This window comes from Schistocerca cancellata, chromosome 1 (genome assembly GCF_023864275.1).
Source record: "Schistocerca cancellata isolate TAMUIC-IGC-003103 chromosome 1, iqSchCanc2.1, whole genome shotgun sequence".
NCBI lineage: Eukaryota > Metazoa > Arthropoda > Insecta > Orthoptera > Acrididae > Schistocerca > Schistocerca cancellata.
Window position 1 is genome coordinate 867,582,038 of NC_064626.1, and position 144,179 is coordinate 867,726,216.

General features: G+C 41.9%; 1 protein-coding gene across 1 annotated transcript; it reads left to right on the plus strand.

The window, feature by feature from the left end:
* The first annotated feature begins 1,589 nt into the window (after window positions 1-1,589).
* Window positions 1,590-83,532, plus strand: LOC126162530 (proton-coupled folate transporter-like). The gene is made up of 11 exons (XM_049919105.1): window positions 1,590-1,619; window positions 20,987-21,106; window positions 33,789-34,067; window positions 34,552-34,726; window positions 55,586-55,772; window positions 55,866-56,013; window positions 59,817-59,918; window positions 60,466-60,603; window positions 60,896-60,979; window positions 65,033-65,189; window positions 83,398-83,532. The coding sequence occupies exons 2-11, from the start codon at window positions 21,007-21,009 to the stop codon at window positions 83,480-83,482; spliced, it is 1,455 nt and encodes a 484-aa protein (XP_049775062.1). The 5' UTR covers window positions 1,590-1,619; window positions 20,987-21,006; the 3' UTR covers window positions 83,483-83,532.
* Window positions 83,533-144,179: the final 60,647 nt, after the last annotated feature.

Consider the following 144,179-nt stretch of genomic DNA (forward strand, 5'->3'; position numbering starts at 1 on the left):
TTTAGCTGGCAGTATTGGCGCTCGCTGTATTGCAGTAGTTCGAGTAACGAAGATTTTTGTGAGGTAAATGATTCATGAAAGGTATAGGTTATTGTTAGTCAGGGCCATTCTTTTGTTGGGATTATTGAAAGTCAGATTGCGCTGCGCTAAAATATTGTGTGGCAGGTTAGTGATGATCAGAATAAGTAAAGGGAGAAATGTCTGAGTGCGTTCAGTTTTGCTCAGCTGTTTGAAAATCAAATAACTTAGTTTACCAGCACAGTCATTCATAATTTTTCAAAGGGGACGTTTCACTATTTATTTTTAGGCGAAACATGTTTTACTGGACGCGGCAATTCGCTACTATCATATAACAGTTGCGTTCGGCAGTGAGGCGAGACTTCCATCAGGACAGCGTCTTAGCTTACTCACTGGTCTTCTTGTAGACCTCAGCAGCCCAATTTCCTTTACATGAGATCAAACATTTTCCCATTAACGCATACCTCTCTGCCACAACTATTTTATTACAAGTGCTACCTGAGTGTGCAACACAAATGCATGTAATCGTTTTATGACCTTCATCAATTGTGCTAGCTACGGGACAGCATTACTTTCAGCTATGTTCTGCAGCTTAGATTCAGTTGCATATACATTGAGTTATAAGTCTCGTACTACCTAAACTTGCGAGATATTCTGAGTCCATGTAACTAGGAAACGAAAACAAGAAACCATAGCTGTTTCTATTGGTCATAGAGGTTACCTATTCCAAAAACTAGATTAAAAAATTTGGTCTCTTTCGTCAAATCCCTTAGAAATTGATTCGCTGTGTCCCCAAACGGTATGGCTACGAGTTTCAGACGTACATTGTGTGTCCAAACGTATGTACATGCCCAACTAAATTCCCTCTGTGACAGAAATCAGGCACCATCCGAGGCTGTAAAATGGTAGCCTGAATTTATCAACATCAGTGATGTGTCTTCCGGCAGAAGGAACCAACGAGGACAACTGAGCGAATCCGGAGGGAGCATTACTGGTCAGGCCCACAATGAAGGTAGGTATCGACGTCACTGCGGAAAGAAAAGTTCCCGTCAGTCAGCGCTGCAAGCGTAAGAAGCAACTGAACAAGACTGCCAAGGTCTAAAGTTCTAATAATGCTTGCCCGAAGGGTGACAATCGGTTTTGTCAACTCAAATAAACTGTCCAGGATCCCCTCACTATCGATAAATGATGAAGGACAACACTCAACTTGACTAACTAGTTTGGTTATTGTGGAATGAGCAATATTCGCTGTATTTGACTAAAAACAGAGGCCATTTTGGCATTTCTCTAGCTTTTATAAAAATGTGAAGTTTAAGATCGTCTAACAAGAAGTATCCAGGGCGTCAAATACTTTCTGTTCATGTGATGTCGAAATGGGGCTCGATGCTTCCAATCCAAAACCTTTCCGCCTTGTGGCGATGTTTTTGGAAGTGGTTGCGAAAGCGAGGAAAAGAAGTGTGTACCAGTATTCTTGATACACCGTCACGTGCAAACTTATCTCGGAGATTGGTGTGATCGGGGAACAATGTGGTGAGACATTCAGTTATCTCCGCCACAGCAGTCAGGAGAAAGTCTTGCAGAGTCGACCATCTGGGCCACAGGTAAGATGTTCAGCTTCAAACGTTAATTTTGTTTTAAGAAATTGAATTGTAACAGATGCATTTCCATTTTAAATTATTTCTTGTAAGTTTCTGGTTCATTATCAAACACACTCACGGAGTGTATTAAAACAGATAATAAAAAGAAGGAAGGAAGTGTCGGGCGGAATGATTAGTCGTAGATTTAGTGATGGTAGTGCATGTATTATTTTTCTATTTCTTGTAACTGAGTAGGCATATTTAGGCGAAGCATGTCAGATAATGTTGCTGTTGGAGACACAATTGTGATCGAGTTTGTAGTGCTATCGTGGACAATTGTAATTCCTGCTAAACGTAATTTTAATCTCCATATTGATGTGTAATAAAGTTGTTAGATTCGTTTACAACATTATAAGGCAGCTATTTCTCGTACTAATATTAAATATCACTTTGTAGTACGATTATGCCTGAGTAGATAAATAAACTAATACAAAAATTAAATAATTTGACCATGACCACTGTGGATTCATCAACGAAAGGCGGTAGCATGAGTGAATTGCGAAAAGAACTGTAAGTGACAGTGGAAGCCATTTCACAGTACGCTGTACGGACGTAATAAATTGAGTAAATAGTGGCACAAAGTATAAAAGATTGAAAAAGGTTTGGTCGAAGAATTTCAAGTGGAAGCAATACAGACGAAATTTGGCAAGTGGATGGAGTAAAAAGACGAGCACTTAGTGACAACAGCTGGGAGCGTGATGTGCTTACCACATGCCCCTCCATATCTGCATCTATTGACGCCTATTTTTGAGGATGACACGGCGGTCGGTCGGTACCGTTCATCCTTACGAGGCCTGTTCGGAGGGAGGAGAGAGTTTTGATGTCTCAGGATGTGTCCTATCAACCGATCCTTTCTTCTGGTCAGGTTGTGCCATAAATATATTTTTTTCCCCAATTCTATTCAGCACCTTCACATTAGTTAATGATCAACCCAGCGAATATTCAGCATTCTTCTATGGCATTACATTTCAAAAGTTTCTATTCTCTTCTTTTCTAAACTATTTATCGTCCATGTTTCACTTCCATAGATGGCTAATCTCCATAAAAATACTTTTAGAAAATACTTTCTAACACTTAAATCTATATTCGATGTTAAGAAATTTCTCCGTTTCAGTCATTGCCAGTCAACATCTTACACCCTCTCTACTTCAACCATTATTAGTTATTTTGCTCCCTAAAAAGCAAAACTCACTTACTACTTGTCGCTCTTGCTAATCTAATTCCCACAGCATTACCTGATTTAATTCGACCACATTCCATTATCCTTTTTTGCTTTCTTATGTCCTCCTTTCAAGACATTGTCCATTCCCTTCAACTGCTTTTCCAAGTCCTTTGTTGTCTCTGACAGAATTACAATGCGGTCGGCATACCTCAAAATTTTTATATCTTCCTGAACTTTAATTCCTACTCCAAGCGTTTCTTTGGTTTGCTTCACTACTTGCTCAATGTACAGACTGAATCACATCGGCGATAGACCATACCCCTGTCTGACTCTCTCCTTAACCACTGCTTGCCTTTCATGCTCCTCAACTCTTTTAAGTGCCGTCTGGGTACTGTACAAGTTGTAAATAGCGTTTCGCTCCCTGTATTTTACCCCTGTTAACTTCAGAATTTCATAAGGAGTACTCCAGTCAACATTGTCAAAAGGCTTCTCCAAGTCTCCAAGACATAAACGTAGGTTTGCTCTTCCTCAACCTATTCTCTAAGAGAAGTTGTATTGCCTCGTGTGTTCCCACATTTCTCCGGAATCGAACTTGATCTTTCCCGAGGTCGGCTTCCAGTTTCTCCATTCTTCTGTACAGAATTCTTGCTAATAATTTGCAAACATGACTTATTAAACAAATAGTTCGGTAATATTCACACCTGTCAACACCTGCATTCTTTGGAATTGGAATTATTACGTTCTTGTTTCGCCTGTCTCAAACATCTTGCACACTCGATGGAAAAGTTTTGTCATGGCTGGCTCTGCACAAGTTATCAGAAAACAAACAGATTCACTTGAAAAGCTAGAGGAAAACGCTTATCAGCGAAAACGCACAGGTTCCGCGAAGCCGTTGACAGGTAATCGAAAATTTTCAAAGACTGAGGACCTACCAGGAAAAATTTAAAGCAGGAAGTCAGCGAAACGAAAACCCAGGTGAAATAAATAAGTGTTAGAACGCCAAAGTCACTGGATCGGCATTAGAAGATACAAGTGTGAACCGAATCAGTTGATGTAGGGATAGGAAATGCTATAAATGAGGGAAATATTGCTAGAACCACCATTGGTGCGGAGGCAATATCACTTGTAACGACTAACATACTGGAAACCAGTAATTACGGCGTCGTCAGTTTTGCACTTTCGTACTCAGAATGCACAAAGTATGCCCAGTGGTTCTCATAAAATCTTTCCACAATGTGTTGCCCAAAACTGGACAGAGAGTCCGAAGGTCATGTCTGTCAGAGGTTATATGCCATTACGCACGCCACATAATGGGCAACAGTATCCACTGACACGTCAAACATATGAATTCGAGCGCACCTATCGAAATATTGGTCACGTGAAGTGGAGAAGAAACTCCGCAAAAGTCTCTCAATACTGAGCCATACGGATTGAGGCAAAGCCCGCATCGCAGGTTGTTTGAGAAATAGTTCGATAAAGCAAAGTACTCGGAGTAAGATAGGCCACCAGCCAATATTCTGCCGATTCTCAAATGTAATCTGCCCTTCTGACTTAACGAGAAGTTAGTAACGATACTAGACAACGACGTAGAAGAATTCTGGCGGTTCTAGAGAGTATAGGTATGATAGAAAAAGATTGGAGACTTCAATGGGCAAAATTTGCAACCGAGACATCATAACGTCAGCAATACGAGGCAGTGGCAGTGACGTTATGGCAGCATATAGAAATGAATATCTCTGGAGAAAACCGAGGAAGAGTGACGATGATAACCAACAAGGACGGGATCAGAACAATGAAAGTATGAACACGGGTGGACCGACAGTAACGGAATCGGAAAGCTAGACACGGTCAATATTAGCCGCAAAACACTGACCGGAGGTACAGGTATGGGCAGAAGAAGAGAAATAAAGGGAGAAAGTATGACGTAAACATAGAAAGGAATTGAAAATGTGCGTAGCGAATGAGACTGACCAATCTGCTATAAAAGCAATATAAAAGAAAGAAATATTGTAGTGGTTATCAACACAATGGCAGCTTTGAATGTTCTGTCTGGTGATTTAGTTTGCAGAGTACAGGAAAAATAACAGGCATTGGCCTTACTCGTACGTGGCGTTCGGGCACAGGACGAAGATAGTTACATTGCAAATTCATTTAGAGTAACTATTGAACAGTTTGATAATAGATCATTCGTTCTGAAGCTGGAAATTTATTGGTCACCTGTATTTTTGGATTTGATTTTCTGTGGGAGAATGATACTTTAACGTTAACAAGTAGTTCTTGCTATTGTTCTCTGTATAGCCTCTTGTGTGAAACATCTCAGAAGTAAAATAGTACACCATTTGCATAGCTGGGCAGGGAGTACTCATGAGGATGCTATCACTAGGAACAATAAAACTTGGGTTCTGCTCCTCATGGCGTGGAATGCTATTGGGTAGCTAGGTTAGAGACTTTAGGAGTAAAAATAGAAGTGTAGAGCTTACAGTTAGGTACAGTGGGAATCAGTGAAGTGCAGTACCAGGAAGAACTTCTGGTCAGCGAGGGAGTACAAGATTATCAATAAAAAAATCAAATAGGGATAATGCCGAATAGATCTAAAATGTTGAATAAGAGTACAGCAATTCCGGAAGGTTCTATGAATACCATATTGAACATATTATCGTAGCCAAGATAGACACAAAGCCAACACACACCACAGTAGCACAAGTTTTTATGCTTATTAGCTCCGAGGATGACGAAGAGATTGAAAGAATGTATGGTGAGATAAAAGAAATTATTCGGAACACTAAGGGAGAAGAGGACGAGTATTCGAGAGTCTGAAATGGAAGAGATGGAAAAATAGTAGAAGACTGGGGAAATTAATGAAAGGGGAAAGCGGCTGTTAGAATTTTGAAAGAGCGCAATTTAATCGTTGCGAATTCTTAGTTTAATAACCATGAAAGCAGGACCTATACGTGGAAGAGACTTGGAAACGCCAGAATGTGTCAGATATATAATAGTAGGACAGTGACTTAGGAACCAGATTTTGTAGTGTAAAAGATTCCCAGGGTTGTGAGTACTGTTCATTATTTAGTGGTTACAAACTGCAGATTGAAACTGAAGAAATTGCAGAACGGTAGGAAATTAAGGAATGGGACCTACGTAAATTGAAAGAGCCAGTGCTTGCTAAGAGTATCAGACGGAGCATTAGTCAACAGCTGGCTGAAACAGGGAAAAAGTATACAATATGAGACGAATAGGTACCTTTAGAGGTTAAATAGTGAAAGCAGCAGAGGGTCAAATAGGCAAATAGACAACACCAAGTAGAAATCCTGGGGCAACACACGAGATAGCGAATTTAATTGATGAAAAGATAAATCACATACATGGAGTAGGTAAAAGGGAATACAGACGTCTAAAATGTGAGATTGACGGGAAGTGCAAAATGGTAAAACATGAATGGCTAGAGGAGAAATTAAAAATCGTTGAAGCATGCATGAGACAAGTAGATGCTGTCTAGAAAAATTAAAGAGATCTATAGAGAATAGCAAAACACATGCTTGAATATTAAGAGCTCCTCCGTATTAAGCAAACAAAGAAAGACTGGAAGATGGATACAAAGGAAATTAACTTGAAGACAATACTATAGAAATGGTAGATGGAGTAGATGATTATATGGGAGATGTGATACTACGAGAATGATTTGACAGAGCACTGAAAGACCTAAGTTGAGACAAGACTCCTGGAGTAGAAGGCGTTCTCTCAGAATTATTCAGATCCTTGTAAAAGTGACGCATGCGAGATACATAAGACAGGCGGAAACCCGTCAAACTTAAAGAAGAATGCAAATAATTTCTGTTCAGAAGAAGGTTAAGCCCTGACAGGTGTCAATATAACTGAACCATCAGTTTTAGAGGCCACAGTTACAAGATTCCGGTAGGGATTATTTGTAGACGAATGTTAAAACTGATAACAGCCGACCTGAGGAAATTAAATTTCGGTTCCGAACAAGTGTAGGAACTAACAAGGCATTATTGACCCAGCTGTTGTTGTTGTTGTTGTCGTCGTCGTCGTTGTCTTCACTCTGAAGATTGCTTTCATATAGTTCTCCATGTTACTCAATCCTATGCAACCTTCTTCGTCTCCGAATAACGACAGCAACATACCTGCTTCTGAATCTGATAACTGTATATGTCTCCTAGTCTCCCTCTACGGATTTTACCTGCCGCACTTCTCTTCAGTACTAACCTGGTGATTCCTTGAGGTCTCAGAATGTGTCCTATGAAACGATTTCTTTTTTTAGTCAAGTTGTGCCATTTATTGTCTCCCTAATTCTATTCAGTATATCCTCATTAATTACACGATCTTCACATTTTTTGTAGCACCACATTCAGAATCTTCTGTTCTCTTCTAGTTTAAATCAATTATTGTCCATGTTTCGTACCCATACCTGGTTACACTCCAGCCAAATACCTTCAGAAAAGACTTCCTAACACTTAAATCAATATTCGATGTTAACAAATTTCTTTTCTTCAGAAACGCTTTTTCTGCTATTGCTAGTCCATAATTCATATCTCCTCTACTTCTTCCATTATCACTTATTTAGCTACCCAAATAGCAAAACTCATCTACTACTTTTAGTGTCTCGTTTCTCAATATAATCCCTTTAGCATCACCTTATTTAATTCTATTACATTCCATTATTCTTATATTGCTGTTGTTGATGTTCATTTACATCCTCCTTTCAAGATGCTGTCCATTCAACTGCTCTTCCAAGTTCTTTTCTGACCCTACGACTTGTCTTAAAAAACATACTGAAGAAATGCAAACCTACGTATGTAGATAGTGTAGATTTAGATAACGCTTTTGACATTCCTACCTGTAATACACACAAAATCTGAATTTATCAGGGATAAAATACAAAAAGCTAAAGGTTATTTGCAGCTTTTACAGGAACCAGACAGCAGTTGTAAGAACCGAAGGACATTAAAGGTATTTGAGAAGTGAGGGAGACATGGTGGTAGTCTATCCCCGCTGATAAGCAATTTATACACTGAGTAAGCAATAAAAGGAGCCAAGTAGAAATCTGGAGAGGGAATCATAGATCATTGAGAAGAAATAAAATCTTTGGGGTTTGCCGATCATGTTGCAATAGTCTCACAGATAATCTTGGTCATATTGAGCACCACTGCTGAGACTAATATTCTGTTCCATTCGATTACGGCAGATGCAGAAAAAGTAGATAAATATCCAAAAGATTGAACAGTCTCTGTCGCAATTATGTAATTGTCTTATTAATTCTAATTACGGTTTTCACGATGTGCGAAGTCTCTGTTGCAATTATGTAACTGTTTTATTAATTCTAATTATGCGTTTCACGTGGTTAGCGCATCATCGGACTGGAACAATAAGGAAATAATTACAGCTGAAATACGTGAAGCTATAGTCGAGAGGGCGTCAGTAGATCCCTGCCATTCCGTAGCGCTGTTGCCGACTTTCAAATGCGAAACGCTAACGGCTGTAATGCGAAAACACCAGTTGTATACAGAGTAGTGACAACAGTGAGGCGTTGTCATATAGACGTTTACAAAATGACGTTGCGTTATTGTGGGAGGTAGGCCGCGAAGCTGGCGCGCCCAACACTCTGGGACTGTCGGGGATCAACTTGTGCCGATTCAGCTACAGTGAGCAGAGGGTCTAATATCACTAAGAGGTGAGTAAATTGAAACACTTTAAAACTCACTCGACTGAGTACTGAAAGCGGTAAGTATGGAGCCTGGCTGTCGTGTAAATTGGCGGTGGAAAACACCCTTTTTTATGAACTACAAGTTAACGTAGGAAACCCTAAAAACAGGTAAAAAGATAAACAGCAGAAACACTGAGTATACAGAAGTGCAGAGAGGGGGGAGGGGCTGATAAAATATAAAAGTAATAAAGCAGAAAGTGCCTTGTAATTAAAACTCACCATAGCACAAAGAAGAGCCAACGCAGCAGTAGGTACGCGTCCACAACCATCAAACCGAATGACGTGGCGCTGCAGTGTCCTCATCCACCGTAAACACGCAAGTGATGCAGCAAGGTTACGGCAGCGGACAGCCGGACGCTGTGGCCGAGCGGTTCTAGGCGCTCCAGTCCGGAACCGCACTGCTGCTACGGTCGCAGGTTCGAATCCTGGCTCGGGCATGGATGTGTGTGACGTCTTTAGGCTAGTTAGGTTTAAGTAGTTCTAAGTCTAGGGGACTGATGACCTCAGATGTTAAGTCCCATAGTGCTTAGAGCCGTTTGAACCATTTGAAAGCAGACACTGTGAGCTGCGTGGCAGCTGGTTGGGGGCGCTGGACTAGTGGGAATTTAAATGACCTGCAGGGGAATGAGGAGGAAGGGATGGAGGAGAGTAATGGAGGAGAGGAAGGGGAGGAGATGGAATGTATAGGGAATCTTGTGCATTGATATTGAGAGTAGAATGTTAGGGGGAATAAAAAAGTAAGCGGAGTGACATGAGCTTCATGTAAGACAGAGGGTAATATTGCAATAAAGGAAAGGTGAGCTTGTCGTGCTGTTAGAGAAAAACATGGACCTGGGAAGACTGGAAAGAAACGTGCCATAAGTGTTGAAAGAAGAGGGAGGGGAGGGTGTGAGTTGTTGTGGAGGGGGAGGGAGAAGGGAAGGTTACAGAAAGATTTCATTTTGGAAAGAAAATGGATAGCGTAGTATCGTAAAAAGTTCGATTTTTTGTAAGCAATTGCTCGTTAAGACTGTTCCGCGGACCGTCTCACGAACTTGGAAATTTCTAATTTTTCCAAAAGTGAAAGCTTTTTCCCCTTGGTTTTAGTGGAGGATCTGGAATTTGTACAGAGGAGGCTGATTATGCTTGCTTCTCTTAAGGTGACTGCAAAAGGCCAAGGTGTTTTTGACAGCGCACTTCCTAGTGAAAAAGTGTTCTTGAAATATAGTCTTGAGAGCTCGGACAGTTTGACCAATGTTCGAAGAGCGGCGCGGTAAGCACACGACTTTGTAGACTCCTGAGCGAGGATACGGATCTTTCAACGATCGTTAGTTGTAATATAAAAGATGTAGGACCTTGTCGTTAATTATGAAAGCTACCTTGATTTGATGACCTTCAAGAAGGTTCGCGAGTCTGTAACAGGTGTCTCCGGGGAAAGGTAAGGAGACGTAGATGGTCTTACAAGTACTGGCCCTTTGGTCGAAAATGAGGCTATTTTCAGAGACATTTTATTGTGTATTTGGTCTATCAAACTATTATGGTATCTGTTGATTCTAACAATGTGTCTCAAGATTGCAAGCTGTTGTTCAGTGACTTGTGAATCTACTGCAAGTCACATAAACGATCGACCATAGAAGAAATAGTTTTCCTAATGAAAGAGTGGCAAGATGTCGATTGGATGACGGCGTCACTGGTTGTGGGGGAGGGGGGGAGGAGGGGGATGTTCGGAGGATTGTAGAGGATCACCAAGCCTTCACTACAGTAAGATGGTTGAAATGATGGATGTAGCTTGCAGTAGGTATGCAGTGATGGAGAGGCTCGCACAGAATAGACGGCCGGCCGCTGTGGTCGAGCGGTTCTAGGCGCTTCAGTCCGGAACCACGTGGCTGCTACGGTCGTAGGTTCGCATCCTGCCTCGGGCATGGTTGTGTGTGCTGTCCTTAGGTTAGTTAGGTTTAAGTAGTTCTAAGTCTAGGGGACTGATGACCTCAGATGTTAAGTGCCATAGTGCTTAGAGCCATTTGAACAGAATAGACTGGCATGGAGAGCTGCCCAAACTACTCTTGACTGAAGAGGCAACAATATACACATCCTAGGGTAAATGACGAGTTTAGAACGCAGAATAATAAAATCTTTAGTTAAATGTCGACTCACCTATGCACGGCGAGTAACGGATAGACAGTAAAGAGTTGAACTGCGAAAAATTGATTTTTATGAAATGAAGCTGCTAACTATATGGGAGTGCAGCAAACATTTTTGTGAAACGGAGCTGTTGTCTGCACGACTCTTTAACGAAGCAGTTGGCTGCGAGAGTAAACAAACGAGAAAATTGAGTCGCCACGAGAAGAGTAGCTTTGCGGAAAAAGCTCCACCTCCCTGTCTCAGTGCTGCCAGCCTAGACCCGCGTTCAATGCTGCTGCGAAAATGGGGCAGACAGACAGTGATAGCGATCGCAGATCCTTCCTGGGGCGGTGGAAGTCGAACCCTGCGATACACCTGGAGTAGCCTCTTCACTCGTTAAAATAAAGAAGACAGCAAACAATGAACACAAAGCGAGGTGGAGTACCGATGGTATTTCGCAAAGGCTACCGCAAACGTTTGCTTAGGTAATCAGTCGCGTGATTGAGGTAGTACAGGCCTTACCTGTACTGGTATCTTACACAAACGTAGTTCTAAGTAACCCACATAAAACTGTTATGTTTAACGTCTACACAATACGCATACACAATGAACTCATGGAAGTTCGATCTGAACTACTCATGTGATGTGGACGTGAAAACAACTTACGTCAGAGGGTGGTACGACTGGTGATGAATGACTGACTGACTACGGCGTGAATGAATGGAGTTGCGCGCGTTCCATGTTGGGTAGCACAGTCTTCTGTTTACAGTCGTGGAATAGTGTTTCGACCATTCTCTTGATGTGTACCAGGTGCTCTGCAGTCGTAAGGTGAGTAGTTATTTCATCTCTCGTGAAACGGTGCTGATTATTTAATGTTAATATTCTGAATTACGTAAATTTCTTTGGGTAATAAAACTGTATATATGATGAGAAAAAATTTTGCATTTCTTGGTTCAAGCAAAAAAATCATGTTCATGTCTGTGTTAATGGCAACTGCTACTTTCAGGAAGCACACTTCCACGAATCATTTATCTAATATTTATACACTCGTATAAATGTTTAACGTTCATGAATACCGATGAGGCGAATCAAGATCCATCTCATCCACTCGACTAATGTACACAAAATACTACGCGTCGATAATAAGCTTGGGTCGATGCCATTTCTGCAGGTTGCTGTCTCTGTCGCTATCAGTGACGAATACCGAAATGAAGACGACTTTGAAGGCCTCATAAAGTACCATCAAAAACATATAGATCCATGCAAAAAAGCACAGAATTATATAAACTCTGTTACGCGAAGTTCTCTCGAAATAATGAGTATCCCATGAGGATTCTGAACTGGTGATTCTTTTAACGATATTTGAGCTGTCAATCATTTTTACAACTGGGAACTGCTGGTGCACATACTAAGTTTTTACGCTGTGGCTCATATGTAGAGGTCTTGGTTGCAATACCGGCTTCCTCCGAATTTCTGCTCCAACAACTACATCTACTTACACGCTCTGCAAGCCACTGTACGGTGCCTGGCGATGGGTACCCTGTACCACTAATAGTCATTTCCTCTACGTTCCGCTCGCAAAAAGTGAGGAAAAACGACTATCTGTATGCCTCCGTATGAGCCCTAACTTTTCGTATCTTGTCTTAGGGTCTTCACGTGAAATGTATACTGGCGGCAGCAGAATGTTGGCGGCAGTAGAATCGTTCTGCAGTCAACTTCAGATTCCGGACGTCTAAATTTACTCAGTAGTGTTCCTCGAAAAGAACGTCGCCTTCCCTCCACGGATCCCCATTTGAGTTCCCAAACCATCTCTGCAAAACTTTCGTATTGCTCTAACCTACCTGCCTCAGAACTGCTTCGATGTCTTCCTTTAATCCGACCTGGCGAGGATCCCACACATTCGAACAGTACTCAAAAACGGGTCGCGCCAGGGTCTTATATGTGGTCTGCTTTACAGATGAACCACACCTTCTCAAAATTCTCCTAGTAAACCGACCATTCGCCTTCCCTACCATAATCTTCACGTGCTCGCTCAGTTTCACATCGTTTTGCATCGTTACGCTCGGATGTTTAAACGAAACGACCCTGTCACGCAGGACGCTACTAACACTGTATCCGAACATCACGGTTTTGTTTTTCCTACTCATCCACATTAACTTCCATTTTTCTACATTTAGAGCTAGGTGCCATTCATCACACCAATTAGAAGTTATGTCTAATCATATTCTATCCTACAGTCACTCAAGTTCGACACCAACAGGTCATTTATGTTTATGGAACACAATAACGGTCCTGTCACACTTCCCTGGAGCACTCCTGACGATACACTCGCCGTCGACGACAACATACTGTATTTTATTTCTTGAGAAGTCTTCTACACACTCGCACATCTGTGCACATCTTCCATATGCTCGTACCTTTGTTAACAGTCGGCAGTAGGGCACCGTGTCAACTGCTCTCTGGAAATCGAGGAGTATGGAATATAACTGTTGCCCTTCATCCATAGTTCGCAGTATATCGTGAGAGAATGGGCAAGCTGAGTTTCGCACAAGTACTGTGCTGATTTGTTTATATAAGCGTCGCGTTTTCGAGGGAGTTTATTGTATTCGAACTCAGAATATGATCAAGAATTCTGCAGCAAACGGTTGTTAAGGATATCGGTCTCTAATTTAGCGGGCCCGTTCTTTTACCCTTCTAATATACAGGAGTGACCTTCGCTTTTTTCCAGTCGCTTGAGTTTTTGTGCTGGACGACGGATTGGCGATAAATGCAAGCTAAGTAAGGGGCCAATGCCGTAGAGTATTATTTGTAAAACCGAAATCGGATTCCATCCGGCTATGTCAGCTTATTTGTCTTTCAGTCGTTTCTCTACGCCTGGGATGCTTATTACTATGTTCGATGGTCAAACGACGATATGCTTGTACGATTCTCCTGCGTGAAAGATTTCTTAAACGTGAAATTTAAAACTTCGGCCTACGTTTTGCTATCTTCAGCTGCCACACCATTTGTGGAATTCTGTTTTATCCGACACGCGCATGTTTTGTGTAACGGTTTTTTACATGCGCTCCTTCTAGCGAATTGCGGACCACAGTTAAAACTCAGTTGCAAAACAATTTGCAATGAAGTGTCGCTGGATGTGGTGTTAGGAATTTTTTTTTTCTTTTAGTAAAGGAATCAAAGAAATCTTCTGTTCCCACACCTTTCCCAGTTGAAAGCCGTCATCAGGAAGAAAATGATCTAAAGATTCCTTAATAATTTAATCCCAAAAATATCTTGTTGTGCACAAGATTCTCGCGGAGAATAGGCCATGGCATGCTCCGTGGAGGTGCAAAGCTCAGTCATTGCTGACTTTCTGCGCAGCAAACTTGTCGTAACTTGAAAACAGTGTATAGCAGACACATTGGAGATTCCATCCAGTCTCTACTCACATATCTTGGAATGGGTGGGTAATATAACTTGCGCCATGTTGGACCGGGCACATAAGCAGTCTTAAACAAGACAATCAAAGAAGTTCGTCGGCAGTCAACAACGTTGCAACAAGACATTGCTTGCCGATGCTCCTTGGCCGATTTCACGGATAAGGTCTTGAACAACGCGACGCTGTCTCTTGTTGGAAACGGTTTTAACTTCGTACCTACTTCTATAACACTGCCCTTAACGGATGTTATCAGTCCTATTGAAACAGCTGTTATACCTTTTCAAGTGACGGAGTAGAAGAAACAAGGTGTGAAAAATGCAGCACCCTTACAAGAGTGCCTCCCCAGAAAAATATTTACTCCAAGAAAAGGACCGCACTATGAAGAAATGCTAATACGTTGGTCCTTCCAGCGGATAAGAGCAACGCCGTTGCACTGTTTCCACGTCATGTATACAGATAGTTCTGGAGCCTGTTGAGTGAACCAACGCAAGTAAGACTGATGAAGAAGCTACAGGTAGAGCTGAAAGCAAACTGTCGATATTGTTAATTTTTTTCTTCTATCACACAAGAAATTATGAAAAATTAAGGCCCCACATTTCTATTCCACCAAAGTTTTGCGGTCTTCTGAAAATTCTGAAGGAAACTCTCCCAATACGGGTAATTGTGAGCAACGTTGGAGTACTTACATATGACTTAGCAAAACATCTTTCCTCATTACTGAAACGTTTTGTGCGAAAATGCCCACATCATGTAAGCAATTCTCAGAGACTGAAGTCTCTACTTCTCAATGAATTGGACTTGCTAGTAAATACTGATGTTGTCTCACTCTGCACTAGAATCACTGTGATGAATTCTTTGTCACTCATAGGCAGCTACTTTACAGCAGATACAACAAAGCTGTTCCGTCATACGATGTCTTCAATTTATTTTCTATTCAACACTAAATATTTTGAACAAATTAACGATGTTATCATGAATATCCCCTGCCCCTTCTTCTAGCAAACTTTTGTGGAAACTTTTGACCAGAGGGTAGTCCAGTCGGTGGAACTTAAAGCGTAAGTCTTCTGGCTGTACGTGGATGACGTTTTTGATTTCTCGACCCAAGCTGAGGAAAATCTGTCACGAATTTTACAATAACATTCAATCCATAAGTACATCTAGTTTACCATGGAAATGGGAAAATACGGCTGTCTGTCATTACTAGATGTCTCAGTCAATAGGAAAGTGAAAGGGTTCTTAGAGCATTCCGTTCTTCGTAATCTCACAAATATGAACCTGAATTTGCAAGAGCCTAGCTGCGGCCACCCATTACAAGTTATAAGTTTCCTTCGAGCGCTGGAACACAACGAACATGTGGCTCTCGTGGAGACAGGACAGCCTTGCAAAGTAGCTGGAACAGTCTTCAAGGAAAATGGATTTTGTTCACGTTAAATTTAAACAGCTTAAACGCGGTGAATCACTAGATAAATATGATAAGGAGCGTTTGATGTCCAAGACCTTTCCCCGTATGTGGGAAACATTTCGTCTAAATTAGGTAGAATAAAAAAGGGGGAGGGATAACCTTACTTTAGTTTAATCTAGTTTTCTGTGTGTTCCGTATATCATATTCGTGACACGTAGCCTACACACTTGTTATCTGCGTTATATTAATCTATAAAAAAATCTAATAAGTGTAACACTATCACATAACACTATGCACTGAGAAATTCGTCTATGGAATAGAAGATGTCGAGTATAGATGATTTCAACCTGTTTTTTTAACTTCCACTATCTGTCAGCACCTTTAATAACCTAGGTAGGTGACCTGGCCAAATATTTTTATGGCTGCATACTTTGCCCTTTCCTGTGAAAAAGTAAAATTGAGCTACGGATAGTGTTGGCTATTTTTGTTGCTAGAGTTACATTTATAAATGCCAATATTATTTGAAAATATTGCCTGACTCTTCACAACAGACTTCATAAGAGATTAGAAGTTGTTAGCATACCTAGTTTTTAAAAAGTTTATTACCTGAAACTCGTGAATGGACACCAGATTATATCCTCACAACACGTCTACGTGTAATGAATATTTAGTTCCTGTGTGTGGAAGTGCACTGGAAAATTATGCTATAATTCATCACAGAATGGAATTATGGAAAGTAACAAACTTTTCTGATAGTTTCAGCTACATCAGAAATTACCCTTCGAGCAAACGTTGGTGAACTCAAGGGTTTAAGAACGTCTGTGTGATTTCCAGTTCAAATGCACTTTAATGTGCCCATCCAGGAACGATGCACATACAGTTTTACATATTTCCTTTTCTTTGGACTGAATTCTATTGAATGTGATATATCTTGCCTTACACAAAACTGAATGATCTGTCTAATCTTCTGGCCACCTAAAAAGACCTGCGTCCTCAGCTGGGTAAAGGATGACTTTTGTTTGTGAAAGACTGGAGTACGTTGAATACAATGTCAATTTAGAATTACGTTTGACATAACACACGTAAAATTCGTGAAAGTTGCGTGGAACATGATCGCTACACTCGTCTTTCGCAACTAGGTAATGCAACCACAGCTGAGCATTTATCTCCAAGGAACATACCACGGATTATTCCGCCGCAAAAAATCTTAGTCAAGATGAGATGCCATCTGGGATTCGCTTATTGAGAAATCTGTGGTAATACATTAGGCGGAAGTCCTTATTAATGCTGATGGCGCCTTTCAGTTGGGTGTAATTTTTTTATTTCTTTGCAGAGTAAAAAAATTATGATTTCACCCTTAGTATCAGTTAATAGTACTAGTTAATAGTACTAGTTTGACCACTGTATTTTAATTCAGTGGGCCCGCAAGTCTGCAGAGGGCATGCATTCTAGAAAACCGTTTCGCATACGCCTGTGAGCCTCAAATGGAACAATACCTTACAGAGAGCGTTAAATTCAACACTGAGCAAACAAGCAAACGACACCTACGCACATGAGACAACGTACCGATTTTTGGTATAAGCTTATTAATGTACACTAACGATATCGGTTTGTAAAAATTCATGTGAAGATGGTTGCCCAATTGTCAACCAAAATATCACGAGAAGAAGTCGTCATCCGCCTACATCCCCTAATTTCTATGGAATAACTATGTTACACCTAATGTTGCTTTTTTTCTTACGCCTTGAACTGTCTCAGTGTTTTCAAATTACATAACCATTTTAATTTGCATTAGGCCATATTGCCAGTCTCTGATTTTTTTGTTTTTTGTGTATGTTTTAAAACGATCTATACACATTTTCCCTAGATTTCTGCCAGCATTAATACTGCGATGTTTATTTCATTTTTATCACAATGTCAATTAAAGATTCATTCTTAATTGCATAATTAAGAATGCGCTTTTGCCATTGTATATAAACATTTTGGAGAATAAGTTAAATTGTTTTTAACAAACCGGAATGTAATAAAAAAAACTACTATCCAAATATGTCAAGTGAAAGTGAGCTACAGCTGAAAATAAATCTTTAACTTTTTTATCCAGTGGTGCATAGAAGGTCACGGAACCTAAAATAGTCACACTTCACAGCATTTAATTCCCTATTGTCTAGAAGAAATGTAACACATAGTCCGAATGCAAATTCTACAAGTTATTCGTCTATTAAGCAGTAATTAAAATCTGTATTGACGTATGTGATACCACTGAGATCATAATCAAAGATGGTGGCCACTTGGCCTTGAAAAGTGCAGCTGTTAGTGTGAGTTGCCTACATGCCAGGGGCAATGATGTCATCAATGGCCTCCAATCGATGACACCCTGAAGATGACAGTACTTTTAAAGGAGGCAAGATGGCTCTGGTGGGAAAAAGCTTTAATCAATCACAAACTCAAAAAAATGCAAGACGGCCGTGGCACGGAAAAAATTTAGCATTCATCAAAATGAAACAGCCAGAGAGAGTGCAGTATGCACGAGGGTTGGAACTTAAATAGTGGCAACTATTAATTCACAACCGATACAAAAGAGTTACATGTTTGCACCTGTTACTGTCCTTCAAAGTAGTCTCCAGCGTTGTCTAGAACCTATTGCCAGCGATGTGGAAGGCGTAAGTATACCGTTAGCAGAGCCTGTTCTGTTAATGGCGCGAATGGAGCGGTATACTGCCTGTCGAATCTCTGTAACAGTTCTGAAGCGAATGCCACGTAGTGGTTCCTTCATCTTCGAAATCAAATACAAGTCGCAAGGAATTACGTTCTGGGAGTATGGTAGTTGGTACAGTACTTCCCAGTCCCATCGACCGAACAGAGCAGCCACAGCTTGCGCTGTATGCGCCCACGCATTGTCGTGCAAAATCATAGGTGGATTGCGCAGAAAGTGTCGCCACTTCTTTCGCAAAGTTGGTCGCAAGTGATGCTCCAAAAACGAACAGTAATACGACTTAAGTAACAGGTGCAGAGACGTAACTCTTTAGTATCCATTGTGAATAAATAGTTGCCATTATTTAAGTTCCAACCCTCGTACTTCTTGGGAAAGCCTGTCATGTTCAAAAATATCCACAGTATTTCCCACTGTGCCATTAATAAAAAAAAATTCATAAACATAGTAAATAAACACGCACGCACACACACACACACACACACACACACACACACACACACACACATACACGCATACAAGGCACGAAAATTTCTTCACTCGATTAGCAACATATTCAAAAGTATTTGATTATTTATCACAGCAGGGAGCGAGGTACAGTTGACGCTCATGCGCTCGGGAGTCTTTTGTAGAGACCTAACAGGCACATTCTGTCTACACCGCCAACAAGAGCTAGACTGAGGTGGTGTGAGACATCACGTGCATAAGAAACTTCCTGGCAAATTAAAACTGTGTGCCGGAACGAGACTCGAACTTGGGTAGCTCAGTTGGTAGAGAACTTGCCAGAGTTCGAGTCTCGGTCCGGCACACAGTTTTAATCTGCCAGGAAGTTTCATATCAGCGCACACTCCGCTGTACAGTGAAAATTTCATTCTAATCACATGAATAGTTTGTCATCTCTCTGTGAACGTGCCAGCGGTCTGATACCTTACTGAATTGAAACTGGAAGCAATAATTCGAACACTTATTAGGATTTCATCAGCAACTGAAATGATTAAATTTATGCCATTACCTATATCATGCTGACTGCCATTCACTCAGTCACAGTTAATGCCATTACCCCAATCATGGTGACTGTCATTGCCTCAATCATGGTGACTATCAGTTAACCTGATCATGATGACCATCATTACACGATAGCAGATATTCATAAATACTAATTCCCTGAAGTCAATCGACTTCAACGAACCAGAATTATACAAATGATCATTCAGTATGTTCTGAACAAATAATAGAGAAGCTTGGCATATTATAAGCACCACAAGTGGGAATTAAATGAAAAATCACATACTGTGATACATCGCGAAGCTGCACTATAAATCTACATTAACGGATTTTAAAGTAGTTAAGAAATGTTGGGAAACTCTCTACTGCTATGTGAAACTGCCAACAATAAAGACCAAGCAAATACATAGAAATAAATGTATTACGAACATGAATAACAACCCACCTGTAGACTATTAGAATAATATTATCATCAAGAAACTCAAACTCTACAGTCTAATGTTCGATAATCTAGTGAACAATACGCACATTCTGTTTATGTTCCTAATAGTCTATCTGGCAGGTTCTATGTTGCTGATAATCCGTATCTGCTGACATTAGAATTTCCACCATTTAAAATTTTGGCTCGGTTACGTGTCCACATCAGCAGCAGCTTTCCATAGTCATTTATGTAAACAACAAATAAGTCGAAATTAGTATTGATCATTAGTATATAGTAGGCCTACTCGATTTAGCTACGAACGTTTTATAAATCTAATGGGCTTCCGACGTTTTAGTACTCTTGAATATTTCTTTCCCAATAGTTACACACTAATATTTACCCTGTCTTATTTTAATGGAAATTTTTCCTGCCTCCGCCATCTCGGATTATTAATTATACAACTGGCTAAAAAACTTTTCCACCAGGGTAATCTTGTATTTTTAAATATCTCGCCATCCTGATGATTCAAGTTCATTGACGAAGTCATTGCCCCTAGCATTTAAGCAACCCACACTAACACCTGCACTTGTCAAGGTCAACCAGCTACCACCTTGGACTGTGATGTCAGTGGTATCCCGTAGTTCAAGGTAAGAATTAAGTACAAAATATTGCAGAAGCTCCTTAGTAGTCCCCTACAAATTAAAATGGTAAATGATCCCTTAAATGTTCTATTCTTTGATGAAGACCACATGGACTAATGGATGAAACTTCGGTTTATAGTTTTATAATACGGTGCGAGTTTAAATCCACAAGAATTTTATGGAAATTGACTCCAGCATGGAAGCCTAACACAAACACTAGATCTAGGTCTCTACTGATTCCTTCTTCAGTTTAATATCAGTGGATGGTAATTTTTTGCTAGCACAATAATAATAAACCTAATATCAGAGTCACAGAGGCTTCTCTCGTCTGATGCACCTCATTAGAAGTTATCCTTTAGCAAAATACAGTCATTAAGGAGCGCTGGCGAGTTGAAAGGGACATTCTCTGATGACATTAATATCTTAATTTGAAATGGTGGATCACTCACGAAGACACGTTTCCAATTTTTCACAGTGCTTCTCTTTTTTTATTTTCCACTCTGAAGGGGAACATTCTCCTAGTATCATTTAAAAATCGTTATGGAGCCATTACGAATGAAGGAGTCTTACTGAACGTTTATTCTAGTTAAAGAAAAACTTTCCATGAACACACAGGATGAAATATTATGGTACTACCCACTACACATATTTTATCAAGGGGCTTTACCCCCATTGCTGTGAGTAGCAGTACTGTAATATCGATTTAACTGAAAGATAAGTTGCAATTATCTATTTCTGTTTGTTTTCCAGTGTGCTGGATAACTATTACGATGAAAACTACTGTGAAAGTTGCTGTCCCAAAAGAAGCAATGTCTGACGGCGAGACAAGCGTGAAGGATGGGCCTGCAGATGGCCGCACACCCCCTGCAGGTGAGTGCGCCGCTGACCGCGCCCCGGGTGTCGAGGCGCACCTCGATGCCTGCTGCTTCCGCATCGCTGCAACAGGGGCGTGCAGCACACAGGCCTCCTAGATGTACACTTGACAGCAAAAAAAGTGGGCCACTGCCGAATACAACCAACATAACGTAGCTGTGTTGCAGGTCCTCTAAACACCAAAACCCCATGGGGTACAGTCGTTTGACCACACACAATGGGTACCGCAAGAGACTACTAGAGACCAAAGGTCTTTATGGCAGCCAGTCAAAGCGTCAACTAATATCTTCATACAAAACATATTAGAAAACACGTTCTTAGCGATGAGACACGCCATAACACTCATAAACTAACCTTAATTACAACAAGTGACAATCCAAACGTTCTGAGAAAATGGATTATTTTACATACATAGTACAGTAATCCTTAGTCAAAGTTAAATACTTGAGACAATATATGGAGTTACAAAGCTGTACGGCAATTGGGAAAAGTTTTTCACTTTCAAAAAGGTTTTCCATCCACGTGTTGAACGTCGCTCGACGGCTAGTTGCTCTGGAAACTGGATTTTGGACGAACTAGTAAAAAAACGCCATTAACAGCAACAAGCACTCTACAGAAACCTCAACATTAACAGCGAATCACCAGTAATATCATTGTTCTCGTAACACATCAACAGCTATGTGTACACAAATTTGAACTTTAAAGAACATGACCAACGTCTTCGTTCTGGACATGGATTCAAACCCATCACCTATAGCCATTGCTAACTAAGCTAAGCTTTGTTTGTGCCTTATTGAGACCCGATCACTAGGCATAATGAGACGTGAAATATAGACGTTTGCACCAGTATCAGTTATCAATTCAGATCCTGAAAATAAATGACGACAATGTTTGTACTGAACTGGGAATCCTGTCATAAGAGTTACCTTCCTAGGAACTACCCCCAACGACGATTAATATGGTGTCATTCACAAGGAACAAGGTATGCTCATGTTTAAAATTGAAATTCCATCATGTGAAGCTTGTGACAGGGATGAGGACCCAGCACCTAATCGGATTGTTAACGAAGTACGTAAAATCAGAAGTTAAATATCAAATGTTTTCATCAATAGCGAGATGTTCGAACCTTACATGACGATCGAATTGTTTTTGCTTGATTGGGATTCGAACCCAGCATCTAGCGCCGTCGTTTTCTAGCCAGGAACAGCCGATAAATAGCTGTTGTTCGTACACCAGTAGCGAGATGTGCGCACGTTAGCTAGACATCAGGCGACGAAAAGTTCTGTGCTGAATGGAATTCAAACCCCGCACACGTGGTCATGAAGACACTTTAACTATCCAATTCTTTTCCAATAATAGCTTGGAGTAGCATGTTTGTACTTTCAATGATGTGATGGAAAATACTCTGCCGGCTAGAAGTTGAATCCACAACATATCGTCATCGGTGATCACAACGAACACAACGTCAAACCCAAATCCGTTTTCGCCAGTAGGATGGAGAGGAATGTTTGAACTTGAAAAGATGTAAGGAAGCGTTTGATCTTGTAATGTTGTGATAAAAAGCTCATCATGTGGCTGTGAGTTGAAACGAACACGTTACAGCTGACAACGCACGAAGAGACGTTGAAAATGCAACTATGTTTCACTAGTAGTTCGGAGTGCACATGCTAGGGCTTGAAATGAAATAATGAATATTTTGTGCTGATCAGGATTCGAAACCAGATAGGTGTCTTTCGAGGAGGCCTAGAAGAGTTTGCAATCTTGGGGAACACATTGAAATCGAATTCGAAACCCAGTCCAGCACCACAGTTTTCAACGTCTCAGTTTCATTAAGTGAAATACGTTTTCTAGTTTACGACGGCTTGCTGGTGACAGTCTCTGCCTTCCGGGGTTTCTCCATCTGTGACAGCTCAAACGAATGCCGCTGTGCCCCAGTCGGTAGCGAAGGGATGTTATCTATACTGCGGATATAGAACTACGGAGCTTACTGGCGTTCTGCACTTGGCGTTACTAGGGGTGAAGGAGAGTTACTTGTGTGTGTATTAAAAATGTACGCCTGACGTGAGATGTGAACCTACACGTTTTACACATCAATACAAGATCAATTCACCAGACCACAGAACACCCTGCCAAGCACATAATTGTGAACTGCAGGGTATTCATTTAGATGTAGATGCAGATGTCAAGGGACGGATAACAGGAAGAAGGGCGGGATCTGGGAATGGACAGAAGTGCGGAAGTGCAAAATATAAGCGTGAAATGCTTGCAAAGTATTGCTTACTTAGATGTGTGCCACAGTTCGTTTTATCTTACGACCAAGAGATAAGGAAATACTGTTTTCAGAACGAAGAATGGGTTATAGGGAAGGCGATCAAAGAATACGGTTTCATAGTTGTTGAGAGGAATGATAGAGAGTAAAGACAGCAGCAATTAAAAGAGAAAATGTAGCGTCAATGGAAACCACTAGATTTGTTTATAAAGTTTTGGGGGAATGGAATAGAAGGGCACTTGGGGTGACAGTGTCAGAGAAAGAGAGTGTGAGAGAGAATAGAGGTGATATTAACAACGAGTAAACATAATATGAAATCGTTTGCGTATTGTGTCGAAGACGGAGGGTGTATTCATGGATAGAGGGGAAGAGAGAAATGTATTTGAAATAACAAAAACTACTGTGACAGAGTCCATCTATGCTGATTAGTTTGTAAGTATCTAGACAGGGTATAAATGAAATGTAAATAGAATATTTAACAAACTGTATATTCAAAAGAAACGGACTTGAATTAAAAAGGCAACTCAAAGGAAAACTAACCCAATTTTTATCTTTTCTGTTGCCACACGACCTTCCACTATCTCCCAATGAGGAAAAATGACGAAAAAGAAGACATAACAAAACATTTTAAGGACTCTAATATTTTATCCAGAATCCTTCATTATTTTGTACTTTTGTCATGCGTCTTGGCATAGAATGTATAAGCAGTCGGACGTAACAGCCTGGAGAAGCAACTTCCTCCCAGGCTTCCAGGACGCAGTCCCAAAGAGCGTACGCAGTAGTTGGTTGGTTTCGTGGCCAGTTCTCTGTTAATGTTCTGGCGACCTCAGCCCACATGTTTTCCATGGGGTTCATATTAGCCGCCCGTCGCAGCCAGTCCATGACGTTGATGCCAATCGTGGAGAGCCGCTGCTGAACAAATGCAGACTCATGAATGGGAGAATGGTCCTTTTGCAATGTGACGTCCCCTTCTTCGTACAGCATTCGCACTGACGGAAGCATCACATTTTCCAATATGTGGGAATACTGCACGCTGTCCAGAGTTCCTTCTATCCTGTGAAGAATTCCCGCCCCTCTCGCAGAAATTCAACCCCAGCAGGTAACAGATAGCCGGCCTCTTCTTCTCGTCGTGGTTACATATTCGGGTAGATGGCGAGTCCCTTGCGGCCTGTAAACGATTCGTGGACCGTCGTTACTAGTGGAAAACACCTTCTCATCAGTGAAAATGACGTTGTTCCACGACGCCCTTAGATGGAGCTCCGCAAATGCTAGCCGGTATAAAACGTTGTCTTCGCTGAGCTCTTGTTTCACGGCGGATCGTCTTGCCGCTCTTATACTGATGCAAGGAGAGAAGGTAAACATATTTACGTCAAACGGAGCGGCAGATGCAGAGGCACGCGGCGCAGCCGTGCTGGCTCGTCCCGGGCTGTTGGCCCACCAACGCCACCGCCAGCTCGCTCACTTCTGTCTTGCCTCGGCTAGCCTGGCTGGCCCGTAGATCGCGAGCCGCGGCTATTACAGACCCGGGCCGCAAGGCCACGATCAACCCTTGAAAGATCGAAAGTTACACCTAACCTACCCAAGTCTGTAGTTAAACTAACGCTGCTACAGCTATTATGCTATAACATGTGCAGGCACACCTACTGTTGGCTATTCATTCAAATATTTGACGAACAATAAGTTCAAAAATACATTCATTTTAAACATAGCTACCACAAAGTATTTCACCTAGCTAGCAATAGCATGACGCAGGAAACTATTCTTTCTTGTAAGCTCTCTGCATTAGATGTAGCCTTAAGAAAACGTGTATTCAACCACAGCAACTAAGTGGAATGTAAAAATAAACAGGTTTGGAGGCAGCTTCTCCAAATAATAGTATATACGTAGTATATAATACACGTTTTGTGCACTTATAACATGTACTCAGTGTCCCTGAAATAATACGTGCTGCACGACGAAAATTACTCTCTGCTGAGGCACTTCATTTACATCTCAATGATACACGACTACTAGAGAATATTGTTCTTTACGGCAGTCAGTCCACTTGTAAATTAACACCATGATATCGCAGATATTAGGCAACACGTTACTAGGGATGAGAAAGGCGTTAAGATTTGCAACTAAATATGCTACTCCTAGCTACTACTGAATACGAATTTGATTATTAACGTGTCTTCGTAACCATGTGTGCGGCGTTCGACTCTCAGTCAGCACAGACGTTTTCGTCGCCTTATTTCTAGTTAAACATGCGCGTATTTCGCTAGTGGTGGACCAATGGACCAACATTGGACATTTCTCGTCTTTTCCTGGTTAGACAACGACGGCGGTAGGCGCCGGGTTCGAATCCCGGTCAGGCAATACAACTTCAGTGTCATTTAAGGTTCCAACCTCACTACTGGTGACAAACTGCGATATCTACATTCCGATTTTACGTACTTATTCAACAAACCGATTAGGTGCTGGGTTCGCATCCCTGTCACCAGCATTACATGATGGCATTTCAATTTTGAACATGTGCATCCTCTGTTCCTTGACAATGCAACAATATACAACGTCTTTTGAGGTTAATCGCCAAGAAGGTAATTGTCATGTAAGGGTTCCTAGTTTCATACAAACATTATCGTCATTTACGTTCAAGTTGAGAATTGATAACTGATACTGGTGCAAATCAATATTTGACGTCTCTTTCTGCGTAGTGATCTAGTCTCGATAAGGCACTAAGCTTTGCTTGGTTAACAATGGCTTTATGTTCTAGGTTTGCATCCGGATCCAGAATGAAGACGTTGGTCAAGTCATTTAAAGTACAACTTTGTGTACAAGTAACTGGTGATGAGTAATGTGAACAATGATATTACTTGTGATTCGCTGTTAATGTTGGGATTTCCATAGAGTGCTTGCCGCCGTTAATCAAGTTTTCTCTTAACTGCTTAGTATTACATGAAGTTGATGCGAAACCATTCCCCGTTGAACGTTGAACGACGTTCAGCATGTGTTGGGTAAACCTTTTAGACAGCAAAGAACGTGTTTCCAATTGCCATACAGCTTTATAAACCCATATACTGTCTCAAATATTTAATTGTGCCCAAGGATTACTGAACGATTTATGTGACAAAATTAGTTGTCCCATAACGTTTGAAATGTCACTTATTGTAATTAAGTTTAGTTTACAAACGTTAAGGATTATCTGATCTCTTGTGTACTGTCGTGTTGTTACTTTACATCTGGACGGACTGACATAAAGACCAGCGTTCTCTAGTAGTCTCTAGCACTACCCATTGTGTATCTTACAATGACTGTACTGTGGAGGGTTGCGACGATGTGCAACACAGATATGCTATGTTGGTTGCATACATTCAGGTGCAGCCTACACGTTGGAATTCAGGCATGACCCACTTTTTTTGCTGTCGAGTGTACATATCACATTCATTCATAAATTGATATGGACAGTTTTCTGTAGTCCTTCTCAGTTGTTAACGAAGGAAGGACTGAATCAGATACAAGACAAATGCTGGCACTTACTGTACTAAAATGCATCCATAGAGGTGCTGTATCTGATTGCTGAACTCACAAAGAATATTTGTTGTTGCGAAACAAACATATGAATCTTAATCTCGAAGAGGTAGTAGCATTTACAGTAGCACAAAATTGACTCATCTGCAAGGAACGATTGAAACGATGTGATAAGAGACATAGGAATCATTGCCATTTTATCGATAGATAAAAAACTCTCAGGTTTGAGTCCCGGTCAGTTACAAATTTTCATGTGTCACCAATAGGTAGAGCATCCTTACGTAATACAGCTACACCACAAATTACTCGCATTCAGCGAATTTATTTCGATCTAATTTTCAACGACTGTCATTCATCATCAATGTCTCCCCATCCAGACATTTATTAAACATTAGGAGATTACTTTCATTTCCGTTAGAAAACCGCAGCTGTTAGATTTTTTTCGATAAAGGTGCGAAATTTTTCTAGTTCAATCTGCCACTTCATTTGTTCTGTTGCGGGCTGTTATGCAGAAAATTACTAATGTCGTTTGTTATGGACACACGCTGATGAGCCAAAATATTATGACCACCTGCTTAAAAGCACATTGGTCTTCCTTTAGAATGCTGTACAGCAGTGATTCTGCATGGCATGGATTCGACAGGTCCTTCATAGGTTTCCAGGCGAATGTAGTACCAGATATCTCCCAGAAAGACACTCAATCTCGCCGTTAGCAGTGGTCATAATGCTTTGGTTCATAAATGTATAACAATTACAATTTGTCGGACCGTCATCAGGGACGGTCTTGTTCACTGTTCTCATAGGCATACTGCAGGAAACAGGAGACTCAGGTCACACTGTGATAAAAAGCTCTGATAAATCTTATGTAATATATTTTGATGTAAATAGCATTTACAGGTCACGAGAAATGCAACACCTAACTAGTTTGCAAGGCTGCCTCCAGAAGTGGTGCAAAGTTTTGATGTAATGACAATGCTAGATAATTTGGATGTAGAACACACATTAGAAGCGCGTCCGGATGTCCAGAAAATCTTCTAATCTTCAATCTGATCTACCTATGCTCAGTGAAAATGGTATCACCGTCAATCGAGCCAGAAGTTCCAAAAAACTGATTTCTCTGAAAACGATAACGATAATTTTACTCGCTATAGATAATTTAAAATGATGTCTACATAACAATTTTATTCAAAGCAACACTCAGAAGATATTGTCATCCTGTCAAGCTTCTTGGATGAAAGTAGATACAGATATTAACATATAACATTTACAAACAGAAACAGGCAAAACAGATAAAGCCCAGGAGCAGGTTTATACCTGTTGGAATGTTGCTGATCACCTGATAAAAGAAGTACACGAATCATCTGACAAAGAGATGAAAATTATTAGAGTGAACAGTCACAACAAAAAAAACTTTTGACATTAAAGGAAAACTTTCGTACACAAAGATCCCTTGCAATGAGTAAGAAAGTAATTAATGACCTACTCAATGCAAGCAATATCTCAGTGATTATGTTAGCCACCAAAACAGTAAGAAACAGAAAAGTAAAACATAACCAGACAAAATAAGAAAATTCTCCCTCTCTCTCTCTCTCTCTCTCTCTCTCTCTCTCACACACACACACACACACACACACACACACACACACACACACACACACAAATAAATAAGGAAGTTCAATCCACTCACACAGAGTAACACATTCACACACATCATAATACGCGCGCGCCCACACACACACACACACACACACACACACACACACAAACGAAAAAATATGAAACTACATTTAGATACCACAACGCAAACAAAAGAGGCAGGATAAACTCAGAACGACAGCTGGAATCACTCTAAGCACACACATTCAATAAGCAGTGTAAAGTGGAATTTAAGTGTTGAAATGAATGTGGTCGGAAAATACCGAAAATCGGCCAGCTGGAGCACCGACTGAATACATCCCCAGGACGGCACACATGGAATAACAGCATCAGGAATCGAAAGTAACACCAAATGATAATTTAATTCCATGAAACTTGTGCTAAAAAAATTGTTTCTAAGCTGAAAAACAATTGAATAACAAGAGAAACTATTACGTAGTAACATATTTGTAACTACTACACAACGCATTGGATTACAGGCTACTGAAGATGGTTGACAAATGAAAGAAGTGAAACGCCTATGGCAAAAAACAAAGTGCCTGTGATTTACTGGCAAACACAGAATACACTTCCACGTGATTTGAAGGAATTAAGAGACGATGGAAAATGGATAAAAATAAGATAAAAATCATTTTAATAAGAATTTCTTCAAGCTTACGAACAATAGTGTTTTTTTTGGTGAAACTACGCAGAACGAACTTGAAAGCAAAGAAATGAAGTTAGTAAAGCAGTGAGAAGTGTATATGGAGCTGCTGCTTTATTTACTAGACCTAATTCCAAGAACAGAGTCTTCATTAAAGAAAATTTAATTGCTGTTGACTTAAGTAAACATAATATTGTTTTTGACATACTCGTAGCTGTGGAAATGGCTTCATATCTCTAAGAAGAATCTTGTAAATTTTCATTATGTCTAACTGAAAAAATTAGTAGCAAAAAACGTGAAAATGGGGTTTTTCAAATGCAGACAGTATAATATATCACGTAGCTACCTTAAATATGTATTTATGATGTTATATATGTTAAATATGTTATGTACGTTATGTATGTAAAGTATGATGTTACTGGAAGTGAAAAATTTAGATGGTTTGACGCTTTGGTTTCACCAAAAATAAACGTGTTAATGAAAAAAATGGGTTCACTGAAAAACAAATTATATGCTGAGATTATTAAACACTTCATTGAACTCAGAGGTAAAGCTAACGCAACCTCGACTCAAAAACAAACTGAATTAAGCAGAGCGAATGGTATTCAACAACCTTCGACTAAAAAATCAATCATTGCTGACTATCAAGAATGTGCATTAATTAATTCTGATAAAGTTGGAGTACGTCATATAGTTCTGTCAAAGCAATGTGTAGTTTCCACTATAAAACAATGTATATTAGCATTATCAAGAAGGCAATTCGTGTATCGGACTCTGTGTGGAGTAAGTACCTTAACTTTGTGTCATTTTCGATCACAAAAAGAGAAAACACTGACAAGCACAGAGCAAGCCAGTTATTACACTGTTGGCCACCAAAATTTCAGGTTCGGGAAAAATAGGAAGTAACGAAATGTACAATATAGCTAAATGAACACATTATTAAATTTGTAGGTGATACGGGTTATACAGGGGGCGAAGTTCTGTCCACAAAGTGCTACTTCTGGCAGCAACAGTGACTTTACTGTGGCTGGACAACGAGTCGACCTGAGCTCGAATGACAGATATAAGGACGCCATTCCATGTCGCTTCAGCTCTGTTTCAGAGTGAAATAATCGCAGTGGCTAACGAGCGTGCCAGTGATCTATGACCAGGCTGTTTCATGGGTGAGATATCTAGAGAATGTGCTGGCCAGAGAAATTGTCGAACTCCCTCTGTATCAAGGTAGTCCAGGGCAGCACAGAAAACGTGCGCTCAGACGCTGTGGTGTTGAAAGATAACGCCACAGAGACCTCAAACACAGGGCGCATCCATTCACCTTAACGTGTCAAAAATGCAGCTACTATATATACTGGCTATTCGAAGCAGAGGTCATTTTATAGACTCATCACCGGCGCCTCGTACCATCACGCCAGGTGCAGTTCCCATATGACACTGACGAATGCTACGAGGGCAATGTCTCTTCTCCCTGGAGTCTGCATACACAAGCGGGACTTGTCAGAAGAGAGAACTTGGTGCCACTCCTCTGTCCTTTGTCGTCGGTGGCTGTACCACGGTCTTCGCGCCTCTCTCACCTACCGAGTCAAGGGCAGCCTCAGCACTGGTCGCTGTGCTGCTAATCTGTGGTGCTCTTGGCAGCGTGGCACTGTTTACGTGGATACTTGTCTTGATACAAGCAAGTCCATTCCTGAGTCGAGGTACGAGATGTGGCTGCGCGCTCCTGCACGGCCGAGCGAATACTTACGTCTGTTCTTTCACGCGATAGATGCGTGGAGCCGTTGATGTCTTGCATGGCGTTGAGGCTGGCCCTTCGGAACCCATCGATTCCATATTCGAATGACAGTCGCGGGATTCCGACAGGCAGGCAACAGTACGCCAGAACGATGAACCACAGCGTCGTTAAGGCACGATCCTGCTATTGTCAAATTCCGAAACGTGCTGGTAGTAGTTACCTATTCTCACACCATCTTTTCACAGATAACCAATATTCAAATGTGATGCCTGAATGAGAAACCAGCTGCGAACGTCATACACTACTGGCCATTAAAATTGCAACACCAAGAAGAAACGCAAATGATAAACGGGTAATCATTGGACAAATATATTATACCACAACTGACAGGTGATTACATTTTTACGCAATTTGGGTGCTTATATCCTGAGAAATCAGAACCCAGAACCACCACCTCTGGCCGTAATAACGGCCTTGATACACCTGGGCATTGAGTCAAACAGAGCTTGGATGGTGTGTACAGGTACAGCTGCCCATGCTGCTTCAACACGATACCACAGTTCATCAAGAGTAGTGACGCGTATTGTGACGAGCCAGTTGCTCGGCCACCACTGACCAGACGTTTTCAGATGGTGAGAGATCTGGAGAATGTGCTGGCCTGGGCAGCAGGCTAACATTTTCTGTATCCAGAAAGGCCCGTCTAGGACCTGCAACATGCTGGCGTGCATTATCCTGCTGAAATATAGGGTTTCGCAATGATCGAATGAAGGGTAGAGCCACGGGTCGAAACACATCTGAAATGTAACGTCCACTGTTCAAAGTGCTGTCATTGCGAACAAGAGGTGACTGAGACGTGTAACCAATAGCACCCCATACCATCACGCCAGGTGATACGTCAGTATGGCGATGACGATTACATGCTTCCAATGTGCGTTCACCGCGATGTCGCCAAACACGGATGCGACCATCATGATGCTGTAAACAGAACCTGGATTCATCCGAAAAAATGACGTTTTGCCATTCGTGCATCCAGGTTTGTCGTTGAGTACACCATCGCAGGAACTCCTGTCTGTGATGCAGTGTCTAGGGTAACCGCAGCCATGGTCTCCGAGCTGATAGTCCATGCTGCTACAAAAGTCGTCAGACTGTTCGTGCAGATGGTTGTTGTCTTGCAAACGTCCCCATCTGTTGACTCAGGGATCGAGAGGTGGCTGCACGAACCGTTACAGCCATGCGGATAAGATGCCTGTCATCTCGACTGCTAGTGATACGAGGCCGTTTGGATCCAGCACGGCATCCGTGTTACCCTCCTGAACCCACCGATTCCATATTGTGCTAACAGTCATTGGATTTCGACCTACGCGAGCAGCAATGTCACGATACGATAAACCGCAATCGCGATAGGCTACAATCTAACCTTTATCAAAGTCGGAAACGTGATGGTACGCGTTTCTCCTCCTTACACGAGGCATCACAACAACGTTTCACTAGACAACCCGGTCAACTGCTGTTTGTGTATGAGAAATTGGTTGGAAACTTTCCTCATGTCAGCGCGTTGTAGGTGTCGCCACCGGCGCCAACCTTGCGTGAAAACTCTGAAAAGCTAATCATTTGCATATCACAGCATCTCCTTCCTGTCGGTTAAATTTCGCGTCTGTAGCACGTCATCTTCGTGGTGTAGTAATTTTAATGGTCAGTAGTGTGTTTATACATATATAAAACGTATTTGACGATGCTTCTGCCTGTTTTATGCGGCTGCATTGAAATGTTAATTGTTTGCATATCTAAGCATGTAGCACACTTCACACCAACTTGGCGCTTTTTGCTTTTCCTGATATTGCAATTTTTGTTGGCGGTAATGCAGATATTGGTTTCAGAGACATTGCGTCTGCGCTGTAGGCGGCGATGTGAAGATTGCACACTTGCTGGCGAGAATGCAACGTTGAAGAACGGCGTCTTTTCCACCAGGCTGTTGTTTTAAAACAATGCTTCGTTAAGCACAACTAGCTACTTTCGAACCTTGCTCATAATTAAGGCAAAACAGATGTAGATTCATCATCTTCATACGGAGTGATGTACAGAAATTGCTGCTGGTAAACCTTTCGTGGTGTAAGGTCGTGGTCAACGAAACTCTTTTGTTGGTAAGATTTTGTGTGAACTGCAGCTGGACATCTTCAGAGGCGTTGCTCATCCCTGTGTGCCATTATTTAATGCATTATTTATTAGGGGACTTACTGTGCGCTTCGGTCGATCTGGTGGGATTCACCAAACGATTTTAAATGACAGCAATTTTGCTTAGACATACGGCCAACTGATTTCTTCAACTCCGCATTACCTATCATTTGATATTTTACATACTAGTCACCTATGTGATAATTATCTTGTCATTTGTTTATTTACTGTTGCTGCCACTGGGCTCAGTTGATCTCGAAGACAGAGCACAGTCTTGCCGACTCAACAGAGGAGTAATGCCTCTGAAGTCCAGTGCAGTTCTAGACGAAACGTTACGAACAGAAAACTTTCTTGGACCACGACCTTATACCCCAAGAAGTTTACCAGCAGCAAGGTCATCCGGTCGTGAAAGCCTTCATTTTATAAACAAAAGAAATCACATACCACATACAGATAGGTATACCACGGTCGTTAATATGGGCGACCTTGGAATATGGAGAATTATTTGTAGTTCCACCACATGTGTAGCTAGTAGCTCTTAATAAAGTACTATTTTAAAATAACAGCCTCGTGGAAACCATGTCATTCTTAAAATGTGTTGGGGCCGTGCTACCCACTCAGAAGAGGTCCAGAGAATGCAGTTGTTTACGCGAGGTGAAGCAGCGAACGAGCAAGTGATGACGAGAGCTTCGTGTTGCAGTGAAGTGGTGGCGCATCCGTCCGACGGTGGAGCCGCTTGTCCTGCTGTTCATGTTCTCCTACGTCGTGACTCAGTGGGTGGCCAGTGGGCTCTTCCTGGAGCGAGTGTGCGGCTCCAGAGACCCCAACATGTGCACCAACGAGGACCGCACCTACTCCAGCACGCTTCTCACCTGGAAGGCTATCATCGAAGGAATCGTGCCCGCCACTGTGTCGCTTTTCATCGGCAGTTGGAGCGACAAGTTCGACCGGCGGCCCATCTTTCTCTGGTCCTTTGCTGGTATGTCAAGAGCACGAGTCTCTCACCATTCACCCATGCTTACTGAACTGACGTCCCTTCACACCAGTACCAACTTCTAGAGTTCACTACTGACATACACTGACACAAAAAGAGCCCTATTCTTTATTTCTAGAAGTATTTAGTATTTGTTGAGAATTGTGTGAGTGTGATAAAAACGCTGTGCCACTACGACGTATCTCACTATCAAGTATAACGCAATGAACAGCTCGCATTTGCCACTCCTCATCATTCTTCGTGACAGTTGAAATTACTAAGGTCTGCAGGCACCTTTGTTCTATGGCTACAAATGTTTCCAACAATTGCAGAGTGTCGCTGTGTAGACAGATGCGAAGGACCTCTACATTTGAAAGACAATACTCTTTCATTTTTAGTAGTTCGTGGTATGAGTGCCACCTCCTTAAAAACTATCCATTCGTATCGTTATTTACGTCTGACAGAAACTGAAAATCGTAACTAATTGCAGGGAACACTATCGCGTACAGTCTGTTCTCTGGGCTGTCTGCGATTAGAGATCTAGCGCCAGAGTGGCTCCTGCTGCCGTCTGTAGTGACCACCTTCAGCGGCGGCATGATGAACCTCATGGCTGTTGCCAACATCTACATAGCTGACATTAGCCCTGAGGGGCAGAAGGAGCTCAGGTAAGCGTTCACAGCTTAATTGGTTAAGGCATTCACTAAAAGATACTTCATTAATGAAGTACTTGCAACTTGAGTTTGATATTTCATGTTTTAGTGGATAACAGTTTAGCGGTACGGAGTAACAATACAAGAAATACTTCAATCTAACGTCAGATTGTGGAAAAAGAAAGCTCATAATATATGTTAGTCTTTTTATATGGTAAAATCGTTGCATGAGGATAGATTTATTGGGCAGTCATCTAATGCCAGTACTTAATACAGTATTGATAGTTAAAATTGGATCACCATGAAGGCTGCACGTATCAAACGATAAACTGTCATGAATTGGGTGTATTACTTGGTTGATTATGCATATGATTGTCTCTTTCAGAAGATATGTTATGCCTCGCGTTAGGAGGAGAAACGCCGGAATTCGTCAGCGGTAGGATAGTGGCCGAATTGAGTCTTGGTTTGCCGTTCTGTGATACTGCAGCCTGTGTTGGATCTCCACAACTGTCATGCGAATATCGAATCAGTGGGGACAGATCAGCCACACTTAACACTGTGTACACTGATCAGCCAGAACATTATAAACCCGTCCAGGGCGCGGAATGACTGCTAATAAGACACACCCATGGTGAATATAGCAGCAGTGAGCTTGTTGTCGGTGTATGAATGGGGAAGGTGCGTGAACTATCTTACTTTAACCGAGGGCACACTGTGATGGTCCGGACATTTGACAAGAGCATTTCGGAAACTGCACGGCTTGTCGTGTGTTCGAGGAGTGCTGTAGTGAGTGTCTTCAACACGTCCAGACGTCGTAGGGTTGGGCAGCCATCCCTCATTACAGATGTCGGACGTCGTAGGCTGGACATAGTGGTAATACAGGACAGGTGGCGAACTGTGACGGAACTAACATCAGAGTTTAGTGCTGGGCAGAGGACAACACACAGTGCACCGAACACTCCTAACGATGGGCCCCGCAGCCGACGGCCCATGCATGTGCCAGTGTTAACACCACGACATCGGCAACTACGACTGAAATGGCCACGTGACCATCGGCACTGGATGTTGGCGCCCTGGCAGAGCGTTGCATCGTCTGATGAAACCCGGTGCCCTCTTCATCGTGTCGATGGGAGGAGGCGGATTCGTTGTCTTTTAGGGGAACTGCTCCTTGACACCTGTACTGCGGGATGGATGCAAGCTGGTGGCGGCTCCATTATGCTTTGGGAAACATTCAAGTGGGAATCCATGGGTCGTGTGGAGCTCGTGCAAGGCACTGTGACGTCCAAGGAGTATCGTACACTGGTTACAGACCATGTACGCCCCTTCATGACGATCATGTTTCCTGACAGCTGTGGCATCTTTCAACAAAATAATACGCCATGTCACAAGGCCAGGAATGTGGTGGAGTGGCTCGAGAAACACAGTGGCGAGTTGCAGATGATGTGCTGGCGCCACAGCTAGCCAGATCGAACACATCTGGGATGTGATTGATATCGTGGTGTCAGAGCTCATGGCCCCACGCCCCCCCCCCCTCCTCCCCCCCACAGAATTTACGGGAATTAGGTGACTTGCGTGTGAAGATGTGGTACCAACTCCTTCCAGCGACCTATCAAGGCTTCGTTGCTTCCATGCCACGACGCCAAAGGTGGACATAGTGGCTATTAGGTAGGTGGTTATAATATTCTGGCTGATCAGTTATGTTCTCAGTGGTTCCATGTTACTAGAGCCCGCGAAGACAGGCATTATTCGCTGTGCCGTGCAAGATTGTACAGCCACATGACGTAACGTGAGTCAGGAAACTGGCTTGTTTGCCGCGCGGGATTTGCCTAGCGGTCTAAGGCGCTGTAGACATGGACTGTGCGGCTGGTCCTGGCGGAGGTTCGAGTCCTCCCTCGGGCATGGGTGTGTATGTTTGTCCTTAGGATAATTTAGGTCAAGTAGCGTGTAAGCTTAGGGACTGATGACCTTAGTAGTTAAGTCCCATAAGATTTCACACACATTTTGTTGGGCTTGTTTGTAGCAAGACAGACGACGAGACAATATCTGGAGCACTACGGGCTGCCAACACGGCGACAATTTTGGTGGCTCCCCTTGACTATGCAACAGAGAGAGACAGACAAGAATGCGACACCGGAGTGACACAATGTTGTCTCTCCAGACGAGTATAGATTATGTGTAACGCATCACAATGGGCGTAACCATGCTTCCAGACTCCGAGGAGAAGAGACGTTTCCAATAAGCGTATGTCATAGTCATGGAGGTCCATCAATTGGCATGACGGTTTGGTGCTTTGAACACAAGACGATAAACTCTATTTCACATGATTAACAATTTCGACCACAGCTGTGCTCTGTTTTCGAGATCAACTGAGCCCAGTGGCAGCAACGGTAAATAAACAAATGACAAGATAATTATCACGTGGGCGACTAGTTCGTAAAATAGCAAATGATAGGTAATGCGGACTTGATGTAATCAGGTGGCCGTATGTCTAAGCAAAATTGCTGTCCTTTCCACAAATGGTGAATCCCACCAGGTCGACGAAAGCGCACAGTGAGCCCCCTGATAAACAATGCATTAAATAATGGAATACAGGGAGGCTCCTGATAAATAATGCATTAAATAATGACATACAAGGAATCCATACATAAACAGTGCATTAAATAACGGCTAATGTCTCCAGTAATGCACACATATAGACATAATTAAGTACTGTTCTAATTAAATATAAAACCAATGCGTGAACCAAGCTTCACAAGCACTGAAAGTGTTAAACAGTATTATGATAAGATACTGGATGCCAACTATCAAGCCTATTGAGCAAGAGCTAAACTCTATCACTATTATAATGAAATCAATTAAAGGCTGGAAAGCAATGAATAAACGCTATTTTCATAAAATTCTAGGCACTATATAATACGTTAGATAGGTAGTTTAAAGTTCACCTTAACATTAAGTACCTAAACACTATTTAATAAAAAACGAGACATTTTAAAGAAGGCTAGGCAATCACGGCATAAGCAAAAAATAGTTAAACTACAGGATGATATGACAGATAGCACGTCTTGAGCACACAAACAAGCTGCTCAGAAACGTGGCGAGCGGACAGCAAAATTTTAAATCTAATACACGTTCGTCACAAATCGCGAATATGTGTCCAGAAAATCTGCCGAACACGGCCGAGCATCAAAATACAAATGAGCACCTTTAGCTCACAACGGTGATTGTAGGAATGAAAAAAATATGAAATAGGCTCGAAAGGAACCAGGCTGTGGTAGCTCACACATAGGTTACCAGCAAAATTAGTGTCATTACAAAAAGGCTTCACCATATAGTCCACAATATGCTCTCGCAATCTTTCCCGGGCAGGCTCGATTCCTTTAACGGTCAAGTAGCTGACAGTTAAACTCCAACCGACACAGTGGCTCCAGTAACACTCCTAAGGCCAGGCCGTAGCTTTCCAGCCCACACGTCTTTGATAAACACGGACCTCCAACTGCTCACTGTTGCCAGCAAGTTGCTTCCCCATAGCTAACCAAGCACGCTGCTATATCCGCACCCGTCGCAGCTTACGCGACCTCTAGCGGGCAGCCGTCCTCTCCTCTCCCAGCAACGGGCCAGAGACAAACGTAGGGCAGATGTAATAGACAGTACAGAATGTCAAATCAAACACCTTTAAGCCGTCTATATTTCCAAATTGTTTTTTATTGAGTAACCAGTTTCGGTGATATATTACGCCATCTTCAGGGCCCCTGACCGACGTGTAGGAAGATTGCCATCTCTGGTCCAGTCAAAGTAGGGGCCAGCGTTCAATGGCTGGTATCTGTATGTTTTTGAGACAGCAGTCATTTCGAACATGACCTGCCGACTGTCGCTGTCTCAAAAATCTACGTATACCAGTAACTGAATGCTGGCCCATATTTTGACTGGACCAGAGGTGTGGATCTTCCTAAACGTTGGTCAGGGGGCCGGAAGACGGCGAAATATATCGCCGAAACTGGTAGCCTAATAAAATAACAATCTGAAATTTAGACGGCTGAAAGGCGTTTGATTTGACATTCTATGCGGAACAGCCGAAGTACCGCAACCATCTGTGAAAAGATGGACGTACAGAGACTAATCGGTAGTAGGTTGCCAAAGATGTCGCACGCCTAACGGTACAAAGGTCTTCTCACTTTTCTTAAGTCTTGCTTCCATTATCAACTTCAATGACAGAAATGGCTCTATGGTGCTTTTACCTAGGTCGACAAACCCTGCAAAGGTGTTCCGATTTTTCTTAAGTCTTGCATCCATTATCAACTGCAACGTCAGAACTGCCTCTCTGTTGCATTTACCTTTCCCAGAGCCTAACGGATCATCTTCTAAAGACCCTCAATTTTCTCTTCCATTCTTCTGTATATTACTACAGCTAGTAACTTTGATTCATCACCTATTAAAATGAACGTCCGATAGTTTTCACACTTAACTGCTTTAATTAGCTTTGGGACTGTGTGGATTATAATACCCGAATGTCTGACAATATGTCTGCATTCAGTCTCATAGATTCTACACAAAAAGTGCAACAGTCTTCCACGTGTCTAAGGCACAGCACGAACACGTGTGTTGCTGATCTGGTAAAAGATAATCAAGACCGCGCAGATTTGTAGACAGTGCAACAGGTATGAAGAATCAGTACCTCACTCGTCGTGGAAACATAAGGTACTGAAAATAATGAGGGGATTTATTCGGAGGCCAAGCGGCGCGTGCTGCCCCTGAGCATCAGCACTTGCCTGGCTCAGCACGCAGCAGCCGCAGACGGTCACTGGCAGGAAGACTACAGCCAGTCTTGGCAGTTACAGAAGATGCAAAGTCAGCAATCTGGCGGCACAGAACCGTGTTAGACCTGCTGACGCCAAGCACACAGTGGCAGAAAATTCCAGTATAGACTGGTCACGGAATTAGGTGCAATTGCAGCGACAGCCAGCATCTCACAGTGCTGTGCAGGAGACACTCAAGTGTGGACTATGGGTGGTTTGAGTTCAGTTGTCGCCAGCATCAGGTCTAGACGCGGTCGTCAGAGGCATCATCTAGTTCTAGCTGAGATGAGGTGACTCACCTTTGCTCTATGACTGGCGACGAGTACTTCGCTATGTAAGCTCCGCTTGGCGACAGAAGCTTCATGGCTGAGGCAGGTGGTATTTATGGTCACTTTACCAACTTTTTATGGCAGTACATTGCTTTTGTAGACGTCTACCACAGAAGCAGAACAGCGCCAGGTCCTGGTATACCGTAATCAATGTCACCACTGCAGCGTTCCAGCCCTTTTTGCATGCTATGTTGAAAATGTTCCTGTCCTGGCAACAAGTGGCAGGACCTGGTCTATGGCAACTGAGCTCACTCCTGTACCAGAACAGAGGTTTTTGTCATGGGAAATGTGGTAGGTAGCCTTCTGGCTTGCCTGGCCGCAAATAACGAATACTGATTTGGAAAAGTAGTAGTTCAACACGTGTCACGACTCCCATTTGCTTCAGAAATTCTGAAGGAATGGTATTTATGCTTTCCACATTATTTTACCACAAGATCTCAAAAGCTCTGTTATACTCTGCTTTTAGTGTTGTGTCATCCCTCTGCCACATAAACTCCGATTTCTTATTCTGTGACGCCATCGGACAGTTCCTCCCCCGTCGTAAATATCTTCTGTTTACTCTTTCTATCTGCTTACTCTCTCCTCTGCAGTTAACAGTAGAACCTCTCTTGCACACTCAATGTTGACGTCCATGTCTTCAGTTTCACCGAAGGTTGTTATTACTTTTTATTCCGAGAACCATTTCTTTTTCGATTTCTTCACATTTTGCTTTCAGTCACTTTGCTTTATCTTTCCTGCACTTCCTGTTTATTAGCTCCTAAGTGATTTATATTTCTGTGTTCCTGACTTTACCGGAGCAGTTTTTAATTTCTTCGTTCTTCGACAATTGAAGGAATTCTGTTATCCGAGGTTTCTTCACAATTTCCTTTGTCTTATTTATGTCTCCAACTTCTGTGTTTGTCCTTTTTAGAAATGTCCTTTTCTCTTTAACTGAACTGTCTGCTGTAGTATTCATCATCGCCTTCTACCGAACCCTTATTTCACTGTACCTACGTCTGCCTTCTACAGAGCTCATATTCTTCTGTAACTCCTGTCTTCTGTTTCCTCTCCTACTACAGCGTTCCAGTCCGGTATGATTATTATATTTTCCTCTACCTGTACATATTGAATTACCCATTCAAAGTCCGCAAACACTTTCTCTACATCTTTAGTTTCTACTTGTGACGTGCACACGAATACGTGAACTATTGTTGTCGATGATGGTTTGCTGTCGATCGTGATGATAACAATCCTGCCAGTGAACTCTTCACTGTAGCTACTCTCTGCCTGCCTTCCTATTCATGACGAATCTACTCCCGTTACGTCATTTTCTTCTACTGTTGAAATTACTCTGTATCCCTCTGCCCAGATATACTTATCTCTTTTTCCCTTTCGCTTCACTGACACGCACTATCTGCCAATTTACGCTTTGCATTTCATTATACGTATTTTCTAGCTTCCCTAACTCGTTCAGACTTGTGACATTACACGTTCTGAATCTTAGAATGTCACCCTTTCGTCGGTTTTCAATCTTTTTCTCATTATCACCTGCCCTTTGATAATCCCCTCCTGGAGGTCCGAATGTGGGACTAATCCGCAATGTTTTACCAAAGGAGAGATTGTCATGATGCTTTTCATTTACAAGCTACATTTCCTGTCGATACACATTATGTGTCTTTAATTCAGTGGCTTCCATTACCTACTGTATCCTTATACCTGGTACCTATCCATATACCTGGTATACATCCACGGAAAACATCGGCTCATGGCTTCTGAAAAGAATCATATTCAAAATAAAAGAAGAAAAATGTTGCTACGTTTGCTGGATTTGGACGGGTTATTCCTGTAACTGAAATACCAGATCTGAAGATGGTTCTGAATGAACCGAAACCGGTCATATGAATAAAAAATAAAAAAAAAATTTGCAATCAAGACGGATTTTAAGTAACATTATAAAATCACTGATTGCTGTTATCCCATAAGACATTATGTCTGTTTTTGTAAACATCGGTTATTTTGCTCCCCAAATAGCAAAACTCCTTTACTACTTTAAGTGTCTCATTTCCTAATCTAATTCCCTTAGCATCACCCGACTTAATTCGACTACATCATTATCCTCGTTTTGCTTTTGTTGATGTTCGTCTTATATCCTCCTTTCAAGACACTATCCATTCCGTTCAACTGCTCTTCCAAGTCCTTTGCTGTCTCTGACAGAATTACAATGTCATCGGCTAATCTCAAAGTTTTTATTTCTTCTCCATGGATTTTAGTACCTACTCCGAATTTTTCTTTTGTTTCCTTCACTGCTTGCTCAATATACAGATTGAATAACATCGGGGATAGGCTACAACCCTGTCTCACTCCCTTCCCAACCACGGCTTCCCTTTCATGTCCCTCGACTCTTATAGCTGCCATCTGTTTTCTGTACAAGACCGTTACAGCCTGTATTTAAAGCAAACCTCATTTGCATCCTCAGAGTGGCGCTACTAACGCCACTCTTATCCGACTGATGCGAAATCTTTCAGATGTAGAAACACGTCTACCAACTTTCATTTATGTCGCACAACCCACTCTTGGTATTGCGATATTTTTCCGTCAGTGTATGAAGTATAATGCTACAAAATATGTTGCATTTAAAAAAAGAAAAAAAAGGACGCTGATCTGACTTTGTGAGAAGAAATTTAGTTTGCACAATTCGATATTTTTTTATGTAGAGTGTAAATCTGCAGGAATAGCGGGCGGATGGTGGGCAAATCGACAGGTCACCAAACCAGTCGCTTCTCAAAACTGAAACACAAAGAATTTCAGGACTTTGCATTGGCAAAAGGATCTCAAGTGATTAGTATAAAATCAATATTTATATTTATGATTATGGAATGAAATGAAATGTGTGTATGGCATTATTGGCCGGGATACCCCACCTGGGATATTCGGCTGCCTTGTGAAATTCTTTTTATTCGACGCCACTTACGCGACTTGCGTGTCGATGATGAAATGATGGTGAGGACAAAACACACACACATCCAGCTCCCAGCGGGGAAAATCCCCGAATCGGCGGGGAATCGAACCCAGGGCGCCGTGATAGTCACCAACGCTAACCAATGGGACCACGAGCTGCTGACATGTATAGCTATCATCATCATCATCATCATTTAAGACTGATTATGCCTTTCAGCGTTCAGTCTGGAGCACAGTCCCCCTTATAAAATTCCTCCATGATCCCCTATTCAGTGCTAACATTGGTGCCTCTTCTGATGTTAAGCCTATTACTTTAAAATCATTCTTAACCGAATCCAGGTACCTTCTCCTTGGTCTACCCCGACTCCTCCTACCCTCTACTGCTGAAACCTTGAGTCTCTTGGGAAACCTTGCTTCTCCCATGCGTGTAACATGACCCCACCATCTAAGCCTGTTCGCCCTGACTGCAACAACTATAGAGTTCATTCCCAGTTTTTTCTTTGATTTCCTCGTTGTGGACACCCTCCTGCCATTGTTCCCATTTACTATTACCTGCAATCATCGTAGCTACCTCAACCTTATTGACAAGGTAACCTGAATCCACCCAGCTTTCGCTTCCATAAAACAAAGTTGGTCGAAAGATTGAACGGTTATTATTTGAAATAACGTAATACAAAAGAGAATCCCTACATTTTGCTAGACAGAAGAAGATGACTAAAAGTTAAGAGGCATTCCGTGCCTCAATTCATTGTAAAGTTGAGAATCGAAAATCACGCAACGGTGCCCGTAGAATAACTGTAATGGTATTATACAATTTTATCTTTGCAATGTAAGAACAAATTAATCAATTACACTTCCGACTGACTGGCGCCAGTCGCCAGCCACTGAGGATCTGGCATAACGATGAAGCAGCATGAATTGACGTACCCACTCCTGTCTTCTAAGCTCATGTAGACTCGCTACCCAGCCGGGTTAGAGTCATTGTTGCTGCTAGACATGGCACCTCTGGATACGAAATATCGAGCTCTGTGTACAATTAAATCACTTACAAACTTAATCATATACTCAGTCTGCTGTACTGCATATGCATAATAATTAAAATTTTGTTATTTGCTATTCTTCCTCCTGTTGCCATTTTAATGACCAGCTCTGTTTTACGAGGGGCATTCAGTAGTAATGTAATATTTTTTTCTCGGCCAATTTCGGTTGAAAAATGTGAACATTAGTTGTTCGACATCGTGGAATATTCCCACTTCAGCCCCTATAGTTTCATGAAGTTATGATAGGTGGCGACGCTAAACGTAACCTTCAAAATTGACATCGGTAATGGCGGTACTTTCTCAGCACAGAGCTGTCATTGAGTTTCTTTTGGCAGAAAACTAGAGAATCGCGGATATTCACAGGCACTCGAAGAATGTCTTGCGGAGGCCTAGCAGTGAATAAAAGCACGGTTTGTCGACGGGTGAGGCGTCTGCCGTCATCGCAACAACATCGTACAGACCTGTTCGAGCTCCCGCGTGCCGGCCCACTGCACACAGTTGTGACTCCTGTAATGTTGAAACTTGCAGACACTCTCATTCGACGTCACCGTCAGATCGCAACCAAATATGTCGCTGCACAACTGGACGTCTCTGTTGGTAGTGCTGACACACTAGTCCACCAGTGGCGGGTACTCAAAGGTGTGTTCCCGCTGGGTTCCTCACCGCATAACAGGAGACGATAAAGAGCAACGAAAGACCATCCGTACGGGATTGATTGCGCGTTGCGAGGCTGATCGTGACAATTTTTGTCGAACATTGTCACAGGCTATGAAAGAAGGGTTCATCACTTCGAACCGGGAACAAAAACCCTACAGACCGGATCTAGCACTCTCCGACTTCCATCTGTCTGGCCCAATGAAGGATGCACTCTACGGGGAGGTGTACGTGGATAATGGGGAGGTTATTGATGCAGCAATACGTTGGCTCCGACATCGACCTGTAGAGTCGTACCATATGGGTACAAGGGCCCTCTCAGTAAGGTGGCGTAAGGCCGTCTCATTGACCTGGGATTGTGTTGAAAAGAAGGGTTTTGTAGCCAAAGGAGTGGGGAATAATATGATTTATTGCAACCAACCTGGTTACAGAAAAACAATTTGTTGCATTACTTACTGAACGCCTCTTGTATCTTTAAATTGCTTAGAGCTGTTAACGTCATATTGCTACAGCAATGTCAAAACAAACATTTGTTGCTATTAGTATAATGCGGCAGTTGGAAGATGTCTTAGTAAGTAGTAACAGCACAGCATCATTAACACTTGTATACTCTGAGGAAGCCTGCGCTAGTCGATGAGGCTTACTTTTAAAGTTTTCATTACTGCTACGCGTGTTTTCTGGCAGCTGGGGTACTGCCGTGTGGCGCCGACAATGCTTGTCGTAGCGAGCGCGCGGAATCAGTAATGGTTTTGAGTTAGCTAACATCTTGGCAAAAGTTTGCAAGGTTTTCTCTTTTGTAACATTCACTACTAATGAATAAAGATAGCTTTAAATAGCGAGCGCGAGGAGTCAGTAATGGTTATGAGTGAGCATGAGACGACAACTGGTTCCGTAATTATTTCTGCTCAACACGAAACGCACTGTTTCTCATCTCATCTTCTCAGGAATCTTCGTACAGTACACGTACATCAAAAAACACACCCCTCGATATAACTGCTTAAATGATTCCTACTTTGATCTTCACATGTCATTTTCCGGAAATTTTTGCCAAGATGTTAGCGACCTCAAAACCAATACTGACTCCGCGTGCTTGCTATTTAATGCAGTCTTTATTCACTAGTAGTGAATGTTACAAAATAGAAAGGCTTGCAGATTCTTGGAAGTTATAAAAATACTTAATCTAATTAATAAGTAAAACATAAACAACAATAATTGACAAACAAACATAAGCAAGGAAAAACAAATTTTGACAAGAAGCAGGGAGCAGGTTGCAGCCTTTATCGCAGCCCTAGCCAAGGAGCAGCCGCCAAGAGGAGGTTCGCCGCCGGCGTAGGGCGCTTCTCTGCAGCCCGATGTAGAAGAGGACGCACTTCCATCTTCGTCCACAGTCGATACCCGCATCTGGGAGCATCTCGCGTGGCTTCCTGCCTCGCCTGGAAGTTCGCGGCCCTTCACGACCTGGTGGCGTTGGGGCCAGGGACTCCGCCCGAAGTTATCTAGAAGCTGTCGGCAGCAAGAAGGATCAGACGGGGAAGAAGTCTTCGCCCCAACCACCTAAGTGGCAGCCTAATTTGGGGCCTCCCTTGCAGAAACGTATGCAGAGAAGATGGGAGTTCGCACGCTGCCCAGAAGCCTTCTGCTGAAACTGCGTCTGGCGTGTGAGCGTTCCTCCTCGACGGGATACTGTTGCAGCAGGCACTGGACATCGCAAACCTAGTGGACTTTGGGGCCGGGCCGACCTCTTCACTAAGAGGCCGACCTCCGTCCCTGGCCTCGTCAATGATCGACTCCTGCTACATTCGGGTCTGCTGGACTTTGGAACACTGTGGGCTTCGATCGCCACTGAGGACACCACTGCCTCGTTGCTGCCGAATGCAGGTCCGAATGGGCTCACTCTCATCCAGCTTCGCCATTTGCTGAGGGAGGTCATGGAGAAACTCCTAAACCTTGTCCTCCAATCCAGAGCCCTTCCCTCCAATCTCCTTCGCGTGAGGACCTCTCTGACTCCCAATATGGCCGCGCAGCATCCCCTGCTTATTTCCGTCCGATCACTGTCCTCTCGTTGCTCGCTCGGGCCTTTCACAAGGCCCTAGACTCGCGGCTGTTGCGGCTGAGTGCTCTGGACGGACGTCATCGGGCGTTCATCCGTCGGGATGGGATGCTGGGAAACACCTTCCTCCTCGACCTGATCCTTGTCTAAGTGCCTCACTCCCGTCGCTCTGTTTACATGGCGTCGCTGGACGTGCAGAAGCCATTCTACTCCCTCGACCATGCAGCTCACGGCCCTGCACTAAAAGCTCATGCTTTAACCCGGTAGAATTCCTTCTCGGCTGCCAGATCAACTCCGCGGCCTTCACAGATGACGTCTTGCTGTTCGCCTCGACTCCGGAAGGACTGCAGGACCTCATCGACTCGGCAGTCACAACCCTGGGCCAGCTCGGGCTGCAGGTAAACGGTTCTAAATGTCTTTCCCTCGCGCTAGTGGCGTTAAAGTGAAAGATGCAAGAACCTTCACAGCTGGCAACACCACCATGCTGGCCCTGAGTGTGGGAGAGACATTCCAGTACCTCAGCCTGCAGCTTTCGTCACCAAGGCAGTGTTTCTTTGACCTGAGGCATCAGCTGCAGGAGCAGATCGATGTCGTCTCCAGATAACCTTTGAAACCTCAACAGCGGCTTTATGCGCTCTCCAGCGTCATTCTCCCGAGCCTCTACCACGGCCTCGCCTGTATTCACACAGGCTTGGGTGCACTAAAGGCCACCAACTCCTGTGTGCGAGCTGCAGTGCGGAGCTGGCTTCGACTCCCAGCAGACACCCCCGTCGGCTGTTTCCACACCCCCATCTCGCCCTGGGGCCTCGGCATTCCTACCCCCAGATGGGTAGGCCGCATCCTCTGACGAAGCCGCCTCCAGAAACTGCAGCAAACGCTGCCACCAGGGGACGATGGAGACCGGTGAGAAATAAAACTGGAGGCTGGCGCCCTCGAGAAACATCTTCTGTGAGAAGGACACTCGCTGGTAACGACGATAAAGCTGGCAGACATGTGGCAGGCACGACTACACGTGTGATTCAACGGTGCAACATTGATGTCCTCGGCTGCAACACCTGACTAACATCAGTGGGACGCGGATATCAGTCACTTTCTGCCTGGCCGCGATTACATCAACTCCATACATGATCGTATTAACGTCGTATTAACGTCCATCCATCTAAGGCCCGCTGCAGTCACGGCCGCGAGGTCGAGAGGAGATTCAGAGCAGGATGCAACGCCATCTAGACCACCAACGACGTTGTCCAGAGCCGCAGCAGGACCCATGGCTTCCGCATGAAACAAGCTTAAGCCATTGCCAAGTGCATCATCGCGCGGGTGGGGGGGGGGGGGGAGGGGTGAGGCTGGCACAGAAGGAGAAAAAACACCTTCGTTGAGCCCCACCTCCAAACACCGAGAGGACTCCAGAAGCCGAACATCGTAGCGGTGAAAGGCGGCTTGCCAACGCCGTCGATGCCAAAGTTGCTGGCGACGACCTGAGCCACGAGTATTGCCACCAAGAGAAGACCTTAAAATACGACCACGAAGACGTCGTTTGTGCCGTCCGCGGACAGCACCAGGACATCGAGGAAGTAAGAACCACCTCAGCCACAGTAGACTGGGGGGGCGGGGGTGGGGGGGGGGGACCTCGGCACCGCAGTCTGCCAGAAACGTCTTCGAACTAGGTCTATCAAAGAGGGATCTCTCTGCTGTGTGTACGCGAGTGCTTGTGGGTGCAAACATATCTTTCTGTATCTACCAAATTATTACTACAAGAAGCACGAAGGACAGGGCTGGAGTGGGGTAGAGTGCCAGGTGCGTTTGTGGTGCTAAGGCCTAGTGCGTCTTCTCAGACGAAATACCCTCTCCATTCACTGTAGTGCCTATCTTGTCAAAATTTGTTCTTCCTTGCTTATGTTTGTTTGTCAATTACTGTTGTTCATGTTTTAATTGTTAATTAAACTAAGTACTTTTGTAACTTGCAAGAGTTTGCAAGCCTTTCTCTTTTCTAACATTCACTACTAATGAGCGGAATTAGTAATGGTTTTGAGTTAGCTAACATCTTGGGAAAAAGTCTGGGAAATGACATGTGAAAGTCAAAGTAGGAATCATTTAAGCAATTATATCGAGGGGTGTGTTATTTGATGAACATGTACAACACGAAGAGTCCTGTGGAGATGTGAATTCGAGGGCGTATCGTGTGGGCAGAAGCTATTACGCAACCGGATGTCATCACCCGCGATCCACATTAATACACATTTTTAGCTTGGTCACCAAGGAAAAGAATAATTTATAAACGAGCTTACTACTCATATAATGAGATTCACACTGAACCATTATGTACAAATTGTGAATTCTCTGGAATAAATGTATAGAGGTGGGCTGAAAAGTAACACCTCCGAGTTTTTATGTGAAAACTCTTTAAAACTTTTTAAATATAACGAACTTTATTAGCACTCTATACCTTTATTCTTTATATCTAGATGTTTACAATCCTATGCCGCTAGAGGGCTCCGAATTGTAGCGTGTAACATGGCGTGTGTAACGCAACTATGTCGGTGCGTGAGAGAAAGCGCGCTGTAATCGAGTTTCGAAATCGAAGAATTCGTCCACAAATGGAATACCCTCTCTTTCAGCATGACAATGCCAGACCACACACGAGCGCTGCGACATCTGCAGCAATCCGACACCTTGGCTTCATTGTAATCTATCATCCTCCACACAATCCTGACGTGGCACCATCTGTTTTCATCAGTTTCCAAAACGTAAGAAACATCTTCGACGACTTCATTTTGATATTGATTAAGCGGTGCAAGCAGAGGTGAAGCGGCTCCGTAAACCCTGTCAAACATTCTACAGTGATGGTATCAACAAACTGGCCTCTCGTTAAGAGATATGTGTTAGCCCCCGGGAGACTGTGTTGAGAAATAAATATGTAGACATGAAGAACAAAGGTCTAGAATGTTAATAACGTTTGCCTTATTTAAAAAGTCTTAAGTATTTTCTCATAAAAATTCGGAGGCATTACTTTTCAGCATGCCATCGAACTTTGAACTGTGATTTACGTCAGTGTGAATGAGGAGAACATATTAAACGCTCTTAGCTGCTTCTTATTTCCTGTAACTGGTCCCTATTGCTATTTCTGTTCGATAAAGATTGTTATATGACCAGTTAATATTGCTATAGTCCAGCTATGCATCCTATTCTACAAGGGCCTACAAGCAAAAAAACATCTGTCATTTTGCTACACTTCTTCAACCCTTTTGACCAAAGTTTCTACGCAAAACACAAATTCCACACACAAAATGAATACATGTTAAGTTAGTCACACAAGTAAATAAATTGTATACTAACATTTCAGAGTAAGTGTTGATGTGTTAAGAAATGTGCCTGTGAATGATGGTAGACAGTGCTCCAAAGTATCAATACAACGAGGAAGCAGTCTACCTCCAATAATTTTATAAAAAAACATTCTTTACACTTCAGTTTTGTAATGTCTGCAGAGTAGTAAAGTACTAAAACTAGTGGCTTCACTATTCCAACGCTTAGTTGCGTGAAAAATTATGTTAAGTCCTTGCAATTAACTGGTCATTTATAGCACATACATAATTTTAATCTGGTGAGTATTGCGAGTTCATTATAAAAGAGATAAGCCGAAAGCTGACATTAATCCATGTGACACACTTTAAATGTTTATATTCGGGAATTTTGTTTTGACAAATGCCAATGAACATCTTATGGTGTGATTGCATAGATATATTTTTAGCTGCTCCTTACCTGGAATGACTTGTGATATCTTTGGTGTCGATGCTTCTTTGCTCATTCATCGCTGGTCTAGAGCATAGAGTAAATATCTCTGCAGTGAGCATTGCGTTCTGCGCATGTTGTCAACATTAAACCAGGATTGTCACGTGTTTTCGGGACTTTTCTGTGCGTGTGTGCTTTCTGCAGAGTTCGAAGTTTATAACATCAAGAGTTTTGTTGTGTTTTCACCGTTTGTTGATAGTGTAATAGCGATAGTGAATTACTGTTGTTTCTACAGATGCAAAGAAAAATATGTGAAAGGAGGGATAGTAATTTTTCATGGGTACATACCATGTAGCTCTAATTATAGTTATCATCTTAGTTAGAGACACTGTATACGTTTAAAAATTTCGAGATGCATTATAATTAAGGCTTGATTCTGTAGACCTATTTTTCTACGATTTTATGACTATGTAATAGATATTACGGCTCGTACAAAAGCTTACAAACAATCGCTTCCTCTCGTAAATTTGCTAGTGGAACAGGAAAGGGAATGGTTAGTTGTTTCAGCAAATACTATCCTCCATCCGTTTATCAGTGACTTGTCGATTATGTACATAGATTTGAAAAACGGGAGACAGATAAATTCAATAGAGTGGGAGTCTGTAATTGTCTTCGTATAATATGTGTGTCCAAACCTTATTGTTTACTAAAAAGTTACAGTAGGAGACCATGTTAAGTGTGTCTAGGACATGGGTAATGATTATTTGTGATTTATATTTTAGTTCCCCGAAGGATGAACAACGAGTAGAGATGTGGCTCCAGAAAATAAGGACGAGTAATTTTGTCCCCACAAAATATTCCAAAGTATGTTCAAAACACTTTGAAGAGGAATGTTTAGACAGAGAAAAATTTGGAAGTGTGTGGCTGAAGGTAGATGCTATGCAAACTATTTTTAATTTTCCACAGCACCTACTACCAAAAGTACCCACACGAAAACCAACTGTAAAACGAAATTAGTCAGGTTCGTATATATAACTTGTGGTTATCATATTTTCTACTTTCTTTCACTGAGAAATGTGTTTCATTCTGCATTATTTGGCATAGGTTTGTACACTGAGGTGTCTGTTTCATCTTTACACTCAGAAACCTTAACAAACTGTGATGACAATAGTGCAAAAAGTCAAGATGAGAGTAAAATATTACTAAACATGTCCCCAAACTCTTTCATTTGTGTCACTTTCCACTTCCCTTAATGGTGTTATATGGGTTGACTGTTACATGACCAATTGTATTTGCTTTACAGCACATTTATTCTCCGATCGCCTTTCCCCCCCTTCTTACTCAGTCTACTATTTATTTAATAAACTGGGAGCAAGTACTTAAAATGCGTTAAATAAATACTTCAAAGTGTCACCAGTAAGAAAAATTGTGCTTTAGGTCGCAAAAACGAGAAAATAAATACGCAGAAATAGTAGAAAAAAGGACGAATTAGCAGGGGTATAATCGCTAATGTGTGGAAAATTCTGTGTTTTTCGGACACTTGCAAAAGTACTAGCGTACTGTCAAGTCGTTTTGCAACACTATCACTGCAAAAATGTACGTCAGGCCCTGTAATACTATAAAGTGCCGTATCATACCGAAAACTACCAAAAATAGAGTGCATCTGATCTGTGACACCTATCGCAAAGAAGCAGAATGCAATATCACTTGCCCTTAAAAGCTACGTAGCTGGTTTATTCCCGGTATCAAATGGATACTGTTAAAATGTCTGCGCAACGTATATAAATAATCCACGACACGTACGAAAAGAATCCGTCTGTACTTGGGATGTAGTGACATTGTAAATATACAGGGCGCTATACGGACAAACACACGACGTCCCGAGAACACGTGACCAGGCCGGCAATGTATGTTGACAACACAAAATCTGTTCTGCGCATGTAAATGCTCACTCCAGAGAAATTTACTCTATGGTCTGGAGCAAATACAGCGATGCCAAATTCCGCAAATCATATGGAGCTGCAACGTCTGCTCCGAAGAGTCACACAGTCAAGACGCACTAAAATAAAAAGAAACCTGTTTTCATTGATCCATCGTAAAACGTGACAAGACGCAACTGACTGCTGATCGTAGAAAACACCACTCAAGAGTAACGTAGGGCGGCTGACTAACATACTATTTGCTATACAGTTCACCCATTTATTCGTACTTTTCGAAGTCAAACAATATTTGACGCTCGGCCCGTAGATACAATACCAATCATAACTGCATCTAACCAAGCAATACGCTTTACCACAGGACGATATTAGTTCAGCGTACATATCTCGGCAATATAAGACAGCTAAAGAGTCGCTTTTCTAATGTAAATTGTACTCGTATATTCTGTATATTCCAGGATGATTTATGGCACAGCTGAATTATTCCAGTTTACCGCCAGCTGTCTCTGGAACTTTCTGAGGCTCTAGTATATTCAAAGTACGTTGTGTCGTCTTTAAGATTAATCTTCCCTACTCTCTTCCAAGTCTTTTATCTTCTGCTTCTTTCTCCTCTTGTGATCTTCTCCTCTTGCAAATTCGCGTTCCTGTCTGAACTATTGGTCATTACAAGCCATAGAAGAAATATATCGCGAATACGAATGTCGTCTTATCTCTCAGTACGACTGTTCTCTTATTGCACCTTCAACAGACCACATTGATCGAAACCTTTCCTTCTTCTCTTTCCGACGAACCTCTTATCAATAAAATTGCTAAGCTTTTTCCTTAATATATTTTCGTCTTAATCCTTCGCTGAACTCCCTGCACTATCCTTCAACTGCCTCATTCTCTGCGTTATCAACATTAAGCACTGATATTAAATCTCTCATAGGGGCGAGATATAGAATCACATAAATACATGTGTAAAATACACTGGTACAAATTACACAAAATGCAAAAAAATAGCTAACGTAAAGAAAAACGATACAGAAATGAAAATTTAAAAAAATACAGAGCCACACACAAAGCCTGGGTCAAAATAGCTCGTCACAAGTGGCGTGTTCAAGATTAATAAATTAAGCCAATGGCCATCGTCTTTTCTTACAGACGATTTTGTCATTACAGGTTATTAATTTTATGTGGCAGTTGTACGTGATGTATAAATATTTGTAATGCCAGCGCTAACGTTTACAATCAGGTTTTTTTTTTTCCTTTATTGAATTTCAATTCTCCCCCGAAGGGGGCGGGCTTGGAGCAGCTTAATACGCTGCTCTTCAGCCTACAGAATTTTTAAAACATAAGAGGATAAGAAACAATAAAAGCAGGCGATAAAACGGTGACTTAAATTGTAAAACGGCGGAAAATTGTGGAAAGTTAAAACATAAAACAAAGGGGTTGGAGATGCTACTAAAGTACACAGGAAGCAGACAGACAATTAAAAAACACGCCGACAGTCTGTTTTCTGTTCGCAAGAGATATAAAAATCACATCCAGCGACAGTATGATGTCCCTTCACAACACTTTGGAAAAGACGCACAACGCTTAACACTCACTGGAAACACTGCACTAAAACGTCAACACAAAGATGACACACCACAGCCCAGGGCGGATGGGGGGGGGGGGGGGGGGCGGAGGACCTGGACAGATGAGGGAAAATAAAGGGGGGAGGAGAGGAAAACAAAGAGGGGGGGACCAACGAAGGGAGAGGACTCATAAGAGGGGCAGGGGGCAGGGCAGATGCGAGAGAGGAATGAGGAAAGGCACAGGAGGGAAATGCAAAAGGACTCGGGGGAGAGAAGGGAGGCAGAGAGAGGGTAGGCATGGAAAAAACAGGATGGAAGGGAGGGGGGGAAGAGGGAGCCCAGGAAAAGGACAGAGGAAGGGAGGGGAAGGTGAGGCTCAGAGTTGATAGGAGGGATACATGGAGGGAGAGAGGGTATCATCCGGGAGGGGGAGTCGATGGAAGCCACCGTGGGAAAGGAGATGAAGGGTGTAGAGATGGATCGTAGGGGGGATAACAGTGAAGGTGGGGCAAAGGGCGGGGATTGTAGAGGAGAGGAGCAACCAGGGAATGAGGGGGATCAAGGCGGCGGGAGGTGTAGAGTATGCGGATATGTTCAAGTAAGAGGAGCAGATGGGGGAAAGGAATCAGGTCGTAGCGGACCCGTGTGGGGGACGGGAGGCGTATACACAAGGCAAGGCAGAGTGCTTGGCGCTCGAGGTTCTGGAGGGACTTATAGAATTTGGGAGGGGGGGGGCGGATATCCAGGCAGGACTGGCATAACAGAGGATGGGACGGATTAAGGATTTGCAGGTGTGGAGGATGGTAGAGGGGTTCAACCCGCATGTCCAGCCAGAGAGTATGATCAGATTAACTTAGACTTAATGTGATCACGATCCACAGCAATAGTAATGGCGAGACCATGATACAGATCTGAAGACCCGGAGACCCATTACTTTTAATGTACGAGGGTGTTCAATAAGTAATTCGATACACTTATTTTCTCGGCAAATTTCGATTGAAAAAATGTGGAATTTGTTGTGAAACATCGTGGAATATTCCCACTTCAGCCCCTGTGGTTTCATGGTACTTCGACAGATGGCGGCGCTATACGCAGCCTTCAAAAATGGCATCTGTAACAGAGGTGTGTTCCAAGCTCAGAACTGTCCTTGAGCTTCATTTGGCGGAAAACTAGATAATCATAGATATTCATAGGAACTTGCGGAATATCTAGGAGACCTAGCAGTGAATAAAAGCACGGCTAGTCGTTGAGTGAGACGTCTGTCATCATCGCAACAAGGTCGCGCGAACCTGTCCAGTCTCCCATATGCCGGGCGGTCGTACACAGCCATGTCTCCTGCAAAGTTGAAACGTGTGGACACTCTCTTTACGATCGACGGATCACAATCACCTCGCCGCTCAACCGTACATCTTCGTTGGTAGTGGTGACAGACTCGTCCATCAGTTGGGTTACTCAAGGGTGTATGTCCGCTTGGTTCCTCGCCATCTAACAGAAGACCACAAAGAGCTTCCATCTGTTTGGCCCAATAAAAGATGCACTCCACACGGATGATGTGGAAGTTATTGACGCAGTAAGATGTTGGCCCCGCAGTCGACCAATATAGTGGTATTATGCCAGATACAAGCCCTCCCAGTAATGTGGCGTAAGGCTGTCGCATTGAATGGAGATTATGTTTAAATAGGGTTTTGTAGCCAAAAGAGTGAGGGATAGTATGGTGTGTTGGAATCCTGAATAAAACCAACCTACTTTCAGAAAAATGTGTGTTGCATTAAGTATTGAACACGTCTCGTAATAGTGTCCACGTCTCAAGAGCAAAGTTCTCCTGACATCCTGAAACTGCTCCTTGCAGACTAGGTTTGCTGGACGTGTCGCAGTATTTGGCTGTGATGTTGGGGTCAGGGCTGTCCACGCCGCTGTTCCTGAGCCTCAACTACGAAGGCGTGTACCAACTGGCTGCCGGCCTCATGGTGCTGTGTCTGCTGTACTCCATCTTCCTGCTGCCAGAGACCACTGCGCGCTGTACACCACCACAAGACGTTAGTTGGTAGCCTGTTTTACGCGCACCACTGAACAAGGAGAGATGTAATATATTTATCATAAACTAATGTTAACGTGTCTCGTGTGCTTAGGGGAGCTGCAGCTGCTGCAAGGGGATCTTCCACCCCCAGCTGGTGCGCGACGCTCTCAAGACGTCCCTGATGAAGCGGCCACACCACGGACGCACAGCCATCCTCATCGTCATCTTCGTGGCCGTCACTAGCGTCCTTATCTCCCAAGGTATGTCCACATTCACGCACTGACATACGAAAAATCACTACGAGCTTATTTTTGTTAATAGTCTTTTTTTTTTTGTTAAGAGTCGTACATGTTGTAATAGAGAATAAAGTCGGAGTGAAATATCACATTGTCTTCACACTTGATATTTTCTGATATATTGAAGCACAATTCAGCAAGTCTGCTCCAGAACTATCTCGGTATTTAAAGTTGTTGGGCTTCTATATACACTAACGGAAAAGAAATCGCAACATCAATACATTATTAACGTAGAGTAAGGAAATTACAGGAATACATTTGTCTTGGTAACATATTTAAGTGATTAACATTGCATGATCACAGGTTAATGCAAGAGCGAGATAAGCCATTGCAAATGTGAAATTCCGGTACGCACATAACCGTCAGACTGTTGAATATAAGCATGCAAATGTGCATACATTTAGTTGTACGTGTGTCATATGTCAGTTTGTGGAATGGAGTTCCATACCTGTGCACTTGATCGGTCAATACAGCGACGGTTAATGCTGTTCGTGGATGACGCTGGAGTTGTCATTCGATTATATCCTATATTTACTCGATTGGAGACGGATCTCGTGATCGAGTGGATCAAGCCAACATATCGACACTCTATAGAGCATATTGGGTTACAACAGCCGCATGTGGGTGAGCGTTATCCTTTTGCAAAACATTCCCTGGAATACTGTTCATGAATGGCAGCACGACAGGTCGAATCACCACTCTGACATACAATTTTACAGTCAGGGTGCGTGAAATAACCACGAGAGTGCTCCTGCTGTCATACGAAATCGCACCCCAGACAGGTGAAGGGCCAGAGTGTCTGTGACGCAGATAGATAAGTCGCAGGCTCTCAAATGGCCTTCTTCTAACCAATACACAACCACCACTGGGACCGAGGTAGATCCAGCTTTCATCAGAAAACACAACAGACCTCCACCCTGCCCTCCGATGAGCTCTCGCTTGACACCACCGACTTTTAACAGTTCGTTATGTCAGTGTGTTGCCAACTGCTACTCGAATTGGTGCTGCAGATGCAGTACGATGCGCCAGAGCCATACACCAAACACGATGGTCTTCCTTCTCTGAAGTGCACGTGACTGTCCAACGCCCGGTCTGCTTGCAACTGTACATTCTTGTGACCATCACTGTCAGCAGTCGTGTACAGTGGCTACACTCCTGCCAAGTGTCTACAATATTACGGAAGGAACATCCAGCTTCTCGTAGGCCAATTACACGACCTCGTTCAGACTCAGTGAGGTGTTGAAAATTGCGTCTTTGTCGCCTTAAAAGCATTCTCGACTAAAATCAATTCGTCACGTCCAATCTCAAAGGTAACTAACTCTCACGTCTGGTACAACGTGTTTTCAAAGCCTCCTTATAGTGGCGATACTAAATCCACTCCTATGTGACTGGTGCAGAATTTGATAAGACATTATCTTTCAGATGTAGAAAGAAGGCTTCCAACTTTCGTTTATGACGCACAACTTCTTCCTGGTGATCCGATTTTTTTTCTGTCAGTGTATTTAAGATGAACTCTTTACATAGATTTCGCGGGATCACAAAGCTAAAATACTGTGGAAAACAGGAACGAAGTTCAATGCGTATATTATTTTGTACGCAGTGAACAGAATGTAGTCGACAAAAAGTAAGGATACAGTTTCGATCTAATGAGGCGTATATATATATATATATATATATATATATATATATATATATATATATACCAAGAAGAAATGCAGATGATAAACGGGTCTTCATTGGACAAATATATTATACTAGAACTGACATTTTCACGCAATTTGGGTGCATATATCCTGAGAAATCAGTACCCAGAACAACCACCTCTGGCCGTAATAACGGCCTTGATAAGCCTGGGCATTGAGTCAAACAAGAGCTTGGATGGGGTGTACAGGTACAGCTGCCCATGTAGCTTCAACACGATACCACAGTTCATCAAGAGTAGTGACTGGCGTATTGTGACGAGCCAGTTGCTCGGCCACCATTGACCAGACGTTTTCAACTGGTGAGAGATGTGCTGGCCACGGCAGCAGTCGAACATTTTCTGTATCCGGAAAGGCCCGTCTAGGACCTGCAACATGCGGTCGTGCATTATCCTGCTGAAATGCAGGGTTTCGCAGGGATCGAATGAAGCGTAGAGCCACGGGTCGAAACACATCTGAAATGTAACGTCCACTGTTCAAAGTGCCGTCAAAGCGAACAAGAGGTGACCGAGACGTGTAACCGATAGCACCTCATACCATCACGCCGGGGGATATGCCAGTATGGCGATGACGAATGCACGTTTCCAATGTGCGTTCACCACGTTGTCGCCAAACACGGATGCGACCATCTTGATGCTGTAAACAGAACCTGGATTCATCCGGAAAAATGACGTTTTGCCATTCGTGCACCCAGGTTCGTCGTTGAGTACACCACCGCAGGCGCTCCTGTCTGTGATGCAGCGTCAAGGGTAACCGCAGCCATGGTCTCCGAGCTGATAGTCCACGCTGCGGCAAACGCCGTCGAACTGTTCGTGAAGATGGTTGTTGTCTTACAAATGTCCCCATCTGTTGACTCAGGGACCGAGACGTGGCTGCGCGATCCGTTACAGCCATGTGGATAAGAAGCCTGTTATCTCGGCTGCTAGTGATACGAGGCCGTTGGGATCCAGCACAGCGTTCCGTATTACTCTCCTGAACCCACCGATTCCATATTGTGCTAACAGTCATTGGATCTCGACCAACGCGAACAGCAATTTCGCGATACGATAAACCGCAATCGCGATAGGTTACAATCCGACCTTTATCAAAGTCGGAAACGTGATGAGACGCTTTTGTCCTCCTTACACGAGGCCTCACAACAACGTTTCACCAGGCAACACCGGTCAACTGCTGTTTGTGTATGAGAAATCGGTTGGAAACGTTCCTCATTTCAGCACGTTGTAGGCGTCGCCACGGGTGGCAACCTTGTGTGAATGCTCTGAAAAGCTAATCATTTGCATATCACAGCATCTTCTTCCTGTCGGTTAAATTTCGCATCTGTAGCACGTCATCTTCGTGGTGTAACAATTTTAATGACCAGTGATATATATATATATATATATATATATATATATATATATATATATATATATATATATATATATATGAGGAGAAACGATATAGGAACCGAAACTATAGGAGATTTATATATATATATATATATATATATATATAATGGAACCCCTCATATCAACGTCTTTTACGCACTCTCTGCTTCTGTAGGAGCTTGCCAGCGTTATTTTTTAAATTTGGTATGATGAAGTCAAAGATAATTTTATTCCTTGTCCTCAATTTTTAATACAGCGCAACAGCTGTTTACCGAAGCAGGAAGTAATGTATTCTGAATTTCATGTCGAAGGTTGAAGTAATTTCTCTCACTACATGTGTGCTGGTCCCTCGTTCCCACTTGACAGGTACTTTTCATGTGAATACATTTTGATGCTTAGCATCCATTCATTTTCAGAAACCTTACCCTTGTGTGTAGCTTCCCATTAGTAGAGAAGATAGAGGCAGATGACTAAATTACAACCAGTAGTTGTTTCATTGTACTAGGTAGTTTTATCAACAGCGCTTATGAATTGTTCAGATGATATTCAGTGACCAAGTGATATCGAATGCAAAAGGTGTTACATTCATCTGCAGAAACTATATAGAAACCGAAACTACAGAAGAGTTTTTTATTTCAATTCGTACTTGGACCAGTATCTGGAAATACTCAACGTGCAATGCTGTGTTCCGCATTTCTAGGAGAAGGTGTTGTCTACTACCAGTTCGTGAACGCCAAGTTCCAGTGGACGATGGAGGACAACCTGCTGTTCAGATTCTTCAGCAATGGCACCACTGCTGCAGGTGAGGCTAACCACATTACTTCTGCTTCCTGTCACGTCCTAAAGTACTCGACGTCATTTTAGAGAACAATACACAGGTTCAACACTAAAACAGCTGAAGATGCAAAGAGATAGATAATAAATATTTATTCAACAGGACTGATCAGAAATTAGCTTTTTCTTTCAACGCGCTTAATGCTACCCTAAGTGCAGCGGCAAGTGAGTATCCAGTAAAACCATTTAGATTAGGTTTCCAATATGTGCTGCGGTGTTGGTGATCTATATATAAGTTTATATGTCTCTTAGTTAGAAATTTTCTCCGGTTTTGTCGAGTTTAAAATACTGTCATTAAAAATGTTCTATTGTAGAACAGACTGTTTTTCAGTAAGACTGTAAATATTCGGCTTTCTTAGATTTCGTGGTTTGTTTAGAAATATCGTGCAGAGGTTTCCGAATACAGTTGTACCAGAATAAGTACTACGAGAGTAATGTTTACTAAAATCCGCACACTGCTGTGATGGATCGCAAAATGAGTTACTGTTCCAAGACAAGGCGTTCCATCTTTGCAGGAACCTTGGTGGGCGTCATGGTGTTCGTGCGGTGGCTCAAGTTGGGCGACGGCTGGATATCCTTCATCACTTTCTCCTGCAAGATCTCTGCAGCCGTAATCCACGCCATATCACCGGAGTCGTGGTACATGTTTCTGGGTATGTTGTCAGCTATCCTGCGAATTTTTATTTTGTGTTCGCTGAGTTATGTCCTTATTAGCAGTTATGACTATCCCTACTCCAACTCTATGTTATTCCAGTGTCTGAGTTACGTGGGTTCCTCCTATATGTTGTTCCTGTATATCATTTGCTATGTTTTCTCTGTGTAATTATACCGGGTATATTCAGGGAAAACATCGACCAACTGTATTCATCGTCAATACCTCCACTCCTCCCCCATTCCGACGCTATAGGTCTCCTCTCAATGAAATGTGTTCTGATTTGTTTGCAGGCGGAGCCATCGGTTGCTTCGGAGCCTTGATCTGGGTTCTGGTAAGGGCGATGCTGACGAGGCTGGTCGCCAAGGACGAAATAGGTGAGTACAGTTCCCTTTATAACAGCAGTTTTACGATTTATTAGCTAACTGGGATGTGATCATGAGGAAAAGAAAAAAAAAGATAAATTAAATGGCAACATTCTATAAGTCGGAGGTTTGAGTGTCAGAACCGGAATGTAATAAGGGAGGTATTACATCATAAAATGGAAATATGAAGGCTGCAACGTAGATCTAAGAGGGCTTACACGAAACCCCTTGAGTGTGAGGTCGCAAGTTCAATCTTCAGTTAGGCCAATTAGAAAATGTTGTGTTAACAATTATGACAGAAAAATATTAACTGCTAATGACTCACCATGTGCATCAGGAGGACGACAGGAAATGAATGCCTGGGAGGTGCAGACATCAACCTTCTACGGGCTGTTTGTATTACACTTCACAAAATGGACATCGGCGACATTCAAGAAATGTTCAAAACAAACCATTAACTTGCACCATGAACACCGAATGATAAATGGCGCGCCACAGTGATCTCAGAGGTTCGCGCCATCAAGATCGAAGGCGAGTTCCTTGGGAGTTACAAACTGCACAGGACGTTCAGCTAGGTATCCACTCTTAAAGAACGCATGTAAAATCACACTGGTGTAACGGGGTGATGAGGACTGATGGAGTGTGACGGCATGAAACGGAATGCGAAACAGTCTGTCGTGAAACTTACCGTAAAAGTGACTATCCTTTAACGCCTAGCTGCAGTTAGCGCGATAATATGTTTTGTTGTCACGAATAATACAGACATCCAGATGCTGAACTTGTCCAGTGGTTCCCCGTGCTGTGAATAGCAATGTCACACACTTATTAGAAGGTATAGTTTGCTCAAAAGGAGAATGATGTTTATATGCACCATGAATCAAGCAAAACAAGTTATTCTGACCAGCTATTGGCCAAAAGCAGTGCTCATATAATAGTTGTAGTTTTCTCACACCCATTTTCCCACTGTTGCTTGATGTGATGTAAATATTCCGTACCACCCTTGCAAGGTCACACACACGAGAAAGAATCGTAGGGAACAAAGCACCTCTAATTTCTCACAGCACAGTAAATAACTTTCCGGCCAATTTGTCATCCAAATCAATAAAAAAAATGGTTCAAATGGTTCTGAGCACTATGGGACTTAACTACTGTTGGTCATCAGTCCCCTAGAACTTAGAACTACTTAAACCTAACTAACCTAAGGACATCACACACATCCATGCCCGAGGCAGGATTGGAACCTGCGACCGTAGCTGTCACGCGGTTCCAGACTGTAGCGCCTATAACCGCACGGCCACTCCGGCCGGCTCCAAATCAATAGTCGACATAATTGTATACGAATACGTTAAGGCGCTGATGTTAGTTGACATTGATACAATTCTCTTGGTACTCTTATTTCCAAGTTTCGCTTCACATGCATTTCCTCTTGAAATCCAGATTGGTCGGAGTTGAAAACAAATTTCTTACTGAACGATGGGATAAATTTTCCTATCTCATCTACAAATTTTCGGGTCGGTTCCACAGTTTGCTGTGCATCGTCAAGATGACACTAGGTTTTAAATTTCATTACCTTACGTTTTCCAATTCTGTAGCGCTGTTTGAAGTTATGCAACCATCCACTGCTTCCCTTAAAATAGATGTAATCTATGTCTTGCCCAAAGTGCTTTGAATAACGTAGTAGGTCACTATCATGCACATCCTATAAATTGCATCGAGCATCGTTGAAATGCGCAAACGCCAGTTTTTGTACCAAGTGCGTCTTGTCCTCCCTTGAATATCCGTAGTTTTTCTTATGTATAACACTGTCATATTGCTACGGTCTTAATCGAAAACTATTCATAATTGTTTTCTTATCTTTTTTCCTATACAGCGGTTGATCTTCCATGTAGGTAATTATGCTTAGTAAGCCCTCTTTGGACAACAATTATCCTTTAGTACATTTCACTAGAGACGAGATATGTGGCTCCCTGTACGAGAAGGATGGTGAACTACTTGACTTCATGATTTGTTTCAATATTAATTTCCCTTGTTAAGCACCCGTCGTCATCATTGTACTCCTCATGTACATTGTCCTCACAATCGAGCGTACACGACACCACATATTCCACTGACACCTCTTGCGGAATCACTGATATTTCATTTGCCTCTTCTTTCTCACTGTTCGAAATTCCTTGGGTTCCTTTCTGGCGATACGTTAACTTTGACAACTGTTGTAGATATAATGCAATGTTTGGTTTGCTTATCGTTGCCATTGCTCTGCTTTATATCAACACCACTAGCCCTGTAACATTGTTCTGGGTTACTCATCGAATGAACAGTTCAACTATGCTCCGTAGCCTCATGCTGTGCCCACCATTGGATTCCTCCAGTCCCAAACCCTGTCGCCATTAGCAGCCAATACTGAGTTTGGATGACAGACAATACGTGGGGCGTCGAATGCCGTAAACATCACTGGCGTTTTGCGGCCTCGCACTCAAGGAGTTCCGTGTTAGTGAATTGAAATGGAAGGAAGATGAAGGTATCTGGTAAAAAAAAAAAAAAAAAAAAAATGGTACTGTCGATCACGTCAGGAAATGACGTAACGGGAGTAAGATCCATTATGGCTACTAGGGTACGGCAAGGTGTGAGTCACATTGAACAGTTCAGAGATAGGATTATTCTCAACAGAATCTAAATCCAATGAAAGAGAACAATTACAGTTCAGTTACAACTGCCAATACCACAAGCAGTAGACGACGAGATAGCAGGGATATATGATGGAAATGAACGCGGTACACAGTACGTAAAGGGAAACTTTTATTTAATAATCAAGGGGCTTTGGAACAATATAGTAGAAGGAAGAAATAGAAGACAGTACAACGGATTTCCGCTAGTAATTGCAAATTTTTCTATTCAAAAATAACAAGAAGATACGGGCTGGATTACGTCATTGTCAGACAGATATTTCGAAATCAAATATTAGATTGTAAATCGTAACAAGGAGCAAACATAGACTCTTATCATAATTTAGTAATTAGGAGGAATAGGTTCGCCGGTCGCAGCGGCCGAACACTTCTAGGCGCTTCAGTCTGGAACCGCGCGACCGCTACGGTCGCAGGTTCGAATCCTGCCTCGGGCATGGGTGTGTGTGATGTCCTTAGGTTAGTTAGGTTTAAGTAGTTCTAAATTCTAGGGCACTGATGACCTCAGATGTTAAGTCCCACAGTGTTCAGAGCCATTTGAACCATTTGAATAGGTTCGACATTAAGAGATTTGTTGGCCAGAATCATTGCAGAAATAAGTGGGAACTGCAACATTGAGGAATGATGAGCTACGATTCCAGATTCCTAAAGCTGTAGTTATTGGAGTAATGAATGTTATTGTATTAGTTAGTTGAGGATGAATCTTCATTACTAAAAGCCGTAATCACAGTAGTTAGACGGACAAATACAGATATAAGAAAGATAACTGGGAAGGGATAATAGGTGAACGAAGAAATGTTGCTATTAATCGACTAAAGAAGAAAATACAAATACATTCAGATAAAATTTTCGGAGAATTTTAAACCAAAGACATTACCATCAAAAGTGAAAACAATTTCTACCCTTAGACAAGGAAGAGAGAGCGGTTTGATGAAAAGGTGCATTGAGTGTCTCTACGAAGGTTTGGAATTGTGTGCTTAACTGATTGAAGATGAAATAAGTTGTCGGTGTGAAGAGTACAGAGCGTCCATTCCAATAAATTTTTCTACCATGGAAAAAAAGAGAATAAGCCGTTGATGGACGAATAAAGAAGAATTAAGGAAACTACCACACTTGCTAAGAGAGCATTCCTCGAGGAAAGAAGTCGACTAGTATCGGACATAAGCCTTGATTTGAGGAAGACGTTCCTGAGGAACGTATGTCTGGAGCACAACATTCTTTGGTTTTTTGGACTCATAAGAGAACAGAAGGATTTGAGTTGTGGTGTTACAGGAGGCTGCTGAAATTTAATGTGGGGAATGAAGAGGCTGAAGGCCACTGTATCCAGGTGACTGCATTGTGGAGAGACAGATGAGCAGCGCCCGTCTGTTTTGTGTGTCCACAGGCCAGGTGTTCGCACTGGCGGTGACGCTGGAGTCGCTGTGTCCACTGGTGGGACCTCCCGTCTACAGTGCCGTCTTCAAGGCGACGATCGAGTCCTTCCCTGGCGCCTTCCACCTGCTCTCCGCCGCGATCATGGCGCTCGACCTCACGCTGCTCCTGTGAGTCAAACTTTTATTGTATTCGCCCCAACGAACGTACGGTGAAATGACGACACGTTCAGAAAACGTAATCCGCGTGTTCAAAAGTGAGCCAAGGCAGTGAGGGGTGGTTGTCTTACACAGATTTTTGAGCTTGATTGTTAGAAGATACATTTTGGAATGTTTTGATGGGCTAACTCCATTTTCTGCACAGTCTGAGAGGACTCAAGGTAGTAAGCACTTGCAACACACTTGAAACATCGCCTGTGGAAGACGACGCCAGCAATAGTAAATGTATTGTGCGAACAATAGAACTTCAGAATTTTATTTTTCGCACTATACTCTCAAGTTGGGTGAAAACACAGAAATAACACTGTGTAATGGGTGTAAGTGCAGATATTTCTATTGGTGACCGAGGGTAGAGTACCGAACAACGTTACGTCAGTATTTGCGTCATTTGTCAACCAGCTGTAGGTATTACAAGTCGTATGTTTTTAGGTCAGTTAGTATCTCCAAGTACATGTTTAATTTCCCCAGCGTCTTTTAACCAAACTGCGTGCCTATGGAATATCGCATCAGTTGTGCGACTGGATTCCTGATTTCATGCCGGAAAGGTCACAGTTCGTAGTAATAGACGGAAAGTCATCGAGTAAAACAGAAATAATATCCAGCGTTCCCCAAAGAAGTGTTATAGGTCCTCTATTGTTCCTGATCTATGTTGAAGTGTGGACATGCGCACACCCAACAGTTAAACCGACAGGCATAGTTCACATAGTGATTAAGTAACGACTGTGCAGAAAACATCGCGTAGTAAACTAACGTCGATTTGCAGTAGGGTTTTGGAACATATACTGTGTTCGAACATTTTGAATTACCTTGAAGAAAACGATTTATTGATACGTAGTCAGCACGGGTGCAGGAAACATCACTGTTGTGAAACACGACTATCTCCTTATACTCATGAAGTAATGAGTGCTATAGGCAGGGAATGTCAGATTGATTCCGTATTTTTAGATTTCCAGAAGGCTTTCGACACCGTTCCTCACAAGCGTCTTCTAACCAAACTGCATGCCTATGGAATATCGACTCAGTTGTGCGACTGGATTCGAGATTTCATGTCAGAGAGTTCACAGTTCCTAGTGATGGACGGGAAGTCATCGAGTAAAACAGAAGTAATATCCGGCGTTCCCCAAGGAAGTGTTATAGGCCCTCTATTGTTCCTGATCTATATTAACGACACAGCAGACAATCTGAGTAGCCCTATTAGCTTGTTTACAGTTGACGTTGTCATTTGCCGACTTCTAAAGTCATCAGATGACCAAAATGAATTGAAAAATGATTTAGACAAGATATCTGTATGGTGCGAAAAGTGGCAATTGACCCTTAATAAAGAAAAGGGTGAAGTTATTTACAGGAGTACTAAAAGAAAGCCGCTAAATTTCGATTATAAGTCACGATTCTTATGGCTGTAAATCCGACTAAATACTTAGGGATTACAATTACAAATAACCTAAATTGGAACAATCACATAGATGGTGTCGTGGGTAGAACTAACCAAAGACTGCGATTCATTGGCAGAGCACTTAGAAGGTGCAACAGGTCTAGTAAAGAGACTGCTTACACCACGCTCGTTCGCCCTATTCTGGGGTATTGCTGTACGGTGTGGGATCCGCATCAGGTGGGACTGACAGATGACATTGAAAAAGTACAAATAAGGGCAGCTCGTTTTGTATTATCGGGAAATTGGGGAGATGGTGCCACAGACATGATGCATGAATTGGAGTGGCAGTCATTAAAACAAAGGCGTTTTTCGTTGCGACGGGGTCATCTCATGAAATTTCAATCACCAGTTTTCTCCTCCGATTGCGAAAACATTCTGTTGGCACCCACCTACATGGGGAGAAGTGATCATCACGATAAAATAAGAGAAATCAGGGATCGCACAGAGCCGCGCAGTCTAGGGCGTCTTGTCACGGCCCGCGAGGCTCCCCCCCCCCCACCCCTCCAGTCCACAGCTCGTGGTCGTGCGGTAGCGGTCTCGCTTCCCGCGCCAGGGTTCCCGGGTTCGATTCCCGGCGAGGTCAGGGATTTTCTCTGCCTCGTGATGACTTGGTGTTGTGTGCTGTCCTTAGGTTAGTTAGGTTTAAGTAGTTCTAAGTTCTAGGGGACTGATGACCATAGATGTTAAGTCCCATAGTGCTGAGAGCCATTTGAACCATTCCCCCCCCCCCCCCCCCCCCCCTCCGTCGTAGGTTCGAGTCTTTCCTCGGGCATGGGATGGGTGTGTGTGTTGTCCTTAGAGTAAGTTAGGTTAAGTTAGATTAATTAGTGTGTAAGCCTAGGGACCGATGACCTCAGTAGTTTGGTCCCACAGTCCCATACCACAAATTTACAATTTCTACTCGCACAGAAAAATTTAAGTGCTCGTTTTTCCAGCGCTACGTTCGAGAATGGAACGGTAAAGAAACAACTTGAAGGTAGTTCACTGAACCTTCTGCGAGGCACTTTATTGTGAATAGCAGAATAATCACGTAGATGTAGATGTAGATGTATGTAACGTGTTTCTGGGAAGACTGTTCCACAAAGAGAAAAAACAACCAGCACACCGACCGACGGGCGTACATATTAAGGTGCCAAATATAAAACTATCTGCTCTTATACCCGTTACACCCTGTATGTTTTAACTACGGGGGTTGTCCAGAAAGTAATGCACCGCAATTTTTTTCTCAGCCGCAAACTGCTACGAATGCGATACGTTACGTTTGTATTGTTTGAAGTCTTCTGAGTGAGCGCGCCAAGTTTCCGTCACTTGCGACGGATAGCGGAGCTTCAGGACAGTTTCAAAATGGCGTCTGTAGTTGATGTACGTTACAAGCAACGTGCCGTCCTTGAATTTCTCACTGCAGAAAAAGAAACTGTGGGGAATATTCACAAACGCTTGTGCAAAGTCTATGGAGCATCTGTTGTCAACAGAAGTACAGTTAGTCGCTCGACACGGAGGGTTAGGTCACCAGAAGGCGTTTCGGCGGAGCTCCACGATTTGCAGCGGTCGGGGAGACCATCCACGGCTGTAACCCTACAGCCCTGACTTAGCCCCTTCGGACTTCCACTTGTTAGGGCCATTAAAGGATGTCATTCGTGGAAGACATTTTGAGGGCGATGAGGAGGTGATTCACACAGTGAAGTACTGACTCCGCTAGCAGGACAAGGATTGGTACCGACAGGGCATACATGCCATTGTTTCCCGCTGGAGGGAGACCATAGAACGGGATGGAGATTATGTGTAAAAATAGCATCTTTAGATAAAACACCATTATTTCGTTTGTTTAATTCTCATTTTGTTCAATAAAGAATTGTTGAAGAAATAATCCTCGTAATTGCCGCTTACCTCGCGCTTAACATTGTCACTCCAGTGACAGAATTAAGTACCTTGTCATTGCTGATCGCTACTCTGTTGTTCACGAGCACAAATTCTTTGTTAATGCTGTATGAAGTTGATATTGTTCATTGGCGCCCACTCGCCTGTATTTGCAGTACAGACTTTTTCTTCGAAATTTTTATTGAGAACTCTCACGTATATGTAGAGCTAACTTTGAGTCTACTAAACTACAGGTTTAGACTATTCTGATATTACATTGCCGAGCGTGATGTAGAATACTGTGTGTGGCCTTTGCAGTTGCTCACTAATTTAGATTCAGTTGCTTGTCATGCTCTGAGCAGAAAATTATACCGTTTATTTCGTCTCCAAGGTTTCAGTGTCATGCTACAATGATAACGACTGCGAACGTTTCCAGAACGGCAATATCCAACTTTAGAAACGGACCCGTCCGATATCTCTTTAGCAAGCGGAGTCATTTTCTGTAAGTGGCAATCAAATGAAAACGAGACAGATAGAAAAAAGTAAGTAAATTCTTATTATTCCAAAAGTAATAGTCATACCTAGTAATATATTTATCCCGTTGCGAGACAAGACGGTAAATACCTTCATGGAAGCATGACACTGCCTACGGAACCATGATTGTATCCAAACTCTTCCCATGCGCTCGCTCTCCATGTGTTTGGAGCCCTGAAGGAAGACATTCGTGGCCATCGATTTGCATAGGAGGTAGAGGTTGTACGCCCGGGAACAATCACGGTTCCGTAGGCAACCGCAAACATTTCTCGGTGAAGGCGTTGACCGTATTGTCTCACAGTGGGATAAATGTAGATGGTTTGGATAAAAAGTAGCGGCAACATTGTTATAATTCGTGCCAGACTTTATTGACAGTCGTTCACCGTATACATGCCCTTAATATAATCGCCCCGCATCTTGATCTCCTCCCCCCCCCCCCCCCCCCGCCCTCGTAGATGGGATGCCTCGTACACCGTCAGCGCGTTCTTGTTTGTCGATGTCCCGCAAGGATCGCCGTATAGCACGGATGATATCTTCTCTTGCGTTGTTGCACGTGTAACAGAAAGGTTCCTTCCCTTTGGTGGACAGGTCGTAATCGCACGGACTCATATCGGGTGAAACGATGGATGCTCCAGTATCTCCCACCCCCACGTATGCAGGCGTTCCTACACGGTGTTTGCCGTGTGGCATCGTGCACTGTCATAAAGGATGATGGATGCAGTGCCAAAAGGTGCCGCCACTTTCTTCTTAGAGCAGGTAAACGGTGATGTCACAAGAAATCGCAGTAGCAGGCGGCACTAACCGTCTGCCCATGTAGTAACAACATATTACAGAATTAACCCACGGATATCGTAAGCCACAATAACAACCACTTTGAGACAAGCTCATTTATGGGCGATGAAAACCATGGCGTTTCCATTCATTGGATTGTCGCTTTAATCGTCGTTCGTAATACCGAGCCCAGTCTTCGCGTTCCCTGCTGTAGCGATTGAGCAATTCCACTGCGAGTGCGTAACGTTGCCACTGTTGTACCGCGATCATTACATGCAGTACCCGATGTGAGAGAAGACATCGTCCGTATCACAGGGAGGTTCTTGCGAGACTTCGAAAGAGACGGACGCGCTGACGGTACACGAGACCTTCCATGTGTGTGGGAGGGTGGGGGGTGGGGAAGTGATCGAGATGCGAGGTGATTATATTATGGGTATGTAAGACTGTGAACGTGTAAAGTCTAGTATGAAATACAACAGTGTAGCCACTATTTTTTACCCAGCCCATGTGTTAACCGTTACGGCCATTATTTTATGTGAAATAGTAAACAGTTTACGCACATTTTTCCATCGATCTCGCTTTCATTTGACCGCTCCTCATAGTTCTCTGGAGACATCTCTCCTCTCCTCTCTCACTTGCACAGCACAAACGTGGCAGTAGAATACCGAGCAACGTCTGTCGCCAACATCCAGAAGAACACTAACCAACTTACAGGGCAATAAAATTTATTCATTACAGAGGGACGCTTGTTGTCAATTCATGTATCAGATACATAGCGGCCTTCTGAGGCTCCACTGAGTTCTACATGGCAGTGTGATTATAGTAGACAGAGACACTGCCATTTTATCGATCAGGACTGCTTCAGTGTATCAATCAGAAACAGAACGTGCGATTTCCTTCGGTAGAAGTGATAAACGAACCAGGATGAAATTTTCGTCATGTTCGAAAAAATATGTGCCCAGAAACTGACGCCATCTCGAACTCGACAGGAATTGGAAGCGTACTCCCACTACCACCAGATCACTCTCATTGGGGAGAACGCAGTTCCGCAAGGCCGTGTGCTACGTGTGACACTAGTTGCAATTGTTGTCACTGACATCACATATGCAGTCAAGACGCCTGTCAAAAGTGGATGAGTTGGACATTTTCTTTTGTTCATTCAATCTTACAGCCACAATGCAGCAACTACAGCAGAAAAATGGGTTAATAAAATGGTTTTGGGTTCTCATCAGGGAAAACTATTTGTGTAAATTTTAACCTTTCACGTCGGGGTTATAAACAAACATCTCCCAGAATGGATAACAAAGTCCTAACTTTTAAGGAATGTGTGCGATTTCTGGGCCTAATGTTCGACACGAAAATATCTTTGCTATCGTACCTAAAACACCTAAGAACAAAGGGCATAATATTATTTTTGAATGCCTCTGCGGGAATATTTGAGGCCTGCGGGAATATTTGAGGCAGAGACAGGTCCCGTCGAGCGCAGTTTTATAGAACTTTTTCAATATCTCGACTAGACTGTGCCAGCGCTGCGTATGGATCAGAACTTCACTAATGTAGTCAACGAGGACGGCTCCCCATGGAAAGAAAGGCCTTGAAAAAATTAGCATATCCCCAGTCATTGCTATTTAGTGTGATGCATCGTTAAAACATTGAACGGATATTCACGAGGCGGCCACGTGCGACTAATCCACACGGGATATGTGAAAAGAATATCTTATCGACCTAGATGTATGAGAGCTTATGGTAACAAAACAGGGATGAAGAAGATTGCCACCATGACGTCTTCAGAGACTCAAAGTGATTTGAAGCCTGACAGAACGAAAGAAATCGTGTACTGCACATTACGTTTCTTTCCTTTTTCTCAATTTTAAGACTGTGTCAAGTTTTTATCGTCATATACAGGGATGCACCTAAGCAGGAGTTTACACACGGCTGTTGAGCTGTCTTCCGTGGTATGGTCTTCAGGGCCCGCCTCCCGAAACAAATAAGAAATTGTGAACCCGAAGTACACGCAGTCCTGAAAGGAAAGAAGCGGGTGAGACGCTGTCGCAACAGAAAATTTCTCATCTCCTCGCGCAGTGCCTTGCAATCTGTACAATAAATAACTTCAGTAGAAAAACTTATACAGACTTGCAACAGATTCAAAAACAAGACATAGAAGTGCTATTCTACTAGGTAGCGGGACAGTTAGGATACGGGAAAATAATGCAGCTGACAAAGCAGCTAGGGAAACTTGTAGAGGAGCGGTTGCGTTTCGGTGCGCCAACCTTGTGCATGATACATCTCCCTGTCGGGCGAAGGATCACGCGTCAGTGAGATGACGAGCGGTCGGCAAACTGCGGTCAATCAAATCGAGCGCACAGGCACGGCGAACCTAATACCAGTTTCACCAATGAAAGGAAATGATACTCAGTTGATTAAGAATAGGATACTGTCCATTTCTCCGGCTGGATGACCACCGATGTGTGGAGCCTATGGAATACAGTTTTCGGTGCAACATATTCTAGCTACATGTTTTTCATATGCTGGCCTATGGGCAACCCTCTGCGTGGCTGGTGATACATGCACCATATTAACTGACAACGATAACAGCGTAACATGCATTTTAAAATTTTGTGAAGTGTAGGAACAGAAATAAGTCAACAGTTCATTTGAAATGTTGTTCTTGTTTTAAATTTAAACAATATAAACAGTTGCAGTTCCTTACAAATAGTATAACTTTTATACAAATTGCCTCCAGCTGAAATAAACAGAACCTGCCTTTACTAGTATTCCAGATCACTTTAATGTAAGAACAGATGTAACTCAACAGTTTATTTGAAGTTTTGTGATTGGTTTAAATTTAAATATATAGTTCATGATCAAACAAACAGCTGCATTTCGTTGCAAATGCTATAACTCTGTATAACTTTATTCCTGGGCATTCACGTTAATGCCAATCTTGATTAAAGTATTTGCTCATAAACTGACTGTATTATAAGTTGATATGTAATCGGCATTATTATAAATTAATGTGCGAATAGAAATAAGACACCAGATCACTTGAAGTTTGCTCTTGTAGTAATTTAGTGTGCCAGTTCTGATTAAAGTTTTGGCCCATATATTGACTTTAACACATGCAAACAAAAACAAATAACAGGTCTGAGCAAAACAGGTCTATTTAATATCTTCGTGTCAAGGTCTTTGTAACAAGCAACAGTTATATAGCACATGCTGGGTGCTGGCAAAGTTTCACTGTCACAGTGTAAATGCATACATACAGTGTAAAAGTGTGTGAAGAGATGTACCAACTGGCCATCACAGTGAAAGCAGAGAGACGGATTCTAACAGAAAAAGCCGCCCGTACTGTGGAAGTAAGTACAAAGCTAAAACAGTTTTGCATCCATATCGACAGATAAACAATACTCATGACGATACATTAAAGCATATCCCATCTTCTCGTCACAGAGCCAGCACCCAGCATTATGTTAGAAATAGATATGTAACTTCTGGAAAACCATCTGAAAATGAAGCTGAAAAGTTTCGAAGACCGGTTCATGGAATAATAAATAAAAGTGACTGGTTGGAGTTTTATGTATTTACATTCACTTAACAGTCACGGGTGCTAAAATATCCGTAATAGTTTAGCTTAATCTGTAATTTAAAATAGTTTCACACGGTGATAGTGGATCCTTTAATAGGCCTGAGAATGGCCACATGATATTTGAAATATACATTTTCAGAACTATATTACGATATATTTGCCATCGATGACATCTACATAGTTTGAGATTTGCTAGTGCATTCAAAAGTCATGGATAATACGTGATCCGTCATTGGTTGATGGTTTATGAAGAAATTGATATCTTCTGGAAAGTGCCACAAATTGCAGAGTAGCCAACACAGTAATTCAGCCTCATCGTTTGCTGACAGTCGCCATAAGAAAACTGCATTGCTCTGATAATCTCGGCGCTGAGCGCCCCTAAGCTCCTCCTCCAAAACTGCACTCAAGTTGTAAATTTTTCCTAACATAAGACTGTTTGCAGCGAGTAATTGACATGTATACACAAATACAATACAAGTAAAATGTACTAGACACTGTACTAAACAAATATTCTGGCAATAAGTATGTAACTGACCTGGCTAATGAAAGGTATTTCTAGTTTCTACTGGGTTGCGTTAACAAGAAAATCAATTCGTCTCACTACTTATTTGTTGAGATTTACAGCTTGAAGATCACGTTGATACAGCGCTCCACACTAGTCTATCCTGTGCAGGCATCTTCATTTCTACATAACTACTGCATCGTACATCTACATCTACATCTACATACATACTCCGCATCCACCATAGGGTGCGTGGCGGAGGGTACCTCGTACCACAACTAGCATTTTCTCTCCCTGTTCCACTCCCAAACAGAACGAGGGATAAATGACTGCCTATATACCTCTGTACGAGCCCTAATCTCTCTTTTCTTATCTTTGTGGTCTTTCCGCGAAATGTAAGTTGGTGGCAATAAAATTGTACTGCAGTCAGACTCAAATGCTGGTTCTCCAAATTTCCTCAGTAGCGATTCACGAAAAGAACGCCTCCTTTCCTCTAGAGACTCCCACCCGAGTTCCTGAAGCATTTCCGTAACACTCGCGTGATGATCAAACCTACCAGTAACAAATCTAGCAGCCCGCCTCTGAATTGCTTCTATGTCCTCCCTCAATCCGACCTGATAGGGATCCCAAACGTTCGATCAGTACTCAAGAATAGGTCGTATTAGTGTTTTATAAGCGATCTCCCTACATCCATTCGAATCTGCTTACCGTTGTTAAGCTTTTGGTCTTCCTCTACAATTTGTATCCGAACTCCCTTTTCCCCAGATTGACTCAGTACCTCTTCATTAGTTATACGATCTACACATTTAATCTTGAGCATTCTTTTGTAGAACCACATTTCAAAAGCATTCTTCTTAACAGAATTGTTTATAGTCGACGTTTCACTCACATACAGCGCTACGCTCCACACAAATATTCCGTAAAATACTTTCCAACATTTAAATTTATAATCAGTGTCAACAATTTTTTCTTTTTCAGAACCGCTTTTCTTACTACTGCCAGCTCCATTTTATATCCTCTCTGCTGCTGCGTCCTCAACTACTACTACTTCCCTTTCAAGTCCTTGACCGGTCACAACTGTGGTCCGGTTTCTGTTTATTCCAGTCAAGATTGTCAAAAGCTTTTTCTAAATCAACAAATGATATATACATAAGTTTGTCTTTCTTCAGTATAACCACTGAGGTTTGTGGTAGGATCAGTATTGCCTCACGTGTTCAGACATATCACAGGAATCTAACATTGTGCTCAAGTTCGTTTATGTAGCTTCCCTCGTCCCCCCTCCCTCCACCATATTCCTTCCACCTTCTAGCTTTCTCTTCTTTGCTTACTTCCGGCTTGCTTATTTCTGACTTGCTTACTTCTGACTGAGGTCTTGGTATTTGTACAGTTACTTCTCTTTGCTCCGAAGTTTCTTTTAATTTAATTGTCATATATACCAATATATAGGTGTATATCTCTTCCAATTGCAAAATCGCAAAGCAAGAGTAGTTAGGAGGAAATTTAAAGTTGTTGACTTTTCCTTCTAGCCATTCTTGATTTGTGATTTTGCACTTTCTGTGATTGTGATTTTTTAGACAACTGTATTCCCTATTGCCTGCTTAATTTACAGTATTTTTATATTTTCCCCTGTTGTTACTTAAATTCAATGCATCGTGTGTTATCCAAGGATTTCTACTGTGCCTTTTTCCATTTTCTGCCTCTGCTGCCTTAAATATTTCTTCTCTCAAAGTTATCCATTCTTCTTGCAGTGTATTCTTTTCTTCGTTTCAGTCAGTCGTTGTCTAATTATCCCTTTGAGATCATCGACAACCTCAGGATCTTACTTTATTCAGGTTCCATCTCCTCAGTTTGCTACCTTTTACTATCTGTTTAGTTGTAATCTGCAGTTCAGTCAGTGTGAATTTGCATCTTGAAATGCATAAAATTTAAAATTTGGTTTCGAAAACTCTGTTCCACGTATGCATCTGTCTTTCGTGATTTTTAAACAAAGTGTCAACGATGATTAAATTATGCCCTGTGCGAAGTTCTACCAGGTAGCTACCCCTTTCATTCCTTTCCCTGAGCCCATGCTCTCCTACTACTTTCTCTTCCTATCCCTGCTAACAAATTCCCGTCTCTCATGACATTTTAAATTTTTGTCTTCCTTAACTGTATGGTTAACCTTTTCTATCTTATCGTACATTGTTTCAATCTGTCCGTCGTCTGTGATGACGATAGGCATCTGAACTGGTTCCGTCGTGATGGATGGGTGTTGGCTTTATGTTCGTCTTGGTTATGATAGTGTCAACGGCAGTTTAAAGATGGATCTGAGTATTGTGATAGAACTTTATTGATTGTCTCAATAACTCACACTCGCGGAGTTTTTAAAAGACATGTTCTTAATATTGTAAATACTGAGGATCAACTGTCAGTCATCTTCAGTTACAAAACGTATGGAAGTTAATGTACTATCATTATAGTAAACTGTATTTAGGTATTGCAAACTGTAACACTAAAAGCTGTTGTGAGAGTCACAGCAAGTTTTTGCTTTAGGGCGATCGGTTTTCTAAATTTTGTCGATGTAATAGCGAGATAGAGAACAATCATGCATGACAATTCATCAAATCTGTTTATGGTGATATAAGAAAACATGAATACTGAAATACGTGAAAGAATATACCGCAAAGGAAAAAAAAATTGCTATGTCTTCATCCAATTTCCTCTTTCTTTCGTGTAGGTTCATGGCATAGTTAATGATGAAAAACATTGCTCGTTTCAGCGGGTCCCCACACATACCTTAATGACGATCCGTCATTGGCTGCCGCTGGTGTCTGCCGCTTCCAGGAGAGAACACCCATTCCGCGAGCCGCCTCATCACCGTGGAAAATGCTTGCCGCTGCCGTTGACGCGCGCCGCGCTGCCGCACTCTAATGGGAACCAGTCTTAAGTCTTGTGATAGCATTGGTTACCGCACAATGCCAGGATGAAATGGCTGCCCTGCTGCTATCTCCCTCCAACAGCGAGGTTCGTGCAGTTATCCAATTTTTGCACGCTCAGAAGCAGTCTCCAGCAGAGATCCATAGTCAATTACGCCCTGTGTATGGACATGACATTATGGTCAGAAGACGGAGCAGGCAGTTCGCTATAGGACGAACCAATATTCATGACGGAGGCCGTAGTGACCAACTATCCCTGTTGACACCAGAACTGATGGAAAGTGTGTGGCAAGCAATTTTGTAGAACCAGCGCTACACAATTTCAGAACTCACTCGCCAGTTCGCCAGATGTGTCGCTTACTGCTGCACGAAATTGTCTCCCGGTGACTCAGTTTTCATAAAGTGTGTTCGAGATGGGTGCCAAAGCAAATGACAGATGAACACAAAACCAAACGTCTGGAAAAAGCATTGACAACAGTGGTATGCAGAGAAAAATGGCGACTTTGTCGACAACGTTGTCACTGGGGATGAACACGTGTGTCGCGTGCCACCAGAAACAAAACAACGATCCACGCACTGGTCCGCGTAGTGGTTCACCTGTGAAGACCAAATTCAATCAGACGGTCTTTGCCAAAAAATTGTATGTACTGTCTTCTGGGATCGATGCGGTATCCTCCTGTGTGAGTTTTTACCATGACGGAAGGTCGTAAATGCTGATCGGTATTGTCAGGTATTGAAAAATCTGAGGAGGGCGATCCAGAACAAGAGACCCTTGTGCATGAAAATACAGGATCCCATACACCCAACGTAATGCAAAATGTGTTGAATTAGTTTGGGTGGGAGATCTTCGATCATCTACCCTACAGCCCCGACCGACCCCGTCTAAAGTGACTTTCACCTCTTCCATCTCATGAAGCGTTTTCTGGCAGGAAAATGTTTCCACAGCGAAACGTTGAGTGACTTTCTGGAGTGACTTCGGGGCTCCGTACGTTGACGGCAGACTCCTATGAGATGAGGATACAGTTGATGGTGATCCGTTGCAATAAATGCGTCAACAATGCTGGTGACTATGCTGAGAAGTAGCCGTTCGGTCTGTGTAAATATTCGAAAAAGTATGTCTTACTTAGTGATGTTTTTCTTTTCTTTATCGGTCATCAGAACTTACTTTCTGGATGCACCTCGTACATTATAAAGATCTAAGGGTCAGTTCTTAGTAAATTTTTGGGCTTTAAACGTCTGCTGTACGACATACCGTTATGACACTGAAGCAAGCCAAGCTAATAATCTAGGTCGAACACTGCTCACACCAAGGGTGAACAATAATACTGTTAGTGTAGTCGTAACATGCTATGCAGTACAAAAATCAGTATATTGGTTGTTTAACAAGAAGTAACACACAAAGCACCATGCGACGATGATGGTAGAAGAATCCCAATACTCAGGTCCTATTTCTTAACTTACGGAAACACCACTTCAGAACGCAATGTACGTATCTCTTTCAAATGTCTGAGAATTCTGTGAAGCTCCTTCAAGTAAGTCTGTCGTCAAGAGGCAGTGAAATGTGTTTGGACATCTTACATTTGTTAATTGATCATTGTTCAGTGCACTAATCACTGTAGTTTACTGATGAAAGTATGCGTTCTTGCAGTACAAATATGTAGCAGAGAACTCTGATATAACGATTGGAAGAATATTTCTCAGTTAGTGCCTTCAGTGACGACTGAAAGAGGGAATTCTGAGGATATATTTAGTTTAGCCACAGTTTTTACATTTTATAAGTTCACGAGTGTCATTACTGTGTGTAGGTTCTGAGGCGATCCTGAGTTCCTCCAGGCAGGTGGCTGATTTGGTGAAGGCAATTAGCATCGTACGCAGAGGTCGAGCTAAGCTCACTATTTGGAACACCTTAGCCAGCCTTGGAGGCTGGACAGTCTCTCAGTAACCCATCCCTGTTTTAAGTGGATGAAGGATTGGGAGAACGTTCTGATCAAGTCAGCCACGACAGGAAGGGCAACATGCAGTCTTCCTTTACCATAGCCACCGGCTATGTGAATTAAAGATGGTCGTGTTGTATACCCAATAGCACCCCATACCTGTTCGTGTTGTATACCGAGTGGCACGCCATACCATCACGTCTGGTGCTCGGACCACATAACGATGACGACTGTAGTCTGGCAACGTTCCTTCTTCTTTGAGCCTTCACGCATGGATATATCCCTCGTGATACTGGACTCGTCAAGGGAAGGCGCAACAGTGGTCGTTGTGCCGACAGTCCATGGTAGTGGTGGGACCAAGCGACTGAAAACAATCGATTCAGTCGATTCTGGAAAACAATCGGCTCATTTGGTTTCAATTTCTCGTATAGATTGAATTATTAATTCATTCTTATATGTGAAACCTGTCTATCACAGAAACTGAATGAAAACAGTCGATTCTCTCTGTTGAAGCTTTACGTATCAGTTGGACATTTCACTCATCCTTTTCGGTGAAGTCAGTCTGTGGGAGCAACGGAATGAAAACTGTCCATTCAGTCAAATGAAAACTATCCATTCAGTCAAATTAAAACTGTCCACTCCGTTGTTTCACGTATCGGCTGAGTGCCAATAAGTGGCTTTCAGTTCTGTTTATGGTCCGCATTTACGAACAGTCCTTTTCTTAATAGTGAATTGGGTCAGAAGACCGAAACGCTCGGTGGAGTGGGAATGGAAGGTATGATATGACTTACAAAAAGTAACACTGAAGATAAATTCAATGCGAAATAAAATATTTGTGAGATGATTTATATTATGAAACTAGATTAATTTAAGAAATTCATAGAAAATTAATGAATTATGACAAATATTTCAGCAAAAAAAAAACCTATTGACAAACGGCATTAGATTCTTGAAAAGCAAGTGATTAAATCACCAAACAATTAAAAATGTATATCTATATATGCTTCCGGTTTATGTCACCAGCATTTACCGAAATAGAATTATCAGTGACAGGTGCAAACCAGCGGGAAAAGAGAGCCAGTGCTTCAATAAAGTTAAATAAAAAGTAATTGTTCAGTTATTTAAACATAAATTTATAAGATAGCACCAATCATTAACCTTTTAAAACTAGCGAAAAGTCCATATTTAACGCACAAAATCCGAAAAATCCTTATTTGAGTAAATAAATACATAAATTTTGAAAGTAGTACTTTTGTATAAATATGCTTTTTATTTTCTCCTTGAAATAAGATAAATTATTTGTCTCTTAAAAAAAGTTACCAACCTAATCATGGTTCATGTATAACCAAAAAGACTGAAAAAATTTTTAAATGAAATAATTCAAACCCGAATACAAGAGAAAACATTGATATAACAGGAAAAACAATCGACCGGCCAATCGGTTTTTAAAATCATTCGGTAGTCCCAACACAAGTCCGTGCTGCTCCAGACGTCATGACAGTGTCCTCGTGGATACTGGTCTCGCTGCAAACAAGCCCATTTTCTGACTCAAAGTATTAGGGTTGGTTTGGTGCATAAGTTAGTAAAGTTTTTGTTTTGCATCTTGGTATTCCGGTTGCTATGGGTTTATTTATCGACTGTTAATATTTATTTGTACTTCACTGTTGCTATTTGAGTTTACATATTGTCTCTTTCTCATTTGGAGGTAGTGAACGGAGCTGTGGTCTCTAGAAAATGGAGTGCTAAGCTGAAGAACCGAGACATTTCCTACATATTCCTCTGTTGGAGTTCAATAGAGGCGTGATGGCAGCGGAGGTAGCCAGAAATATTTGCGCCGTGTATGCTGATAATGCCACTGCAAAGAGCAAGGCAAGAAAATGGTTTTCTCGGTTTAAGCAGGATCGTTTTAACATTAGTGACTCTCCACATTAAGGAAGACCTTCAGGGTTTGATGAAGATCGTTTAAACACCTTAATCCACAATGATCCACGTCAACATACTCGAGAACTGGAAATTAACTGTGATCATTCCACCATCGTGTGACGTTTACAAGCAGCGGGGAAGACCCAAGTTACGCTAGCGTTGGCAAACTTGTAAATAGTGAAGGAGAATATATTATTGATGACTAAAGTCTCTGGTACGTGCATCTGTTACGTTTATTATACCCACTGAAAAACGCTACGAATTTACGCACCAACCCAATATGTGACGTGGCTGTACGATCCTACAAACGATTGAACAACGTCTGTCCTCTCGGGAGCTAATCGACTTATTCCATTGAGATTCTCCATGTGATTGAGTATGGCCCTCCTACACCTATCATTTGCACGTTCATATGACAGATATGCGCTCCCCGTCAACGTGAGCACCAATACTGCGGCACGATAAACTGCAATTTCGTTAGGTCACCAATCCAAATCCCAAATTCCTTGTTATACGAGCCATAACACGATCTTCTCACAAAGAAAGAACAATCGAAAGCGACGCATTATTGTTCAATGCGTTGCATAATCTTCGCTTATTCTCTTCACTCTTGAGATGAAAAGAATTCAAAGGAAATTTTCCAGCAAAGCAAGGATGACACAAATGTATATGAAATATTTGGAATATGAATGTTTACATATGTGGGCATCAGGTCTCTCTTATCGTGAAAACGTACTAGTCTTTGTATTGTCTTTCGCCCTTCTTCGATAGTAACATTTTATCCGGCAATATCTTCTTCTGAAACAGTAAACTGTATATGCTATAGTACACTAGAATAGGATTCTTAATGTTAATATTTTTGGGCTATATGATTTCTAATAGAGGTTTTTGTTGATGCTCTAAAACAACTTCATGAATACAAGAAAATAATTATAATAAAATAATATGCAACAAGTAATAATTTGCTGATTCCAGTAAATATATCTTTATGGTAAGTTTTATGATAAGCTACAACAAAATTATTTTTTACAATATATAAATACATTCCAGATTTTAAGTACATGTTTCTTCCAGGTTTTTTGCATCTTGAGCCATTCCTTGGCCCATGAAGATTTGATAGTTAGCCAAAATTTTAAAACCTAGTTACTGAAATTGGTTGCAATATAGTTCTTCTTCGCCTTTTATTCATATTTTGCATATTATCTAAGTCTTCACTGTCAGAGGAATTCACTGTACAAGGGAGTCCTTTTCTCTTAGCTACTGTCGTATCTTAATGTTCTTATTGTTTACTAGTCATTTTCAAGTTGATCAAAACAATCTTCAGTCACAAACGGGAATTCGTCATCTTTCCGATTAGAGAATTCCGCATTGCTGTCATTAAAAAGAACCTCAAATTATTCGTCACTTAATATCTCATGCATTGCTATATAATGTAGATACGACAGTCATTTCAGTACTCCATTATCGAAGGCCAAATTGAAATTAGCAGATATGTATTATGACCTGAGTTCTACGTAAGAGGACCTTCAGGTAATGATCTGTTTCACAGTAACGAACAAATTTTATACAAGTCTGAATTAATTCTCAACATCTAGAATAGTCAGCGAACGTTAGTGACTTACTACTAGTGATTTACCACCAGAAGGAGGTTACTCATTTGTCTGAAGATGACCACTGTTGTGGTCGAAACCTGTCACCGGAATAAATAATTTGTGATGAAGACTGTTTTTGATAGTAAATATTTGTAGCAACATTGATCACTGCTCACTCCCACAATGTATACAAAAGTACCAAAAATAATTATAACCATACCTTCTCAATTTGTAGAAATAACCATTTTCTGCATACCACCAGCTGTAAACTATAACACGGATCGAACCTTGCAAGTTTCTGCGCCCTGATTTTAAGGCTAAGAACTAGGAGGTCCGCACTTGTAGAACATCGGTCTATAAGCGGAAAAACACGCCAATTTTCGGAGAAAAAAAATAATGAACGAAAGTCCACACGTGTGACGCAGGGAACGAAGATTTTATGTACAACATGAAATTGGCGGTACTCATGACTACTTTGTGCGGTTGTGCTGAAGCGATAATAAAAATGGTTCAAATGGCTCTGAGCACTATGGGAGTTAACATCTGAGGTCATCAGTCCCCTAGATCTTAGAACTACTTAAACCTAACTAACCTAAGGACATCACACACATCCATGCCCGAGTCCGCCGCTCGTGGTCTCGCGGTAGCGTTCTCGCTTCCCGAGCACGGGGTCCCGGGTTCGATTCCCGGCGGGGTCAGGGATTTTCACCTGCCTCGAGATGACTGGGTGTTTGTGTTGTCCTCATCATTTCATCATCATCCAGGAAAGTGGCGAAATTGGACTGAGCAAAGGTTGGGAAATTGTACGGGCGCTGATAACCACGCAGTTGAGCGCCCCACAAACTAAACATCATCATCATCATCCATGCCTGAGGCAGGATTCGAACATGAGACCATAGCGGTCGCCCGGTTCCAGACTGTAGCGCCTAGAACCGCTCGGCCACACCGGCCGGCAAGTGATAATAATTAGCATACCATAGCGCGTATACTCCTCCTGCCAATTTGACATTTGTTGCGTGCCGTCTCCAAGATGATTCAAATTTAATGGCCAACAGTGTAAGTAATTATCAAGAAATTGTGGGTACGAATTTTTAGAATACAATTATTGTTACAGAATTGCGGTTTTCCTGAACCGAGGTGCGAGGAAGGAGCGGCAGCAGCAGCAACAGCAAGATGAAGGCTCTCCGCTTCTCGCCTGAGCAGCTGCTCACTGCCCACCCACCCAGAGCGAGGAGTGCTGGCAACAGCCGATCCCCCTGAAGCCACTTGTCTCAGATCATAAGTGTCTTCTCAGTCGGATACGCTACTACTCCACAGATCTTCAAATCATGCTTCAATACACATGCACATGCGTACACTCACCGCTGCTCCTGCCAGAAACTTCTCTATGGAAATACTCTTGGACTGGCACATTTGCACGACAGCTGGCACGACATCCAAAAAAGTTGATAATCCTTTCATTTATTCGCCCCAAGTAGGTTGCCCTACCTCCGTCACCAACTTCAGCAACTGCCGATAGCGGATTTACTCTCATTCCACTTCCGTTCGTACGACGGTACATACGATATCGTTTGTTTGTGTACTGGAATAGTTTACGTCATAGCAAATGATTTTGCCTTCACCTATGTAAACAAATACTTTGTAAAGTAGTAAAATTCTCTTAACCATCGTGAGAGGAATCTCATCCAAGCCATAAGCAACTCCTTTTAGTCATTAATTACTGTTAAAGTAAGACAGTACGATTCGCAATAACGTAAAATGTTTCAATTCTTTTAGCATTTTAAAGTTATTTTAATTTTGTTACAATGATAATAAATTTTTGCTCTTATCATTGAACGTAAATGTCGCAATGAAGTTGAAATACAGCTTTTATTTGTGCTTTCTAATAGGCTCTTCACAATAAATCGAATGCTGTGTTAACAAAATAGTGTTATTTTTGGATAAAATAATTTTGAGTACTGGGCTGCGTCGTTGTAACTACTAGAACAGCTAAAAAGCCGACGTTACGACCGACTTGCTGCGGTCCTCTTCAGTGTCGTAATCTAACTGGTGCGATTACTTAATGATGCTTGCTTCTGTATAACAGCATGATGTTTGGTTACAAAAGTAAGTATAGGAAATTTTATATTTGCAGCACCTATGTCATCTCAGAATTCTATCTAGCTCTAAGAACAGAAACAATGCAGAACCTGTTCATGTGAGAATCCCTTATCTTCAGATGTGCCTTCAGATGCTGTAAACAGCAACAAGCATTTCGCATAAAAATGTAGAAATTATACTTTCAAGTATGATCGAAAGATTTATTCAGGTACCATATATCTCAGTGTTACCTGTAACTTGTTGTAAGCAGGAAAGTCGTCTCACATAATGTGTATCTTACTTCTGCATACAGGAAGAAACATAGTTCAAAAGTAATCCAGTATTAGCTTTACTTACATAAAAATGATTTCAGAAGTATAATTAGTCCGATGGTGATAACTCCTTCATTATCATGTTTTGACGCCTCCAAATGGTTTAGGCCCCCATTTTTGTATCCAGTATTTGTGGGTCATTTTCCTCTTTGTTTTCGTTTCTGTGTGGTTTTTAAGTAAAATCAGCCCAACCGCAATAACGCAAGCAAAATGCCATCTTCATAATCGTGCCAGCAAATACTACGACACCATGTGAGGAAACATTAACTAATATATGAAGGTGATGGGGTGGGGGAAATCTATGTGCCAGTTTTCGATGCATGTACGGTTTTGGACGCCATTACTTAACGTGGAGGGGGACTGTTCGAGCAAGCTACTTGCTGGTAGCCAATGTTGGATGTGTTGCGTACGCCAGAATCATGACAAGTCTTTTGTTCTCCGACGTTATTGCGTGCTGTAATACAGCCTCATACTCTTTCACTTACTAAGCACTTTAACTTCCGAGTGTGTGGTTATCATTTCATGTACATATAATGACAACTATGTGTATATCTATTTTTATACAACTTTTGTAACATTCGGATTTATTGCACTCGCATTTAAATTTCCAGATATTTTTTGAGACCAATTAGTTATTTATTATAGAATTCGATAGAAAAGACATACAATGTACATTTTTATAGAGACTTTATGATTGTATTTATATGTATTTATATCTACAAATAAATTACTTCAGGCAATTTTTGTAAAGTAATTGTTTTATTCGATGAAAAATCATTGTTTATATGAGAAAGAGTTTAGTAATGAATGTCTACTAATTTTTAATCCATGCATGAATATTTCATATTATACATCGGCCCTCCATTCCAAATCATATTTAAGAACTTAAATGTGTGACATGTGTATATTATTGTGTGTGTATCGAAATTCTGGGCGTATTCTTTCTGGAACATAAAATACTAGCAAAACTCGTAATACTCGTAATACTATGATTCGAATTAATAATATTGTTCAGAAATGGTTAATTATGAACGTGAAAGTACTGCCTTCCTACTTTTTAGCGTTTTCTATTATTTTTGAAAACATCTTAAAGATACGGTTCTCGGACTAGCTTTCTATAAATAATAGTGTTAGGTGCACCACACCAGACTTACATATAGGTATGTTATTATTCTGCAGTATAACAGTCCTGTTTTAATTAAACTCTTAATATGTAAATTTTAAGCGATACAATTAATTAAAAAATTAGGTCTGTTACAAATTTAAAATGGTATCCTTGTGAAGAGAGCTATGGTTGTGGGTAAAGTGGAGAGTTTCATGCGTTTATCTATTGAACCGTTTCTACTGTCCAACAGGACGTAGCGGGCTGAGTAAACGAAGGTAAAAAATTGCGAGTTTAGCATCCTAAGGTTTCCTGAAGCTCCTAGGCAAAGGTGTACAAGATGGAGAGAAACTTCTCATTGTTTCTCTGCCATGGCACTCCCAGCTATCCTTTATCCTGAACATAGCACACCTTCTATTTCTCCTTTTCATCGTACGCTCTTCACGGATAACTAAATACTGTTTGGGCTGCAAAAGATGGACACCACTCGGAACAGATATACCTATACAGATAACAAAAGTGACAGAAGGAAATGCGACTAAGGACCTGAGAAGCTTGTGGCATTACCTATCACCGGATGTCTAAAATCAGTTAAAATCTGAGCCCCGAGAAAAATTAAATGACGCCACAAAACCAAATAACGAATCTCGTTGATTACAATGATTAATTATATGGGATGAAGACCATTCCAGGAGATTGGTCCCTGGATTCACTTGTGCTAAAGGTGCTATTTGGAAATTTGTAGTAAGTTTCTATGGGACCAAACTGCTGAGGTCATGAGTCCCTAGGCTTACACACTACTTAATCTAACTTACGCTAAGGGCAACACACAACCCATGCCCGAGAGAGGAATCTAACGTCCGACGAACCGTGTAGGGCGCCCAGACCGCTCGGCTACCCCGCGCAACTAAGGTGCTATGTTTCACGTATTAACAAATAAGTAGAAACATTAATTCAGAGTACGTGGTTTATTACTAAACGCAGCTCACAGAAATCACAATTTACAAGATCCACAATAATGAACATCGGCCATGTTGTGCCACTATTCCCAACTTGATTTTGACCGACAGTCACAAAAAATACACGAATTGTAGATCACACGACCTACCCCAATGTCATCTGAGCCTGAACCGTCGCTGGCATCTCTCAAAAATCTATTTATAGATTTGCCTTTCCGCACCTCTTCAGGGAATATGAGGTAACAAAACCAAATTAAAAATAGGTACTCCATAGCAAAAGTGAGCCGGCTATTTAATTTATAATACTTTTAACAAAAGAGATATTGCCACTTGGATGTTAAATCAGACAAAATGTATACAAATGTGGTAGCAACAATAACTGAGTTAGTTATTCCTCCAATGACTCGTTCCACCTTCTTAGCAATATTAAATGTAATTTTTTACGAAATTTAAAACGACTGTAAAATGATGTGTGAAGTGTTCCATCTTAAAGCAGTTGTTGTGCTGATATCAAAACTGGTTCAGATTTTCAAATGTCTGTGAAATCTTATGGGACTTAACTGCTAAGCTCACCAGTCCCTAAGCTTACACACTACTTAACCTAAATTATCCTAAAGACAAACACACACACCCATGCCCGAGGGAGGACTCGGACCTCCGCCGGGACCAGCCGCACAGCCTAAAACTGGTCTTAGATTTTGTTAGAGAGCCATATTTACAAGTTATGGACGATTTATTGTTGTGATTAATATTTTCTTACTATCAAGTCTGATGTTTTTAGGATCCTGTTGTATGCCCAAAAGGTTATCATTTGTCCTTTAACATTAGTGGAATGATCTATATACGCTGATGGTAAAAAAATCGTAACACCAAAAAATAATAAGTGTAGAATCATGAAATTTCCGGAATAAGTTTGTCTAAGTAACCGATTTAAGTGATTAACAATGCAAGATCACAGATTAATGTTTGAGATAAGCCATTGCAGACGTGAAATGCTGGTCCCTTAATAACCAGTATAACAGCCAAAATGTTGAGTGCAAGATTGCAAACGTGCATGCATTGTGTTGTACAGGTGCCGGTTATCAGTTTGTGGGATGATGTTCCATGCCTGTTGCATTTGGTCAGTCAAAATGTAACCTCCCCCTCACTTACCGACCTTAATGACAGTGAAAAATGAAACCGCGTGTACCTAATGGGAGTTTTGGAAAAGCAATCGTCACCGAAGTTAACCTGTCGGTAAAGAGGGAGGAAAGGGTTACATCTAAACGAAAGGAAATGTGCTAATGAAACTGGTGGAAATTAATTTTGAAAAGGGGAAAAGTTAATAAAGAAAGTAAATGTGCAGCCGTTACGTTAACAATTAACTAGCGGTAATTAGGCATTTGAGATTTGGGGGAAATCACGGTCGCCAGTCCTAAGGACAATTACTATAGTAACTGAAAAAGAAAGGTTATTACACATATAATTAGCACTAGAAGCGTGGCAACTGAAGGTTGACACGTGTAGTGTGAAAACTGAAAGTTTGTCAGAAGTAATAAATTTCGCTACACCCTGACTTAATTTAGCAAAAGAATTAATAAAACCGGAAAATCGAAAGTTAATTCAGTGACTGAAGTTAATAGTGAGCTTTCTTTCTGAAGCACATCGAAATTCAGTAAAACACGGTTAGTCTTTGACTACCTCAACAATCATTTCAAAAGCTACTTGAATCTACGCAATTTAGAAATAAGAGATTTAACTTTGAACTTGAATTAAATGATTCTGAACAATTAACAATAGAAAAATTTAGTACGTACCAAGCTGAGCTGCAGTCACAGGTAAGCTAAAATATGGTAACAAAACTCGCACTCTTAATTTGTGCTTGTGTAATCTAAATACTGTAGCCAGCTATGACTGAACTTTGAAATTAAAGCAGTGAAATAAATTGATGCTGGCGTTTGAATTTCAACGACACTCGGATTCATTCCGGAAAATGAAGGGACTCTGCTTGGTAATGCAATTGGGACAATGAGCAACAAACGTTCATGCTAAGTTGCTGTAATTATAGTGACGAAAATGGAACAGTTTGAAAAGCTGAGGTCTGCCATACAGTTCTAAAACTTTACGTGCGTCCAGTCTTCCTTGTCGGTTGATTGAAGGTTTGAAGCCGTCGGTCGAGGGGGTGGCGACAGTCACTCATTGTCGGCCGTCGCTGTTGCAGAAGCTGGATGTTGGCGCGCCTTCTTCTCGACACGGTCACCAGACGAAACGGGCTCTTGATGTGCGCTAGTTAATGTTCCCGTCCGCGACACCATGTCAGAAACTATCATCGCAAGTCGATCGCAATTACATGCTGCCAAACCCCGAAAGCGCGGCAACTCGCGGGAGCGTCACACAACACACCTGCTCCACTCGCTACTCCAGCCACACTCTTCTGCTCAGCCCGCGCTCCACGCGGCAGAGTTAACACTACCAAAGATCCTACACACTTTGATTCTTCACACGACCTATCGACGTAATCGTTCGATAGCAGTCTTCCCTAGGCAAGACCCAGCGTAAAAATACAAATAATATTTACGAAACAAACCAATTATACATCGACATAAATGTATAAATATATATATATATACAAACAGTTAAAGAATTACAATATACAAAGAGACAGAAATGTCATATCTTGAGGTAACAAAGCAAGGAAAAAAAATAGTACAATAGATGGAAATAGGAGGCTATGCATTTCCGGCGTTAGAAACACAGGGACGGTTAATGCTGGTTGTCGTCCGATGATGTCCCTATATGTGCTCGATGAGATACAGATCTGGTGATCAAGCAGGCCAAGGCGACATTTTAGTACTCTGTAGAGCATGTCGGGTTACAACAGTGGTATGAGGGCGAGCGTTATCCTGTTGGAAAACACCCCTGGAATGCTGTTCATGAATGGCAGCACACCATGTCGAATCACCAGATTGACTTACAAATCTGCATTCAGCGCAAGTGGGATAACCACGAGAGTGGATCTGCTGTCATATGAAATTGCACCCCAAACCATAACTCCAGGTGTAGGTCCAGTGAGTCTAGTACACAAACGGATTGTTTGCCGGCCGTCAACTGGCCCCCTGCTAACCAACACACGGCCATCACTGGCACCTAGACAGAACCAGCTTTCATCAGAAAACACAATAGAGTTTCACCCTACTCTCCATTGAGCTCTCGCTTGACACCCCTGATGTTTGGGGTCAGTGGCATGCACGCTACAGGGCATCCGACAAGTAGTTGTTCTGGAAGTAACTGCTGTGTTACAGATCGACGGTTCATTATGGGTGCCAGTTGCTGCTTCAGCTGCTGCAGCAGATCCAGTACGATGCCCCAGTTCCATACGCCGAAAACGATGGTCTTCACTCTCGGTAGTACTACCTGGATTGCCACACTGTACACTGGCTTTTTATATTGCATGGCAGATTCTTTTGTCGATATGTGGTAACATTTTGTAATTAGGCAAAACATTGGGTCCCCCTTGAAACCTATTATTCTGTCGTGATCTTTAGCTTCTAGAAGTCCTCAGTTTATGGTAGCAAAATTGGGGGTGATGGATTTAACTGGCTCCAGCTTTCGAATTATTTGTTTCTCACAGGGATATGAAAATACAATTTCAGAACGCTTGTTTGGTATCTACGGAATCAGCAAGCAATGTTGTGTTGTTAAAAACTAGTCTTGTGTATAATAAAAAATAGAATTTACATATTTTCAAGCTAGGTTAGGTTCAGAGAGTCTGTTACAAGGTGTTGCGATCGACTTTACTTTGATAATCGAATACCTACATTATATGTCAAGATATACAACCACACAGAACGAAATTATGAACCGGTGAAAGGAGTGGTCAACGCCGCGTTAGCGCTAATCGCCTACTCAGGCCTTCAGCCTACAAATGAGGCGGGTCCAGCGAACAGCAAGATCCTCTTTTGAGAGACTGATTTTGCCCTCGTTTTTCGTACCTATCATGCTTTTCGTAACTACTCGATAGTCGACTGGCTACGACCAAGGGCCAGGAACAGTGAGTGTAAGTGAGCGCACTCTAGCCGGAGCTGACATTTCACACTTTTTTATTTCTTCTTTTTACTCGTGAAATTTTCGGACAACAGCGCGTGACGGTAGCGTGTGTCTCAATGAAAGACTACTCTGACGAAGACAGAGGAATTCCCTGTTTTCTAAGACAATGGATTGAGCTCTCGTCTTGCTAAGTTTTTTACGAATACTTGGCAGACTGCAACTCACTGAGATGGGCGGCTAGGGTATTATAATTAATGGTGCCTAGGGCAGCGTACCTTTACTTCTAGGAAAGGTATATTTAGCGAAAAAATGTCGTACAGTATTGTGGCCGGGAAATCCCACGCAGTTGGTTCAGCCACGCACTTTGAACACTATCCTATCGGATATGGCAGAGTTGTGTCGTGTGTATATCTGTGAAGTGGAGGTAAATGTAATGGATGCGTGTATCGTGCAGTGCTACGTTTCTGTTGTATGATAATGATAAGAGAAGGGAGAGAGTGAAACACGTTGTCGGCACATAGCCTGTTCCTCCCGAAGAGCACCAAGGGGACCTCCGAGCGTAACGTAGCCATCCGACATATGGGTCACCATCAACGTGCCATATTTCTTCACTTCACGAGACACTGCAGAGAGGTTTGGAATGTAATCCGGGACTCTGGCGCAGAGACTGGTAATCAAGAATTTTACACCACCGCCTCTCCTTTCCCTGCCGGTTAGAAACTGGCAGTGTAAATTTCATCCACCTCCAGGATTGGAACTGGCTTACTCAGAGTCGAGCACCTCTGCACAGACGTGCGTTAGCGGTCACTGCTACGGAGGCAGGTGATATACGTAGTTATATCAAAGAAACGAAAATTCACATACTGTATGAACTACAATATTTAACCACTCTTTGAACTACTCCCTTTGGCTAGCTCTAAGCAGCAGCATACATAACCAACGCTAGGTCAGTTGAGAGCAGTGTCGACATGCAGCACAGCTGTTCTTCCAGCTATTCATTGACACTACGCCAGACTACTGTATGCCTACGGCTTACCAGAGATCAGTAAGTGATCGAGTGCATCGTAATTACAATAACCACAGTGACAACATATTTCTCTGGAAACTTCGAGATTGCTTTTGTAACAGAACAGGTAGCAAATCAGACTGAAATACATTCTGCGTCAGAATAAATATACTCTGGAGTCAGTTACAGTGTATTGGTCAGGCCAGGGCCAGCCACAGGGTGCAAAAATTCACGCGAACTTGATGTGTGGGCCACGTACAGGTCGAGGCTCAGCTGGACTCGGATTTGTTCAATCCTTCTCGGAAGTACCCGGTACGGTGAGATATATCACTTAGTATTGCAATGTCACATTTTTCGGCCGACACAACTTTCTTCAGTTCTTCAAAATTGTGGTGTCGGCGCTGTTTACCATTCGCCATTATTTTGCTCGTGGTACGAAGGACATTCATAGATCCAGCGGCTGTTAGAAAAAAAAAGAGGTAGTCTAGTGATCTATCGTCACAAGCCTTTGAAAATGAATAGGAATAACAGACGTGAGGGGTGACAATTGTCAATTCACATAAGTGACGACGCTACGGTCGCAGGTTCGAATCCTGCCTCGGGCGTGGGTGTGTGTGATGTCCTTAGGTTAGTTAGGTTTAAGTAGTTCTACGTTCTAGGGGACTTATGACCTAAGATGTTGAGTCCCATAGTGCTCAGAGCCATTTGAACCATTTGAACCACATAAGTGACGGATGCTGCTTACTTGCTATGAAACGACTACAGCTACAGAAAACCAAGCAGAAACAATTTGAAGATTTAATTGAGAACGAAACTGAACAAAATTACAATGATCGAATGATGGGATTCATTGTTCTGTACATCAAGAAGCACTTTGTACGAAATTTGCAGGCATGCAGCACATGACGAAACTTATGGCATGAACGACAAAATTTATGAAGTCACACACATTATTTCAACCTCAGTTGCAATAGTTTTCGATGGAACTCAGCGAATAGTACATGAACTTTACATACTACTGCAAAGTTCGTTGTTTAAGTCAAGGGGCATTCCTGGAATGTTTTTTCGAATTAAAAGCAGCTGTTGTTGAATTCATCAAGAAAGGAGTGCAGAAACGAAAATTAGAACATCGGGAATGGATTGTAGACCTCACATTTTAACTGGACATGACGGTACACTGTCCATAGTAAGATTTCCCAAGGTGAGAATCAACTTGTTTCTAATTTGATGCGGCTGCATTTAGAAAGACAGTCGCGTTGTACAAGGGACACATTCTGACAAACACAGTCTGGTTCCCTACGCTCATTGGAAGTAAAGAAAATACGACGCTTAAAGAATGCATTGTGGCCTTGAAAGAATTACGAAGGTAGTTTCCTAAACGTTTTGAGGAGACTGCCAAATTTACATCCGTTTTCGAGTTGTTTTTGAGAGTGTTTGCCATTTCAGTTGAGATCGACCCTGTGCACATGAAGATGTAACAAACTGATCTGCAAGTAATTCCCATTTTAATGATAAATCATTTTACGTTAAAACTGTCCAGGACGCCTACATTGCTTTCCATTGGTAGAGTTTGTAAGTATCTATAACGAGGTTGCAAAAGGGCTACAATATTTCGATTAACATACATGTGTGAAAGAACTTTCTTCGATTATGAAACCAAATAAGTCATGATTACGTGGTAACCTGAGTATGAAAATCTGTGAAGCTGTCTGTTTATCCACATACCAACAGTCTGTACCAGATAAAAATTATGTGATATCTTCAGTATGTAACTAAATAGTACCGTAAATTTGTTTTGTGTGTGAAGTATGCTGTCGAGAAATTTGAAATATAAAACCAAGTCGTATGTATTGCGACTGCACTGCCATTTAAATGCGGCGCGTTCGCAGTTTCCCCCTCCAGATGCTCGGAGAGCGTGCCGTGACAGTGAAGGAAATATGTTGCTCTCGTGTCAGTCCACGGCTCAAGAGCCAAATTCTTGTTCAAATGTGTGTGAATTCCTCATAGACCTAACTGCTGAGGTCATCGGTTCCAGACTTACACCCTACTTAAGCTAACTTATGCTAACAACAACACACACACACCCGTGCCCGAGGGAGGACTCGAACCTCTGGCCGGAGGGGCCGCGCAATCCGTTACATGGTGCCTCTAACCGCGAGGCCATTCCGCGCGGCCCAAATTCTTGGCTGCTCCTGATTTAGGCCTATGTGTTACAAATAAGCGGGATACAGTTCTAGTGAATTATTTCTGTTTTGCCGGCCGCTGTGGTAGAGCGGTTGTAGGCGCTTCAGTCCGGATCCGCGCTGCTGCTGCGGTCGCAGGTTCGAATCCTGCCTCGGGCATGGATGTGTGTTATGTCCTTAGGTTAGTTAGGTTAAAGTAGTTCTAAGTCTAGGGGACTGACGACCTCAGATGTTAAGTCCCATAGTGATTAGAGCCATTTGAAACATTCTTTGACTTCTATTTTGATATTTAGAACTTTTGCAGTGTGGTGTAATAGAAGATGCTGAAGATTAAATGGGCAGATCAAGTAACTAATCAGGAGATGCTGAACCGAATAGGGTAATCAACAAATTTATGGCTCAACTTGACTAAAAGGAAGAATCTGTTGATAAGACACATCCTGAGAAATTAAGGAACAGCCAGCTTGGTAATGGAAGTAAGTGTGGCAGGCTTGAGCGCAGTAAGCAGATTAAAATGGATGGAGGATGCAGGCTTGCACAGGATAAGCTAGTGAGGAGAATTGCACCAAACCAGTCTTTGGACTGAAGACCATCACCACCACCACAACAACAGAAACAACAAGAACATGCCTAAAAACGTAGCCGGCCGGTGTGGCCGAGCGGTTCTAGGCGCTACAGTCTGGAACCGCGCGACCGCTACGGTTGCAGGTTCGAACCCTGCCTCGGGCATGGGTGTGTGTGATGTCCTTAGGTTAGTTAGGTTTAAGTAGTTCTAAGTTCTACGGGACTGATGACCTCAGAAGTTAACTCCCATAATGCTCAGAGCCATTTGAACCTAAAAACGTATGCTCTCTAAGTTAGCCATGAATAACAAAAGGAGTTACAATATCATGTAGTAAGGAAATTGCCAGAATATACGCTGTAAGAAAAAAAATAGACGCACCACTAAGTAATTATCCGAATGGCGTATAAATCGATAGAAGTGGCGTGTATGTACATACAAACAAATGATTACAGTGTCAGAAAAATTGAATGATTGATTCAAGAGAAAGAGCTTCACAAATTGAACAAGTCAGTTACACTTTGGTCCACGTTCGGTCCTTATGCAAGCAGTTATTCGACCTGGCAATGCTTCATCTAGTTTTCGGATGTACTCCTGAGAGAGATCATGTCAAATTTTGTCCAACTGGCACGTTAGATCGTCAAAATCACTAGCGGCTTGGAGGGTACTGCCCATAATGCTCCAACTGTTTTCAATTGGGGCGAGATCCGGCGACCCTGCTGGTGAAGTTTCGCAAACATGAAGGCAAGCAGAAGAAATTCTCGCCCTGTGCAGGTGAGCATTATCTTGCTGGAATGTAGGCCAAGGGCGGCTTGCCATGAAAGGCAACAAAATGCGTCGTAAAATATAGTCGACAAACAGCTGTACTGTAAAGGTGATTCGGATGACAAGCAAAGGGGTCCTGCTGTCAAATGAAATGCCGCCCCAGACCATCCCTCCTGGTCGTCGGGCCGTATGGCGGGCGACAGTCTTCCTTTTCAATAAATCATCCAATTTTTTGAAATTGTAATAATTGTGTGTACTTTATGTACATCACATCTACCGTTTTACGTCCCATTCGGGTAATTCCTGCGTAGTGCATTCTTTTTTTTTTGTCTTAGTATGTATTAAGATCCCATAGTACTTGCATTCTGCAATACCACAATGTAGTAATAAATTTCCCAAATGGTCAGAAATATGTCCATCATGACTGAAATTAATTAACGCTGACAGTAAAGTTAAAGCTATACGAATATTTTACAGATATCGTTACGTCAACCAAATAATTCAAAACATAGTCCTATAATTAAACTGAATGACAATACTTTGGCTAACAATTCACAAGTTTCATTCAATTTTAGTGATATTTTCTAAATGTAGCAGCAAATATAAGGTCAACTAGTTAAATTGCAGAACCAATAGGATGTATTAAGGGTGCTCAAAAAGTTTTATACAGTCGTCTCTAATTTCTTTATTTTTTGCTGGAGGAGAATGAAATTTTTTGTGAACATACTTGGAACATTTAGCTATACATTGAGCTTACTCAATGTAGCCTCCATCAGCTGACCCATCCTTCTTTCCATGATGTAAATGCACTTTGGTAAAATTCTGGGGATTGACATTTATACCATAGCTTGACACAGGAAATAAGGTCTTTCTCACTATCAAATGTTTTACCGCGAAGGTGGGCCTTCAGACGATCAAAGAGGTAAAAATCAGACGGAGCCAATCCGGCCTGTAGGGAGGTTGAGGAACGCTTTTTCCAACCCATTTTCCTGATTTTCTCCTGTGTCATAAGGGATGTATGGGGTTTGGCATTGTCATGGTGTAGTCTGATGAGCTGACCCTGAAGCTGTGATCTGTAGGTCTTGATGGAACGTCGCAGCTTGTCCAATGAGAACAATGACGGCCCCGATTAATTGTCGAGCCAGGCTCCAAAAAGTAAATGAAAATGACACCACGCTGATCCCAGAAGAACAAGGCCATCACCTTTCGGCCTGCTGTTCGTGAAAATCTTGGTTTCTTCTTCCGAGGGGAACCCGGATGACGCCACTCCATGGAATGGGTTTTGCTCTCAGATTCGGACAAAAACAACCATGTTTCATCCCGGGTAATGACGCCATCAAAATACTATTTCCAGTCTTCAGTAAAGGTCTTCATGAGACTCTCGCACACATTCTTCCCCACTGTTTTCATTTCTCTTGTCAATAATCTAGGCACCCAACGTGACAGATTTTTCTGTATCTTAGTGACTGTACCAGTGATACCACACCACTCAATGAAAAACGAGTCATTTCAGCAAGCTGTCGTGTCGGCACACATCTGCCATTTTGGATGATTTGATAAATAGTCTCCTTATTCACATCACTCAGTGCCGTCGATGGTCTACCGCATCGTGGATTGTCCAGCAGAGAGAAATGACCTTCTTTAAACCTCTGCAACCACTGCTGGGTACTGCTGCGATCCACTGTGTCCTCCCCATAAACAGGGAGCAACTTCCTGTGAATCGATGTGGCAGAGTCATCGCCGGTCTTGAAGAGGAACTCCATCACCAACCGTTGTCGCAACCTGACATCTACCTCACGGTCCATTATGGCTCACCTGCAAATAAAAGAAAATACTTTTATACACCAACTTACAGCTAAATGTTCCAAGTATGTTCACAAAAAATTTCATTCTCTTCCTGAGCGGTTCTAGACGCTACAGTCTGGAACCGCGCGACCGCTACGGTCGCAGGTTCGAATCCTGCCTCGGGCATGGGTGTGTGTGATGTCCTTAGGTTAGTTAGGTTTAAGTAGTTCTAAGTTCTAGGGGACTGACGACCTCAGAAGTTAAGTCCCATAGTGCTCAGAGCCATTTTAAACCATTTCATTCCCTTCCTGGAAAAAATAAAAAATTAGACATGACTGTGCAAAACTTTTTGAACGCCCTTTGTACACAAGTCGCGCCACAAAAATTTAGGCGTGGTTTACTTATTAGAATCAAACAAATCCTCAAAAATAAGTTTGCAGAAAATGAACAGAATTTTGAACAGAATCTTGAAAAGGTAATAACATAATACGTCATATAGTGAGGGATGTATTTAATGAACCTCTAACATTGGAAATTTCGGTAGACAGGTTGAAATATATCATTCTTACACCTTAAAATAAAGTGAATTTTCTCAAAATTAACAGAACTTATGATTTGACAACAAATTACTTTAAAGGGAGATGAACCCCTTACAGGAATCCAAAAGTATTTTAGTAGTGACAATCGGTAGGAGAGCAACAGGGCCTTTGGACATTCGGCAAGGAATTCAGACCTCGAGGTCTGCCGGCCGGAGTGGCCGTGCGGTTCTAGGCGCTACAGTCTGGAGCCGAGCGACCGCTACGGACGCAGGTTCGAATCCTGCCTCGGGCATGGATGTGTCTGATGTCCTTAGGTTAGTTAGGTTTAATTAGTTCTAAGTTCTAGGCGACTGATGACCTCATAAGTTAAGTCGCATAGTGCTCAGAGCCATTTGAACCTCGAGGTCTTGGCTTCAAGATCCATGTGGACAGTTTCAGGAACATCAACTGATTGATTGAAGATTTCACTTTCAATCAATATAATTCATACTTTAGTTTAATAATTCAACAGAGTCAACTACATAAAGTGATCGTGATCAAAAATAATCGTGGAGATTGATTAGGAATATCAGTTCCAAGAAGAGGACCATCAGCCATTTCACAGTGTTATGTCCGCCTGCCGTTGAATGGTGTGTATAGACATTCTAATTATCTTCATGTGTACGTAATGAATTGACCACTTTGTTTGGTGTGTGGCTTGCAACAGGCAACAATTCACGTTTGTATGTGTTTGCGGCTCAAGCTGCTCTGTTTAACGAGTTCCTCGCCATGCATGAAGTCAGCACACCGCTCTCTCGTCCGTTTTACCAACTTTCCAGACCGCGGAGCCGCTAACCCTCAGTCAAGTAGCCGCTCAACTGACATCACGAGGCTGAGTGCACCTCGTACCAGTCCTTCCACCAAGGAAAAATCCTTGCTAGTACCCAGATTCCTACGCATGGCAGCCATCTACGCTGACCACTCACCTACAGATGTGGGCATTCTATTCTGTTTACAGATGTAAAATAGGCATATCGTAGTTTTACGAATTAAATTCAGATGTAAAAAATGCTGCAGTGTGGAGTCTGTCAATGTCAGCTCCTAATTATCGCATCGAGAAGTGCGTACTTAGCAGAAGGATAATATGGAAAGAGATAAGATACCCAGGGGATCTAACGCAATCTGCACACAGCTGAGTCCTTGCACGCATGAGATAACACACACACACACACACACACACACACACACACACACACACACACAAAGGCGCGCGCCCGCTCTCGCGATCGCGCATACACATATATAGCCTACAACGGCCACAGATAAAAACCAGTACCGTTAAAAATAAGTAAGTTTACGGAGGTTTCTTGTGCTATTTTCTATACGTACACCTTCTTTGACAGTTTTTTTAATCAGATTATAGAAATCTGCCTATATGTCTTCGAAATTCAATATGACCGCTAGCTCTCAGTTCTCAAGCTCCAGGGTGCGGTCTACGATATGCAGAATCCCACCATTAACTTCGTGAAACGTCTTCAAATCTGTGCATCATGCAAAATTTTTTTGCCTGTTGTAAGGGACCCAAATTTTAAAGAGCAGCTTTTTTTTACAATCGAACTGGTCGCCTCAACCGCATACATGGCCAACTGTAGGTGAATTAGAGCCAAACAAGTGTGTTAAATGTAGAAGTGTGTATTGTGCGTTTCTTGTAAGTATTTGTTTTATATTGCTGTAGTAGTGGATGCAATCTAATGCAACGGTACAGTGGCGAGAAGACGGTTAACGGAAAAGCAGAATCCAGGGCAGTACAGAATAAACAACAGCGCAGTTATTCTCACCAGCAGCAGAGGCGGCTGCATATGATAATAATAACACAATCACTTGATTGTTAAATGTGCAGGGAAACGCTGCTTGGAAAATGGTTCCGAATGAAACTGACATAGGGCTTACGGTCAGTACAGTCTTAGCTTGAGAGATAATTCAGTTTTCGCTTGAGAGTCATTCGTTCGGAAGAAGTAGTGGGCAGTCGGAAGTTGGCGTCAGGAACTGTGGTGGCATGCCAACGATCTTACTGATTAGTAAAGAGCCTACTAGTATAGGACGATATTAAGGGTTTTCCGTGAGAGAGTTTATTTACATGAAGGTGTATCGGTAGTCACACAAGAGAGCTGAGTCTTTCAAAAATTAATTTCGGGGTAATTAAATGAGATTTAATTCAGTAATACTGGATGCATTTCAACTGCTGGTGGCTTTCTGAGTGTGGGAAAATGTTAAATTGATTTATTTGATGATGTTTGGTTGGGATCGAAGGTCCGGCTCTTCCGAAGTAATAAAAGTAGTGAGTCTGTCTAGCTCACTTAAAGTTAGTTGAGTCGGAGCTTTTAAAATTATTGTGGTATTGTTGTTGACCTGTGGGACAGCCGGCCGGGGTGGCCGAGCGGTTCTAGGCGCTACAGTCTGGAACCGCGCGACCGCTACGGTCGCAGGTTCGAATCCTGCCTCGGGCATGGATGTGTGTGATGTCCTTAGATTAGTTAGGTTTAAGTAGTTCTGAGTTCTAGGGGACTCATGACCTCAGAAGTTAAGTCCCATAGTGTTCAGGGCCATTTAAACCATTTGAACTTGCGGGGCAAACTATGTGGAAAGTTAGACCGTAACAGCAGTTCTTGATAATTTTACGAGTCAGATTTTAAGGTTTAATTTCGTCCTCTCCTGGAACTGCGCAATCAATAACGGATCATTTGACTTAGCTGGCTGACCCACTTTGGATAGAAAGTCTCTACTTGCGACATAAATTAGCGTCTTTAGTTTGCGCGATATATTAGTCCAACGCCTGAAGTAACTCTGTTGCATTACCTGCTAACTTTAAGTGGTGGTAACACTTAATGGTTTATTATTTTATTCATATTTAGTCCGCTTGTCGGCAGCCCACGTAACATGTCAAAGTATGACAACCTAGTGAAGGAGAAATAAGACATTCTTTGTAGGAGAAAAAAAGGTACATCACGACTTATTAATAAACTGAAACCTACCTACTGCCCATTGATGCGAAGAAAGGGAAGTAAATGCTTAAAGAGACTAATAAATTTAAGAAAGAATAATTACGAAATCAGAGAGGTTTGCCGAAACAATTAGAAGACTGTGAAATAATCAAAGATACTAAATGTAGTTTTCAATTACGAAACAAATAATGCTGCAAATTAGAGTCGAAAAATAGTCAAAAATAATACGGATGGAAAGGTCAGGAATAATTTTCGTGTTATGAAAAGAAATTCAGATTTTGAACAATTAATATTATGAAACATTTTGTAATGGTAACAAAGAAAGAGGTTATTAGTAACCATTCTGGTAAGGGTTATATCCCTGGCGTGTAGTTACATTGATCGTTGATTTCAGAGAATATTTAAAATTGATTTGCTGTGTGAACATTTGAATAAAAGTGTCGGTCTTACCTTTCTGAAGCACGTTACTTATGGTACAGGATTTTGTATTTAATCCACGGGTTGGTATTATATGAAGTGAATCGACAACGATATAATGTTTCGTGGTTTAAAATTACGCTGCTGACCGCCATTTAGGTTTGACTTGCACTGAAATTACGAAAGGTAAGAATTATTGATTATTCATGTTTCTGGTCCCAAGACAGGCACTGTATAGAAAACTATTAGACCCATTATTTAGATGATTTGCTGATAACGGCAAGTTGTATAAACTAATTACGTTGTCGCCAAGTGGTTATTTTATTTGTTTGGAAGATATAGTTAAACGATAGGCATTCCGCACAACAATTTGATAATAAATAACAAAACTAGTGAGAATCAGATTAATTTTTCGCTCGTGTGCTAATACCCTTGAATACTTTGAAGAAGTTATTAGACGAACCATGCGCAATAAACACGTAATTATCTTGGAAGTTAAGCATAGAAAAGGTAAAAGTCAGAGTAATCAGGTCACTGAAATAGTTGGAATGTAGGAGCGATCGCAAGGTCCAGCGATCTTCTAATAGAAAAGCAGTTAGGACAGGGTCAGTGGTTCGCTCTTCCGGAAATATAAGTCGATCACAATATTATTGCACTTAGAAGAGAGGGCGCTTCGGTCGGGCAATCGCGGGTCAGCGTGTAATCGGGATTGATTGTACCGGGTGATCAAAAAGTCAGTATAAATTTGAAAACTTAATAAACCACGGAATAATGTAGATAGAGAGGTAAAAATTGACACACATGCTTGGAATGACATGGGTTTTGTTAGGACCACCCCATATTGCTAGACGCGTGAAAGATCTCTTGCGCGCGTCGTTTGGTGATGATCGTGTGCTCAGCCGCCACTTTCGTCATGCTCGGCCTTCCAGGTCCCCAGATCTCAGTTCGTGCGATTATTGGCTTTGGGGTTACCTGAAGTCGCACGTGTATCGTGATCGACCGACATCTCTAGGTATGCTGAAAGACAACATCCGGCGCCAATGCCTCACCATTAACTCCGGACATGCTTTACAGTGCTGTTCACAACATTATTCCTCGACTACAGCTATTGTTGAGGAATGATGGTGGACATATTGAGAATTTCCTGTAAAGAACATCGTCTTTGCTTTGTGTTACTTTGTTATGCTGATTATTGCTATTCTTATCAGATGAAGCGCCATCTGTCGCACGTTTTTTGAACTTTTGTATTTTTTGGTTCTAATGAAACCCCATGTCATTACAAACATGTGTGTCAAGTCGTACCTTTCTATCTACATTATTCCGTGATTTATTCAGTTTTAAAATTTATGCTGACTTTTTGATCACCCGGCATATGCAGTAGACCTGAAAGCATTAACAGTACGATCCGTTTTCCTTAGCGACCACAACAGTTATTTACTGCATTGTCACCGCGAGTTTCCGACAACGGCCAAGGGCAATAACGTCGAGGTACAGTAATACCTGTAGTACGAGCGCACGCTTCATTTGGTGTTGGCACGACTAGTACTGTTGGTTTGCAACTGCCTAAAATAAAACAGTAATGAAATTGAATAGTTTTATCTCAATACGACGTCTCGTAGAAATCGTTTAACTATGGTTAACGCTGGCTTATTTGCCTGGGTGAAACGGGGTGACTTGATAATCCAAAACACATACGAGCTACCAATTAGGAGTGTGTGCCCAACTGTTACATCCGGCGTAGACAATTTGTTCATTGGATTACACACTATTAAGGTGGAAGTTCTTTCATAAAGTAATGTTTGTGATCCAACCGGTGAACACTGTTCTGTACTACTCTTGATAGAATTGTTGTTCGCCACAGTAATACGATATATGTAGCATGCTAGCGTATAGTGTTCATGTTTGCGTATTGACGTACATGATACTATAACAGCAAATAAAAACAACAGCAGGTATTCAGAGTGACTCTTTAACAAAGCCAGTGGTTGACAGATTTACAATGAATTTTAGGCTTCTTTACCAGACGTCCGAGAGCAGTATTGCTTACACGGTTATTTATTTACTTATCTAAAAGTGGCAGAGTACACTGTCTCCCGTCAGATGAAATGCATTTGAGCTGTTGAGTGTTTTTATGCGTGAGTATTCACCTACCGCATCAACTGCTTTACGGTAACTGAGAAAGCATTTAAATATTTTTGATCTTCATTGAACCCCACCCAAATGTTTACTTACTGCTGTTTTAATTTTATTTTCTTGTATTGTAGAGAGATCGTAATATCTCACAGACGAGGAGAACATACCACTCGAAATATCTGCCAAAAACAAGTTCTATAGATATGATGAAATCTATCCGATGAACTTTAACATTTGCAACTTCTTCTCTTTCACACTAACATTTTGGAGATGCAAAATTTGTCAAATCTCCATACTAACAAAAATTTGATTCATACCATTGTTATTCTCATCTTCAGATTTTATAAAATTTAAATCTTTGAGTATTTCCTTTATTTCGACATACCAGAAACATCAGTCCGTTGCATACCTTAAGTTTCTCACTAGAGTTGATTATTCAAAGCGTATGATGTGTTACTGTACAAGCAAAATGCAGACAGTCCATCCCCAAAATGAGTAGCGTAAAGCGTATTTCTCGATGTCTTTAATTAACTGTCGTGGTCTCCTAAAGAAAGTGGCTAGTATGAAGAAGTGACCAACCCAAACTCTTCAGTCCAGGTTTGCTAGTTTTGCAGTCCCTTTCTTTTCTCTCGATTAATTCCCACTTCTGAAACAGAAGGCTCACACAAGTTCCTCTGATTTAACATCATCAGTCTTTTTTTTTTTTTCAGAGCTGAATGAGAAATAGCTCCGAACTGGAAATTTGGAGAAAGTAAATAGAAATTTCTCTCAGTCTTCCAAGCCAAATCAGTATACACCCCGATGAACATGACATTAGAATTAGCCAAGTGCCAGTGGTTGGTTGTGACTCAGCTCAGGAATATCGTTCACTTGAAATTAACGTTTGAAAAAGTCTTTGAGATCTAAAGCAGGATGATTCTTGTCAGACAGTGATAGATTTATTAGTACAAATGGGGTAGCGCAGCGTTTCTTTCTTACATTTCAGCCGCATCTCCTTCTGTTTTATCAACAACGGAGCCTTCTTGATGGAATCGTTATGCCCTTACTTTCCCGTTTCATTTGGCATGTGGCAACCTTTGCACCTCCCTACACACGTTACTCTTTCATTTGGTATTACATGAAAGATCCGAGTATAATGGGTGACTGATGCGCATGAAATATGGCACTGTTATGTCACAAAACGAAACCGCTCATCATAAAACGGCACGATAACCACATTACCTGCAAAATCATCTCGATAATTGTTATGTACTTGTTCCTCTGAGAAACAATTTAAACCGAGCGAGGAGACGCAGTGGTTAACACACTGGACTCGCATTCGGGAGAACGACGGTTCAAACCCGCGTCCGGTCGTCCTGATTTAGGTTCTCCGTGATTTCCCTAAATCGTTTCAGGCAAATGCTGGGAATGGTTCCTCCGAAAGGCCACAGCCGACTTTCTTCCCCACCCTTCCCTAATCCGATGGGACCGATAACCTCGCCGTTTGGTCCCCTCCCCCAAATCAACTGACCAATTAACTAACCATTGCTGACGGGAATTATGGTAACACAGCTCCTCGTTCTTTGCAGAACAAGGTTGAAAATGTCTTTCTTCAAGTCTCTAAAAATGTACCAGTTACCCTCGAAAGATTGTTGGCTGTTGTGCAGATATAAATGTGTTTTGCAACTACATTTCTGTCCAGTAGCTGATACCAGTTTCAAAATGAGCAAACTGTAATTAAGTCTGAGAAGAATAACATCATTCGGTGATATTCCAGGACGCTGACCGTTTATTAAACGCTTCATTTAATTAAATGTGCCGCCACGGGCTAGAGATTCATTGACACCGTGTGATCGTAAAAATACTTTCATAACATTATAAAAATGTGTGTGTGTGTGTGTGTGTGTGTGTGTGTGTGTGTGCGTGTGTGTGCGTGTTTGTGTGTGTATTGCACATCTCCTAAACCACTGGACCGATTTCAACAAAACTAGGTACAGATATCCCTAACTGTCAGCCAACAATCGCTGTCGGGGTAAGATCCACCTACCTATCACACTTCTGGAGATATGATGTCATAAACAATTTTTGAGAGCGTAAATAACAGCCGCATCATGCATGAGGTTTGAATTTATTACTTCTGTACTGCTAACTCTATGTCCGTCTCCTTAGCTGAGAGCCAGCACGGTAGCTCACCCTGTTCGGTCAGAGGGATAGCTGCCCTCTGTAACAAATAAACTGAGTGAATAGATAAACAATGAACTTTAACAAGCATCATGGGATATCCGCCCCGAACAAATACAACGACCAATAACGAACAAAATGAGATTACAAAAAAAAAAAAAAAATAGTGGTAACGTGCTTGCCTCCCATGCAGCGGGTCTCGGCCGGGTTGGAGATTTTCTCCTAAATAAGACTTGCACCTGCCGGCCGAACTTCCCCGAACGAGGCCTCCCGACCAACAATGCCATACGATCATCTAATTTTTTTGCTAAATCTATTCGCAATAAATTTCGTAGAAAGTATCCACATATGACACTAAATGCACCTACAAACTTATATCATGGTACCTCATATAGTTCAGAAGGTACGACGCCATAAAAACTGAGATACCCGAAAAGAATGCCGCTTAATAAATGATATAGTTTCAATACAAGTATGCTTTACTAATAAGACACTCCTTCAGTCTAGTTAACTTAAGGAAATCCCTGTTACCTGGTACCGCTTTTGACAGCTTTCAACTGCGAAGCGCAAACGGCTGTATGCAAAACCCATCGCCATCTATAGAGCTACGAAGAAGCGTTGCCATAGATACGTTTACAAAATCGCGTTATAGACACGCGAATCAGCTGCGCGAAGCGTACAGAAAGTGTCCGGGTATTACTCTACAAATACAGTTCATTTTTTTGTTTTCGTTTCTAATAGAAAAGTGGTAATACACGGGCAGTGTCGGATTTCTCAGCTACTATGTATATACAAACATCAAAAAATATTTAGCATCACCTCGTTCCGAGAGTTCCGGAACATGTACAGAAAATTGGAATAGAGATCAACATAAACATCACTTCCGCCCTTTTTATTGCTCATGGAAACCACACATTGCATATTGTACCACCAAACAGCGAGACCTTCAGAGGTGGTGGTCCAGGCTTCTGTACACAACGGTACCTCTAATACCCAGTAGCACGTCCTCTTGCATTGATGCATGCCTGTATTCGTCGTGGCATACTATCCACAAGTTCATCAAGGCACTGTTGGTCCAGATTGTCCCACTCCTCAACGGCAATTCGGCGTAGATCCCTCAGAGTGGCTGGTGGGTCACGTCTTCCGTAAACAGCCCTTTTCAATCCATGCGAGGCATGTTCGATAGGGTTCATGTCTGGAGAACACGCACAGTTTGAGTCGTAACACGGCGTCCTGTGGCTGCACGAAAAGCATTATTCAACGTGGTGGCATTGCTGTCAGGGTTCCTTCGAGCCATAATCCGTAGGTAGCGGCCATCCACTGCAGTAGTAGCCCTTGGGCGGCCTGAGCGAGGCACGTCATCGACAGTTCCTGTCTCTCTGTATCTCCATGTCCGAACAACATTGCTTTGGTTCACTCCGAGACGCCTGTCCCTTGTTGAGAGCCCTTCCTGGCACAAAGTAACAATGCGGACACGATCGAACGGCACTACTGACCGTCTAGGCATGGTTGAACTGCAGACAACACGAGCCTTGTACCTCCTTCCTGGTGGAATGACTGGAAATGATCGTCTGTCGGACCCGCTCCGTCTAATAGGCGCTGCTCATGCATGGTTGTTTATATCTTTGGGCGGGTTTAGTGACATCTCTGAACAGTCAAAAAGACTGTGTCTGTGATACAATATCCACAGTCAACGCCTATCTTCAGGAGTTCTGGGAACCGGGGTGATGCAAAACTTTTTTTATGCGTGTATAAACTGCGGTAGCCGTTGCACGTTCTATTGATTTTCTTTCGCGTTCGTATTAGTGATTCTGTAGTTTGTTCTGTAGCTGAAAGTATTTGAAGCGTGTTTCACATCCCACGAAACTGGTCTTTAGGAAATACATATTGCTTTTAAAGATGCCTCAGAAATGTAGCCAAACTTTGAATCATTTTATGTTTCTCCATTTGATGTAGAACTCGCTGTGTGCAAATTTATTGGTAATAAAGGTTGTATTCTGTAATTGCGTGATTGAACCATGACTTACGCTCACCGAAGCTATTCCTCTGTGGGTATATTAATGAAATGGGATATCACCTCTTAGTAAGTTTATGTCATCGTTTCGAATCATCAAGTGAGACAAACTCAAATATCAACGGCATAATATATACAGTAACAATTACCTGCCGTCTTCGAATATATAAACTTCGATTCCGTCGTTCCCTTCGTTACAAGGGGACCGCGCTTACTTGTCATCGCCGATTTCGTGCAACTTTATGGAGCATGCAAGACCCGTCGAGCAGCGAAAGTGACAGAAGTGTGAGCTCCAGACGGCAGAGCCTCTTGAAACAGGCAGCATTTTTGGCGCGGATCGGAGGAATCGTGACCCATTTGTGTTAGCGTACCTGTAGTTTGCAGGCAGCGGTTGGTGCAGCGGAAACAGTACAGAACGGTAATCCGAGCGTCGTTTGGTTGAGTCCCTATGCGGAGGCTTTTTTGTTTTACATTTTTACGTTACACTGCAAATAAACCAAAATAATGCTCACTGTATTGCAGTTTTAATATTTTCATAAAAGGTATGAAAAGATAATGCAAAGGAAAGTATACAAGAAAGGATTGTATTTACAGCGTCCAAGAAGGAATTGCAATTCCTTTAGTTTCATTTTGACCTTCGAGCAGCCCTATGCAGCTTCCCGCGAACAGTTAAGCTCGTGGTGCAGGTAAAACCGGTCCATCGGCCTTTGGGAGCAACGTTAACTACGGCTACGGCGCTCATTCGGTTGCTAGCTCTCGACCGAGTAACGTGAATTTTTAGAGAATACTATGAGAACACGGTGAGCATTTTTTTCTATGGAAACTTTAAAACAACCCTGTAACTGTAAAAATCCTGCATTTACAGCGAGTGCAAGATGGCGAGAAAATTAACTGCTTTCCCTCTTTTTACAATGAATATCACCCCAGCACGTGTATGTCATCAACTGTAAAATAATAAAAGTATCTCATTTTATACATGAAGTTCTCGTGTACGCCTTACAATCCCTTTATGGAAACTTACTTGTAGTCCCATATTCTCCTTTTCGTTTACCTTCCACGCCTTTTACAACAATATAATAAATACAATAGGTTGAGCAATATTTCTCTTTATTTGCAGTACAGGTCCCGCAAAAACCTAAAATAAAAAAAGGAAAAAAATGTTCAGCACAGGGACCCGACCCCATGACCCTCTGCTTACTACTATCTACTTCTTCCGCTGCACCAACCACTTTCTGGAATCAGCGCTAACACAAATGGCTCGTGCCTCATCCGACCCACGCCAAAAATTCTATTTTTTCTAAATATTCTGCCATCTGTAGCTCACACTCCTGTCACTTTCATTTCTGGCCACGATATACATACATCATAAATTTGGACGAAATCGGCAATGACGATTAGGCGCCGTCCCCTTGTCAGTATGAATCATAAATCAACATTTTTGCTGTCTATTATGCTGAGGGCACCACTTGATTTTCCGGTAGAAAGAAGTTTGGAGCTTGCTTAGCATAGCCTTGTGATACTCATCTTTTTGGGGGTTGGAAGCTCCTGTTGACATTTTTGCCGTGCTTGAGAATTAAATTGAATTTTTAAACTCTATCTTTCCAAAGACACTTCCTCAAAGAAAACTTAGTATAGCAAGCATCTTCGTTTATCCAACAGCACCTGTTTCTCAACCTCCCTCTTGCCCCCACTTCTCTCTCTCTCTCTCTCTCTCTCTCTCTATCTATCTATCTATCTATCTCTCTCTATCTATCTATCTATCTATCTATCTCTCTCTCTCTCTCTCACACACACACACACACACACACACAAACACACAAACATATACACACACATAAATAAGTTCTCCTCTAGCGGACGCACCACGAAAACTTGCACCAGACATTCAAAATTAGCGTCATACTGGACAAAAACAAAACAAACAAGTGAGCGGCGACAGTAAAATACCGTCTCTCGATGAGTATGGCAACGTAAGCTTACTGTCAAATCTCGTGAAAACGTGTGATACCAGGTGGGGATAAAGAGTCAAAGGTGTGAAAAATAAGCATATGTAATTACAGCCGAACAGCGAAACACACTACTGTTACAACAAAGGATGTAAAATTTTAAGTGAAGATCGTACACCACGACTACTCTCAGAAACGTGTTTTCAAAATTAATATCTCTCCAAGCAGCTTATTCCGCCTACTTTGCAGATGACATGCGGTAAAACCGTAAAGAAGGTGTAAATATAAGTAAATACAAGCGGACCTGTTCAACTCTACTTTCACAATCAACTTAATTTCATGTGAGCAATTATGACAAAATAGAAACGCTCTGTTACGGTTTTAGGCCTAAATATAGAAAAAAAACGTAGACGTTTGCAGTATTTTTATAGAAATAAATAGACCCACAGAAGATGACAGGAAGGTATCGAAAGCATGTCTAGGTAAATACTAAAGACAAATTTATTGTGTTTTACAGAAGACAGATTTTAAAAACACAGCTGCTCAGAAAATTTTGGAATTAAGGAATAACCTCAACAACTGTTCACTTCGTATGTTGAAAGTAGGTCCAGTGTCAACAGGGAAGAGATTTGAATCGTACTGGAGCTGAAGGAGGGGGCAGGGAAAGGGGGGCGGTGTGCCCTGCTCTGTTCTAGGTCTGTTGCTTTGACTGATATGTATCAATGATGGCACAAGTGTTATCGTGAAAGACGTGGAATATAATGTAAATGATCTAGCTAGTAAGATAGTCGGTAATATCAGCACATACGTAGTTTTCAGAGAAGAGATTAACGTGTAAGTGCAACAAACTAGCCATACATCTTCTGGCACGTTAAGGTATGTAAATGCGAAATTTTATGGTTCCTAGGTCTAACCGTCACCGAGGTCGCCCATTACAAATTCTTAGGACCCTCGTTCGAGATGTTGCTTTGAAACTGATCGCTGCTATCTTCACTATCAGAATAATCTCCTTTCTTCTGACACTGAAACGCGATGACCGGTTTACTTTTCTTACTACCTCCTATGGTGTCATAGTTTGGGACAATCCTTGGCTCTCACGGAGAACACTATTGGCCCAGAAAAGCTTGAGCGGGTCATTTCACGAACTTCATGTAGACCGTTCTTCAGGTGTGTCAAAGTCTAACCCTTTCCTCCTCATACACATACTCCATCTTGGTATTTGGTGCTGACAATATTCAATCATTCATAGAAACTGCGACATCCTTTCAGTGAACACTAGATAGAAAACGGATTTACGCGCAGATAACGCTTTCTCAAGTACTGTACAGAAAGGTGTGCGTTTTCGACAGGTTTAATTTTCAGTAGGCTTCCAGCAGAACCGAAAGAAAACAGAGAAACCCCAGTTCTTCAAACCTAAGTTGAAAGGTTTCCGTATGGTACCCCACCGAACTCCTATACTGTACAGGAGATCCTCGCAGTAGATGAGAAATTTTCTCTATATCGATAAACTGTCTGACTTTTTTTCGTGTTTCATTAATTCTTTAATTCCTCTGTTTCTAAATTGTCTAACCAGCATACTGTAAAATGTGTACTGATTCGTTCCAGGGGAGGCCATGGCCCTAGGATCACGGATTTACTTCAAACTCTGTAGACCTTTATTAAGTCTTTGTTACAACATAAATGTGCAAGTACTAATGTGCGCTAGTCTGACAATTCCAAAAAAATCGGAAGTTTTACGCGTCTGTTATGTGATGGAAGTATCTGAGCGTAGGTACTCGACCTTAGAGTTCATTGTGGTCAAGTGGATAGCATTCGAGCTTCTTAAGACGGATAAGTATGGGGTGACGGTTAGATTCCCGATAAAACGTCAGTTTTTTTAGTACAAGTGTAAATCCTGTGATAATCAAAATTTGCACCTACACTATTCGTTCTTGCTATATCAGCAACATCTCACAGCTACGCAGGTTAACTGTCTGCAGCTCAAAGCGACGAGGTGCAAAGTAGTTCCGGTTACCTTACTAGGTTGCATGTATAAGGGATCTCGCAAATCACGACAGGCATACATTTTCAGAAAAACTCTACGCGTTTCTTTATTTACTTGTCGATAGTTATAAATCTGTTAACTTTAATTAAAGATAGTAAGAAGTCAAATAACATGAAAGTCATGCTAATACACGGTTTTTTAAATTATATTACCTCTCAAATGTCATACAAATTAAATAACATGACCAGTGAGAAAAAAGGATAGATTAAGAATTACGTTCGAGCAAGAATCGAAACGTCGTTTCATACATATTCGTCGAAGGAAGTTCGTACGGTAATCTCCTGACCATCATGAACTCTAGCGTCGAATACCTACGCAGAGAGACATGTGGTACATAACAGACGCATGAAATTTCTGTTGTGATTTTCTCGGAATTGACAGATCATCACACTACTTGCACATTACGTTGTTTTAATGGCCTACTATAGATGTACAAAGTTTTAAATAAATCTGTGACCCCCAGGTCGTGGCCTCCCCTTGTAAGTAACTTTGCCTAGCCTGATCCTACGGAACATGAAAAAATAAATGAATAAAAATAACGAAAATAAAATAAATTTGTTCAAAAATCTGTTCTTATGGTATTTTTCGTAGGAACAATTGCTTGTGATATACCGTTAGCCTGCTTAATGAAATGTGGTCAACTTTCTATACGTAGTAAGCATTCCAATACCAGCATACTGTAAACTGTGTACTGATTCGTTCCATAAATAACAAGGGGAGGCCATGGCCTTAGGATCACGGATTTACTTCAAACTTTCATAACAGAGAGGTTGAACTCTGATGGCTAGTGAATTAATTATACCAATGATTGAATAAGCAGACGATGAGTAAAAGTTAACAGAACACACGCAATTGATGCCTTATGAGTGATAGTAAAGAAGCCCTCCTACCCTGCATTTTGCTGGCTCATGCAGCAGTTTCAGCCACACCACTCCTCTTATGCCCACAAAGCTGGCTGTCGAGTCTTCGAATCACCAAGCCTATTGTCGGAGCTCTCAGTCGCTATTGTCTTACTCTCCCATGAGTCAGACAGATTGTGACTTGAATTCGTGCACATTCTCTGTGTATGCGGTCTGATAGTTCCAAAACATGTAGGCTAGCAAACAGAGGGAATACGATTCACACGAAATCTTTTACGCAGCCAGCTTCAGAACACAGCCTTGGCGAGAGGGCGAAGGACAGCTTATTTTGAGACAAGTTCAAACTCTGAGTCAGCTCGGGAGGCGAGGTCACATACCATAAATGGTAGCGCACGGCTTGCAAAATGCCAGTGGTGAAACCTGGTGGCCACATAGTTTTAACTTACTGCTTACTATCATGTAGTAAATACTCTGAACAGAGGAAATTAATAATTCCACTCATACAGTCGGCAGGCCGCTATGTTCAATTAGAGTATTTGTCTTGATACTAACTGTGTAGGCTGAACGATAGCAATTTGTTTACTTGCACGCAGAGGGGCAGTATGTTATACAATGGAGAATGTATCTAAGGAAAGGCCGAGAAACACTAAGAATTAGGCTAAAGAAAGAGTCGTCGGCTACCATGCGTCACCAGTAGCAGGATTCCATCTGATGAAAATAAAAGCCAAGGTGACTGTGACAACAGTAATCTGTAACTGCTTCCTTCTCAAGTCTACACGTTATGCCACGTAGCAGACACCGGGCATCTGTAAAATATAAATGCATGCTGCTACTCTGCCGCACGGGTATTTCATTCACCGATTGAGTCATTTCAGGGAAAGCATACTGCCATTTCTGGGTGCGTTCCAAATAACTGTGAACTGAATCGTCGAAGCATGTTTACTGCTATAATGACACGCAGAGACGGACATATATTTGGGGGAAAGGAAAGATAATTACAATGTAATGTCTCGATAACGTCGACATTTAGGCAAATTTTAAGCAAAAGCCATGTGGCTGTCGGAGGGCAAACATAATGGCATAGACTCTGCCACAAAAATTTGTGTTCAGAGAGATTTTGACACTTCGGAGCCAAAACAGAATGTAACAGATGAAAGCCAAATGTTCCACGCTTTTGACACATGTTATTTCGCGAAAGAAAACATTGGCGCCATCATAAAATGGCCTATGTCACAGGAAAAATGAGTGAGGTAGTAGTCATTCCCAGAGCTGTTTCCCTGTGAAGGCCAGCTCCCAAATGGGTAGACCTTTTCCACGATCATACTGATTTATATCTTCCCTGGTTATGTACGCAGGATGTGGATATAACCTGGCACATGTAAAAGTCATAGACTAGGTACTCTGGTAACATTAGCTTTGTTGGAGTGAAGGTAGTTGAGATATGTGGCAGATTATTAAATATTTGCTCAAATTCCGACAGATAATCAGCCTGTGATGTTTGTTTATTGTGACAGTATGTACACATGAATCTATTTAATTCCTGGAAAACTTGTGCTATTGGATTGTCTTGAGGGTGGTAACATGATGTCAATATTTGCTGAATTCCAAGCTGTGCTAGTGTTTGTTTCCATTTAAATCCAGTAAAAATTCTGGCATTGTCTGAATTTATGGGTTTAGGTAAATCTGCATGCAGAATATAGTCACGCACAAATCTCATTACAACAGCTCTGGCTGTAGCACACTTTAATGGATATAATTTTACATATTTTGTAAATACATCATAAAATACAACAATGAATCTTACTCCTCCTCTTGACCGTGGAAGTGGGCCACAGATATCACATGAAATAAGTGACCTTGGCTTTTATGGAATAATTGAATGTAGAACATCTTTACTACCTCTATTAGCCGGTTTTGCTTTCTGACAGATTAAACACTTTTGTATTAGTTTGTGCACTTTCCTCCTAATATTCGGAAAATAACAGTAGGCTCCTATTTTGTTTGCACATTTAACCACTCCAAAATGTCCCCATGATAAGTGGGTGAACAAAATTAATTTCTCCTTGTATTCTTTCGGGATGCACACACACCACCATGGATCGTTGTCCTTCACACATCTGAAGAATAATACTCCAGTCACTAACTTGTAGTGGTCTAAATTGGCACTTGAATTTTGTTCTTCCTTTAGCTGAATTATCTTGTTCCATTGCTGATCCTTCCAATGCAAATTTCTCATATCTCTACAGAGATGTATACAGTAAGCTTTGTAGTTATTGTCTTGCAACAGTAGTACTGGAAATTCTTAAGTATTGATTGATTCTATTTCCTACATTAAACCTTCTGGAGATCTCGAAAGTGCATCAGCAATAATATTCTCCTTGCCAGATACATGAACGATTTTAAACTGGTATTGCTGTAGTGTCATTGTCCAACGCGACAATCTGGGATGTAATAATTTACACATCTGCAAAAAGGTTAGTGATTTATGGTCACAATACACAATGGTTTTCGAGCCATATAAATAATAATTAAACTTCTTGAATGCCCAGATAACTGCAAGTGCTTCAAGTTCTGTTGTTGTATAAGCTCTTTCACATAGTGATAAAACTGTACTAGCAAATGATATTTGTGCAGAATGTTGTTACTCCTTTTATTTTCCTTATCTGAAAGAGAAAGGCACCTAATCCAACATCCGAGGAATCCGTAGAAAGACAGAACTCACAATTCATATCAGGGTGATATAACAAGGATATATTGACGAGTTGGTCTTTAATGTCTCGAAACGCTAGTTCACATTCTTCGGTCCACTGCCATGGCACATCCTTCCGCAGAAGTCGGTTTAGTACTTCGGAATTCATGGCTTGATTCTTTATGAAACGATGGAAGAACGACGCCATTCCTATGAATCCCTTCAGTTGTCTCTTATTCCGTGGAGATGGAAAATTTCTAATTGCACGTATCTTCTTCTCAGTCGGCAGAATACCTTTTGCATCAATCATATGCCCCAAGAACTTAATCTGTGGTAATGCAAAGTGAGACTTCTGTAGGTTTACTGTAATTCCTGTCTTCTTGAAGACATTAAAAATCCTTGCCAGAATGTGTAAATGCTCTTCCCATGTTTTCGTGGCTATTAATAAATCGTCAATAAATACAGTTATGCGACTTCAGAATTCTGGCCCAAGAGCATAATCCAAGGCTGAAATGAATATTCCGTCCCTGATATTGAGTCCGAACGGGACAACTTTAAATTGGTAACTTCTACCTGCATAGATGAATGCCATATATTGCCTAGATTCTTCATTAATGGGGACTTGCCAATAATAACTTCTCAGATAGACACTAGTCAAGTACGAAACATCTTGAAAATTTTGAATTAACTCATCAGTATTTTCCGGATGGGTTCTCACAGGTACTATTATTTTATTGATCTCTCTCGCATCAAGAACTAATCTTACGTTGCCTCCAGATTATGGAACGACTAACAATGGGGAACAATATGGACTCGTTGATGGTTCAGTCAGGTCCCATTTTAGCATTCTATTTATGTCCTTTTGAACAGATTGTTTTCATCGCCAAGGGATCGGATAGTTCGAGTGACAGTAAGTTTGATATGGCTTTACTTGCAGGTGACAAATATACCCTCTAATAATTCCCGGTTTCTCATCAAGAATCTCTAAGCCGCTAACAGATGATGAAGCTGCTGCCTTTGTTCTATGTAAGTTGGTTTGATTCACTGGCTTTAAGTATTGCTTTTTGGTTAAAGTCTTCATTCTGCATCGAATTATTTGAAAAATCCTTCCAACGACCGTTTGTAGCATCAATTAATTGAATGGTGTCACCGCGACAATACTTCTTATGCACCTTCTCCTTTCTATTTAAGTCCAGTCTCTCCTCCATTTATTCTAAATTTAACTTTCCCTTACGAAAAATCAATCTTACAATCGTAATCCTGCATACTACCAATACCAAGAATACAATCCACTAACAAATTCTCTACTACAAGGAACGTGCATCTTATTGCTACATTTCCCATCTTCATCTCCAATTGGGTTTGTATTTTGACATTGGGAGAGCGTGCTCCTACAAATCCGATGATTTTACAGTTTTGTACCGGTAAACTTGGTACCTTCCTCTTCTTAACAATTCTCCTAAAAAGATCACCTGAGATTAAATTGACGGAAGCGGCAGTGTCTAGTATTACATTCGTTGGATTCTCCTCTATTTCGACAAATACCTCCGATACAGGAACACTCGATCTTTCATTCTGACACATTGTTAAGTCTTTCGTCAGCTCTTCAGTTAATAGCTCACCGTCATTATATCGTAACATTTGCACTTTTACTAACTCGCCCCTAACAGATCCCCTGACCGCTCCTCCGGGGCATGATGCGGCCACGATTAGTTTGACTGATTTGTATTACGATTGCTATTTGTATCGTCAATTATTCCGGTAATGATCGGTTGTTGTGGTGAGTCGTGATTCCATTCTGTCTGTTGAGGTGAATTTGGTCGGTATGGCCTCGATTGTTTCATATAGTTATTGTTATTATTCTGTGGCTGTTGATAGAACTGTCTTGCATTCCCATACATAGGATTAAATCGATTAAAATTTCTGTTGTTCCTGAAACTGCCCCTCGCGGGACTGTTATTGAAATTTCCGTTATAATAGGAATTGTTGTTTCAGTTTAATGCATTTCTAAGTCTTCGCGGATAAGATGGTTGGTCGTGATCATTATTACTATTATTGCCATTTCCGTTCCTGGTGTAGCTCGGATTCGCTTCAATTGCTCTTATTTGATGGAACATTGTTCTTGACCTTTGATCGTCCCCCTCAATTAAGTCAATGTGATCAAGAGTGATCCTAAACGAGTCTAAGTCCTTATCATTTATGTACAAAAGCTGATTTCTTATATTCGTGGGTAATCTGGATTTAAGTATTCTGAGTATGTCAGGTAAAGGAATTGGTACGTCCCAGTATAATGATTTGTTAATATACTTCTCAAAATATTTCTTTAGGGATCCTCTAGAGAATGAGAAAGGCTCAGGATATAGCACTTCCTGCCTTAGTCTTTCTTGTATTCCAGCAGACCAGTATTTTGATAGAAAAGCCTGCACAAATTCTTTATATACTTTACAGGACGATATTTGCTCAGATGCCCACAGTGCTCCTGATCTTTGAATATATCCTGACACAAAACTAATCTTTTGCCATTCTGTCCAAGATAGTGGAAATAGATCTTTAAAGCTTCTAATGAAAACTACAGGATGAACAATCCTTTTATCAGGCTTAAAGATTTGGAACTGTTTTTGTTTAATCATTTTTTCTTCTACTGCACTACGATTCCAAAAATAATCCTGTTCAAAATCTTCACGGTGACAATCTGGTAGATCAACTCTAACCTGTGACGTTGTACTTCTGCCTGTGTCTGACCTTGACGTTGACGGAATGCCACGCATAGATTGAGAATTTTGTTTCTTGCTTCGCGCGGTTTCCAAATCCTCCTGCGAGAGATTTAACGATCTTTCAATATTCTCCTTCCAACGCGAAAATTCCTCACCAAGCTGGTCACGTACTTCCTTCAACCCTTTGTTAAAGAAATTCTCTTCGGAACTATCAGAAATCGACTGCAAAGCTACTTTCACTGTTACTTCGATCTTTTCAGATAAAGAATTCTGCCGTTCTAATGTTATTTCTGAAAATTTTCCGGTAAGTACATTGATTCTATGTTCAACATTCGTCTGGTTTTCCTTGACTTCGTCGAACTGCTTCTTTAGATTGTCTTGTGGTTCTATTATTTCAGGTATCATAGCTACGGCACACTGCATGTCCTCTTGTGCTTGTATTAATTGAGGAACAAGTTCGACTTGTTTTTGTATCGTGTCTATCTTGACAGATACATTCGGTTAGTTCCGCCTTTAATTTACTGGCAGTTTCTTGACATTGCTGACGGACCTGCTCAATTTGAGCAATGAGAATTTGTTCGGTTCTTTCTGCCCGTTCTTTTATTTCCTGTGTCTTGGTATTTAACCTGTGGTCTAGTTCATTAAAGCTTTCTCGTAATTGATTCTGTAATTCGGTTTGATTTTCACTTAACATATTATGCAGGTCAGACGGTACTGCTGATAATTCTCTTTTGACTTCGGCTTGCCCTTCTGCTAAGAGGGATAGCTGCTGCATAATCACAATTAACGGGTCCACACCATTTTGATCTGGTGTCGTACGAACATTGTCTGAATCAGCGGGGGTTTCTATATTGCTACCGCTATCCACAACAGTCTCAGAATTGCTCTCTGTGGCCTCTGCTTCGGCGCAAACAGCTGAGGGCTCTTGCACGTCTTGTTGCTGATGCATGGACATTTTATATGCAGCTCTAGTTAATACCATGAAATAATTATCTATTATAGTTTATAAATCACTGAATATTGTTTCAAAATTAATGTCTTAACCAAGTTTAACGTTCAGATTAATTCTCTGAGGTAGTCAAGTTAAATGCTCACATACGAAATAATAATCACACAAAATTAAAATTCTATAAGCTAACTACTCTCTGAAAAACTTCTTTCCAAGATACTTCAAATTCTATTTTAACTACAAAATTAAAAATTGGTTTGTTCTGGCCTTTATCTGGAGTGCAATTCTTGTCTAGTAGGTGAAACCTTTCCTGTCGCCAACCTTTATAGTCAACACAGGATATCTCTGCACCTTAGTCCCAGCTCGTTCTCGTAGTTTATCATAAAACAGAAAATATATGTATTATAGAACAATCCAAGAGGGTCCTGTCACACAGGCGCAATACAATTTTAATTAATATTGTGTTTATACTGGTTGCTGGTGAGGAGGAAAGTTAGTTATTAGCATTTTATTAATGATCTCATTCATAAGCAGTCATGTCACAGTCATCACAGTCGCTCAAAAAAGTTATAATTAAGCTTTACTTCTTTAATCAGAATCGGACGATGACTCTCCTTGTCCGCAGTCTTGATGATTCGAAGCGATCTGCAATCCCATGTAAATAAAATGTCTTGGTTTTCTTGCGTAGCGTAGTCAGTCGGGAAACCTTAGATCAAGCGGAAAGTTTGCTTGCATAGAGTTTAATTATCCGATGAAATAATGGAGCTCTTGGATCTAATAATTGTAGGCTCGTTTCCAATTCATTGGAAGTTCCCTTCTGATTACCAACGAAATGACACCTGCGTGCAAATTTCCAATTAGAGAATACATATATAATGAAATTCCTTACACACCTTTGATGTAAATGCTCAGTATATACTTTCTTGAGTAGCATACAATATATTTTCAATTTCCTTCTTCCAGTAATCTCGATAGCAAATTACAATTATTCAATGCTGCTATTCGGCACGGAGAAGATCCTAGAAGTCCTCTCAACAGACCAGAGAGAATATTACAAAGAGTAATTATGCACTCATGGAATAGTAATAATACGGTACTACTTTGCGCATCGATTCTTCGAGTATATAGATGGTAAGTAGGAGACGTAATTCACTCATAGAATTGTGCAGGGATAATTAGTAGAATATAAAGAGATATTACAAACGGATCTCTTGTGACGTCCGCCCAGATCAAACGCAACGAACAATACCGAACAAAATGAAGAAAAAAATGATAAGGCGACCGCTCGCGATAAGCTGGAAACCCGGTTCGAGTCCCGGTCCGGCACAAATTTTTATTGTCGTCATTCCATTATATAGTTGACGGTAGTCCATATTCGCAACTGCAAATACATTTAATGTATTTCATAACGGCTGTTCCTTCGGTCATGTATGCATGTTCGAACGAACTTTGCGTTGTAATTAGGAATAACACAGGCGCTGCGATATCGTACATGTAAGAGAGTCTCATAGAGACACTGGGATTAGAGACGCTATCTGTGACAGGCCTCGTCGCTGCTGCTGGAGTACCTGGACGATACGTTGTTTGGGTGAGAGAGCGACACTTTACTTTTTTCATTACATATCTCCTCTCAATTTGATACTGGAATCAATTCTGCAAAGTCATTAACGAAATCGGTAAATAAAATCTTTTCTTCCTTCAAATCCACTTAGGGAGTTAGTCAGATAGCGTCTCTAATCCCAGTGTCTCTATGAGACTCTCTCACATGTACGATGTCGCAGCGCCTGTGTTATGTGTTTCTGTACATATAGTGTTTCGCATGTTCTTAAACCAACAGAAATTACACACTACATTATGTACAAATAATACTGTGAGGCAACCTTCAGACTCTGTCGGCTTCTACTCATATTCGCCACGAGGGCCTCCGTTTGTCGCAGTTTATACAAAAACTCCTGGAAGCTGGCTCAAGTATTCATAAAGTCCGACATAATAAGAGAGATGGAATCTTCAATACAGGTTAAAAAACACAAGAAGTGCCTTATTGGCACCTTGCAAAATTTAATTATTAATCTTAGTCAGATGTGCTTTTGCAGAGAGGAACATTCCGATAATAAGTTTTGTCATTGTTTTTCGCATGGAAACTATATTGCCAAGAACAAATTGTTGTATGACGCGTACTTTGTAATTCTTAGGTGTGTGGATTGAGCATGAGTGTGTCAGGTAACCACTGCAGCAAAAATTTAATATTCATTCAACTGAGAAGGACAAAATTAAAACATTTAAAATTTCTTCACTACTATACATTTATGGACGTGCCGTCCCGAAGCAGCATGCCTCGAATCAGCAAAGCAAATACATCACTGGATCATGGACTACACAACTTTCAGTATTTTTCGATATAGTTGCCACCGACACTGAAACATTTGTCGTAGCGTACAGTTAGTTTGAAGAAACCACTCTGGCAAAACTCGGTGCCTTTTGATGCAAGGAACTGTCGCAAAGCCCGCTCCACTTCGGCATTGGTTTGTAAGTGACGTCCCGAGAGTGCGGCTTTCAATGCAGGGGCCAGGTGAAAGTGCTTTTCTAAGCGAGCAACACATGACCTCTTCATCATACGCGGTCTGTAGGCGTTCATGGATGACGGTCACACCAGTCTCAGGTGCACATTCATACCGGATAATAGCACGCACTGCAGTCGTCGACCACGTTGTCAATACACGTCCGTCTATCGTCGTGCTGTGTGCTCGAATAACTTCGGGCACGCCAGTGTACTGCTGCTATCTCCTCTTCGGCGATCTGCGCATGCGTCATTTCACCTCCCCTGACGCCCCTTCCGTCGTTGACCCAGCAACTCGTCCGGATTCACATGGAGCTTGTTTGTCATCTGGTGTACCACCTTCTCTTTGAAAAACGATAATGAAACTTATTTTCGAACGTCCTTTGTAGTCAGCATCAGTCAAATTTGCTTCTATATTCAGCATTAGAAGACGTGTTTAAATACTAGTATTAATTAGTTACACGTAAAGATTCATTTTTTTTAAACAAGTGTACATTGATTAGTCACTCACTCACTCCAGCTTTGATCTTCAATCTTAGAATAGTAGAGAAGACTTGATATGGGCCCAACAAACATTTTCGAATTGGAGGTTAATAGAGTCGCTGGTTTGTGTTACAATTTGTCGTGGCGTGTGTACGAAGTAAAAATGCTCATGGAAGATAGCACCAAAGCAACCGGCATCAACACGAGCGGGAGGGTTGATTAATTTGTTTGGCACTAATGCGGACATAGGAGGTTATAACACAAAGAAGGCATTACGTGAGAAATTCCAGTGACACCATGGCTCTGGGACGGAAAAGGGCTCTCATGCAATGTCATAGAACCGCGACGTCATGGACTGTGAGTGCCCTCGACCAGTAACAGACGCAGGACTAATCGTGGTGGGTAACAAACAAAAAGAAAACGGATGATGCACTGAAAAAGCAAATAGATGAACGATGTAAGCTCCGCTATAGACCCTATGAGAGGTTTGAGTACTCTAAGCAAATACTAAATTAAAGTACTCTGTTTATTAACAAATCTTATTAACAAATTAAATTGACGTTTCAAAGCTTCTGGGCGATTACTTACAAACGAAAAAGTAAGGTGCGAAAAAGCAAAATAGTTACAGTACCTCTGAACAGTCGTCTGTAAGTTAACCGTTTTTAAAATATCATCTACGGTTAAGAATCTCTAGAAATATTTAGTCATACTATCAGACGTAACATTACAGAAAGCGACAGATACATTATCATTGTCACGGAATGTAACATTAGGCCCCTCTATGAAGTCAACTATGAATCTTCTCTTGGAATCTCTGCGTCTTCCTTCAGTTTCTTGAAGGATTTTTCGGCGCATCATCGCCATTCGCCCAGTGTTATAGTGTCGATCACGTACATATATAAGACATTTTAGATGAAGTCGTACAGACATCCACGATATCCACTTTTACCTGTCCACAGTACGCCCTGTTATCCATGTATGTGGTGAACCATACCGTGATGAGAAGTGACTGATGCACCATCATACATAAAGCACGTGTTCAGGGGTAACAGCAATGGCTCTCGAGAAGGTCCAGTCACACCATCTGATTACTCCTGGAAAATGCTGCTGATGTGATGCAGTATCTGCTTGAGGATTAATTTCCATCCAGACCTGACAGTCATGGAGCCAGTTTCGCCCACGAAGAGAATGGCGATTAAACAGTGGAAGTGAAAAACGATCTCCTGCCGTAGTTAGAGTCAGAAATGCAGTCTGGAAGGGATGTCTTGTGTGCACGGTTGTTCATTTTTGTGTACAGGAAGTACTCCTCACTGTTGCAACTTCGTTCCCTGTTGCGTAGCACAGAGAGAGGGGTTAGGTGGACGGGAGCATGCCCACTAAACTTCTGTATGGGTATTCTTCACTATTGCTGCGTCTGTCCTTTATAGTTTTGTAAGGTTTATGTTGTAGGGAAAGCAGAAAGATGGAAGGAGTATATAGAGGGTCTACACAAGGGCGATGCACTTGAGGACAATATTATGAAAATGGAAGAGGATGTAGATGAAGATGAAATGGGAGATACGATACTGCGTGAAGAGTTTGACAGAGCACTGAAAGACCTGAGTCGAAACAAGGCCCCCGGAGTAGACAACATTCCATTGGAACTACTGACGGCCTTGGGAGAGCCAGTCCTGACAAAACTCTACCATCTGGTGAGCAAGATGTATGAAACAGGCGAAATACCCTCAGACTTCAAGAAGAATATAATAATTCCAATCCCAAAGAAAGTAGGTGTTGACAGATGTGAAAATTACCGAACAATCAGTTTAATAAGCCACAGTTGCAAAATACTAACACGAATTCTTTACATACGAATGGAAAACTAGTAGAAGCCGACCTCGGGGAAGATCAGTTTGGATTCCGTAGAAATACTGGAACACGTGAGGCAATACTGACCTTACGACTTATCTTAGAAGAAAGATTAAGGAAAGGCAAACCTACGTTTCTAGCATTTGTAGACTTAGAGAAAGCTTTTGACAATGTTGACTGGAATACTCTCTTTCAAATTCTAAATGTGGCAGGGGTAAAATACAGGGAGCGAAAGGTTATTTACAATTTGTACAGAAACCAGATGGCAGTTATAAGAGTCGCGGGACATGAAAGGGAAGCAGTGGTTGGGAAGGGAGTAAGACATGGTTGTAGCCTCTCCCCGATGCTATTCAATCTGTATACTGAGCAAGCAGTAAAGGAAACAAAAGAAAAATACGGAGTAGGTAAAATAAAAACGTTGAGGTTCGCCGATGACATCGTAATTCTGTCAGAGACAGCAAAGGACTTGGAAAAGCAGTTGAACGGAATGGATGGTGTCTTGAAGGGAGGATATAAGATGAACATCAACAAAAGCAAAACGAGGATAATGGAATGTAGTCGAATTAAGTCGGGTGATGGTGATAGTATTAGATTAGGAAATGAGACATTTAAAGTAGTAAAGGAGTTTTGCTATTTGGGGAGCAAAATAACTGATGATGGTCGAAGTAGAGAGGATATCAAATGTAGACTGGCAATGGCAAGGAAAACGTTTCTGAAGAAGAGAAATTTGTTAACATCGAGTATAGATTTAAGTGTCAGGAAGTCGTTTCTGAAAGTATTTGTATGGAGTGTAGCCATGTATGGAAGTGAAACATGGACGGTAAATAGTTTGGACAAGAAAAGAATAGAAGCTTTCGAAATGTGGTGCTACAGAAGAATGCTGAAGATTAGATGGGTAGATCACATAACTAATGAGGAAGTATTGAATAGGATTGGGGAGAAGAGAAGTTTGTGGCACAACTTGACGAGAAGAAGCGATGGGTTGGTAGGACATGTTCTGAGGCATCAAGGGATCATCAATTTAGTATTGGAGGGCAGCGTGGAGGGTAAAAATCGTAGGGGGAGACCAAGAGATGAATACACTAAGCAGATTCAGAAGGTTGTAGGTTGCAGTAGGTACTGGGAGATGAAGAAGCTTGCACAGGATAGAGTAGCACGGAGAGCTGCATCAAACCAGTCTCAGGACTGAAGACCACAACAACAACATGTTGTGCATGACCGCAGTTCGAAAACGAGTCACTTACAAAGTACTTTTAGAACATTTTGTATGCGTGGCTTTGAAAGCTCATCAGTTCATGAAGTGTGCAGACTGTCACTGTAACAGTTAAGTGTGTATTCTTTGTAGCCGAACGGTTCTAGGCGCTACAGTCTGGAACCGCGCGACCGCTACGGTCGCAAGTTCGAATTCTGCCTCGGGCATGTATGTGTGTGATGTCCTTAGGTTAGTTAGGCTTCAGTAGTTCTAAGTTCTAGGGGACTGATGACCTCTGAAGTTAAGTCCCATAGTGCTCAGAGCCATTTGAACCATTTGTGTATTCTGCTTGGATGTAAAACGCCATAGTGCAGAGTGATCTCTGCTTACATAGCTGTAACTAAAGTCGCTGGCAGCACGCGTGTTGGTGCGCTGCTGCCGGCGTTCTGCTGCGAGACAGTCTACTGGGAGAAAATCTAATTCATCGCGATCTCCACTTTACGTCTACCCTGGCTGATGCGTAAGCAACACGGCGGCCACCGTCACAAACTCGAAGCCGTCGTCCGTCAAAACAGTAGCGTCTAATGAAAGTGACGCCCTTGCTTTATTTACAAGTGTACTTATCATTATGATTATACACTGAGGTGGCAAATCATAGGATACCTCCTAACATGCCCAGCGTAGAGCAAAAATTAAGTTCATGAATGGGTGCAAACGGTCTTCAACTAGCGGACATAACTATTTCCAGTCAATGATCGGTTCAGGTGGACCAGGAGACCCAGTCCATTCCATGAAAACACAGCCTATACCATTACGGAGCCACCACCAGCGTGCACAGTGCTTTGTTGACAACCTGGGTTCATGGCTTCGTGGGGTCGACGCCTCACTCGAAGCCCACCATCACCTCTTACCTATAAAATCGGGACTCATCGGACCAGGTCACGGTTTTGCAGTCGTCTAGGGTCTAATCAATACAGTCACGAGCCCAGGAGAGGCGCTGCAGGATATGTCGTGCTGTTAGCAAAGGTACTAGCATCGATCGTCCACCATAGCCCACTAACGCCATTTTTTCGCCGCACCGTCCTAACGATAGTTGTACGTCCCGCCTTGATTTATGCTGTTATTTCACGCAGTGTTGCTTGTCTCAGTGACAACTCTACGCAGAAGTTGCTGCTCTCGACCGTTAAGCGAAAGTCACGACCACTACGTTGTCCATGATGGGCAGTAAAGCCTGAAATTTGGAATGCTGTTGATACACTGTCATAAAATAGTACAGGGCTTGAATAACAAAACATTGCCATTTCGTATTTTTGTGATCTTTCGAATTCAGGTTTTACGGAACTGATGGTTTTACACACAACTGACTTGAATCATACTTGACAAACAGAATACAAGAAGTTGTGCTGGATAATCCAAACAATTTTAGAAGGATAGAAAATTTAAGTGATTGAGCATAAATCACAAAGGGAGTCCCACAATGTTCAATTTTGGATCCATTTCTATTCCTTATATATGTGAATGACCTTCCACTTAACATTCAACAAGCACAATTGGTACCTTTTGCAAGCACTACTATTGTTATAATAAATCCCATTAATGAGAAAGCAACAGAAGAGATGATAAATGAGGTTCTCCAAAGAATTATCGAGTGATTCTCTGAAAACGGGCTCGCTCTAAATTTTGAAAACGGGCTCGTTCCAAATTTTGAAAAAAAAGGAGTCAGAATATATGGTAGAATGCTACAAGTTTGTGGGTGGAGTAACTGATGAAAACTTGAACTGGAAGAAGAACAATTAAGTTCAGCTACTTTCGCTTTTCGTGTAACTGCTAATCTTGAAATAGCTCTAAGCACTATGGGACTTAACATCTGAGGTCATCAGTCCCCTAGGCTTAGAACTACTTAAATCTAACTAACCTAAGGACATCACACACATCCATGCCCCAGGCAGGATTCGAAACTGCGACCGTAGTAGCAGTGCGGTTCCGGACGGAAACGCCTAGAATCGCTCGGCCGCTGAGGCCGGAGCTAATCTTGGAAACAAACGTACCAACATTCTGACATATTTCGCATATTCCCAATCAATAACGTCTTACAGATTTTCTGTGGAAACTCGTCACTTACAAAGAAAGTACTGATTGTACAAAAGCGAGCAGTAATAATAATATGTGATGTTCACCCACGGACGTCATGTGAGTACCTCTTCAAGGAGCGAGACATATTTTCGCTAATGAAATTCGTCATAAATAATCCATCACAATTTGGGAAGAACGATGATGTTCATTTCTACCACGCTAGAGGGGGAAATTGGCGTTATTACCATTTATTGCATTCGTCAGCGGCTCCCAAAGAGTAAAATACGCAGCAGAAAATTCTTTTGATCATTTACCCAAAACCATAAAATGTCTGACAGATAACACAGCAAGTTTTAGATCTAACTTAAAAACATTTCTCCTGGACAACTCCTTCTTTTGCACCGACGAATTTATATATAAAAACTGGTAGTCAGTAAAAAATAAATTGAAACAAAAAATAAAATAAAACTCTTCTTTTGAAGTATACTAGCATGAGTAGGGCGAAGAACATGTTCATTAATGTTAACACTAATCGTGCATACATATCCTGTAAACTGACTCATTTCACATGATTACGATAAAATAATCGTCCAAATGATATACGGAACGTGTAACTAACTTAACTAAATTAATCATCATTTTCGGCAAAAACATGTACACCAACCTCAGTTTCGTCAATCTGTATTAAGGAACAAGTTGCATTACGAAAGCTGCCTTTTCATATCACATGCTTCTCTTCTTTGTTGTCTGAAACGTATTATAAAAACATGTATACTGACGAGGCGATACATAGTATTACTTGATCAAATACGCATGTAAGACGAGAAAAACGTGTGAAAATGCCTTGCTGGAGCTGTGCTATTCACGAAAGCGCTGTAACATTTTATATTTAAAAGAAGTGTTGTGTGCACACGACAGAAGTTAAGAACAAGAAACAGTCGTAAACAATAGGCTGCTCACGTTTTGGGACATCTAACATCTAACATGGCAGCGCCAGCTTCAAAGAGACATACAGCAGTATCATTTCCCATTATTATACCTCCGTGGTTCGGAGAACAGGACGAGCAAATCTTGTGTTTCTATCGAGCTGGTGTACGTGTCAACCTGTTTTCCCCAGTACAACGAATCAAGACATAATTCCTAAAATACAGTTTTATCCCTGAACTAACTTAACGAAAATTCCTTAACAAAAATGGCTCTGAGCACTATGGGACTCAACTGCTGAGGTCATTAGTCCCCTAGAACTTAGAACTACTTAAACCTAACTAACCTAAGGACATCACAAACATCCATGCCCGAGGCAGGATTCGAACCTGCGACCGTAGCGGCCTTGCGGTTCCAGACTGCAGCGCCTTTAACCGCACGGCCACTTCGGCCGGCTAATTCCTTAACATTCTGTTTACTAATGTCGGACTATCTTCAAAGGAATATTGAGACAGAGGGCGATCAAACGTTGTTTGTCTTAAGCATAGCGATTTACAGAAAGTGAGTAAGTGGCAACACTGTGAAATAGATTCGTGTGAAACAGTCTCTGTCCAAAATGCGAAACTGTGCTGTTACCAAGTTACTCATACAGGGACACCACTACTGCAAAGCGCGTCTCAAAACATATGTTTCCATTGTCCGAAATAAGAGCCTCAAAGCCAACACTGTCGGACACATAGTGTCAACCTGCACTTCTTCCCACCAATCTAGCAATAAAAAAATAAATATTTGAGAAGACTCATCAATTTTCTCACGTTACATCAAAATAATTTAAGTTCATACAAAAAGGATGCAATATACAAGCGTGGCTGGGTTAAATATATAATAACTTGAGAAATATTTGAAATATTTATGGCGGTCTGTTTCTACAAGTATGGTAACCCAGAATGTTTTTACACACCTAATACACCTGGATATGTGCACTATTAGTGGCACAACTAGACATACACTGCCCTCCATAAGTTTGGAAACACCATGCTGCGTATAACAACGGAGCAAGATGGAAGTGATCTATGTGAGTTATTGGTTAGAATGGTTCAAATGGCTCTGAGCACTATGCGACTTAACTTCTGAGGTCATCAGTCGCCTAGAACGTAGAACTAATTAAATCTAACTAACCTAAGGACATCACACACATCCATGCCCGAGGCAGGATTCGAACCTGCGATCGCAGTGTATTGGTTAGAATACGGAATAGCAAGCTCAAATAACGGTTAATTATGACACGTACAGTATTTTACACTTAATTATTGTACATATACATACATACTGGAACATATTAGTATTGCTCCGTTTTATGTAAACCGACGTTACCTGTTCAAGCAGTTCTACTTAACATGCCAGGTGGCGCGAGTTGACCGCATGGCTATGTAGAGGTACGTTGTTTACATTTCTGTTCACTTGTAGTTGCGTTTGCATAAAGGTATAACACGCCGCGAAAGTAGTTGAAAATGGCCCCAAAGTGCCAGATTCCTTATTAATCACGATTAATGATAATCACTTTGCACCAAGAAGGCAATAGTGTCCCACAAATAGCAAAGAAACTGATGATTTCCATCAGCAGAGTTGTCAAAACCATGCACCGGCATCAAGAAACAGGCTTCTATGGAGATCGTCCACGCTCCTGAGCACCCATGAAAATATCAGAAAGCCAGGAAAAGTATTTGGTAGTGACCAGTAAACGTAACAGATTAAAAACTGTCCGTGAATTGATTGCTGAACTAAACGCAACGAGGGATACACCGGTCAGTGAATCAACAGTGAGACGATGCCTGGCAGACAACAACCTCCGAGAATATGTAGCAACAAGGAAACCAATGTTGCGCCCTGTTAACAAGAAGAAAAGGCTTCAGTGGGCTAAGACACACCAACACTGGACAGCGGGGTATTGGGAAAGAGTCTTATTCACTGATGAATCCAAGTTCGAAGTATTTGGAAGTAAACGCCGTCAATTTGTACGCTTGAATCCTCAGTGCGTAATTCCAACTGTAAAGCATGGAGGGGGTTCTGTGATGGTATGGGGATCCTGAGGAGGGAATAAAGTCGGAGATTTGGTGAAAATAGATGGAAAAATGAACCAAAATGATTATCGTGCCATTCTCCAGCGACATGCTAAAACATCTGGTTTGCGTCTGATTGGGAAAGGGTTTGTCTTGCAGCTTGACAACGACCCGAAACATACGTCTCGCTTGTGTCAGAACTATGTAAAGTCTCTAGAGGTTCGTAAAATATTGAAAAAACATGGAATGGCCGCCCCAATCCGCTGATTGTAACCCAATCGAGCTGCTAGGGGATGATTTTGACAGGAGGATTCGAAAACGGGAAATCATGAGTGGGTCAGAATTGTAGGAGGTCGTGTAACAAGAATGGAGATTAATTCCTACTGAAATCTTGGCAAAACTGACGCAGCGCATGCCGAGAGTGTGCAAGGCAGTGATGAAAGCAAAGGGTGACTATTTGGAGGAATCGACCATTTATTTGTTGCATCTTCCTGTCTATTATTTGAGCTTAATAAACATTTGGAAAACAACAAAATGCATTTCTATACTGTATTTCCTTTCCATTGTCTATAATTACTAGGTGTTTCCAAACTTATGGAGGGTAGTGTATAATCTGTATGCGACTTTTCTCCATCTGTTTTCCAGTAATGCCGGTGTAACATTCGCGATTGCTTCACAGACTGGTCTCTGGTACACTTCATTCTTGACAAACCGCCACAGAAAACAAGAAAAAAATCAAGTGGCGCAGTGTTTGCTCTTCTAGGGGCCATACAATCCAGTAATATAGGAATTCATGGTCCAAGAAATCCGTCACACTGTTCGCAGAATGGCATGGTTCACCATCCTATTGGAAGATCATACCACGAGAAGAGCGTGGCACAGAAGAATGCGCCTGTAGCTCTGTCTTTCAACAATCCAAATCACACACATTCAGAGAGTCGCGTTCCCATAGTATCACTACGTGGGAAGAGTGTTGGTTCCCATATGCGGCAGCTGTGCTTGTTTACCGTGCCGGGAGTGTGCAATGCAGCCTCGTCCGAGAAACAGACGAAATCCAGAAATGCCTCGTTTTCTTAAATTTTTACCAGAATTGTTTCCGTGAATGCCTTCCGTCGCGGCTTGTCCTTCGACACGATTTTGTGGCGAAGTTACAGTTTTTATGCCAATTGGTGCAACCTCTTATGGACGGCATTGTGTACTGTCGAACGAGGTTACTGAACAGCTTACTTGCTTGTCGGATTGACTTGCGAGAACTCCGCTGGAAAGACGTACTGGTTACTTGAAAAGTAACTTCTGGAACTGCGGTCATAGCGTGGTAGCCCGACATCGAAATCACACTCTGTTCTCCGAAGTCGTTTCTCCCATTCCTTGATTGTTACGTAAAGAGGAACATCGTCAGTTGGTAGCAGTCCTTACTGACGCCGAAAACGACGTTGTACCAATGCAACAGATTTTAGCTCCACGACAGAAAGAACATCTTCTGCTCTGGAATCCAAATGGCTACTGGATGGCGTTACGTGAACAAAAAAGTTACGCTAATGCGCACGCGGTACCAGCTGCCGCAAGCGCCCACAGAAAAAATTCTAGTTACCATAAATATCTCAATTACGTCTCAGTTACTGTAATAACGTCTTCTAGCCATTTTTCGACTTTGTAGTACCCAAGTGCATGCCTTCACGATTAAACAGTATCCTGCAAATTTCTGCTTTTTTTCGGCGGTTTCCAAGCAATCTCGGCTGACTTTAGATATTCCTGTATATTCTGGATGGATATGTATATTATAGTGGTATTCCGTTACGCGAAGATCTTTCCTCTGCGGCCAGTAACGTCTTCTCTGAACGGGAGGAAAAATTTAACCCAAAGAGGAAGTGTGAAATCAAATGGTGTCTGATTCCACTGCTGAAGATGAAGTGTATCAGTCTTCCACCATAGAGGGATAGCAATGGCGGACGGCAGCAAGCGACAACGGCCAGCTGAGTTGGAGTTTTTCAAGACATGTGACGTCACGCCTCTGCGCTAATCAGCGAGCCAAGATGGTCGGACCTTCAAAAAAGGTACAACCCCCTCCCTGAAAATGACCTCCACAGGAGAGGAAATTTGGATTTCAACAAGAAATTCATTCGCCATGGGCATAATAGCTCGGAATATTTTAATAAGTGGTCTTTTGTTCAATTTGCTTCCTGATGTTTCAGTTTCTGAAGACAGACTTTTAGTTTCACATACTTTCGTCGGTGCTTCAGTTTTGGCCACATTGCTGCCTAGTATCTCCACAGTCCAGACCCCCTCCCCACCCCTAACAATAATAACAGATTTAAAGATTTATTTTGTCTCCAAATTGTTCAAGAGTCAGTTAGCCAGCCGTACGGGTACACTTGTCTTTTCCATCCTTGACTGTAGTCTCCCTGCTCTATTCTGAGGCGCAATAGCTACACCAGAAACTACATCATCTATATTCCTACGACTACTTTACTTAAAGACACCTCCTAGTTTACCTAGTCTCAACACTGGGCTTGGCGCAAGGATATTTATTCCTGGTAAGTTCAGCACTTACATTTGTAGGCCATAATTGCGAAACTTAGAACGAAATGCACTAATACATGCAGATACTGAAAAACTGGAGTGATATTTGCTGTAGGACTTTGTTAATCGGCCTTTCTACTGCAAAACACCTTTCACTTGAACAACACAATAACGGTATTAATTCCGCAGCATATGTCCATTTATCTTAAGCACTTTGTTTATTTTATTAATTTTGAAACTTTCACAAGATAATCAGTATACGTTGCTAGAATTTATTTCCTAATATAATTAAAGATACTTCTTCCCTTATTCTGATTCATATGACTGTAGCAGTAGTTCTACAGTTTATTTTTGTTTCAAGGTAGGAAACGCGGGATAAGATAACAAATAAATAAAAGTACGTCAAAAAAATTATCCAACATCACTCGGCACTCAAAAGGTGATTAAAGCTTCATCTGTTATCACCAGCGTAGCTTCCATATAGCATGCACTGGGTGTTTTCTTTCTTTGTATTTCTGTTTTCTTCCTTCAAGCTCATCTGCTAATCTAACTCTTTTATTACTCGCTCCTGGTAAAAACTGCCTAAAGTCAAGATCTCATAAATATTTCTTTATTTCCAAATAACCGATTTTGACTGACTTCGCTCTCACTTTCAGGACTTCAAAAATTTATATTATAAACTGTCTTCGTTTTGAGTTGGACTTCACGCCAAGTTGCCATGTAGAGAAGATATAGCACTTAATACAAAGGTCTGTCATAAATAAAACATTTAAAATCAAGAAACACCTTGTGCATATGGCCATTTCCATAAACATAGCATACAACCTATGGTTAGAACATGTTTAGCTGATGTTCGCAAATGTGGTACTGTGTATATTATTGTATACTGCGTTTTTTATGACATAACTATCATCTGTGAGCGCTACGTACATGTACATGGCCATGTGCACGAGGTGCTCCTTGATTTTAAATGCTTTATTTGTGACAAACCTTTATATTAAGTGCTACATCTTCTCTGTATCACAACTTGGCGTGCGATTCAATTCTAAATGAACACATTTTATAACACAAATTTTTGAAGACCTGAGGACGATAGCAAGGTCTGTCGAAACTGGTTAATTGTCAATAAAGAAATATTTATGTGGTCTTGGCTGTAGAAAGTTTTTATCAAGCAAAACAGATCACTCCAGCCAATTTCTCAATATGATTGAATTCAAATTCTCGCTCTTTCTCTGACCAACGTGCCATGAATCCATGAATTAGCAATTTAAAGGCATAGTGGAATTCTCCCTCCCCCCCCCCCCCCCCCCGCCAATCCCATAGCCAATGGGGATCAGGTGCCACGGTCGCAGCGGAGGGCGCTCATTTCTGAAAGTTAGGAATACAGCGCAACGGCGAGGTGAGAAGCGGCGCGTTGTCAGAGCGTATGAGACTATGGGATATGGAACCAAAGCAGCAAATTAACCTGGACTCTGCACTGAGCTGACGCGAGGAGCGGCAAACAAGTCCTCAGCGTGACAGCCGAAAGAGTTTGGGAATTGCGGTCGCTCGCCCAGGACGTGCTGGTGTCAGTGCGGTTCAGTATAAACAGAGGATGGGCGGCCGCTGTCACTATCAAGGTAAGGCAGCCGTCGTGGAGCAGAGAGGCTTGGAATCAGGTGGCAAAAGTGGGATCAGTCAGCAAAGTGGGAGCTCGCTGGAGTCTGCTGTGAGACAGAACTGGAAGCATGAAAGAGCAGAAAGGCAGCTGCGCTGGCGAACGGCCGAGGCAGGGAGTGGCTTGCTGTCAACACAAGGCATCGTTCCAGCTGGAAGTGGATTGTATTTATGTTCTTCGTACGAAATCTATTCGAAAAGTAAGAAACAATGGGTAGCGAAATGGAAGCCGCAGCGAAAATCCGCTGAAGTTTGCACAGATGTGTTGGGTAGTGTCTCTTCTCAGTTTTGAGAGCACAGTGATCGTGTAAAGATGTCTAAAAAATACTGTCTCCCGCCAAGTAGGGTGCCCGCCGAGAGATTTCGCCTGATTTCATGTAACCTCACATAACCTGTCATGCATTGCGTTCTTCACGACAATGTTCGGCCGCCCACTGCAGGGGCAATGACATTCCTGCAGCGTTTTCCATGGGAAGTGTTTGATCACCCACCATACAGCCTGGACTTGGCTGCCTGTGATTTTCATTTCTGCTCACGTGAACCACTGGCTATGAAGACAACATAATGGCACAGACGACGAACTGCAGTTCAGCGTAGAAAATTATCAGAAAACACAGAAGGCTTCCTTCTATGACGAGGCATTGGAAAGTCGGTACAACGCTACGACAGGTATCTAAGCGGGATCGTCATGTAGAGAGTAGCTGTAAGATGTAGCTAACTGCTGCAAATAAAACAATTTTAATTTTCATTGTGGCTTCCGTTTCCTTATTTTCCGAATAGTCATCGTATATCACGGGTTTGCGGCGCAGCTGAGGTAGATGAAGTGCTAGGAAATGTGGGTCCTATTAAGACAATTGGAAGGAAGTGTATAGTGGTGACTTGTGCAGTCTTGCCATGCGAAACATTGAGCCTTTTCTGGCATACTGAAGTAACGTTCGTAAGAACTGGTAAGGCCACTGTTGGCCTGGAGTTTGTGGAGCAGTTCTTTATCTGAATGAACCGTACTGTAGGGATAAGTCTGCCTGCTGCTCATATTGCTTTTCTTTGTCCTTGCTATAGGATGTACATTTGGGTAATTGTTACAGTAGATTGTGTCTGTCTGTGTTATCCTTGCGGTGTATCCTAAGGTTTCAACCTTGGGTGGATCCATTTTATGATTTGGTTCTGGAACGCGAACCGTGACTGAGTGTCTTGTTCTCCTGTTCATACGTGTCCTGTTATTTTATGTCATAATTCTTACTCCCTTTATTGTAAAGCTTTGTCTCAGTGTGGCGAAATATTTCATATTTGATGCTGTGTCTTAGGTTAAGGTTTTCTGATGTGCATTTGTGGCCGTTTTGTAAAGGTGATGATTTCCGAGGGGTGAGAATTTTGTAGAGTCTTATCATACCAAGTATTAAGATCATTTGATGAACTGATCACTAGCTCTTGGTTTCCCGTTTTTCATGCATTCACTCTGACTTATTATATTTCTTACATTATTTAATCAAACTGATTTGTGTTTGGTATACGCCAGTACATACCCCAGCCACTTTCCAGCCCCATTGCCATCCTGCACCATACCAGTCAACCTCTTCTTTACATTGATTCTTTCTACACTGCAGCCACAGATATCTGTTAGATGTCATTGCTCACATTAGCCAAGAACATAACCAGAAAATCGTCTAAAACAATGATAATGCTGATGCCATGTCTTATATTCCATATACTTTTTAATACATATTTTGCTATCTTTATAATTGTTATTATTATTATTGTCATGGACTGGATGGAATACCTCGATGCAGCTGAGCGGTCTAGGGCGCTGCAGTCATGGGCTGTGCGGCTGGTCCCGGCGGAGGTTCGAGTCCTCCCTCGGGCATGGGCGTGTGTGTTTGTCCCTCGGATAATTTAGGTAAGTAGTGTGTAAGCTTAGGGACTGATAACCTTAGCAGTTAGGTCCCATAAGATTTCACACACATTTGAAAAATACCACGATGCAGAAGAATCTTGGGGTCCAGTGACACACTTACAGGCAAGTATCCGATGACACACCCGACGTTCAAACTACCCCCACCATTAAGTCATAATGCACCAAGACTACACATTGATGGGGCATTGCGGCAATCGGATGTATGTGCCGTCGCTGCCAAAACAGCAAAACAACTCGGCGCAGGGATGCTACATATGGGCAGGCTCGAAGGCCTAACGGCAGCCAAGATTTCCGTGGCTGATCTCAGTGGGCCTGTGTGTCGGGTCAGACTGCCTCTGCCAGACAGCCATTGGCCAAACTCCTTGGGATCTCAGGTTCGACGTCGTCAGGTTCCCACAGAACCCAGTGGAGCCATCGTCAAGTCGAAACTGGATGCAGTAACTACATTCGCTTTGGTCTGCAAGAACGCTGCGTATGCACAAGCTAATCACCACCGTCGAAATTTATTATACTGCCTCTACAGTGCACCTTCAGGCCCGACCGTCTCCACTACACTGCGTACGAAGGCGGAGCGACTCCAGACTGTTCCCACGGTACGAGAGTGCACACATGTGTCTACCCTAGTTTGATGTAACAATAAATGATTTCCTGAAATCCGACTAGCTTCCTACAGCCACCGTCACCTTTGACGAATTCCTGTCACCCTCGTCTACTGACCAAACCTCCCAGATGGCTACTCCATTCTGATAGACACAAGCAATGCTCTCTCGCTTCTGAAGTAATGGATGGTCTTTTACATTATCATCAGCATCGCAATTACATATTGCTCATGGACTACATTATTTTGCTAAGGATATCCGGTTAGATGCAAGAGAGGTCAGGAGTCCCCGATCTTTCCAGGTGGTATATATACATAAGTAAATGATGTTGAGCGGTCCCCTTCAAAAAGCTAATACGGTTGATATAGTAGTGCATTTCCTTCGTTAAACATGTACTTAACCTTCTTTCTGAACGTTAACTTGGGTTCATTAATTAAGCTCAGGTATTTTAGGCTGAATTTCCATTTTAAGGCTGATCCATTTATAATAATTTCTAAATCTTGTTTAATTCTTTTATTGGTAGTAAGACTGGCTTGTTGACGTTTATTGTAATTTTAAAAAGTAGGGGCTATTTCTAACTGTCTTCCAAATGATCTTATAATTTGCGAACAATGTATCTGAGAATCGAACTGCTTCTTTAAGGAACCCCTAATAAATGGTACAATGGGAAGCATCCTCTGTCACACACTTCATAGTGGTTTGCATAATACGGATGTCAATGTAGATGTAGAAATATCGTATGCAAACAACGCCAATTGTCCCCTTGGTTGCTGTTTAATGTCGTTTGCGTAAGATGGTGTGTAAAGTTGATGCAAACACTGACTCTTGGGGTACATCTGCTCCAGTTCATCTCAGATGGCTATTTGATTTTTGAATAGTTACATAGTGACAGGGCTATCAAAAGGGTAAAAGAATTCTTATTAAATGACTTGAGCAGTTACGTTGAAGTAATCTAAAAATGAGTCCTTTGTACTAGGATGTGAAATCGTTAAAAGTTGGTGGGAGGGGGGGGAGAGAATTTTTTATTTTTACGCTATTACATATAGTTTGGGAGTTACAAATACATATGGTTTTTAAATGCATGCAATGCAAACAGTGCCACTTTAAAAGAAAGACGGATATTAAAATAAATCAAACAAAAGTGAGTTTGCCTTAAAAGAAAAATTTTGAAATGGTACTGCTCCTCCTGCTCCCTCCTTTCCTTCGGCAAATGAGACTGATCTACCGAATAATGTCCAGAGGTGACATATCTATCTGCGAACCGTAAAGGCATCCCAAAAATTCAGTGGCGGACCTTTAAGTATAATTGTTATCACATACTGTAAAGTTTTCACGAGAAAACTATTTCTTTCGGAAATTTTTGTTGCTAAGAGCAATGCTGAAACCTAGAGCACATGCGGCAGTTGACAGAGGGGCTGAACGGACTTTCCACATTAATTTTTCCAGAAGAGACAAATCGTTTAAGGTGAGAAAGCCTGACTTGTACTCTCTGCATCGTGACGCAGCAACTCAGCTGCGTTATACACGCCAGAACTACCGTACAATCCACTTTTGCCGCTAATTTTATTTTCTTCAAAATCTGAGAAACACTCTACCACTTCACCCGAAAGAAACCTTCTTTCAAGTTCTTTTATTGAACCTTGTATTACGAGTATTTGTTCTCTTACTTTGTAAAACTCTCTGTTTTCACCTTCCGCGTAAGGCTGAAGTTTACAGTATGATAAGAAATTTTCTTTGCAAAGACTCAAATAGTGGTCATCCGTAACAGGGCTTTATAATAAGCTTTCATTGATAAAAATGCTGTATTGACGGGTTTCTGTTAGGTATATCATATGTTCTGTCTCTAATTACTACGACAACGCATTTCTTTGCCAAATTAAAACGATCTCAGAGATCTCTACGTACTAAGTTACGACCTTTAGATTCTAAGTTCAGGAAGTGCACGATACAACAAAAATCTTGGAATACTGCCGACAGAGCATCCTTCTCACATGCAGTCCGAGGAATATGAAACAGCTTTTTAACTTTCACATAACCCGTGACGGTTATACCTGCCGCAATATTTTAAGTTTTGCAACTGTATGTCGTTTACTAATTTTTATAGAGTTCGTCTAACAAGCGTCAAAGTTATGACTAACATTTACGTCACTAACAACTTGCTCGGATACCAGATCCATGCTATGAGTCATACAATGTACACTAATCAGGTGTGGAGATATGATTCTCCTAATTCTAGTTGCAGCACCTTCTTTTAACCGGTCAACATGTAACACTGAAAATGCAGATTCTGCACCATCCAAAATTTTTTACCGTTTTATAATTGTACTATACTTCTAATTCTAAATCTGTAATCTTTATTACAGAAACTATATTTAATACGTAATCGATGTAATAGTGTATTTATTTCTGATTTATACAACTGATTGTGGGTCTAGTGAAGCAGGGGATACAACGCATCGGCTTTGACCAATGACGTCATACTTTAGTCATAGATAGTAATGTCTTCACTTCGAGACGTAGATAATAAAACAGTTCTGTGTTCCAATAAGCGCTATCATTAAAATAATTGAATGTGAATCTAAAAGCGATCGCTTGGTATTCGTTAAATTATTAATCGTGTGATTTGATTAAGTTAATTGTTTGTTTCTTATTCAGACGGTACTTAATATTTTTCGTAGTGATATTGAGGTAATTTGGAGTATTATTTTTTTTACTGTAGAACAATTTTTAGTGTCTTATTTTCTTTTATAGGAATGGATTTGTCTATCCCAATGAATCTTGACCATTTAAGAGGAGCCATAGGCGAAGACATGTTGACCACAATTTGCTTCTTGCAAATGTGTGGTCTCATTGCTGAATACGTCCGATGTCGTGAATGCGGCGAACATACGCGCCTCACCAGTATATCAAGTCGCCGTACTCACGACTTATTTGTATGGAGGTGCAGCAGAGACCGGTTATGGCGATCTATTACGAGGGGAACGTGGTTCAAGAAATCTAAGCTCGCCCTGAGGGACATAATGAAAATCACAAACGGTTGGTGTTTAAGATATCCTGTGTGGATCTGTTTGCATGAATGTCGTATGAGTAAGCGTACGGTAGTAGACTGGTACTCCTTTTGTAGGGAAGTTTGTGGGGACTATATGAGACCTAGAGGGCCGTTGGGGGAGCTGGGTGTTATGGTCGAAATTGACGAACCGCATTTTGGGAAAAGGAAGTACAATAGGGGGGAACCTCCGGTGGGATTATGGGTGTGGGGGCAGTAGTTTCAGGTCAGCATTGTGACGATGTAGTGTTCAGAGTAGTACCAAACAGAAGTAAGGAAGTTTTGGTTAGGTTAATTGAAGATAAGGTTGCAGAGGGTTCAATTGTTATTTCAGACGGGTTTTCTTCATATAGGGATTTAGGGGATAGGGGTTATCAACATCTAGTAGTAAACCACAACATTGAATTTAGATCTCTATCGCCAGGCGCCTGCACTAACAACATAGAAGGGTACTGGTCAGCGGTAAAATCTCTTATAGGGAAAGGGAAACGTCAGATTTCGACTCTTGAAAGCCACCTAGATGAGTTTTCGTGGAGACAAAGTATTCCGCGGACATATTGCCTGTTTAAGTGTTTTGCTAAACACGTTGGCAAAATGTACCGTCCCAAACATCCCAGTTAATTTCAGAGAGGGGTAGGGAGGGAAGGTGGGTTGGTGAATGTGTATGTGTGTGTGTGTGTGTGAGGGAGGATGGGAGGGAGAGGTTTCGGTCGTGTTTGTTGTGAGTGTGGGTATGTGATTTTCGTTACTGTCTGTCTAGGCGAGCTTCCGTTATTCCTCGATATTCCGTGTGGTAAGTTCACTTTTCCATTTGCTTCTTTCACTGTATTTCACTATTTTACCATATTTCACTTATTCCACCAATATGTGTATTTTCGTGTTGTGAAGTACGTAACAGAAATTTGACAGCTGTCGATCTTGTTTCGTTTTCCAGCTCTAGTATCAGTACGACATTTTCGAATGCGTACTTGCGAAACCCCCGACACAACTGAACTTTTTATGCCGTGTTTCATTTAGGGTTTACTGAAGCGGAGGATACATCGTTCACGTGAAGAACACAACAGTAATGCTAGTGAAAACGAAGAACTCGACTTACGACACACTCATTTTCCGTACTGTACTTAGGCAACACACTTCGAATGAGCTTTTAATTTGTATCGGATGTTTCATTTACGGTTTAGTGAAACAGTTCAAGTGAACAACAGGACAGCAATGCTACTTAAAACTAAGAAATCGACGTACGCTAAACTTGTATCCCGTACTGCACTTAAAGCAATATAGTTCAAAAGAGTTTCGAGATACAACTGACATACATGTAACGTGATGTACTCTTTGCTAGTAATATATTCCATTCATTTCTTTCCATTGTATTTTGCGGAGAAATACTAAGATATAAATATCCGGTATCGTTAGCGTGAAAGTACTACTGGCCCTTATATATGTGAAGTACAGTTTTTCTCTCTCGCATTCCTTTGTTTCTGAACATTCTTCTCAGCTCTTTATCTTTGTAATACATGCTCTCTGGCGAATTCTGACGTCATTGGTCAAAGCCGACGGGTTGTATCACCACCACCTAGGTGGTGGTGGCTGTATCCCCTGCTAAACTAGACCCCTGATTGTAATTATAATGAAAATATTGCAAATTGGTGGGAAATAGCTAAGGGAACTTTATGTAAGCGTAACTATAGCAACGACGAAATAGCAGTAGCCGTGCCGTTGTTCACCTTTGCTTATGGGGAGTCTGTCGCATTGCGAGCAGAAGCAGAGCATCTTAAGTCACGAAAGAGTGCGCTAGTGTTTGTTGGGCGTTCCCGCATACTTAATGTGCAGTTACGCTACCGGCCGTTAAAATTGCTACGCCACGAAGATGACGTGCTACAGACGCGAAATTTAACCGACAGGAAGAAGATGCTGTGATACGCAAATGATTAGCCTTTCAGAGCATTCACACAAGGTTAGCGCCGATGGCAACACCTAAAACGTGCTGACATGAGGAAAGTTTCCAACCGATTTCTCATACACAAAAAGCAGTTAACCGGCGTTGCCTGGTGAAACGTTGTTGTGATGCCTCGTGTAAGAAGAAGAAATGCGTACCACCACGTTTCCGACTTTGATAAAGGTCGGATTGTAGCCTATCGCGATTGCTGTTTATCGTATAGCGACATTGCTACTCGCGTTGGTCGAGATCCAATGACTGTTAGCAGAATATGGAATCGGTGGGTTCAGGAGGGTAATACACAAAGCCGTGCTGGATCCCAATGGCCTCGTATCACTAGCAGTCGAGATGACAGGCATCTTATCCGCATGGCTGTAACGGGTCGTGCAGCCACGTCTCGATCCCTGAGTCGATGGGAACGTTTGCAAGATAACAACCATCTGCACGAACAGTTCGACGACGTTTGCAGCAGCATGGACTATCAGCTCGGAGACCATGGCTGCGGTTACCCTTGACTCTGCTTCACTGACAGGAGCGCCTGCGATGGTGTACTCAACGACGAACCTGGGTGCACGAATGGCAAAACGTCATTTTTTCAGGTGAATCCAGGTTCTCTTTACAGTATCATGATGGTTGCATCCGTGTTTGGCGACATCGCGGTGAACGCACATTGGAAGCGGATATTCGTCATCGCCATATTGGCTATCATCCGACGTGATGGTATGGGGTGCCATTGGTTATACGTCTCGGTCACCTCTTGTTCGCATTGACGGCACTTTGAACAGTGGACGTTACATTTCACATGCGTTACGACCCGTGGGTCTACCCTTCATTCGATCCCTGCGAAACCCTACATTTCAGCAGGATGATGCACCGCATGTTGCAGGTCCTGTATGGGCCTTTCTGGATACAGAAAATGTTCGATTGTTGCTCTGGCCAGCATATTCTCCAGATCTCTCACCAATTGAGAACGTCTGGTCAATGGTGGCCGAGCAACTGGCTTGTCACAATACGCCAGTCACTTCTCTTGATGAACTGTGGTATCGTGTTGAAGCTGCGTGGGCAGCTGTACCTGTACACGCCATCCAAGCACTGTTTGACTCAATGCCCAGGCGTATCAAGGCCGTTATTACGGCCAGAGGTGGTTGTTCTGGGTACTGATTTCTCAGGACCTACGTACCCAAATTGCGTGAAAATGTAATCACATGTCAGTTCTAGTATAATATATTTGTCCAATGAATTCCCGTTTATCATCTGCATTTCTACTTCGTGTAGCAATTTTAATGGCTGGTTCAAAATGGTTCACATGGCTCTGAGCACTGGTCATCAGTCCCCTAGCACTTAAAACTACTTAAACCTAACTAATCTAAGGACATCACACACATCCATGCCCGAGGCAGGATTCGAACTTGCGGCCGTAGCGGTCACGCGTTTCCAGACTGAAGCGCCTAGAACCGCACGGCCACACCGGCCGGCTAATTTTAATGGCCAGTAGTGTATGATCGCGCCAGTGTATGCACTCCATGTAGTTTACCCGTGAGTATCGAGAGCACTGTAGGAGTGGACAGGCGGAGGAAACTACAGTTCTAACTATTGCCTGTCCCATAACTATCCGTGGTTCTGGAGACGGCTCGGGGTTCTCAACCGGCAGCAACAGCGATAGCTCAGCATTGTCGTCAGCTAGATTCTTGATAGCAACAACTACGCAAGACTGTTAAGAGAAAAATTATGAACTTATTTAGGCATTGCCCGCTGGCATTTTTTTCACAGAGTATGACCAACTTGAATAATAAGCTTCAGTAGTTTAAACTTGTAGGGCACCTGTGTTTTCATTGTCCTCAGACATTATTACCAAGCTGGGCCCCTCTCCTTCCCAGGCATCCACCGATTGTTCTAAAATTATGAAAATTGGTTAACAGTTTACTGACAATTTTGTGTGTTAGCTGATGACCAGTTTCAGTCTAAATTTTCTAGCTCAGAAACTGTTCACTCTTGCATTGATTAACACAGGCATAACTAGTTTGGAGTTTTGAGTATTAACTTCATTCACTTTAACGTAAAATTTCACTGGCAAAACTAATAACCAAAGATACAGCTCAAATTGAGAGTGTGCAATTTCATTTATTCTGTATTTAGCTTAGCGAGTGACTTCTGGTGGTTTGGTCCGTACTTTATTGTTATTATATTAAAAATAAATTCAGTTGCTTATTTGCTTAAAGGGAATTCTATTCATTCTTTCAATAATCAAAAGTAAATTGTTTGCCCTTTTTCTAAATTTTGCAATACGTTACCCTGAGGTTAATGAAAGTAATTTTTTTAAATAACAAAGTTTTAGTTACGTTTATTTAACTAGTAATACCATTTAACTTTACTTTCAAAAATTAGTATTTCAGAATAAGTAACTGTAAACTTGATGCTTTCTGATTAGCTTATTTTCTCGTGAACTGTTGTGCTGTGGAAAAGGGCGACAACCTTCTGTTGCCACGCCAGTGATTATTTGCTTAAATTTCTTTGCCATCGCCTTTCTTAAGATTCTGGTGATTCATTGCCCTAGCGGGCTGCCGACCGTTTAATTATCCCTTTTTAGCTAATCAGTGTTTTCTTTGTATTACCAGTAATTTTTGTAGTAAATCTTACGTGATACCCTTTTACCCCCTGTGTGGTTCGTGAGTGGTGCAGTATATTCATCCCATTACAAAATTGTCATCAGTATTTAGATTAGGTTCAGAATAGATTCTTCCTTCAGAAGAGTCTGTTGTACACTTTCCTCCACTAACCGGTGTTACTTTCCGGGAAGGATAGCCTTACTCATTCCAAAATTTCATTAGGCGTATGCGATCACGGT

What these genes read in the sequence shown, in the direction of transcription:
- LOC126162530 (XM_049919105.1), top strand. Translation starts at nt 21,007, where the DNA reads ATGAAAACTACTGTGAAAGTTGCTGTCCCAAAAGAAGCAATGTCTGAC. An exon ending in TAGCGTCCTTATCTCCCAAG is followed by an intron (nt 56,014 to 59,816) that starts GTATGTCCACAT and finishes CCGCATTTCTAG; the next exon opens with GAGAAGGTGTTGTCTACTAC. An exon ending in CAATGGCACCACTGCTGCAG is followed by an intron (nt 59,919 to 60,465) that starts GTGAGGCTAACC and finishes CCATCTTTGCAG; the next exon opens with GAACCTTGGTGGGCGTCATG.